The following is a 105348-nucleotide window of genomic DNA, read 5'->3' on the forward strand; positions in this document are numbered from 1 at the left end:
CTTCAAACATTATAAAACTGTAATTTGTAACATTTCTGAACATACTGATGCGACATTCTTCACTGGAGTATTAGTGTCTGCAGAGCACACATTTACTTAATTTTCTGTGTCATTACAATCATAAATCAAAGAATGGTATATCCTGATGACCTATTGTGTGATGATCACTCTGAGGTAAAGCTGATGAGCTGAAAAACGAGGAAAAATGGAAAGCAAAGCTGATGCATGATCCCTGTTGTACCCAAGTGGGGTACAATTTTCCGTTTCATCAGAGGAATGTATATATAATGCCTCAATACATAGGCTGAACATTGTGTGAAATATCCAGGGCATAATAGATATAAGAATGGTCAGTTATCTCCAGAATATTCTTTAGCTAGCCATGTGTGAAGGTCAGGTAGTGCCTGTAAATAAATATGCAATGTAAGTACTTTTAAGGGCTCTGTAATCCCTTATTGCAATCCTTAATTATATACATTTTTGTAAATTACCCAGTACTTCAGCTGAAAGTAGTTTCTGCACTAAATGCTTAATGTCTGTAAGATACCTGTTAATCAATGGGGTGAATCTATTATAATACCCTTTACTTAATCTTTACTTATTTTATATTTCTCTCTACTGAATTAGTACTGACTCTTTAAGATATTTGTAAAATGTTTGTAAGATACCCGGTAATAACTGCATACATATCGTTTACTGACAATGGACTTATTTTTTCCTTACAGCCTACTTAACAGGTACTCCATATCTACCCTGTAATTTGTGGCCCATAATTTAAAGTGTTACCAAAACTCCAAACTTTTTAATGCCCAAAAAAGAGTGAGTGGTTCGCTCAATATATTAAGAGGCTGTGAATATACATAATTACTTACAGCACCATTTTTTAACCAAACAACAAAACTTGAAGCAGTAGATGTGGTTCTACATAAATGATTGATTCCCAGCAATGTCAAACTTATACCACATCTGGTTAAGGAAAGGTATAGGTACTTGCATGTAGTAGCATTAAAAACATTATTTTTAAAATGTTTAGATTACTTCTGTACGGTAGTTTATTGAATACACAACTGTACAACTTAGCGTACCATTATGATAAACTGTCATGAACTGCCTGGGTTATATAGAGAGGAATTAGTGCCAAATTAATACACAATCACTGCAATAGGACAATGTGAATTGCAATCCACATATGTCATTTCTTTATAAGATATATTGTATTCAATTCTGACAGTAATTTAGCATTTCATTTTTAAAATGCAATTGTATTTCAGTAAATACAAATGTACTATATTTCAGTAAAGAGGTCAAGCAACGTGAAAACAACGTAACAGCAGTTTTGCTTTTAATTTTGGCATGTATTCTGCATGTTAGTATGGAAAAGAATGACGTGTGTGGATTGCATTTCACACTGTCCTTTTGCAGCGATTGCAATCAGGAGTTTAATTTTCTATAATTTTCCAAGAAAAGGAAAATGAGTAACGTTTCTGAACAGTGGCAAAGCAGAATCTGCCCATTTATTTTGCAAATGTGTTATTACCAGTTTAAAAAATTGCTATAAGAGACAACCTAATTCACATTATATTACAATATTTAACAAGTAAAATGCACAGATGTATGGAATAGTTTTGTAGTAGCGTAGACAAATGATAGATGCCAATAATTTTAGGCTGTGTTAGTCAAGCTGAAATATATGTTTGGTTTCTGGCTGGCTTTTGTAAACATATATATATGTGTGAGAATTTTGTCTGACTTTTTAGCAGTGTGCAGGCAATAGTTTTCTCAGTTTTCACATCTTTATACATTTTTTTTCTGCTTTATGCACCTGTAATAGCTGATGTCGTATGTGTTATGGAGCACAACAGGTGTTTTGTCTTTTCCATAGGTTGTGTTAGCCAGATGTAGCCTAATTATTGAACATATTACTACTGTTTTCATGTGATGAGAAACCTACATTTAATTCCTTCTTACATTGGAAATGCATAATCATTGTATAATCTAATGGTTTATACTTAGAGGCAACGTCTACATTTGTGGGGAAACGCCAGTTCCTTTGTTTGTTTATGTTCAGAAGTGCCATGTCTTCTTCTCCTTCTTCACGATATGGTTGAGGGAAAAAAACAACAGTTTTTTGTATGCAGCTGAAGTTTAACTTCTCTGTAAGTTTTTATTCACTGTTTGAATTACCACAGAAAGTCCTTTGTTACTTGAGTTGTTTAATTAGTGCTTTCTGTCTGTGTTTACTTTAATGCAGTTAACGGTCTCCTGATTTTGGAGTTCCATTTTAATAGATTTTCTTTTTTCTTTTCTTTTTTTTTCTTAATATGTTAAATACATTTGCTGCTGCTGTTTCACTGCTATGGCCTTTGGTTTATATAGACACTAGTCTGCTAATTTACAACTCATAATATTTTAATATTATTGTTAATTATCTGATGTGATTTTTAAGTATAAAAAAATGCTATTATTTTAAAATTGGTCACCTTTATTTGCATTTTTGTCATCACAGAAGGCGGAGGATGAAATGAAATGTAATTTCTCTAACACGCAGTACTAGTTATATATAAATGCAGAGCTGTAAGCTCCCCAGTGTTTCAGATTAAATACAGCTTAATTACAGTGACCGATATAAAAAATTGGTGGTGTATTAGGCTTCAGACAAAAATTATTCACATAACAATATGACTGACAACTAATGATTAGCACATTCTCTTTAGCTATGGAGTATTTCCCCTCCCTTCAGCTGAAGGACAGCAAAGTGATTCAAACAAATCAGCCGCCTAAACAGTCTAACCTCAAAGTATGGAACAAAAGGTGTCCCGTAACGGTTCAAAATTGAACACGACTTTTCGTGTTCAACTACAGAACAATTCTGTAATTTATGGTTAATCCTAGTGACTGGTGGTGTCCAGCAGAGGCAATTGCTCTAAGACTGCAAGTGAAGCTCAGTTTCCCCTAAAATGTCAAAAAATATGTGATCAAATATAAACTGTTGTGTGTACGTCATTGAATAAATATGCACTACAACGCGCTCAACTTTAGTTCAGAATCAGCTTCTTATCACTGGTAAAGACGCGGCTTTCCTCTCAATCATTCCCTTCACAGTGATTTAAACAGTGAGAACGCTGAGCGTCCACAGAGTTCAATTGCAAAGCAGCGAAGTGCCGCGAAACGAGACGAGTCATTGGATAAATGCTGGGCTTTGTCCAGCCCATCGGACGCTCAGCGTCTCTGGGGGTCTATGGGGCAGTGGGCTGGCCTCGGCTGGCCTGGACACTCAGCTTCTGCATGATGATTGGATGATCTGTCTGAGGCTGAATCCTTTTTTGATTCACAGCGAAATGAGCGAATCAGCGATCCTTTGGTGTAGAGATCCCTGGGAGCATTACATTTTCATTCTGTTCTAAATTGAACAGGAGACTTTCTAAGTTCTCTTAGCAGCATTTTCTTTGTTAAAAATGAGTAATTGATTACACTGCTGACAAATGCAATATTACATTGTTCTGGCTGAGAGATATATTTAAAATATCATTAAATATATAATATGATCAATCCTCACTATTGTTTATGTTAAATGTGTTATAACTCAAAATTCTGACTGTGACAGTATGACACCAAGAGTGAACATCACTTGCCTAATGCAAAAACATGTCCAAGAACCAAATACCCTCTCTATTGAGCTTTACCCTAGGGTTACTGCTCAAGAGTCAGTTAATTCTGGCCATTTTCATTCCCAGAGATTGTGCAATTGTGAAGTGCAGTTCAGAATTTTTAAGGTTCAGGTCAGCATCCTGAAACCACAGCATTTCTGCAAGATCAGCAGATAATATGAATAAAAGAGGATGTACATGTTCAAAGCATTAGTAACACACAAGCTTTTCCAACCAGCTAACCAGCTTGAGTGTGAGGTAGTCAAAGAATCTTCATTAATAAGAATCATAGTAGCTTCATCTCTCTGGACTGATATACACTTCACTGTAAGATAACAATCGCAGAGGATAGCAGAATGGAGAACTTTAAGAATTCTTTCTCATATAGAAAGTTTGATGACGAGGTTTACATGATTGATGATAATTTCAAGATTAACAGGACCAAAAGCCCTATGGAAACTGGGAGCACAGGTGCAGTATATTCCTGAAAAAACACACACTGTCTAATATAAATGTTTTGCCAGAAAATGATGTTATCTTATCTAAAATTAAAAAATTAAATTTAAAATTTTAAATTACATTGTATTCACTAAGGTATTCATCCTTTCTTTGTTTATGCTATTTCAATATATTTTATTTTTATATTTGCAGCATATTTGTGGTACAAATTGTTCAATATGAACACAAAATTATGTTCAAATTTTTTATGTTCAAAGATTATATGGTTGTGTTCATAGTAAAAGAAAGTGTGTTGCCATAAAACAGACACAGTGATGTTTTAAAAGTAACTAATTAAGTCTTAATCTTCTTCTTATTTTTTTTTCTCTCAACAATTTTAAAAGTGTGATTACTGTGGGGCCTTAGATTATTAAAAAAATACACATTACCAGCAAAAATGGTTTTGTGGCACTTTATAATAGATGGTCAACAAAAAAATAACCATAAGGTTTCTTCATGATTAGCTATTAATCAAATGTAATCATTAATTTAAATATAACACAAGTGCTTACTTAAAAAAAAAACACAATAATGGAACGGTGAATAATTGTAGTTTATAATAGTATGTAATTAAATTTGAATTATCAACACCTCGCACAGTACTAAGGGAGCGATGGGATATGGTAGGTTGAGTCTGTTGTCTCGGGAACCCCTCAGTACTCTGGGCATGAGGACATCTGGTGTCCAGGGCAGGAAGGACTTGTGACAAATGAAATGAAATATGGTTACTTGATTCATTTTTATATTAATGGCAGTGGTGGAAGAGACATGGTTCAGCATTGTTTGCCGGATGGAGACAATATTAGTGAACCAGTAAGTAATTAATATGGGTTAGATGTGTATGTGGTTTCCCAGAAGGTTGTTAGTGAATGAGTGAGAGAGACCCAGAAACACAGACAGAGCAGAAGAAAACCCAGACAGTTTGCCTTTTTTTTCTTCCCTGATCTGTGAATTACAAGGCAGAAGGTCATAGATGTTTAATTTTGTACGAATGTGTTTTGTCTCTGCAAGCAAAGGAAAGCCTGAATTCAAAGGTCCTTTCTAAAAAGGCCACATAGGCATTGATAAATTATACTAATGTGTAATGTTAAACAGAATTGTTCCTCATTAATGCATTATGAAGTATAAACTCATATGTATTTTATGAAGCATTGTTTATGTTATCCAATTATTGAAAACTACCTCATGAGTTCATGATAGTCTATTATTAAGTAAAAGTTTATAAGTGTTTTTGACAGATGTTATTATATTATTATGTTACTGAAATTTATTTACATGAAAATAGTCAAAATGAATCTACATTAATGATTTAAACATACATACTTACATCTTGTTTACACTGCTGAAATATATTAAATCCTGCCCAGGTAGAGATGAGACCTGCAACCTATTGATTGCCCAATAATTAATAACTAAATAACCAACTTCATAATAAATTCACAGTATTACATTTCTTTTAAAGCAGTTTAGTGTTGAATCAGGACTTACAGCACTCACAAAAACACACCTAGCATACAGTATGAACTCTGGTGTAAACCATACTGCTTTAGTTTCTGATAACAATGAAATACATCACGATTTAATTATTATTATTATTATTAATAATAATTTATATTTCAGTATTCTACATTTCACGGAGCAGATGCTACCGATGGACTGGAGTGTGTCTGGGCATCATGGGTGTTCTCCTGTTGTTGATCATCACAGTGCTGCATATAAAGTTGACTGCTGAAAGAGACAAGTTACAGGCCAATTACAAAAATGTGACTACAGCAAGAGACCAGTTAAAAAGCAGTTACAGCAATCTGAGTATTAAAATGGACTGGTTAAAGCAGTTACAGACCAGGTACAACAACTTGACAATAGAGAGAGACAAGTTACAGGAAAAAATTAAGCAAGAAACTGCAGAAAAGGAAAAACTGGAGACGAGTTACAATACATCAAGAAACCAGTTGGTGCAGTTACAAGAAGAGAGGGATGGACTTCAGAAGAGGTTCTTTGATCGTGGTGAGTCACCTTAGAGTGATTTAACTAACATCATCATCATCTTTTCCGCTTAATCCATTTCAGGGTCGCTGTACTAAAAACATGTAAAAAAAAAAGATAAACCTTAATATGTAATAATATGTAAAAAATGTACAAGGTCCAGAACATAATGTATAACTTGCATTATAATTAGCACCATATCCTACATATTGAAGTATTCTTGTAATTATAACCTCATTTTATGTAGTTAACAACTAAATGTCAAATCAAATTACACATTCTTTTACACTTCAACATATTTCAGCATGATTTATAAATAATTATAAATAACAAATACAGTAAATAAAACGTAATTTTCTCATTTCAAGTAAAAGTTACAAATAAGATAATGATTTTAAAAAAGCATATGTAAAAAAAGTCCTTAATGGCTTGTCGTGTAGTTGCAGTTGACGTTGCTGCTTTTCTATAGCCAGTAATCTGATTGGCTCTTATTGCTGGAGGATGGGATATAATCCATTAACAGCAAGCTGATTGGCTCTTTATGCTTAAGGACGGGACATTATCCGTAAACAGGATGTTCAGCATTGAGAATATTTTCACCGGTAATCATTCCTTTCTTATCAAGGTTTCTGGTTTTATCTCACACAACACTATCTTCCCGAAGGTATCCCAGAAGAGCATTTATCATGCCCCTTGGGCTATTTCTATTGGCCCCAGGGACGCATGCAGAAACACATGAGATTAGTCTGGTACTTTCCTAGAGCACTAACCTGAACCGTAATGACTAGAAGAGTCACACCACGTAAAAACAAACACAATTTGTTCAAAATTAAACAGCTCTTAATAGTTTATCAGTTGCAGGATCAAGTCAGAATGGGGCAGCATCTGGGTCTGGAAGCAGACCACAGTCCGACTATTTGTGACACCTTCTCTAAAGCATATTCAGCTGCATTTTATGGATTGATCTGTCATCTACATTTTTTTTCTTCCAGAAGGTGAAAAAACTGTTTTAAAGGTCTTTAAAATGAGATATAAAGTGGTAATAATAGGTCACTTTCCCACTATCTCCCACATAGAGAGCTCTGGCCAATTTCCAAGCCCTAAGAACATTTGTGATTGGTCAGACACCTCATATTTTATTTCAAAACATACATGAATAAATAGAGTACTTCCTGTAGATGCTAGATGAAAACAATAAGGGCAGAATATCTAAACATGATTTTTTTAAATATCAGTTGATGATAGAAATGATTCCATAAATGTACCAACAATATAAACCCTCAAAGTTTGTCGTTAAAGTTTGTGTCTTAAAAGTACATTACATTCTTTTCCACATTTTTAAACCTTTTTTAAAAGCCTTTTAAATAGAAAAATAATACCTGAAGTGCCTGAAGTCTGGGCACAGTGTACATAGACATTACTACCTCAGCGATTTTTTGAAGTTCTCAGACTATAATCCTTTTTACGTAAAATTCTTATGCAACAAATTCATGATTCTCTGAAATATTTTTACATCTGTTAATGGAAGCCATACTTCTTCTATTCATGTAACAGGATGTTTCAGGATTGGAGACAGAGTCAGAGTTAAAGTGTCTGTTATTTCTCCAAAACAAGGGTGGAAAGGGATTTCTCACAACAGTGTTGGTGTAGTTGCAGGCAAGAACATTTTTTGTCATTTGCAAAATGAATAAAATGTACAGGATGAATTAATTACATTTCATCCATATTTAATGGGCATGGTAAAAACATTTGTTCTTTGCTACTTCTGCAGCTATTGATGGCGAAAACATGATTGTAGATTTTCCTGATTATAAATCCTGGAATGCAACAGTTTCTGAAATGGAACTGGCTCCCAGTACTGAACCTGGTAAGATTAAATATCATGGTGATACTTGGTTATAGCAGTGGTTTTTACCCAGACACATTATCTATCTATCTAAATATTCTTTTTAAGAATTTGTTCAAATATCCATTCATTGATCAGTTTTGATAAGGTGAAACATGCCAATTTTCAAAACCTTAAGCTAATTTTATATAATTTTCTGTCTTAAAATATTGAGATATTATTACATTTCTTTGAGTGACAAGGGGAAATATGAACAAGTGTGTAAATATATGGGATCACATTACATTAGAACAGTAAAATTTAGTGCAAATTTGGAATACCATCTTTGCTAACAAAATTAACTCTCATGAGTATCAAAAATGTTGTGATATTAGTATTCTGTACTTCTTTTAACCATGTCACAGAGTTCTTCAGGATTGGAGATCATGTCAGGGTGAAAGCCTCTGTCATTTTTCCAAAATACGGATGGGGAAGTACCTCTCATAAGAGTGTTGGTGTGGTTGCAGGTATGAACACTTACATAGTTTACAGTTTACACAGTTGAAACAAAATATATATTGGATTTTACAATATATAACAAAATATACAACAACTGCTAAAGTATACAAAACTTTTTTTTTCTTTCTGTCTTTAGCAATTAATGGTGAAAGAATGAACATAGATTTTCCTGAGCAAAAATCTTGGTTGGCTGCGGTTTCTGAAATGGAACTGGCTCCCAGTGCTGACATAGGTTAGTATGACTCTTACGGAGACATCATGATAATGACTGGACTCATTAAAGGCTTGCTATGAATACTAATAATACATTGCTATAAAAAATAATACGATGTAAAAGAGATTAAATGACTGAACATGAGACATGGAGGTCAAACACTGAGAGATAGGACAGAGCTAAGGCTAACACACAGAGCTAGGACTAAACAAAAAGGTAAGGCTAACACACAGAACTAGGACTAAACAAAGAGGTAAGGCTAACACACAGAGCTAGGGCTAAACAAAGAGGGAACTAGCGCAGGAATATTCAGAGCAGACCAAAGGAAGACAAAAATACACACTGTGAAAACTAGGAATTTGAAACACAAGGAACAAACAGAATACCAAGCAATAAGAAATGTACACCACAGACAACACAAACAGGGGACTCATAAACAAGAGCACAGACAAGGAACAACTAGGAAGGGAAACTAGAGGGCAGGACCACAAAGGAGACACAGATACTGATTACATGTCGGGGGGAAGACCAGGACAGAAACAAAAACATCCATGTGTTAAGGAGCTATGAAAAAAGACTAACAAAATGAATGTTTATTACATACATTGCTGCTTTTACGTGACAATTTAAAAAAAAAAAATTATATTTATAAAACTGAAATTTTTTGTCCCTTTAAATATATAATATCACACAAAATGTCAAAACCCATAACTCATATTGTTTGTAAGAAAAGGACATGTTCACTCAGGTGGCAGGTGAAAGTATTGAGATATTTGATTTCCATAATAAAATATCTATTTCTTCTCTCCTTGGTTTAGAAAACTTCAGGGTTGGAGACCGGGTCAGGGTGAAAGCCTCTATTAGTTCTCCAAAATACGGATGGGGAAGTGCCTCACACAGCAGTGTTGGTTTGGTTAAAGGCAAGAATATTTAAAATTATTATAAATAGTTATGGTTATAGTTATACAGTTATAGTTATTTACAGGATTGGCACATTACAATTAAGTGTGCTCTGTCATGTTTTTATTAAGTAGTCATATCAATAGTTGTTTAGCAAAAGTGTCTGCTATTCTCTCTCTGCAGATATTAATGGTGAAAGTATGAGGGTAGATTTTCCTGAACACAAATATTGGAAAGCTGCAGTTTCTGAAATGGAACTTGCTCCCAATACTGACTCAGGTAAGACTAACTTTTAGTGGCTTTAAAAAAAATAGTTAATTTATGGGTTTTTGGACTTGATTCTGATATAAACAATAATATAGTCAGTGTACAATTATTTCTTTTCTTTGAATGCAGTCAATCAATCAACTATTTCGGCAGATCACATGTTTTGTATTTATATTTAGTAATTTTGCAGATTAGCTATCTCGCAAATAATTTACAGTTATAGGCATTACTACAGTGCCACCTGCATGCCTGATAGATCAGACTTATCCCAAACAACATTATGTTCAAGAGAAATTTAAATTAAATTTAAATTAAATCTGGCTTATGAAAATGTATAAACCTGGATAAACTCACTGTTAACAGTGCTCTTATACAATTACTTAATGTAATACCACAGAGGACATGATTCAGTACATAATTCAGCACAGCAGGTAGTGTCGCAATCACAAAGCTCCAGGGACCTGGGTTTGAGCCCCTCTCCGGGTGACGGTCTGTGAGGAGTTTGGTGTGATCTCCCTGTGTTTGGGATGCTCAGTTTCCTCCCATGGTCCTAACACAAACATGGATTGGTAGATTGGTGACTCAAAATTGTCCATAGGTGTGAGTGAATATGTGAATGAGTGTTTGCCCTGCAAAGGAATGGCAACCCCTCCAGGGTGTGTTCCCGCCTTGCACCCAGTGATTCCAGGCAGGTTCCAGACCCACTGCGATTCTGAACTGGATAAGCAGTTACAGAAAATGAATGAACTTCATTATATGATCCAGAAAATCAGCCCCATCAAACAACAGAACTTTTTGTGACATTCTTTTGAACTTTTGTTCACTATCAACAAAATAACAAACGATTACTTTTTTAAGTGCCGTTTCTCTCTCAGCATGACTCTGCGGGCTGACTTCTCTACTCTTTATTCTTGAAGGACAGCACAACTGCTGCTCTTCAGCAAACATAATAAGGACTTAGACTGGTGTGATTTGACAGTGGTTTTAGCTACACGGTTATACAGTTATTGTGCAACTTCCTGATATTTTGCTATCTCTATTTTTAGTTTAGCCACATCTATTTGTCAGGAGGCAGAGAGAAAAAATAAGAATGTGAGAAATCATGGGAAAAGACAAAGTTATAAGGGATAGTGTTTCTGTTCTAGGGCATAGAAGATGTTAACAATCTGACAAGTTAATTTTTAGCACTGCTTGGTGAGGTTGTTCTTACTATTCCTCAAGCTTACTGGAACATGCTGCAGTAGCAGTGTGTGTTGTGGCACTCCAGTACAAGCTTCATGGCTAATCATAACAATTGTGTGATGATTTCGGCAGGCAGAACTGGAAGAAGACATAGTACATTCATTCATTCATTATCTCTAACCGCTTATCCAGTTCAGGGTCGAGGTGGGTCCAGAGCAAATCTGGAATCATGGGGTGCAAGGCGGGAATACACCCTGGAGGGGGCGCCAGTCCTTCACAGGGCAACACAGACACACACACACACATTCACTCACACACTCACAGACACAGTACAATTGTCTGAAATATTTTGATTATTATGATATGATTACAACCTCTCATTATCTGGAGTGTTGTGAAATGTGTTTCCTCAGTGAAAGCAGTGTTTCCTGTCTTCATGTTATAGAAAATTTCAGGATTGGAGACAAAGTGCGGGTGAAAGCCTCTGTTAGTTCTCCAAGATACCAGTGGGAAGATGCCTCTAATAAGAGTGTTGGTGTGATTACAGGCAAGAAGTTCTGCAGTCAATTACAGTTATTTATATTTCTGCACAAAATGTAACAGTGATTCACAGCTCATCATTCAGTAATCAATTACACTAAATCTGTATGAACTCCACAGTAATGACAGGTGTTTTTTCTCTTTCTACAGCGATTGGTGGTGAAACTTTGACTGTGGACTTTCCTGAGCGTAAAGCTTGGAAGGCTAACGTTTCTGAAATAGAGCTGGCTCCCAGTGTCGACTCAAGTAAGATTGACTCTTATGATGACATCATTACAGTTGTAGATGAGTGACAATGTAAATTCATGTCAGAAATTACCCAAATTAACTCCAGGTTCTTAACACAATTTCTGAATCTCTTGCTTCATCTTGACCTGTAAAATGAAATTCTTGTTTTTAAAATCCCTTTTTTCTCAGTTTGTTTTGTATCTGATTTCCTCCATGTCTGATTATCGAGCTGCAGATTGTTTGTTGTCTCCAAACAATTCAAAAGAAACTACAGCCTATAGACGACACTTTTGTGCAACTTTAGTTAAGGAGGTTCATTATTTGAAACATGCATTGCTCCAAAACCATTCAGGTGAAAAACAGTACCAGTCAGGACCACAAATTGGTGTACAAACAAATAAACAAACAAAAAATTGATTTGCCAGTTTTTAATTTTTACCCATTTGATTAAGGTTTAAACATTTTCTAATTTACAAGTAATCTAATAAATGTGAAACATTAAATATCCTTCTCTTAACAGTGTTTTATGTTCAATTAACTTTTGTCAAACAGGTATTTGCATATTTTTTCTTTTCTTTTAATAATAAAACAATATCAAATATATTGTCAGTTCATTCTTAGGCAAAACACAACTTATTCTTGCCTTACTTCATTCGGTTTACATGATTTACCCTATGATATATTTACATTCATGGCATTTAGCTGATGCTTTTTTCCAAAGCACCACACACTGTGGATCCCAGGAGAAGTGTGACTCTGTGTTTGTGGTGATCAAGATCAAGATTGATTCATCATCATACCAACAATGACTGGCTTTATGTAAAATGTAAAAATGTTCTGAGGTTTAATGAATCCTTGTTTGATGAGCTTTTAATTTACTACGTAAGACAGGCACAGATTTTTTTTAGATTTTTATATGTTTAAAATACCCCTTCAATGTTTTATTAAGGATATAAATGTAGACCACTTTAACATATTTTATATCAACATCCTTAATGTCTTGTAATTTCAAATCAATCTAAAATATGAGGTTAGTAATTAAGTTTTATAAATGAGTACTAACTTGGTTTGTAGTGAACAGAAAGACAAACAGAGCCAAAAACTATGTTTAATGGCTATTCTATGTAACATATAAAAGCTTATATTACAATATCTCACAACTAACTGAAATACATTAGTATTGGTTTCTTTAATGAAATGTATATTTCCCTGCTGTGTGTTAAAGGAAACTTCAGGGTTGGAGACCAGGTCAGAGTCAAAGCCTCTGTTAGTTCTCCAAGATACCACTGGGGACGTGCCTCTAACAGGAGCGTTGGTGTGGTTACAGGCAAGAACCTACAGTTATTTACACTTCATTTATACAACTGGGAAAATGAAAATGCAATTTGTATGAACTCTGTTGGATAAATACTGTCTTTTTCTTGTTCTGCAGCTATTAGTGGTGACAGTATGACTGTAGATTTTCCTGAACACATGTCTTGGAAGGCTGACTCTTCTGAAATGGAACTGGCTCCCAGTGAGGATCCTGGTACGATTGAGTATTAATGTGTCTGCATGAACATGAATGGAATATAAGTTTTTATTGAACATCAGTCAAATATTAAAACTATATCAAGTTGATATACCCTTTTTGTTTCACAACAAGTTATAATTTTTTAATTTATAAATCATGAACATTTTTTGTTTTAAATACATTTGGTGTAAACATTTCACCCATTCCAGTGTGAACATATTACTTAATTCTCTGAAGAATTTAGTTTCCTGAGAATAGAAAAACCATGTTTTATCTGATATTTCTTTTTGAATTTTCACGGTACAGGAAACTTTAGGATCGGAGACAAAGTCAGGGTGAAAGCTTCTGTTAGTTCTCCAAAACATGGATGGGGAGATGCCTCTCACAAGAGTGTTGGTGTAGTTACAGGCAAGATCTTTACCAGTCCTTTATAAAGTCATTATACAATTGCAGAGATGTAACTACAGGTGCTGGTCATAAAGTTAGAATATCTGAATATATGAAAAAGTTGATTTATTTCAGTAATTAGTAAAGTATATTATATTAGACCGATATATTTCAAGTGTTTATTTCTTTTAATTTGATGATTATAACTGACAACGAATGAAAAAACCCCACAATCAGTATCTCAGAAAATTGGAATATTACTTAAGACCAATACAAAAAAAGGATTTTTAGAAATGCTGGCCAGCTGAAAAGTATGAACATGAAAAGTATGAGCATGTATAGCACTCAATAATAAGATGGGGCTCCTTTTGCCTGAATTACTGCTGCAATGTGGTGTGGCATGGAGTCGATCAGTCTGTGGCACTGCTCAGGTGTTATGAGAGCCCAGGTTGCTCTGATAGTGGCCTTCAGCTCTTCTAGAGCATGAAGTGCTCTAGAAATTCCTGGTGGATGGCTGCGTTGACCTTGGACCTCAGAAAACACCAACACCAGTAGATGACATGGCACCCCAAACCATCACTGACTTTTGACACACTGGACCTCAAGCAACGTGGACTCTGTGCCTCGCCTCTCTTCCTCCAGACTCAGGGACCTTGATTTCCAAAGGAAATGCAAATTTTACTTTCATCAGAGAACATAACTTTGGACCACTCAGCAGCAGTCCAGTACGTTTTGTCTTTAGTCCAGGTGAGACGCTTCTGACACTGTCTTTTGTTCAAGAGTGGCTTGACACAAGGGATGTGACAGCTGAAACCCATGTCTGTGTGTGGTGGTTCTTGAAGCAGTGACTCCAGCTGCAGTCCAGTCTTTGTGAATCTCCCCTACGTTTTTTAATGGGTTTGGTTTCACAATCCTCTCCAGGGTGCGGTTATCCCTATTAATTGTACACTTTTTTCTACCACATCTTTTCCTTCCCTTTGCCTCTCTAATGTGCTTGGACACAGCTTGTGAACAGCCAGCCTCTTTAGCAATGACCTTTTGTGTCTTGCCCTGCTTTTGTAATGTGTCAGTGGTCGTCTTTTGGACAACTGTCAAGTCAGCAGTCTTCCCTATGATTGTGTAGTCTACAGAACTAGATTGAGAGACCATTTAAAGGCCTTTGCAGGTGTTTTGAGTTAATTAGCTGATTAGAGTGTGGCACCAAGTGTCTTCAATATTGAACATTTTCACAATATTCTAATTTTCTGAGATACTGAATTTGGGGTTTTAATTAGTTGTCAATTATAATCATCAAATTAAAAGAAAAAAAAACACTCAAAATATATCAGTCTGTGTGTAATGTATGAGTACAATATACAAGTTTCACATTTTGAATGGAATTACTGAAAAAATCAACTTTTCATGATATGCTTATTTTATGACTAGCACCTGTATATCACACAGTCCTCTAATAAATATCCACATCTTCATTCTATACCTATATAACTCTAAAATATACAATGCTGTCTTTCTGTCTTCAGATATTAATGGTGAAAACATGAGAGTCGATTATCCCGAACATAAATCTTGGTTGGCTGCAGTTTCTGAAATGGAACTGGCTCCAAGCACAGATTCAGGTAAGATTTATCATTTTACTGAAACCATGCCACCATGACAGCATTCAGGGCTGATATGAATATCACTGCTCCTTTTTTACACACTCCATATGCCAAGCTGGATTCCATTACAACCTAAAGGCACCTTATTCCCCATGCACATATAAGGGCTTCTGCTTCCGGTTAGCTCTTCAGACATTGTTTACTGGACACTGTTAGGTTCATAAGAAAGTTTGTGTACTTTTTAGAAAAGTTTCTTATCTACACTCAAGGCCATTTTACTGTTCCACATAGTCCCTTTTCTTCCCATTAATTATGTTTCTGTTTTTCACATCCTCACAGCCTTTGACAATCTCTTGACTAACACCTGGCTTCTCCCTGTCCTCACAAATACATCACACCCCTTAATTATTATTTCCAAATGACATGATTACTTTTAGGTTGCTGAATAGTCATTATTTGGTATATCATTAACAATGGTTTAGTTATTTTCGAGCCAAGTTTTACAAAATAACTATCTCAGGCTTCAGGTCTCAGGCCTTGAGCAGGTCCTTTCTCACAGTTGTCCTTTGTGCTAATAAGGCAAACTGATAATAAAAGATAATAAAACTGTCACTGTCTGAGGCCTCTGCATTTTATCCGGCAGGTGCTTTGATAATAAGACTCAGTTTTTGTAAGAGCCTTTGTTCACATAAATTATGTATGTGTATTATTTAACAGAATTTAGCTAAACTACAATGAGCTTCGTCAGAGTCATGATAAGCTTTCTTTCTTCCATCAGGATATTTTGAATTCAGTCAGCAACGACAGCTTTAATCTGACCCAAAATACAATTTACAATAATATTATTTTAGACCAAATGCTGACAGTCAGCAGAGCAACTGGAAACAAACATAAATACACACAAATATTTTGAGCCTCTACTGAACAAGTCAAAGACAAGACAAATTTTAAACTGTTAACTTCTAATATTTTTTTCTTCGTTTATGTTACATTGTGTAATAATGTAATTTTGTAGCATTTGAAAAGTAATTGTTTTGTTTTGAACTTTAGCTACAAGAATTAACACCTGCATGCGAAAAGTTAAATCATTTCAAATGGATTTAATTTCTGGATTCTGAGAGTCTATAAATGTTTCTGTATACTTAGAAAAATGATAAAACAGACAAAAAATATCAAATTGTCAAATTTAATAGATGAGTATGTCATGCAATATCAGAATCCATATCTCTCAGCTACTGTGAGAAAAGATAATGGTTGCATAAATGATCTTTACACAAACACATACATATATATATATATATATATATATATATATATATATATATATATATATATATATATATATATATATATATATATATATCAGTATTTTTGTTAAGATGCTAATTATACTTATAATAATAAGATGCTAATAATAATAATAATAATAATAATAATAATTTACTGAAAAAGTAACCTACACAATAAATGTAACAGGAAACTTCAGGATTGGAGACCGGGTCAGGGTGAAAGCCTCTGTGAGTTCTCCAAAATACGGATGGGGAAGTGCATCTCACAGAAGCATCGCTGTGGTTAAAGGTACAAAAGTCTAGAATTATTTGTAGAATTGGAAAAAAAGTGTTTCACATTTCTTCATTAATGGAACACTATGTAATATTTTTACCTTAAAGTTACAGCTCCAAATTCATTCTGATAATTCATTGCCCTGTAATAGCGAGGATAGAGGCTCTGTTGTTGATACTCTGGGCTCAGCACTGCAGTAACCTCACTATGTCACTTTGTGTGGAGGGTAGGAAACCACAAACCTCACTTCTCCTCCCCATTGATTTCAGTACAGTGCTATAAAAATGAATTCCATTAGGGGGAGCCCCAGGAGCAAAAATAAATAAATAAATAAAATAAATTTTACCTAGTGTTCCTTCAAGTGGCAATATTAATTTATTAAACCTGTAATTGTTTATGGTGCAATTAAGATATTTGTATTACATTTTCAGCTATTAATGGTGAAACAATGACAGTAGATTATCCTGAGCATAAATCTTGGACAGCTGCAGTTTCTGAAATGGAGCTTGCCCCAAGCACTGACTCAGGTAAGACTGAGAACAAGATACCTGCTGTTGTGTTAAATTAAAATATGATGGAACAGGTTTGATGAATTATACCGACATTATAGACTACATTTTTTTCCCCACAAAAGTTTTTTTTCCACAGCCATGAGTGACAGTCTCACAGAGCGGGGTGTTGGGGTGGTCAAGGTATAAACAGGAATGGAGGTAATTGCAGGAGATGTTTAATTAACACAACAAGGGAACAAAATAGAGGCGCCCAGGAACTAGACAAAAGGGACTAAACCCAAGGGCTAGAACGCTAAGCACAAAACACAAGGGCTAAGCACAAAACACGTGCTAAACACTAAACACGAGAGCTAAACACAGAGGCTAAACACTAAACAAGAACATATCAAAAGGGGCAAAACACTAAACCGTAAGTTGAACATTAAACTAGATGGCTAAACAAGACAGCTAAACAGAGCAAAACATAACAAGAATATTGAGCAAGGGCATGAACCACAAATACAACCACAATGAACCACAAACATACATACAACCACAAAAACACTGACCTGGGACTATAAAAAGACAACTCAAACAAGAAACACCTGGGACAGATAACGAGGGGGCAGGAACACAAAGGAGGCACAAGAGGGAGGAGCAAAGACCAGAAAGACAGGAACTAAACAAAGCCATGTGCTTATACATACATGACAGAGAAAGTAAACAATAATACACAGATGCAAACTCTGATCTATGTGATAAATTTACGAGGTTTTTCATTTCCAAAACCGACTGTTTACGGACACTTAACTTTTCTCCAGCACCTGGCTCCTCTGTTCTACCTATGCGTTCTGCATTCCTAAATCAGTTTGAGCCCATGTCATTGTTGGATCTCACCGATTTAATTCTGCATATGAGACCAACCACTTGCTCCCTGGATGCCTTCCCCACGCCGCTTCTTAGAGATGTGCTGTCTTCAGTTGGCCCAAGTATATTGTCCATAATAAACAGCAGTCTCATTAATGGTATTGTGCCTTCTTGTTTTAAACATGCAGTTGTTCAGCCTCTTTTAAAGAAGTCTGGCCTAGATCCATCAGTCCTCAATAACTTTAGACCAATCTCTAAGCTACAATTCTTGTCAAAAGTCTTGGAGAAGGTTGTCTTTCATCAATTTTCTTCTTTTTTAGACAAACATAATATCTTAGACACATTTCAGTCAGGTTTTAGAGCACACCACAGTACCGAGTCTGCTCTTCTTAAAATATTAAATGACATACTCCTAGCAGTTGATTCAGGAAAGTGTGTTGTTTTAATTCTCCTGGACCTAAGTGCAGCCTTTGACACAGTTGACCACACCATCCTGTTAGATCACTTGTTGTCTGATGTTGGCATCCAGGATCTTGCGTTGAAGTGGTTTGCCTCCTACTTAGAAAATCAAACTTTTTCTGTTAATATAGGACAGTCTTCCTCTTCCTCTCCTGCATCTCTTACTTGTGGTGTACCTCAGGGCTCTATCTTGGGACCCATCCTCTTTTCCCTGTACATGCTCCCTCTGGGGTCAATCTTTCAAAAATATAATGTTTCATATCATTGTTATGCCGATGACACACAGCTTTATCTTCCACTGAAATCAGGAGAGAATTGTTCACTAAAACTCATGTTGGATTGTTTGAGGGACGTGGAGTGCTGGATGTCTAAAAACTTTCTCAAACGGAACCAAGACAAGACAGATGTGATCATTTTCGGAAATTCCCACTTGACCCCCACCATGGCCAATGAACTGGGGCGTCTGTCATCTAATATACACAGCCAAGTAAAAAACCTTGGTTTCATCATTGACAGCGATCTTACATTTGAAAAGCAAATAAGCACTGTTGTGAGAGGTAGTTTCTTTCAACTCCGTCATATAGCTAAACTCAAGAGAATGCTGTCTTTTAAAAACCTGGAAACAGTTATACATGCTTTTATCTCCTCCCGTATTGATTATTGTAATTCTCTGTACCTGGGTATATCTCAATCGAGCCTGTCACGATTGCAACTGGTCCAAAATGTAGCTGCAAGGCTTTTGACCAGTACTAAGAAAAGGGAGAGAATTACCCCTGTGTTGAAATCGTTGCACTGGCTAGTGAAATACAGAGTTGAATTTAAAATCTTACTGTTTGTTTTCAAAGCTCTCCATGGCCTGGCTCCGAAATATATTTCGGATCTTCTTTGCTTTCGATCTACCTCACGTGCCCTACGTTCCTCTGACAAATTGCTTTTAGACACCCCTCGCTCTCGGTTGAAGTTCAAAGGAGATCGGGCTTTTGCTGTAGCCGCTCCAAGACATTGGAACAGTCTCCCACTCTTTATAAAGCAATCCCCTACAGTAGTAACTTTTAAGTCCAATTTGAAAACCTATTTATTTTCTCTGGCCTTTGGGTCCTTTTAAATTACTTTAGCCATTTGTCTCTGCCTTGGTTTATGTTGTCTTGCCATCAGTATTTTTCTCCACAATGTTTTATTGTTGGATTCTTTTATTTGTTTTATTTCTTTTACATGTATGTTTTATAATTTTATCTGGTTTGTTTTGTTAGTTGATTTTTATTGTGCAGCACTTTGGCTGACATTCACTGTCTTTTTAAATGTGCTATATAAATAAACTTGACTTGACTTGACTTGACAGACAGCAGGAAAACACTATACAGGGCTATACATGACAGACAGCATGAATGTGTCATGCCCTGTGATGGACTTGTGTTCTGTTCAGGGATTGTTTTGTTCTTGTGTCTGGTGGCTCCAGTGGGCTCTGGACCCATCATGACCCCTGATCAATACGGAGTTGTTGTTGCAGAAGATGAATTGTTGAATGTTCTATGAAATATGTATAAATTCATTTCCACCAGTGCAAAATTAAAGCAGTGAACCTTCAAATATGTCTTGTGCTGATCAACAATGGCACTAAAGTGTTCATTTATATGGAAACTGAAACAACCAAACTCTCATGATTATAGACTCTGATGGTTACCTGGAGTGTTTTGAAATGTGTTTCCTCAGTGAAAGCAGTGTTTCCTGTCTTCATGTTATAGAAAATTTCAGGATTGGAGACAAAGTGCGGGTGAAAGCCTCTGTTAGTTCTCCAAGATACCAGTGGAAAGATGCCTCTAATAAGAGCGTTGGTGTGATTACAGGCAAGAAGTTTTGCAGTCAATTACAGTTATTTATATTCTGCACAAAATGTAACAGTTATTCACAGCTCATCATTCAGTAATCAGTTACACTAAATCTGTATGAACTCCACAGTAATGACAGGTGTTGTTTCTCTTTCTACAGCGATTGATGGTGAAAGTTTGACTGTGGACTTTCCTGAGCGTAAAGCTTGGAAGGCTAACGTTTCTGAAATAGAGCTGGCTCCCAGTGTCGACTCAAGTAAGATTGACTCTTATGATGACATCATTACAGTTGTAGATGAGTGACAATGTAAATTCATGTCAGAAATTACGCAAATTTAACAAAATTAACACAATTTCTGAATCTCCTGCTTCATCTTGACCTGTAAAATGAAATTGTTGTTTTAAAATCTTTTTTCCTCAGTTTGTTTTGTATCTGATTTCCTCCATGTCTGATTATCGAGCTGCAGATCAGTACATGTGTCTCCAAACATAAAAAAAAAACTACAGCCTATAGACGACTCTTTTGTGCAACTTTACTTAAGGAGGTTAATTATTTGAAACATGCATTGCTCCAAAACCATTCAGGTGAAAAACAGTATCAGTCAGGACCACAAATTGGTGTACAAACAAATAAACCAGCAAAAATTGTTTAAATTTGATTTGCCAATTTTACATTTTTACACATTTGATTGAGGTTTAAACATTTTCTAATTTACAAGTACTCTAATAAATGTGAAACATTAAATATCCTTCTCTTAACGGTGTTTTAAGTTCAATTTACTTTTGTCAAACAGGTATTTGCATATTTTTTTCCTTTCTTTTAATAATAAAACAATATCAAATATATTCTCAGTTCATTCTTAGGCAAAACACAACTTATTCTTGCCTTCATTCAGTTTACATGATTTACCCTATGATATATTTACATTCATGGCATTTAGCTGATGCTTTTTTCTAAAGCACCACACATTGTGGATCCCAGGAGAAGTGTGATTCTGTGTTTGTGGTGATCAAGATCAAGATTGATTCATCATCATACCAACAATGACTGGCTTTATGTAAAATGTAAAAATGTTCTGATGTTTCTGTTGATTATTGATCTATTGGTTTAATGAATCCTTGTTTGATGAGCTTTTAATTTACTACGTAAGACAGGCACAGACTTTTTAGATTTTTATATGTTTAAAATACCCCTTCAATGTTTTATTAAGGATATAAATGTAAACCACTTTATCATATTTTATATCAACATCCTTAATAATTAGTAATAATAATAAAAATAAGACGTTAGTAATTAAGTTTTATAAATGAGTACTAACTTGGTTTGTAGCGGACAGAAAGACAAACAGAGCCAAAAACTATGTTTAATGGCTATTCTATGTAACATATAAAAGCTTTTATTACAATATCTCACAACTACCTGAAATACATTATTATTGGTTTCTTTAATGAAGTCTATATTTCCCCACTCTGTGTTAAAGAAAGCTTCAGGATTGGAGACCAGGTCAGGGTCAAAGCCTCTGTTAGTTCTCCAAAATACCACTGGGGATCGGCCTCTAACAGAAGCGTTGGTGTGGTTACAGGCAAGAGACTACAGTTATTTACACTTCATTTATACAACTGGGAAAATGAAAATGCAATTTGTATGAACTCTGTGTTTTTCTTGTTCTGCAGCTATTAGTGGTTACAGTATGACTGTAGATTTTCCTGAACACATGTCTTGGAAAGCTGACGCTTCTGAAATGGAACTGGCTCCCAGTGAGGATCCTGGTACGATTGAGTATTAATGTGTCTGCATGAAAATGAATTAATTATTTATTCTTTTGTTTTGAGTCAGTGAGATATTAAAGGCAAATGAAGTTAATTTTTATTAGAGTACACTCAGTCTTCTCAAGTAAACACTGACACACAGCTGCACAACTAGAAAAAAAAAATAAATGCACAGGTCAGGGACATAAACTAATTGTAGACTGTTCACTTGTAATTGTTTTGCTTTGTTATGTAAGTAATAACTTTGTAATTTAGTTGTTTTTGAAATGTAATTATTTCATTTTGAACTTTAGATGAAAGTAGATACACTTTTCTGAAAAAGTAAAATAATTTCCAATAAATTAATTATTTTTTTGCTTCAGACAGCCTGTAAATATTTCTGTATGAATTTGAAAAGTAGTATTGTAATAATAATAATAATAATAATAATAATAATAATAAAAATAATAATAATAATAATAATGATTTACTGAATAATTAATTTACACAATCAATGTAAAAGGAAACTTCAGGATTGGAGACCGGGTCAGGGTTAAAGCCTCTGTTAGTTCTCCACAATTCGGATGGGGAAGTGCATCTCATGGGAGCATTGCTGTGGTTACAGGTACAGACATATAGAGTCATTTGTAGAATTTGGAAAATGTTCTTCATTAAGTGATAAGTGAATATTCTTATACTTAAACATTTAATAGTTTATGATAAATAAAAACATTTTCTTTACATTTTCAGCTATTAATGGTGAAACAATGACAGTAGATTATCCTGAGCATAAATCTTGGAAGGCTGCAGTTTCTGAAATGGAACTGGCTCCCAGCACTGACTCAGGTAAGACTGACCATTATTGTGGCAAGATGTATGGATTAATTACAGGGACTTTTAAGGTGGCCCACTCTGTCTTATCACAGAAACAATTATGAAGCAAAAACATTCTGAGAACACAACAGCATTATTGGAGACTGCAAATATTAATGTGAATGCAAAAGGGGAGAACACGATCACAAATGGAAGGACAGAAATGAAAATATGGGAGAACATGAATACAAACAGGAGAATAGCTTGTGTGTAAAATCACTATTCAAAATGGTTCTGGGGGCAGCGTTGTCTTTCGGACAGAAGAAATGTAATTGGTTACCAGCCCACAGGTATGGATGAACATTACTGCTTAGCACACATTGGCCAGAGATTTTCAAATAAAGCTCAATAACCCTGTAAAGATCCACGTAGACCCTTGTGTCTGTGTGCTCTGATTTCCAGATTTTGGAAGAAATAAATGTGCAGTATACTCTACACTTAGTTCTGTTTCCTAATTTGTTGCAAAACCGTTGCAAAAGTCTCAGTATTTATTTTTGCTGGAATGGAAGATAAAGTAACTGCCTCAGAGGAAGGTGCAGAATTTTATAATGCTGTGCTGCTTCTGAAGGAACTACAGAAATCATACAATAATGCCCTGTTCCTCTGAGGAAGAGACTAAGACAAAGTTGAGTAGCACATGATTGCAGCCTGTGAGGAAGCAGAGCATTATTGTATGTTATTCTGCAGATTCATAAGAGGCAGCAACCATAAATCAAGTTTGTAAAATGTAATTCTTTAGAATCAGCCTCCATCGCAGCTGAATTTTATTTTATTTTTGTAACATTCTGCAGCTTCCTCTGAGGCAGCTATAGTAACACAAACGTGCAGGAAAGTCAGAATCTGCCTCAGAGGCAGCAGAGTATTCTGCAGCTTCTTCTGATGCAGTTACATTAACTTCCATTCCAGCAAAATTAAACACTTTCGAGTTACATTATTCTCCATCCAAGTAAAACAAAATGCTGAGGTTTTGCAGCACTTCCAACAAATTATGAAAGAGATGGAAGTATACAATAACAAAAAACTAAATTTATGTTGCACATTTATTCTCCCAAAGTAATTCCTGAGCAGGCAACCACGAGGGTCAAGGCATAGCTTTACTGCTTTATGGAGCAGAATTTGAAAATCTCCTGGCCATGCATTTTTCCCAATCACATTTCTCTACGCTCCTGGGCTGGTAACCAATTACGTTACTTCTCTCTCAAAGTCAGCACTGCCTTCAGAACCATTCTGAGTAGTGATATTGCACAGGGGCACTCTAATACAAAACCAAGAAGATGAATACAAATGGGAGAACATCATGAACTAAAACTCTGCATTTCAGGGGGGTCGCTCCTACCAGAGATAATGCAATGTCTAAAATGGAACAGGCTTGCAATGCTGTTAAGGATAGATAGATAGATAGATAGATAGATAGATAGATAGATAGATAGATAGATAGATAGATAGATAGATAGATAGGATTTAGGATAGGATAGATAGGATGTCTTCCAGTGTAAGACATTAACTGTTAAAAATGCTCAGTGGACAAATGAACTCTCATGACTCTCTGAAATACTTGTTTTCTGCAATAAAATTTCAATTGTACAGGAAAGTTTAGGATCGGAGACCGTGTCAGGGTTAAAGCCTCTGTTACTTCTCCAAAACATGGATGGGGAGATGCCTCTCACAAGAGTGTTGGTGTGGTTACAGGTACGAAGATTTAGAGTCATTTACAGAACTGGAAAATGTAATGTGGATCCAGAGCTCTTCACTGAACACTCATATATAATTTCTTCAAAAAGAATAATAATAAATCAATATAACTGTTGAGTATGTCAATATAAATTATAAAAATGCCTTTCTTTTTCTCTTCAGCTCTTAATGGTGAAAGTATGAGGGTAGATTATCCTGAGCATAAATCTTGGATGGCTGCGGTGTCTGAAATGGAACTGGCTCCCAGCACTGATTCAGGTTTGTTTGATCAATATGGACACATCATAATAATGAATGGACTTTATAAGGGATCAATACAAATAATATTAAATATCAAATGTAATTTTGTTCGTTCCCCACATGTTATCAGTCAATCAAGATGAGTTTGAGGTCTAAAATTCAGTTAATTCCGTTTGCACTTTAGCTACAAGTCTAACAAGTGATGAAAACTTACGGCATGAATGAACAACTGTAAGGTCAAATGAATTCAGATAGATGTGATATCTGGTTTCTGACTCTGTGACAGTGTATAAATATTTCTATAATCATAATATAGACAAGAATGAGTTACATTACCACTCCATTTTTATAGAGAGTTATTTGTCATAAAATGTCAGAATCCATATGTCTTATTTCTTCTAAGAAATGATGGCCTTTACTCAGACAAGCAGAACTAAATGATATGTAAGAACCTTTTAATAATGAAAGTGTGAGATAAGTTTTTAGAGAGCATAATAAACTCTCCTGAAAACTATTATTTCTTTGTTTATTTATAATGATAAAAGTACTTTTTTCATGTAACAGAAAACTTCAGGATTGGAGACCGGGTCAGGGTGAAAGCCTCTGTGAGTTCTCCAAAATACGGATGGGGAAGCGCATCTCACAAAAGCATCGCTGTGGTTACAGGTACAAACATCTAAAGTTATTTGTAAAATTGGAAAAAAGCATTTAACATTTCTTCATTAAAGGAACACTATGTAATAATTTTACCTTAAAGTTACAGCTTCAAATTCATTCTGATAATTCATTGCCCTGTAATAGCGACGATAGAGCCTCTGTTGTTGATACTCTGGGCGCAGCACTGCAGTAACCTCACTATGTAACTTTGTGTGGAGGGTAGGAAATCACAAACCTCACTTCTCCTCCCCATTGATTTCAGTGCTATAAAAATGAATGCCATTAGGGGGAGCCCAGGAGCAAAAAAAAAGAAATCTTACCTAGTGTTCCTTTAAGTGACAGTATTGATGTACGTAAACCTGTCATTGTTTATGGTACAATTAAGATACTTTTGTTACATTTTCAGCTATTAATGGTGAAACAATGACAGTAGATTATCCTGAGCATAAATCTTGGAAAGCTGCAGTTTCTGAAATGGAGCTGGCTCCCAGCACTGACTCAGGTAAGATTGAGGGCAGGATACTTGTTGTTGTGTTAAATTAAAATTGAACAGGTTTGATGAATTATACCGACATTATAGACCCCTTGGGTCACTTTCTGTGAGGAGTTTGGTGTGTTCTCCCTGTGTTTGCAGGTGTTTCTTCCAAATATTCCAGTTTTTTTCCAACAATCAAAAAAAATAAAAACCTTTACGTTAATTGGCTGAGAGAAATTTTCCACAGCCACTAGTGACAGCATGATTGTGTCATGTCCTGTGATGGACTTGTGTTCTGTTCAGGGATTGTTTTGTTTCCGGTGGCTCCAGTGGGCTCTTAACCCATCGTGAACCCTGATCAGTATGAAGTTGTTGCTGCAGAAGATTAATTGTTGAATGTTCTATGAAGTATGAATTAATTCACTTCCGCCAGTGCAAAATTAAAGCAGTGAACTTTCAAATATGTCTTGTGTTGATCAACATTGGCACTAAAGTTTTCATTTATATGGAAACTACAACAACCAAACTCTCATGATTATAGACTCTGATGGTTACCTGGAGTGTTGTGAAATGTGTTTCCTCAGTGAAAGCAGTGTTTCCTGTCTTCATGTTATAGAAAATTTCAGGATTGGAGACAAAGTGCGGGTGAAAGCCTCTGTTAGTTCTCCAAGATACCAGTGGGAAGATGCCTCTAATAAGAGTGTTGGTGTGATTACAGGCAAGATGTTTTGCAGTCAATTACAGTTGTTTATATTTCTGCACAAAATGTAACAGTGATTCACAGCTCATCATTCAGTAATCAATTACACTAAATCTGTATGAACTCCACAGTAATGACACGTGTTTTTTCTCTTTCTACAGCGATTGATGGTGAAAGTTTGACTGTGGACTTTCCTGAGCGTAAAGCTTGGAAGGCTAACGTTTCTGAAATAGAGCTGGCTCCCAGTGTCGACTCAAGTAAGATTGACTCTTATGATGACATCATTACAGTTGTAGATGAGTGACAATGTAAATTCATGTCAGAAATTACCCAAATTAACTCCAGGTTCTTAACACAATTTCTGAATCTCTTGCTTCATCTTGACCTGTAAAATGAAATTCTTGTTTTAAAATCTTTTTTTCTTATTTGTTTTGTATCTGATTTCCTCCATGTCTGATTATCGAGCTGCAGATCAGTACTTGTGTCTCCAAACATTTCAAAAGAAACTACAGCCTATAGACGACACTTTTGTGCAACTTTAGTTAAGGAGGTTCATTTTTTAAAACATGAATTGCTCCAAAACCATTCAGGTGAAAAACAGTATCAGTCAGGACCAGAAATTGGTGTACAAACAAATGAACAAACAAAAATGTTTAAATTTGATTTGCCAGTTTTTAATTTTTACCCATTTGATTAAGGTTTAAACATTTTCTAATTTACAAGTAATCTAATAAATATGAAACATTAAATATCCTTCTGTTAGCAGTGTTTTAAGATCAATTAACTTTTGTCAAACAGGTTTTTGCATATTTCCTTTCCTTTCTTTTAATAATAAAACAACATAAAATATATTGTCAGTTCATTCTTAGGCAAAACACAACTTATTCTTGCCTTCATTCAGTTTACATGATTCACTGTATGATATATTTACATTCATGGCATTTAGCTGATGCTTTTTTCCAAAGCACCACACAGTGTGGATCCCAGGAGAAGTGTGACTCTGTGTTTGTGGTGATCAAGATCAAGATTGATTCATCATCATCATTCATCATAATAAAAATGTTCTGATGTTTCTGTTGATTATTGATCTATTGGTTTAATGAATTCTTGTTTGATTATCTTTTAGTTTACTATGTAAGACAGGCACAGATTTTTTTTATTTTTTATATGTTTAAAATACCCCTTCAATGTTTTATTAAGGATATAAATGTAAACCACTTTAACAAATTTTTTATCAACATCCTTAATGTTTAGTAATAATAATAAATATAAGAGGTTAGTAATTAAGTTTTATAAATGAATACTAACTTGATTTGTCGTGAACAGAAAGACAAAGAGAGCCAAAAACTATGTTTAATGGCTATTCTATGTAACATATAAAAGCTTTTATTACAATATCTCACAACTACCTGAAATACATTAGTATTGGTTTCTTTAATGAAATGTATATTTCCCCGCTCTGTGTTAAAGGGAACTTCAGGGTTGGAGACCAGGTCAGGGTCAAAGCCTCTGTTAGTTCTCCAAAATACCACTGGGGACGTGCCTCTAACAGGAGCGTTGGTGTGGTTACAGGCAAGAACCTACAGTTATTTACACTTCATTTATACAACTAGGAAAATAAAAATGCAATTTGTATGAACTCTGTCTTTTTCTTGTTCTGCAGCTATTAGTGGTTACAGTATGACTGTAGATTTTACTGAACACATGTCTTGGAAAGCTGACGCTTCTGAAATGGAACTGGCTCCCAGTGAGGATCCTGGTACGACTGATTATTAATGTGTCTGCATGAACATGAATGGAATATTAGTTTTTATTGAACATCATTCAGATATTAAAACTATATCAAGATGATATTCCCCTTTTGTTTCACAACGAGTTATAATTTGGTAATTTATAAATCATGAACTTTTTTTGTTTTAAATACGTTCGGTGTAAACATTTCACCCATTCCAGTGTGAACGTATTCCTTAATTCTCTGAAGAATTTAGTTTCCTGAGAATAGAAAGACCATCTGATATTTCTTTTTGAATTTTCACGGTACAGGAAACTTTAGGATCGGAGACAAAGTCAGGGTGAAAGCTTCTGTTAGTTCTCCAAAACATGGATGGGGAGATGCCTCTCACAAGAGTGTTGGTGTAGTAACAGGCAAGATCTTTACCAGTCCTTTATAAAGTCATTATACAATTGCAGAGATGTAACTACAGGTGCTGGTCATAAAGTTAGAATATCTGAATATATGAAAAAGTTGATTCATTTCAGTAATTCCATCCGAAAAGTGAAACTTGTATATTATTTTAGGCCGATATATTTCAAGTGTTTATTTCTTTTAATTTGATGATTATAACTGGCAACTAATGAAAACCCCACAATCAGTATCTCAGAAAATTTGAATATTACTTAAGACCAATACAAAAAAAGGATTTTTAGAAATGCTGGCCAGCTGAAAAATATGAGCATGTATAGCACTCAATACTAAGTTGGGGCTCCTTTTGCCTGAATTACTGCAGCAATGTGGCGTGGCATGGAGTCGATCAGTCTGTGGCACTGCTGGTGTTATGAGAGCCCAGGTTGCTCTGATAGTGGCCTTCAGCTCTTCTAGAGCATGAAGTGCTCTAGAAATTCCTGGTGGATGGCTGCGTTGACCTTGGACCTCAGAAAACACGTTGGACCAACACCAGTAGATGACATGACACCCCAAACCATCACTGACTGTTGAAACACTGGACCTCAAGCAACATGGACTCTGTGCCTCTCCTCTCTTCCTCCAGACTCAGGGACCTTGGTTTCCAAAGGAAATGCAAGTTTTACTTTCATTAGAGAACATAACTTTGGACCACTCAGCAGCAGTCCAGTACGTTTTGTCTTTAGTCCAGGCGAGACGCTTCTGACACTGTCTTTTGTTCAAGAGTGGCTTGACACAAGGGATGTGACAGCTGAAACCTATGTCTGTGTGTGGTGGTTCTTGAAGCAGTGACTCCAGCTGCAGTCCAGTCTTTGTGAATCTCCCCTACAATTTTGAATGGGTTTGGTTTCACAATCCTCTCCAGGGTGCGGTTATCCCTATTGATTGTACACTTTTTTCTACCACATCTTTTCTTTCCCTTCATCTATCTAATGTGCTTGGACACAGCTTGTGAACAGCCAGCCTCTTTAGCAATGACCTTTTTTGTCTTGCCCGGCTTGTGTAAAGTGTCAATGGTCGTCTTTTTGACAACTGTCAAGTCAGCAGTCTTCCCTATGATTGTGTAGCCTACAGAACTAGAATGAGAGACCATTTAAAGGCCTTTGCAGGTGTTTTGAGTTAATTAGCTGATTATAGTGTGGCACTGAATGTCTTCAACATTTTCACAATATTCACATATTCTGAGATACTGAATTTGGGGTTTTCATTAGTTGTCAATTATAATCATCAAATTAAAAGAAACACTTTTCAAGTTTCACATTTTAAATGGAATTACTGAAATAAATCAATGTTTTCATGATATTCTAATTTTATGACCAGCACCTCTATATCACACAGTCTTCTAATAAATATCCACATCTTCATTCTATACCTATATCAACTCTAAAATATACAATGCCGTCTCTCTGTCTTCAGATATTAATGGTGAGAACATGAGAGTCGATTATCCCGAACATAAATCTTGGTTGGCTGCAGTTTCTGAAATGGAACTGGCTCCAAGCACAGATGCAGGTAAGATTTATCATTTTAATGACACCATGCCTAAAATTGGACAGGCATTGGGATTGTGGGGTCAGAAAGGTCATCTGCCTTAAACGACTGACTTAGTTATCTGTCTAATTAAAAAAACAATGAAACATCCTCAACAGGTTTCATTTATTTAAAGCATGTTAAGGTATGGACACATTGACCTGGGTAGGTCTAGGATACAAACAAAATAGCATTCATGAGGCTCTTGTTTTTATACAGTATTCAGGGGTGATATGGATATCACTGCTCCTTTTTTACACACTCCATATGCCAAGCTGGATTCCACTACAGCCTAAAGGCACCTTATTCCCCATGCACATATAAGGGCTTCTGCTTCCGGTTAGCTCTTCAGACATTGTTTACTGGACACTGTTAGGTTCATAAGAAAGTTTGTGTACTTTTTAGAAAAGTTTCTTATCTACACTCAAGGCCATTTTACTGTCCCACATAGTCCCTTTTCTTCCCATTAATTATGTTTCTGTTTTTCACATCCTCACAGCCTTTGACAATCTCTTGACTAACACCTGGCTTCTCCCTGTCCTCACAAATACATCACACCCCTTAATTATTATTTCCAAATGACATGATTACTTTTAGGTTGCTGAATAGTCATTATTTGGTATATCATTAACAATGGTTTTGTTATTTTTGAGCCAAGTTTTACAAAATAACTATCTCAGGCTTCAGGTCTCAGGCCTTGAGCAGGTCCTTTCTCACAGTTGTCCTTTGTGCTAATAAGGCAAACTGATAATAAAAGATAATAAAACTGTCACTGTCTGAGGCCTCTGCATTGGATCCGACAGGTGCTTTGATAATAAGACTCAGTTTTTGTAAGAGCCTTTGTTCACATAAATTATGTATGTGTATTATTTAACAGAATTTAGCTAAACTACAATGAGCTTCGTCAGAGTCATGATAAGCTTTCTTTCTTCCATCAGGATATTTTGAATTCAGTCAGTTACGACAGCTTTAATCTGACCCAAAATACAATTTACAATAATATTATTTTAGACCAAATGCTGACAGTCAGCAGAGCAACTGGAAACAAACATAAATACACACAAATATTTTGAGCCTCTACTGAACAAGTCAAAGACAAGACACATTTTAAACTGTTGACTTCTAATATTTTTTTCTTCGTGTGAGCTCCTGTGAGAAAAGATAATGGTTGCTTAAATGATCTTTACCAAAAAAAAAAAAAAATTATATATATATATATTATGGCAAGCCAAACAGGAAATATTTAATGAACTTTGATATATATATATAGAATGAACGTTGACTGTCTCGTTTCCGAAGGCTTTACTGCTATCTGTTTATTGTTGTCATGGAGGCAATCACCAGCCTCGCGGTGCGCTATTTCAAAATAAGAGCGGACAGCGCGATTGAAAAAAAATCATATCATATTAAAAAAAAAAAACTTTTCAAAACAGCTCTCGTGCCAGAAATAGATGCCCAATGGGCCTAAAAAGGCCAGGAGGCCGCTATTTGAGTATGGGGATATAGAATGAACGCTGATATATATAGAATGATCATGGCCAAGGACTTCCGAACCATTCTGGAGGATCATGTACATTCAATGGTTCAAACATTGTGTCCTGAAGGCGATTCCGTGTATCAGGATGACAATGCACGAATACACACAGCAAGACTGGTGAAAGATTGGTTTGATGAACACGAAAGTGAAGTTGAACATCTCCCATGGCCGGCACAGTCACCAGATCTAAATATTATTGAGTCACTTTGAGGTGTTTTGGAGGAGCGAGTCAGGAAACGTTTTCCTCCACCAGCATCACGTAGTGACCTGGCCACTATCCTGCAAGAAGAATGGCTTAAAATCCATCTCACCACTGTACAGGACTTTCTCAAGACAAATTGCTGCTGTATTGGCCACAAAAGGAGGCCCTACACCACACTAATACATTATTGTTGTCTAAAACCAGGTGTTTTAGTTTTATTGTCCAACCCCTGTATGTCAGCTTTCATTCTATATATATCTGCATTCATTCTATATGTATCAAAGTTCATTCTATATATATCAGCATTCATTCTATATATATCAACGTTCATTCTATATATATCAAAGTTCATTCTATATATATCAAAGTTCATTCTATATATATCAACGTTCATTCTATATATATCAACGTTCATTCTATATATATCAGTGTTCATTCTATATATATCAGCTTTCATTCTATATATATCAGCGTTCATTCTATATATATCAACGTTCATTCTATATATATCAACGTTCATTCTATATATATCAGCGTTCATTCTATATATATCAACGTTCATTCTTTATATATCAGCATTCATTCTATATATATCAACGTTCATTCTATATATATCAAAGTTCATTCTATATATATATCAGCGTTCATTCTATATATATCAACGTTCATTCTATATATATCAACGTTCATTCTATATATATCAGTGTTCATTCTATATATATCAGTGTTCATTCTATATATATCAGCGTTCATTCTATATATATCAACGTTCATTCTATATATATATCAGCTTTCATTCTATATATATCAGCGTTCATTCTATATATATCAACGTTCATTCTATATATATATCAGCTTTCATTCTATATATATCAGCGTTCATTCTATATATATCAGTGTTCATTCTATATATATCAAAGTTCATTATATATATATCAGCTTTCATTCTATAGATATCAAAGTTCATTCAATATTTCCTGTTTGGCTTGCCATATTATGTATATATATATTTGTGTGGGACAATATTTTTAAGAAGTGAAAGTGTGAGATAACTGCTTAGAAATAAAAATCCCTTGATAATCAGTATTATTGTTAAGATGCTAATTATACTTATAATAATAAGATGCTAATAATAATAATAATAATAATGATAATTTACTGAAAAAGTAACCTACACAATCAATGTAACAGGAAACTTCAGGATTGGAGACCGGGTCAGGGTGAAAGACTCTGTGAGTTCTCCAAAATACGGATGGGGAAGTGCATCTCACAGAAGCATCGCTGTGGTTAAAGGTACAAAAGTCTAGAGTTATTTATAGAATTGGAAAAAAAGTGTTTCACATTTCTTGATCAATGGAACACTATGTAATATTTTTACCTTAAAGTTACAGCTCCAAATTCATTCTGATAATTCATTGCCCTGTAATAGCGAGGACAGAGGCTCTGTTGTTGATACTCTGGGCTCAGCACTGCAGTAACCTCACTATGTCACTTTGTGTGGAGGGTAGGAAACCACAAACCTCACTTCTCCTCCCCATTGATTTCAGTACAGTGCTATAAAAATGAATTCCATTAGGGAGAGCCCCAGGAGCAAAAAAATAAAAAAAAAATAAAATAAATTTTACCTAGTGTTCCTTTAAGTGGCAATATTAATTTATTAAACCTGTAATTGTTTATGGTGCAATTAAGATATTTGTATTACATTTTCAGCTATTAATGGTGAAACCATGAGAGTCGATTATCCCGAACATAAATCTTGGTTGGCTGCAGTTTCTGAAATGGAGCTGGCCCCCAGCACTGATTCAGGTAAGACTGAGAACAAGATACCTGCTGTTGTGTTAAATTAAAATATAATGGAACAGGTTTCATGAATTATACCGACATTATAGACTTCTTGGGTCACTTTATGTGAGAAGTTTGTTGGGTTCTCCCTGTGTTTGCATTTGCTTTTTGCAAATATTCCAGTTTTTTTCCCCACAAAAAAATAACCTGTAGATTAATTGGCTGAGAGAAATTTTCCACAGCCATGAGTGACAGTCTCACAGAGCGGGGTGTTGGGGTGGTCAAGGCATAAACAGAAACTGAGGTAATTGCAGGAGACGTTTAATTAAAACAACAAGGGAACGAAGCAGAGAGGCTCAGGAACTAGACAAAAGGGACTAAACCTAAGGGCTAGAATGCTAAGCACAAAACACAAGGGCTAAGCACAAAGCACGTGCTAAACACTAAACACAAGAGCTAAACACAGAGGCTAAACACTAAACAAGAACATATCAAAAGGTGCAAAACACTAAACCGTAAGTTGAACATTAAACTAGATGGCTACACAAGACAGCTAAACAGAGCAAAACACAAAAAATAAACAAGAACTAAACAGAGCAGAACACAGAAGCTAAACATAACAAGAATATTAAGCAAGGGCATGAACCACAAACATACATACAACCACAATGAACCACAAACATACATACAACCACAATGAACCACAAACATACATACAACCACAATGAACCACAAACAGAAAACACTGACCTGGGACTATAAAAAGACAACACAAACAAGAAACACCTGGGACAGATAACGAGGGGGCAGGAACACAAAGGAGGCACAAGAGGGAGGAGCAAAGACCCGGAAGACAGGAAGAAAACAAAGCCATGTGCTGATACATACATGACAAACAATCATGACGAACAGACAAATGACATACAGACAAAGTAAACAATGATACACATACAGCAGGAAAACACTATACAGGGCTATACATGACAGACAGCATGAAAGCATCATGCCCTGTGATGGACGTGTTCTGTTCGGGGATTGTTTTGGTCTTGTGTCCGGCGGCTCCAGTGGGCTCTGGACCCATCGTGACCCCTGATCAGTACGAAGTTGCTGTTGCAGAACATGAATTGTTGAATGTTTTATGAAGTATGTATAAATTCATTTCCGCCAGTGCAAAATTAAAGCAGTGAACTTTCAAATATGTCTTGTGCTGATCAACAGTGGCACTAAAGTGTTCATTTATATGGAAACTAAAACAACCAAACTCTCATGATTATAGACTCTGATGGTTACCTGGAGTGTTGTGAAATGTGTTTCCTCAGTGAAAGCAGTGTTTCCTGTCTTCATGTTATAGAAAATTTCAGGATTGGAGACAAAGTGCGGGTGAAAGTCTCTGTTAGTTCTCCAAGATACCAGTGGGAAGATGCCTCTAATAAGAGTGTTGGTGTGATTACAGGCAAGAAGTTTTGCAGTCAAATACAGTTATTTATATTTCTGCACAAAATATAACAGTGATTCACAGCTCATCATTCAGTAATCAATTACACTAAATCTGTATGAACTCCACAGTAATGACAGGTGTTTTTTCTCTTTCTACAGCGATCGATGGTGAAACTTTGACTGTGGACTTTCCTGAGCGTAAAGCTTGGAAGGCTAACGTTTCTGAAATAGAGCTGGCTCCCAGTGTCGACTCAAGTAAGATTGACTCTTATGATGACATCATTACAGTTGTAGATGAGTGACAATGTAAATTCATGTCAGAAATTACCCAAATTAACTCCAGGTTCTTAACACAATTTCTGAATCTCTTGCTTCATCTTGACCTGTAAAATGAAATTCTTGTTTTAAAATCTTTTTTTCTCATTTGTTTTGTATCTGATTTCCTCCATGTCTGATTATCGAGCTGCAGATCAGCACTTGTGTCTCCAAACATTTCAAAAGAAACTACAGCCTATAGACGACACTTTTGTGCAACTTTAGTTGAGGAGGTTTATTTTTTAAAACATGCATTACTCCAAAATCATTCAGGTGAAAAACAGTATCAGTCAGGACCAGAAATTGGTGTACAAACAAATGAACAAACAAAAATGTTTAAATTTGATTTGCCAGTTTTTAATTTTTATCAATTTGATTAAGGTTTAAACATTTTGTAATTTACAAGTAATCTAATAAATGTGAAACATTAAATATCCTTCTCTTAACAGTGTTTTAAGTTGAATTAACTTTTGTCAAGCAGGTATTTGCATATTTTTTTCCTTTCTTTTAATAATAAAACAACATCAAATATATTGTCAGTTCATTCTTAGGCAAAACACAACTTATTCTTGCCTTCATTCAGTTTACATGATTTACTGTATGATATATTTACATTCATGGCATTTAGCTGATGCTTTTTTCTAAAGCACCACACACTGTGGATCCCTGGAGAAGTGTGACTCTGTGTTTGTGGTGATCAAGATCAAGATTGATTCATCATCATTCCAACAATGACTGGCTTTATGTTTAGTAAAAATGTTCTGATGTTTCTGTTGATTATTGATCTACTGGTTTAATGAATCCTTGTTTGATGAGCTTTTAATTTACTACGTAAGACAGGCACAGATTTTTTTTATTTTTTTGATGTTTAATATACCCCTTCAATGTTTTATTAAGGATATAAATATAAACCACTTTAACATATTTCATATCAACATCCTTAATGTTTAGTAATAATAATAAATATAAAAGGTTAGTAATTAAGTTTTATAAATGAGTACTAACTTGGTTTGTAGCGGACAGAAAGACAAACAGAGCCAAAAACTATGCTTAATGGCTATTCTATGTAACATATAAAAGCTTTTATTACAATATCTCACAACTACCTGAAATACATTATTATTGGTTTCTTTAATGAAGTCTATATTTCCCTGCTCTGTGTTAAAGGAAACTTCAGGGTTGGAGACCAGGTCAGAGTCAAAGCCTCTGTTAGTTCTCCAAGATACAACTGGGGACGTGCCTCTAACAGAAGCGTTGGTGTGGTTACAGGCAAGAGACTACAATTATTTACACTTCATTTATACAACTGGGAAAATGAAAATGCAATTTGTATGAACTCTGTCTTTTTCTTGTTCTGCAGCTATTAGTGGTGACAGTATGACTGTGGATTTTCCTGAACACATGTCTTGGAAAGCTGACGCTTCTGAAATGGAACTGGCTCCCAGTGAGGATCCTGGTACGATTGAGTATTAATGTGTCTGCATGAAAATGAATTAATTATTTATTCTTTTGTTTTGAGTCAGTGAGATATTAAAGGCAAATTAAGTTAATTTTTATTAGAGTACACTCAGTCTTCTCAAGTAAACATTGACACACATGTGCACAACTAGAAAAAAAACATAAATGCACACCAATTTCTGCAGCCTCTAATTAATAGGTCAGGGACATAAACTACTTGTAAACTGTTCACTTGTAATTGTTTTGCTTTGTTATGTAAGTAATAACTTTGTAATTTTGTTGTTTTTGAAATGTAATTATTTCATTTTGAACTTTAGATAAAAGTAGATGCACTTTTCTGAAAAAGTAAAATAATTTCCAATAACTTAATTATTTTCTTGCTTCAGACAGCCTGTAAATATTTCTGTATGAACTTGAAATGTAGTATTGTTGTAATAATAATAATAATAATAATAATAATAATAATAATAATAATAATAATAATGTTTTACTGAATAATTAACTTACACAATCAATGTAAAAGGAAACTTCAGGATTGGAGACCGGGTCAGGGTTAAAGCCTCTGTTAGTTCTCCACAATTCGGATGGGGAAGTGCATCTCATGGGAGCATTGCTGTGGTTACAGGTACAGACATATAGAGTCATTTGTAGAATTTGGAAAATGTTCTTCATTAAGTGATAAGTGAATATTCTTATACTTAAACATTTAATAGTTTATGATAAATAAAAACATTTTCTTTACATTTTCAGCTATTAATGGTGAAACAATGACAGTAGATTATCCTGAGCATAAATCTTGGAAGGCTGCAGTTTCTGAAATGGAACTGGCTCCCAGCACTGACTCAGGTAAGACTGACCATTATTGTGGCAAGATGTATGGATTAATTACAGGGATTTTTAAGGTGGCCCACTCTGTCTTATCACAGAAACAATTATGAAGCAAAAGCATTTTGAGAACACAACAGCATTATGGGAGACTGCAAATATTAATGTGAATTCAAAAGGGGAGAACACGATCACAAATGGAAGGACAGAAATGAAAATATGGGAGAACATGAATACAAACAGGAGAATAGCTTGTGTGCAAAATCACTATTCAAAATGGTTCTGGGGGCAGCGTTGTCTTTGAGACAGAAGAAATGTAATTGGTTACCAGCCCACAGGTATGGATGAACATTACTGCTTAGCACACATTGGCCAGAGATTTTCAAATAAAGCTCAATAACCCTGTAAAGATCCACGTAGACCCTTGTGTCTGTGTGCTCTGATTTCCAGATTTTGGAAGAAATAAATAAGCAGAATACTCTACACTTAGTTCTGTTTCCTAATTTGTTGCAAAACCGTTGCAAAAGTCTCAGTATTTATTTTTGCTGGAATGGAAGATAAAGTAACTGCCTCAGAGGAAGGTGCAGAATGTTATAATGCTGTGCTGCTTCTGAAGGAACCACAGAAATCATACAATAATGCCCTGTTTCTCTGAGGAAGAGACTAAGACAAAGTTGAATAGCACATGATTGCAGCCTGTGAGGAAGCAGAGCATTATTGTATGTTATTCTGCAGATTCATAAGAGGCAGCAACCATAAATAAAGTTTGTAAAATGTAATTCTTTAGAATCAGCCTCGATCGCAGCTGGATTTTGTTTTATTTTTGTAACATTCTGCAGCTTTCTCTGAGGCAGCTGTAGTAACACAAACGTGCAGGAAAGTCATAATCTGCCTCAGAGGCAGCAGAGTATTCTGCAGCTTCCTCTGATGCAGTTACATTAACTTCCATTCCAGCAAAATTAAACACTTTCGAGTTACATTATTCTCCATCCAAGTAAAACAAAATGCTGAGGTTTTGCAGCACTTCCAACAAATTATGAAAGAGATGCAAGTATACAATAATAAAAAACTAAATTTATGTTGCACATTTATTCTCCCAAAGTAATTCCTGAGCAGGCAACCACGAGGGTCAAGGCATAGCTTTACTGCTTTATGGAGCAGAATTTGAAAATCTCCTCCCCATGCGTTTTTCCCAGTCACATTCCTCTACGCTCCTGGGCTGGTAACCAATTACGTTACTTCTCTCTCAAAGTCAGCACTGCCTCCAGAACCATTTTGAGCAGTGATATTGCACAAGGGCACTCTAATACAAAAGCAAGAAGATGAATACAAATAGGAGAACATCATGAACTGAAACTCTGCATTTCAGGAGTGCCACTCTTACTAGAGATACTGCAATGTCTAAAATGGAACAGGCTCGCAATGCTGTTAAGGACAGATAGATAGATAGATAGATAGATAGATAGATAGATAGATAGATAGATAGATAGATGGATCGATGGATCGATGGATGGATGGGTGGGTGGGTGTTTGGATGGATGGATGGATGGATGGATGGATAATAGATGGATGGATGGATGGATGGATGGATGGAAGAATGGATGGATGGATGGATAGATAGATAGATAGATAGATAGATAGATAGATAGATAGATAGATAGATAGACAGACAGACAGACAGACAAACAGATAGATAGGATTTAGGATAGGATAGATAGGATGTCTTCCAGTGTAAGACATTAACTGTTAAAAATGCTCAGATGACAAATGAACTCTCATGACTCTCTGAAATACTTGTTTTCTCAATAAAATTCCAATTGTACAGGAAAGTTTAGGATCGGAGACCGTGTCAGGGTTAAAGCCTCTGTTACTTCTCCAAAACATGGATGGGGAGATGCCTCTCACAAGAGTGTTGGTGTGGTTACAGGTACGAAGATTTAGAGTCATTTACAGAACTGGAAAATGTAATGTGGATCCAGAGCTCTTCACTGAACACTCATATATAATTTCTTCAAAAAGAATAATAATAAATCAATATAACTGTTGAGTATGTCAATATAAATTATAAAAATGCCTTTCTTTTTCTCTTCAGCTCTTAATGGTGAAAGTATGAGGGTAGATTATCCTGAGCATAAATCTTGGATGGCTGCAGTGTCTGAAATGGAACTGGCTCCCAGCACTGATTCAGGTTTGTTTGATCAATATGGAGACATCATAATAATGAATGGACTTTATAAGGGATGAATACAAATAATATTAAATATCAAATGTAATTTTGTTTGTTCCCCACGTTATCAGTCAATCAAGATGAGTTTGAGGTCTAAAATTCGGTTAATTCCTTTTGCACTTTAGCTACAAGTCTAACAAGTGATGAAAACTTATGGCATGAATGAACAACTGTAACAAGGTCAAATGAATTCAGATAGATGTGATATCTGGTTTCTGATTCTGTGACAGTGTATAAATATTTCTATAATCATAATATAGACAAGAATGAATTACATTACCACTCCATTTTTATAGATAGTTATTTGTCATAAAATGTCAGAATCCATATCTCTTATTTCTTCTAAGAAATGATGGCCTTTACTCAGACAAGCAGAACTAAATGATATGTTAGAACCTTTTAATAATGAAAGTGTGAGATAAGTGCTTAGAGAGCATAATAAACTTCCTGAAAAACTATTATTTCTTTGTTTATTTATAATGATAAAAGTACTTTTTTCATGTAACAGAAAACTTCAGGATTGGAGACCGGGTCAGGGTGAAAGCCTCTGTGAGTTCTCCAAAATACGGATGGGGAAGCGCATCTCACAAAAGCATCGCTGTGGTTACAGGTACAAACATCTAAAGTTATTTATAGAATTGGAAAAAAAGTGTTTCACATTTCTTCATTAAAGGAACACTATGTAATATTTTTACCTTAAAGTTACAGCTTCAAATTCATTCTGATAATTCATTGCCCTGTAATAGCGAGGATAGAGGCTCTGTTGTTGATACTCTGGGCGCAGCACTGCAGTAACCTCACTATGTAACTTTCTGTGGAGGGTAGGAAACCACAAACCTCACTTCTCCTCCCCATTGATTTCAGTACAGTGCTATAAAAATGAATTCCATTAGGGGGAGTCCAAGAGCAAATAAAAAACGAAATCTTACCTAGTGTTTCTTTAAGTGACAATATTAATTTACTTAAACCTGTCATTGTTTATGGTACAATTAAGATACTTTTATTACATTTTCAGCTATTAATGGTGAAACAATGACAGTAGATTATCCTGAGCATAAATCTTGGAAAGCTGCAGTTTCTGAAATGGAGCTGGCTCCCAGCACTGACTCAGGTAAGATTGAGGGCAGGATACTTGTTGTTGTGTTAAATCTAAATCGAACAGGTTTGATGAATTATACCGACATTATAGACTCCTTGGGTCACATTCTGTGAGGAGTTTGGTGGGTTCTCCCTGTGTTTGCAGGTGTTTCTTCCAAACATTCCAGTTTTTTTCCAGCAATCAAAAACAACCTGTAGGTTAATTGGCTGAGAGAAATTTTCCACACCTGCGAGTGACAGCATGAATGCATCATGTCCTGTGATGGACTTGTGTTCTGTTCAGGGATTGTTTTGTTCTTGTGTCCGGTGGCTCCAGTGGGCTCTTGACCCATCATGACCCCTGATCAGTATGAAGTTGTTGTTGCAGAACATGAATTGTTGAATGTTTTATGAAGTATGTATAAATTCATTTCCGCCAGTGCAAAATTAAAGCAGTGAACTTTCAAATATGTCTTGTGCTGATCAACAGTGGCACTAAAGTGTTCATTTATATGGAAACTAAAACAACCAAACTCTCATGATTATAGACTCTGATGGTTACCTGGAGTGTTGTGAAATGTGTTTCCTCAGTGAAAGCAGTGTTTCCTGTCTTCATGTTATAGAAAATTTCAGGATTGGAGACAAAGTGCGGGTGAAAGTCTCTGTTAGTTCTCCAAGATACCAGTGGGAAGATGCCTCTAATAAGAGTGTTGGTGTGATTACAGGCAAGACGTTTTGCAGTCAATTACAGTTATTTATATTTCTGCACAAAATGTAACAGTGATTCACAGCTCATCATTCAGTAATCAATTACACTAAATCTGTATGAACTCCACAGTCATGACAGGTGTTTTTTCTCTTTCTACAGCGATCGATGGTGAAAGTTTGACTGTGGACTTTCCTGAGCGTAAAGCTTGGAAGGCTAACGTTTCTGAAATAGAGCTGGCTCCCAGTGTCGACTCAAGTAAGATTGACTCTTATGATGACATTATTACAGTTGTAGATGAGTGACAATATAAATTCATGTCAGAAATTACCCAAATGTAACAAAATTAACACAATTTCTGAATCTCCTGCTTCATCTTGACCTGTAAAATGAAATTCTTGTTTTAAAATCTCTTTTGGGCGGCACGGTGGCGCAGCAGGTAGTGTCGCAGTCACACAGCTCCAGGGGCCTGGAGGTTGTGGGTTCGATTCCTGCTCCGGATGACTGTCTGTGAGGAGTTGGTGTGTTCTCCCCGTTTCCGTGTGGGTTTCTTCCGGGTGCTCCGGTTTCCTCCCACAGTCCAAAAACACACGTTGATAGGTGGATTGGCGACTCAAAAGTGTCCGTTGGTGTGAATGTGTGAGTGAATGTGTGTGTGTCTGTGTTGCCCTGTGAATAACTGGAGCCCCCTCCAGGGTGTATTCCCGCCTTGCGTCCAATGATTCCAGGTAGGCTCTGGACCCACCGCGACCCTGAATTGGATAAGTGGTTACAGATAATGAATGAATGAAAATCTCTTTTTTCTCAGTTTGTTTTATATCTGAATTCCTCCATGTCTGATTAACGAGCTGCAGATCAGCACTTGTGTCTCCAAACATTTCAAAAGAAACTACAGCCTATAGACGACACTTTTGTGCAACTTTAGTCAAGGAGTTTCATTATTTGAAACATGCATTGCTCCAAAACCATTCAGGTGAAAAACAGTATCAGTCAGGACCACAAATTGGTGTATAAACAAATAAACAAACATAAAATTGTTTAAATTTGATTTGCCAGTTTTTAATTTTTACCCATTTGATTAAGGTTTAAACATTTTGTAATTTACAAGTAATCTAATAAATGTGAAACATTTAAATATCCTTCAGTTAACAGTGTTTTAAGTTCAATTAACTTTTGTCAAACAGGTATTTGCATATTTTTTCCTTTCTTTTAATAATAAAACAATATCAAATATATTGTCAGTTCATTCTTAGGCAAAACACAACTTATTCTTGCCTTCATTCAGTTTATATGATTTCCTGTATGATATATTTACATTCATGGCATTTAGCAGATGCTTTTTTCCAAAGCACCACACATTGTGGATCCCAGGAGAAGTGTGACTCTGTGTTTGTGGTGATCAAGACCAAGATTGATTCATCATCATCATTCATCATAGTAAAAATGTTCTGATGTTTCTGTTGATTATTGATCTATTGGTTTAATGAATCCTTGTTTGATGAGCTTTTAATTTACTAATTAAGACAGGCACAGACTTTTAGATTTTTATATGCTTAAAATACCCCTTCAATGTTTTATTAAGGATATAAATGTAAACCACTTAATCATATTTTATATCAACATCCTTAATGTTTAGTAATAACAATAAATATGAGGTTAGTAATTAAGTTTTATAAATGAGTACTAACTTGGTTTGTAGCTGACAGAAAGAAAAGCAGAGCCAAAAACTATGTTTAATGGCTATTCTATGTAACATATAAAAGCTTTTATAACAATGCCTCACAACTACCTGAAATACATTAGTATTGGTTTCTTTAATGAAATGTATATTTCCCCGCTCTGTGTTAAAGGAAACTTCAGGGTTGGAGACCAGGTCAGGGTCAAAGCCTCTGTTAGTTCTCCAAGATACTTCTGGGGATTGGCCTCTAACAGGAGCGTTGGTGTGGTTACAGGCAAGAGACTACAGTTATTTACACTTCATTTATACAACTGGGAAAATGAAAATGCAATTTGTATGAACTCTGTCTTTTTCTTGTTCTGTAGCTATTAGTGGTGACAGTATGACTGTAGATTTTCCTGAACACATGTCTTGGAAAGCTGACGCTTCTGAAATGGAACTGGCTCCCAGTGAGGATCCTGGTACGATTATTGTGTCTGCATGAAAATGAATGAATTATTTATTCTTTTGTTTTGAGTCAGTGAGATATTAAAGGCAAATGAAGTTAATTTTTGGTGGAGTACACTCAGTCTTCTAAAGTAAACATTGACACACAGCTGCACAACTAGAAAAAAAAATAAATGCACAACAACTTCTGAAGCCTCTAATTAATAGGTCAGGGACATAAACTACTTGTAAACTGTTCACTTGTAATTGTTTTGCTTTGTTATGTAAGTAATAACTTTGTAATTTAGTTGTTTTTGAAATGTAGTTATTTCATTTTGAACTTTAGATAAAAAAGTAAAATAATTTCTAATAAATTATTTTCTTGCTTCAGACAGTGTGTAAATATTTCTGTATAAATTTGAAATGTAGTATTGTTGTAATAATAATAATAATAATAATAATAATAATAATGTTTTACTGAATAATTAACTTACACAATCAATGTAAAAGGAAACTTCAGGATTGGAGACCGGGTCAGGGTGAAAGCCTCTGTTAGTTCTCCACAATTCGGATGGGGAAGTGCATCTCATGGGAGCATTGCTGTGGTTACAGGTACAGACATATAGAGTCATTTGTAGAATTTGGAAAATGTTCTTCATTAAGTGATAAGTGAATATTCTTATACTTTAACATTTAATAGTTTATGATAAATAAAAACATTTTCTTTACATTTTCAGCTATTAATGGTGAAACAATGACAGTAGATTATCCTGAGCATAAATTTTGGAAGGCTGCAGTTTCTGAAATGGAGCTGGCTCCCAGCACTGACTCAGGTAAGACTGACCATTATTGTGGCAAGATGTATGGATTAATTACAGGGATTTTTAAGGTGGCCCACTCTGTCGTATCACAGAAACATTTATGAAGCAAAAACATTCTGAGAACACAACAGCATTAAGGGACAATGCAATGTGAATGCAAAAGGAAGAACACAATCACAAATGGAAGGACAGAAATGAAAATATGGGAGAACATGAATACAAACAGGAGAACACAGATAGCTTGTGTGCAAAATCACTATTCAAAATTGTTCTGGACGCAGCGTTGCCTTTGAGACTGAAGAAATGTAATTGGTTACCAGCCCACAGGTATGGATGAACATTACTGCTTAGCACACATTGGCCAGAGATTTTCAAATAAAGCTCAATAACCCTGTAAAGATCCACGTAGACCCTTGTGTCTGTGTGCTCTGATTTCCAGATTTTGGAAGAAATAAATGTACAGTATACTCTACACTTAGTTCTGTTTCCTAATTTGTTGCAAAACCGTTGTAAAAGTCTCAGTATTTAATTTTGCTGGAATGGAAGATGATGTAACTGCCTCAGAGGAAGGTGCAGAATGTTATAATGCCGTGCTGCTTCAGAAGGAACTACAGAAATCATACAATAACATACACATTTATTTTCCCAAAGTAATTCCTGAGCCGGTAAAAATGAGGGTCAAGGCATAGCTTTACTGCTTTATGGAGCAGAAATTGAAAATCTCCTTCCCATGCGTTTCTCCCAATAACATTTCTCTACGCTCCTGGGCTGGTAACCAATTACGTTACTTCTCTCTCAAAGTCAGCACTGCCTCCAGAACCATTTTGAGTAGTGATATTGCATACGGGCACTCTAACCAAGAAGATGAATACAAATGGGAGAACACCATGAACTAAAACTCTGCATTTCAGGGGGGTCGCTCCTACCAGAGATACAGCAATGTCTAAAATGGAACAGGCTCCCAGTGCTGTTAAGGACAGATAGATAGATAGATAGATAGATAGATAGATAGATAGATAGATAGATAGATAGATAGATAGATAGACAGACAGATAGGATTTAGGATAGATAGGGTGTGTTCTATTAACTAAGACATTAACTGTTAAAAATGCTCAGATGACAAATGAACTCTCACGACTCTCTGAAATACATGTTTTCTGTAATAAAATTTTAATTGTACAGGAAAGTTTAGGGTCGGAGACCGTGTCAGGGTTAAAGCGTCTGTTACTTCTCCAAAACATGGATGGGGAGATGCCTCTCACAAGAGTGTTGGTGTGGTTACAGGTACGAAGATTTAGAGTCATTTACAGAACTGGAAAATGTAATGTGGATCCAGAGCTCTTCACTGAACACTCATATATAATTTCTTCAAAAAGAATAATAATAAATCAATATAACTGTTGAGTATGTCAATATAAATTATAAAAATGCCTTTCTTTTTCTCTTCAGCTCTTAATGGTGAAAGGATGATGGTAGATTATCCTGAGCATAAATCTTGGGTGGCTGCAGTGTCTGAAATGGAACTGGCTCCCAGCACTGATTCAGGTTTGTTTGATCAATATGGAGACATCATAATAATGAATAGACTTTATAAGGGATCAATACAAATAATATGAAATATCAAATGTAATTTTGTTCGTTCCCCACGTTATCAGTCAATCAAGATGAGTTTGAGGTCTAAAATTCAGTAAATTTTGTTTGCACTTTAGCTACAAGTCTAACAAGTGATGAAAACTTATGGCATGAATGAACAACTGTAACAAGGTCAAATGAATTCAGATAGATGTGATATCTGGTTTCTGACTCTGTGACAGTGTATACATATTTCTATAATCATAATATAGACAAGAATGAGTTACATTACCACTCCATTTTTATAGAGAGTTATTTGTCATAAAATGTCAGAATCCATATGTCTTATTTCTTCTAAGAAATGATGGCCTTTACTCAGACAAGCAGAACTAAATGATATGTAAGAACCTTTTAATAATGAAAGTGTGAAATAAGTGCTTAGAGAGCATAATAAACTCTCCTGAAAACTATTATTTCTTTGTTTATTTATAATGATAAAAGTACTTTTTTCATGTAACAGAAAACTTCAGGATTGGAGACCGGGTCAGGGTGAAAGCCTCTGTGAGTTCTCCAAAATATGGATGGGGAAGTGCATCTCACAAAAGCATCGCTGTGGTTACAGGTACAAACATCTAAAGTTATTTATAGAATTGGAAAAAAAGTGTTTCACATTTCTTCATTAAAGGAACACTATATAATATTTTTACCTTAAAGTTACAGCTTCAAATTCATTCTGATAATTCATTGCCCTGTAATAGCGAGGATAGAGGCTCTGTTGTTGATACTCTGGGCTCAGCACTGCAATAACCTCTCTATGTAACTTTGTGTGGAGGGTAGGAAACCACAAACCTCATTTCTCCTCCCCATTGATTTCAGTACAGTGCTATAAAAATGAATTCCTTTAGGGGGAGCCCAGGAGCAAAAAAAATATCTTACCTAGTGTTCCTTTAAGTGACAATATTAATTTACTTAAACCTGTCATTGTTTATGGTACAATTAAGATACTTTTATTACATTTTCAGCTATTAACGGTGAAACAATGACAGTAGATTATCCTGAGCATAAATCTTGGAAAGCTGCAGTTATTGAAATGGAGCTGGCTCCCAGCACTGACTCAGGTAAGATTGAGGGCAGGATACTTGTTGTTGTGTTAAATCAAAATCGAACAGGTTTGATGAATTATACCGACATTATAGACTCCTTGTGTCACATTTTGTGAGGAGTTTGGTGTGTTCTCCCTGTGTTTGCATGTGTTTCTTCCAAATATTCCAGTTTTTTCCCACAAAAAAAAACAAAAAACCTGTAGATTGATTGGCTGAGAGAAATTTTCCACAGCTGCGAGTGACAGCATGAATGCATCATGTCCTGTGATGGACTTGTGTTCTGTTCAGGGATTGTTTTGTTCTTGTGTCCGGTGATTCCAGTGGGCTCTGGACCCATCACGACCCCTGATCAGTATGAAGTTGTTTTTGCAGAAGATGAATTATTGAATGTTCTATGAAATATGTATAAATTCAGTGCAAAAATCATTTGCAGTGAACTTTCAAATATGTCTTGTGTTGATCAACAGTGGCACTAAAGTGTTCATTTATATAGACTCTAAAACAACCAAACTCTCATGATTATAGACTCTGATGGTTACCTAGAGTGTTGTGAAATGTGTTTCCTCAGTGAAAGCAGTGTTTCCTGTCTTCATGTTATAGAAAATTTCAGGATTGGAGACAAAGTGCGGGTGAAAGCCTCTGTTAGTTCTCCAAGATACCAGTGGGAAGATGCCTCTAATAAGAGTGTTGGTGTGATTACAGGCAAGAAGTTTTGCAGTCAATTACAGTTGTTTATATTTCTGCACAAAATGTAACAGTGATTCACAGCTCATCATTCAGTAATCAATTACACTAAATCTGTATGAACTCCACGATAATGACACGTGTTTTTTCTCTTTCTACAGCGATCGATGGTGAAAGTTTGACTGTGGACTTTCCTGAGCGTAAAGCTTGGAAGGCTAACGTTTCTGAAATAGAGCTGGCTCCCAGTGTCGACTCAAGTAAGATTGACTCTTATGATGACATTATTACAGTTGTAGATGGGTGTGATGGAAAATTATGACAGAAATAAGAAAGCTGAATATCTGAGTCTGTCTCTGAGTATATGGTGTTATTTGAAACACACACACATAAGTCTGCTGTTTCAGACAGAGAATTAGGAATAAAACAATTTCAGTTACACAAGCATGCGTGGTCATTGCTGATTAAAAATATCTCTATTGATTATGAATTATTTCAATGAACAAATTCCATCACTTTGCCCCCTTTGATTCTTAATCAATCATTTTTACAGATTACAAATTCCATCACATGGGCGACAATGTAAATTCATGTCAGAAATTACCCAAATGTAACTCCAGGTTCTTAACACAATTTCTGAATCTCTTGCTTCATCTTGACCTGTAAAATGAAATTCTTGTTTTAAAATCTCTTTTTTTCTCAGTTTGTTTTGTATCTGATTTCCTCCATGTCTGATTATCGAGCTGCAGATCAGTACTTGTGTCTCCAAACATTTCAAAAGAAACTACAGCCTATAGACGACACATTTTTTGAAACATGCATTGCTCCAAAACCATTCAGGTGAAAAACAGTATCAGTCAGGACCACAAATTGGTGTACAAACAAACAAACAAACAAAAAATTGTTTAAATTTTATTTGCCAGTTTTTAATTTTTACCCATTTGACTAAGGTTTAAACATTTTGTAATTTACAAGTAATCTAATAAATGTGAAACATTAAATATCCTTCTGTTAGCAGTGTTTTAAGTTCAATTAACTTTTGTCAAACAGGTTTTTGCATATTTTCTTTTCTTTCTTTTAATAATAAAACAACATCAAATATATTGTCAGTTCATTCTTAGGCAAAACACAACTTATTCTTGCCTTCATTCAGTTTACATGATTCACTGTATGATATATTTACATTCATGGCATTTAGCAGATGCTTTTTTCCAAAGCACCACACACTGTGGATCCCAGGAGAAGTGTGACTCTGTGTTTGTGGTGATCAAGACCAAGATTGACTCATCATCGTACCAACAATTACTGGCTTTATATTTAGCAAAAATGTTCTGATGTTTCTGTTGATTATTGATCTATTGGTTTAATGAATCCTTGTTTGATGAGCTTTTAATTTACTAATTAAGACAGGCACAGATTTTTTTGATGTTTTATATGTTTAATATACCCCTTTAATGTTTTATTAAGGATATAAATGTAAACCACTTTAACATATTTTATATCAACATCCTTAATGTTTAGTAATAATAATAAATATGAGGTTAGTAATTAAGTTTTATAAATGAGTACTAACTTGGTTTGTAGCGGACAGAAAGACAAACAGAGCCAAAAACTATGTTTAATGGCTATTCTATGTAACATATAAAAGCTTATATTACAATGTCTCACAACTACCTGAAATACATTAGTATTGGTTTCTTTAATAAAATCAAATCTATATTTTCCTGCTCTGTGTTAAAGGAAACTTCAGGGTTGGAGACCAGGTCAGAGTCAAAGCCTCTGTTAGTTCTCCAAGATACAACTGGGGACGTGCCTCTAACAGGAGCGTTGGTGTGGTTACAGGCAAGAACCTACAGTTATTTACACTTCATTTATACAACTGGGAAAATAAAAATGCAATTTGTATGAACTCTCTCTTTTTCTTGTTCTGCAGCTATTAGTGGTGACAGTATGACTGTGGATTTTCCTGAACACATGTCTTGGAAAGCTGACGCTTCTGAAATGGAACTGGCTCCCAGTGAGGATCCTGGTACGATTGAGTATTAATGTGTCTGCATGAAAATGAATTAATTATTTATTCTTTTGTTTTGAGTCAGTGAGATATTAAAGGCAAATTAAGTTAATTTTTATTAGAGTACACTCAGTCTTCTAAAGTAAACATTGACACACAGCTGCACAACTAGAAAAAAAAAATGCACACCAATTTCTGCAGCCTCTAATTAATAGGTCAGGGACATAAACTACTTGTAAACTGTTCACTTGTAATTGTTTTGCTTTGTTATGTAAGTAACAACTTTGTAATTTAGTTGTTTTTGAAATGTAATTATTTCATTTTGAACTTTAGATGAAAGTAGATACACTTTTCTGAAAAAGTAAAATAATTTCCAATAAATTAATTATTTTTTTGCTTCAGACAGCCTGTAAATATTTCTGTATGAATTTGAAATGTAGTATTGTTGTAATAATAATAATAATAATAATAATAATAATAATAATAATAATAATAATGTTTTACTGAATAATTAACTTACACAATCAATGTAAAAGGAAACTTCAGGATTGGAGACCGGGTCAGGGTGAAAGCCTCTATTAGTTCTCCACAATTCGGATGGGGAAGTGCATCTCATGGGAGCATTGCTGTGGTTACAGGTACAGACATATAGAGTCATTTGTAGAATTTGGAAAATGTTCTTCATTAAGTGATAAGTGAATATTCTTATACTTCAACATTTAATAGTTTATGATAAATAAAAACATTTTCTTTACATTTTAAGCTATTTATGGTGAAACAATGACAGTAGATTATCCTGAGCATAAATCTTGGAAGGCTGCAGTTTCTGAAATGGAACTGGCTCCCAGCACTGACTCAGGTAAGACTGACCATTATTGTGGCAAGATGTATGGATTAATTACAGGGACTTTTAAGGTGGCCCACTCTGTCCTATCACAGAAACAATTATGAAGACCATTCTGAGAACACAACAGCATTAAGGGAGAATGCAATGTGAATACAAAAGGGAGAACACAATCACAAATGGAAGGACAGAAATGAAAATATGGGAGAACATGAATACAAACAGGAGAACACAGATAGCTTGTGTGCAAAATCACTATTCAAAATGGTTCTGGGGGCAGCGTTGTCTTTGAGACAGAAGAAATGTAATTGGTTACCAGCCCACAGGTATGGATGAACATTACTGGTTAGCACACATTGGCCAGAGATTTTCAAATAAAGCTCAATAACCCTGTAAAGATCCACGTAGACCCTTGTGTCTGTGTGCTCTGATTTCCAGATTTTGGAAGAAATAAATGTGCAGTATACTCTACACTTAGTTCTGTTTCCTAATTTGTTGCAAAATTGTTGTAAAAGTCTCAGTATTTAATTTTGCTGGAATGGAAGATAAAGTAACTGCCTCAGAGGAAGGTGCAGAATGTTATAATGCTGTGCTGTTTCTGAAGGAACAACTGAAATCATACAATAATGCCCTGTTCCTCTGAGGAAGAGACTAAGACAAAGTTGAGTAGCACATGATTGCAGCCTGTGAGGAAGCAGAGCATTATTGTATGTTATTCTGCAGATTCATAAGAGGCAGCAACCATAAATCAAGTTTGTAAAGTGTAATTCTTTAGAATCAGCCTCGATCGCAGCTGAATTTTATTTTATTTTTGTAACATTCTGCAACTTCCTCTGAGGCAGCTATAGTAACACAAACGTGCAGGAAAGTCAGAATCTGCCTCAGAGGCAGCAGAGTATTCTGCAGCTTCCTCTGATGCAGTTACATTAACTTTGAACCAGAAACACACCTTATATAATAAGCTTTGTAAGTCTTGAATGTCTGAATGCTTCTGTGAGCTCTGTATACCGTTAGAAAGCGCAGATCCTACCGTTTCTAAAAATAGCGCTCTCATCGCGGTGCTGTGAAGCCTCTGGGAGTAATCCAGTGTGAAAAACCACCTAAAAATCAAGGCGCTCCTTCAAAATTTTGGTCTTATGTCCTTGTCATGAAAGACTAATGATAGGCGCTAAAATCATAAAAAACGCTGAAAAAGGGACAAGAAAGACGCTGTTTACTTTCAGTTTCGTTTTGACTCACATAACGTCAACCCACGCTGTCTCTGGGCAGAAAAATATGAGTCATCAGCAAAAACATATTTCTATTATTGATTTATAGTTTTTCAAGGTTTTTTTTAGGTTTCACATCAAATAACACTGCATTAGATCAACAAATATAAACTAAAAAGCTTAAATAATTATTTATTGTGTGTTTTCTAAATAAACAAGTATTATTTCATCATTTTTTAAAAAGATTATAATAATAATAATAACTGTAAACATTATCAGCATCTGAGAAAACTGCCAAAGTACCAAAATGTTTTTTATTTGTTGGGATATTGTCCATATTTGCCCTGAACTAAATTCCTGAAAGTCTGGGCCTGCTGTGACTGTCAGAACTTTATCAGTCATACATCCCAGAGCTTAGAATATCAAGAAAAATATGTCCGTCTGATGCTAAAAATTTATTTTGTCACAGTAATATGACATGTAATAAATTAGCATCAAAAATGCTTATGTTTTCAACCAAAATACACCTCACACTAACAATCTGTGTCAAGATATCCACTGTGGGAATATTATTTCAAGGCTGTACATTGAGAAATATGAAAAAAAAGCAGGGGCTAGGTAAAATTTTTGGTTAAAACATGACAAATTTATAGAAAAATTGATTTATCGGTCAGCATGAAAACCTCAAGTGATTACATATTTGAGTAGCTAAGGTTCTTTAGAAAATAAAACAACATAGCCATATTCAATATGTCACATAATTACTGTTTAAATGCAACTGAAAGAGGCACTGACAAATAAACGGAATAGCAAAATAGCTATATATATAGGGTCCATCGAGTTAACTTCCATTCCAGCAAAATTAAACACTTTCGAGTTACATTATTCTCCATCCAAGTAAAACAAAATGCTGAGGTTTTGCAGCACTTCCAACAAATTATGAAAGAGATGGAAGTATACAATAACAAAAAACTAAATTTATGTTGCACATTTATTCTCCCAAAGTAATTCCTGAGCAGGCAACCACGAGGGTCAAGGCATAGCTTTACTGCTTTATGGAGCAGAATTTGAAAATCTCCTCCCCATGCGTTTTTCCCAGTCACATTCCTCTATGCTCCTGGGCTGGTAACCAGTTACGTTACTTCTCTCTCAAAGTCAGCACTGCCTCCAGAACCATTTTGAGCAGTGATATTGCACAAGGGCACTCTAATACAAAAGCAAGAAGATGAATACAAATGGGAGAACATCATGAACTGAAACTCTGCATTTCAGGAGTGCCACTCTTACCAGAGATAATGCAATGTCTAAAATGGAACAGGCTCCCAGTGCTGTTAAGGACAGATAGATAGATAGATAGATAGATAGATAGATAGATAGATAGATAGATAGATAGATAGATAGATGGAAAGACAGACAGACAGATAGATAGATAGATAGATAGATAGATAGATAGATAGATAGATAGATAGATAGATAGATAGAAAGACAGAAGGATGGATAGATAGATGGAAAGAGATAGATAGATAGATAGATAGATAGATAGATAGATAGATAGATAGATAGATAGATAGATAGGATTTAGGATAGGATAGACAGGATTTCTTCCAGTGTAAGACATTAACTGTTAAAAATGCTCAGTGGACAAATGAACTCTCATGACTCTCTGAAATACTTGTTTTCTGCAATAAAATTTCAATTGTACAGGAAAGTTTAGGATCGGAGACCGTGTCAGGGTTAAAGCCTCTGTTACTTCTCCAAAACATGGATGGGGAGATGCCTCTCACAAGAGTGTTGGTGTGGTTACAGGTACGAAGATTTAGAGTCATTTACAGAACTGGAAAATGTAATGTGGATCCAGAGTTCTTCACTGAACACTCATATATAATTTCTTCAAAAAGAATAATAATAAATCAATATAACTGTTGAGTATGTCAATATAAATTATAAAAATGCCTTTCTTTTTCTCTTCAGCTCTTAATGGTGAAAGTATGAGGGTAGATTATCCTGAGCATAAATCTTGGATGGCTGCAGTGTCTGAAATGGAACTGGCTCCCAGCACTGATTCAGGTTTGTTTGATCAATATGGAGACATCATAATAATGAATGGACTTTATAAGGGATCAATACAAATAATATGAAATATCAAATGTAATTTTGTTCGTTCCCCACGTTATCAGTCAATCAAGATGAGTTTGAGGTCTAAAATTCAGTTAATTCCGTTTGCACTTTAGCTACAAGTCTAACAAGTGATGAAAACTTATGGCATGAATGAACAACTGTAACAAGGTCAAATGAATTCAGATAGATGTGATATCTGGTTTCTGATTCTGTGACAGTGTATAAATATTTCTATAATCATAATATAGACAAGAATGAGTTACATTACCACTCCATTTTTATAGATTATTATTTGTCATAAAATGTCAGAATCCATATGTCTTATTTCTTCTAAGAAATGATGGCCTTTACTCAGACAAGCAGAACTAAATGATATGTAAGAACCTTTTAATTATGAAAGTGTGAGATAAGTGCTTAGAGAGCATAATAAACTCTCCTGAAAACTATTATTTCTTTGTTTATGTATAATGATAAAAGTACTTTTTTCATGTAACAGAAAACTTCAGGATTGGAGACCGGGTCAGGGTGAAAGCCTCTGTGAGTTCTCCAAAATACGGATGGGGAAGCGCATCTCACAAAAGCATCGCTGTGGTTACAGGTATAAACATCTAAAGTTATTTGTAGAATTGGAAAAAAAACGTTTCACATTTCTTCATTAAAGGAACACTATGTAATATTTTTACCTTAAAGTTACAGCTTCAAATTCATTCTGATATTTCATTGCCCTGTAATAGCGAGGATAGAGGCTCTGTTGTTGATACTCTGGGCTCAGCACTGCAGTAACCTCACTATGTAACTTTCTGTGGAGGGTAGGAAACCACAAACCTCAATTCTCCTCCCCATTGATTTCAGCACAGTGCTATAAAAATGAATTCCATTAGGGGGAGTCAAGAGCAAATAAAAAACGAAATCTTACCTAGTGTTTCTTTAAGTGACAATATTAATTTACTTAAACCTGTCATTGTTTATGGTACAATTAAGATACTTTTATTACATTTTCAGCTATTAATGGTGAAACAATGATAGTAGATTATCCTGAGCATAAATCTTGGAAAGCTGCAGTTTCTGAAATGGAGCTGGCTCCCAGCACTGACTCAGGTAAGATTGAGGGCAGGATCCTTGTTGTTGTGTTAAATCTAAATCGAACAGGTTTGATGAATTATACCGACATTATAGACTCCTTGGGACCCATTCTGTGAGGCGTTTGGTGTGTTCTCCCTGTGTTTGCAGGTGTTTCTTCCAAATATTCCAGTTTTTTTCCCACAATCAAAAAAAAAAAAAAAACCTTTACGCTAATTGGCTGAGAGAAATCTTCTACAGCCGCGAGTGACAGCATGAATGCATCATGTCTTGTGATGTACTTGTGTTCTGTTCAGGGATTGTTTTGTTCTTGTGTCCGGTGGCTCCAGTGGGCTCTTGACCCATCATGACCCCTGATCAGTATGAAGTTGTTGTTGCAGAACATGAATTGTTGAATGTTTTATGAAGTATGTATAAATACATTTCCGCCAGTGAAAAATTAAAGCAGTGAACTTTCAAATATGTCTTGTGTTGATCAACAGTGGCACTAAAGTGTTCATTTATATGGAAACTAAAACAACCAAACTCTTATGATTATAGACTCTGATGGTTACCTGGAGTGTTGTGAAATGTGTTTCCTCAGTGAAAGCAGTGTTTTCTGTCTTCATGTTATAGAAAATTTCAGGATTGGAGACAAAGTGCGGGTGAAAGTCTCTGTTAGTTCTCCAAGATACCAGTGGAAAGACGCCTCTAATAAGAGTGTTGGTGTGATTACAGGCAAGAAGTTTTGCAGTCAATTACAGTTATTTATATTTCTGCACAAAATGTAACAGTGATTCACAGCTCATCATTCAGTAATCAATTACACTAAATCTGTATGAACTCCACGGTAATGACACGTGTTTTTTCTCTTTCTACAGCGATCGATGGTGAAAGTTTGACTGTGGACTTTCCTGAGCGTAAAGCTTGGAAGGCTAACGTTTCTGAAATAGAGCTGGCTCCCAGTGTCGACTCAAGTAAGATTGACTCTTATGATGACATCATTACAGTTGTAGATGAGTGACAATGTAAATTCATGTCAGAAATTTCCCAAATTAACTCCAGGTTCTTAACACAATTTCTGAATCTCTTGCTTCATCTTGACCTGTAAAATGAAATTCTTGTTTTAAAATCTCTTTTTTTCTCATTTTGTTTTATATCTGATTTCCTCCATGTCTGATTATCGAGCTGCAGATCAGTACATGTGTCTCCAAACATTTCAAAAGAAACTACAGCCTATAGATGACACTTTCGTGCAACTTTAGTTAAGGAGGTTCATTTTTTGAAACATGCATTGCTCCAAAATCATTCAGGTGAAAAACAGTATCAGTCAGGACCACAAATTGGTGTACAAACAAAGAAACAAACAAAAAATTGTTTACATTTGACTTGCCAGTTTTTAATTTTTACCCATTTGATGAAGGTTTAAACATTTTCTAATTTACAAGTAATCTAATAAATGTGAAACATTAAATATCCTTCTGTTTGCAGTGTTTTAAGTTCAATTAACTTTTGTCAAACAGGTATTTCTTTTAATAATGAAACAACATCAAATATATTGTTAGTTCATTCTTAGGCAAAACACAACTTATTCTTGCCTTCATTCAGTTTACATGATTCACTGTATGATATATTTATATTTATGGCATTTAGCTGATACATTTTTCCAAAGCACCACACACTGTGGATCCCAGGAGAAGTGTGACTCTGTGTTTGTGGTGATCAAGACCAAGATTGATTCATCCTCATACCAACAATTACTGGCTTTATATTTAGTAAAAATGTTCTGATGTTTCTGTTGATTATTGATCTATGGGTTTAATGAATCCTTGTTTGATGAGCTTTTAATTTACTATGTAAGACAGGCACAGATTTTTTTAGATTTTTATATGTTTAAAATACCCCTTCAATGTTTTATTAAGGATATAAATATAAACCACTTTAACAAATTTTATATCAACATCCCTAATATTTAGCAATTTCAAATCAATCTAAAATAAGAGGTTAGTAATTAGGTTTTATTAATGAGTACTAACTTGGTTTGTAGTGGACAGAAAAAAGCAGAGCCAAAAACTATGTTTAATGGCTATTCTATGTAACATATAAAAGCTTTTATTACAATATCTCACAACTACCTGAAATACATTATTATTGGTTTCTTCAATGAAGTCTATATTTCCCTGCTCTGTGTTAAAGGAAACTTCAGGGTTGGAGACCAGGTCAGGGTCAAAGCCTCTGTTAGTTCTCCAAGATACAACTGGGGACGTGCCTCTAACAGGAGCGTTGGTGTGGTTACAGGCAAGAGACTACAGTTATTTACACTTCATTTATGCAACTGGGAAAATGAAAATGCAATTTGTATGAACTCTCTCTTTTTCTTGTTCTGCAGCTATTAGTGGTGACAGTATGACTGTGGATTTTCCTGAACACATGTCTTGGAAAGCTGACGCTTCTGAAATGGAACTGGCTCCCAGTGAGGATCCTGGTACGATTGAGTATTAATGTGTCTGCATGAAAATGAATTAATTATTTATTCTTTTGTTTTGAGTCAGTGAGATATTAAAGGCAAATTAAGTTAATTTTTATTAGAGTACACTCAGTCTTCTCAAGTAAACATTGACACACAGCTGCACAACTAGAAAAAAAAAATGCACACCAATTTCTGCAGCCTCTAATTAATAGGTCAAGGACATAAACTACTTGTAAACGGTTCACTTGTAATTGTTTTGCTTTGTTATGTAAGTAATAACTTTGTAATTTTGTTGTTTTTGAAATGTAATTATTTCATTTTGAACTTTAGATAAAAGTAGATACACTTTTCTGAAAAAGTAAACTAATTTCTAATAAATTAATTATTTTCTTGCTTCAGACAGCCTGTAAATATTTCTGTATGAACTTGAAATGTAGTATTGTGGTAATAATAATAATAATAATAATAATAATAATAATAATAATGATTTACTGAATAATTAACTTACACAATCAATGTAAAAGGAAACTTCAGGATTGGAGACCGGGTCAGGGTGAAAGCCTCTGTTAGTTCTCCACAATTCGGATGGGGAAGTGCATCTCATGGGAGCATTGCTGTGGTTACAGGTACAGACATATAGAGTCATTTGTAGAATTTGGAAAATGTTCTTCATTAAGTGATAAGTGACTATTCTTATACTTTAACATTTAATAGTTTATGATAAATAAAAACATTTTCTTTACATTTTAAGCTATTTATGGTGAAACAATGACAGTAGATTATCCTGAGCATAAATCTTGGAAGGCTGCAGTTTCTGAAATGGAACTGGCTCCCAGCACTGACTCAGGTAAGACTGACCATTATTGTTGCAAGATGTATGGATTAATTACAGGGACTTTTAAGGTGGCCCACTCTGTCGTATCACAGAAACAATTATGAAGCAAAAGCATTCTGAGAACACAACAGCATTAAGGGACAATGCAATGTGAATGCAAAAGGGAGAACACAATCACAAATGGAAGGACAGAAATGAAAATATGGGAGAACATGAATACAAACAGGAGAACACAGATAGCTTGTGTGTAAAATCACTATTCAAAATTGTTCTGGACGCAGCGTTGCCTTTGAGACTGAAGAAATGTAATTGGTTACCAGCCCACAGGTATGGATGAACATTACTGCTTAGCACACATTGGCCAGAGATTTTCAAATAAAGCTCAATAACCCTGTAAAGATCCACGTAGACCCTTGTGTCTGTGTGCTCTGATTTCCAGATTTTGGAAGAAATAAATGTGCAGTATACTCTACACTTAGTTCTGTTTCCTAATTTGTTGCAAAATTGTTGTAAAAGTCTCAGTATTTAATTTTGCTGGAATGGAAGATAAAGTAACTGCCTCAGAGGAAGGTGCAGAATGTTATAATGCTGTGCTGTTTCTGAAGGAACAACTGAAATCATACAATAATGCCCTCTTCCTCTGAGGAAGAGACTAAGACAAAGTTGAGTAGCACATGATTGCAGCCTGTGAGGAAGCAGAGCATTATTGTACGTTATTCTGCAGATTCATAAGAGGCAGCAACCATAAATCAAGTTTGTAAAATGTAATTCTTTAGAATCAGCCTCCATCGCAGCTGAATTTTATTTTATTTTGTAACATTCTGCAGCTTTCTCTGAGGCAGCTGTAATAACACAAACCTGCAGGAAAGTCAGAATCTGCCTCAGAGGCAGCAGAGTATTCTGCAGCTTCCTCTGATGCAGTTACATTAACTTCCATTCCAGCAAAATTAAACACTTTCGAGTTACATTATTCTCCATCCAAGTAAAACAAAATGCTGAGGTTTTGCAGCACTTCCAACAAATTATGAAAGAGATGGAAGTATACAATAACAAAAAACTAAATTTATGTTGCACATTTATTCTCCCAAAGTAATTCCTGAGCAGGCAAACACGAGGGTCAAGGCATAGCTTTACTGCTTTATGGAGCAGAATGTGAAAATCCCCCCCCATGCGTTTTTCCCAATCACATTCCTCTACGCTCCTGGGCTGGTAACCAATTACGTTACTTCTCTCTCAAAGTCAGCACTGCCTCCAGAACCATTTTGAGTAGTGATATTGCATACGGGCACTCTAACCAAGAAGATGAATACAAATGGGAGAATATCATGAATTGAAACTCTGCATTTCAGGGGGGTCGCTCCTACCAGATATACAGCAATGTCTAAAATGGAACAGGCTCCCAGTGCTGTTAAGGACGGATAGATAGATAGATAGATAGATAGATAGATAGATAGATAGATAGATAGATAGATAGATAGACAGAAAGACAGAAGGATGGATAGATAGATGGAAAGAGATAGATAGATAGATAGATAGATAGATAGATAGATAGATAGATAGATAGATAGATAGATAGGATTTAGGATAGGATAGATAGGATGTCTTCCAGTGTAAGACATTAACTGTTAAAAATGCTCAGTGGACAAATGAACTCTCATGACTCTCTGAAATACTTGTTTTCTGCAATAAAATTTCAATTGTACAGGAAAGTTTAGGATCGGAGACCGTGTCAGGGTTAAAGCCTCTGTTACTTCTCCAAAACATGGATGGGGAGATGCCTCTCACAAGAGTGTTGGTGTGGTTACAGGTACGAAGATTTAGAGTCATTTACAGAACTGGAAAATGTAATGTGGATCCAGAGCTCTTCACTGAACACTCATATATAATTTCTTCAAAAAGAATAATAATAAATCAATATAACTGTTGAGTATGTCAATATAAATTATAAAAATGCCTTTCTTTTTCTCTTCAGCTCTTAATGGTGAAAGTATGAGGGTAGATTATCCTGAGCATAAATCTTGGATGGCTGCAGTGTCTGAAATGGAACTGGCTCCCAGCACTGATTCAGGTTTGTTTGATCAATATGGAGACATCATAATAATGAATGGACTTTATAAGGGATCAATACAAATAATATGAAATATCAAATGTAATTTTGTTCGTTCCCCACGTTATCAGTCAATCAAGATGAGTTTGAGGTCTAAAATTCAGTTAATTCCGTTTGCACTTTAGCTACAAGTCTAACAAGTGATGAAAACTTATGGCATGAATGAACAACTGTAACAAGGTCAAATGAATTCAGATAGATGTGATATCTGGTTTCTGATTTTGTGACAGTGTATGAATATTTCTATAATAATAATATAGACAAGAATGAGTTACATTACCACTCCATTTTTATAGATTATTATTTGTCATAAAATGTCAGAATCCATATGTCTTATTTCTTCTAAGAAATGATGGCCTTTACTCAGACAAGCAGAACTAAATGATATGTAAGAACCTTTTAATTATGAAAGTGTGAGATAAGTGCTTAGAGAGCATAATAAACTCTCCTGAAAACTATTATTTCTTTGTTTATGTATAATGATAAAAGTACTTTTTTCATGTAACAGAAAACTTCAGGATTGGAGACCGGGTCAGGGTGAAAGCCTCTGTGAGTTCTCCAAAATACGGATGGGGAAGCGCATCTCACAAAAGCATCGCTGTGGTTACAGGTATAAACATCTAAAGTTATTTGTAGAATTGGAAAAAAAAACGTTTCACATTTCTTCATTAAAGGAACACTATGTAATATTTTTACCTTAAAGTTACAGCTTCAAATTCATTCTGATATTTCATTGCCCTGTAATAGCGAGGATAGAGGGTCTGTTGTTGATACTCTGGGCTCAGCACTGCAGTAACCTCACTATGTAACTTTCTGTGGAGGGTAGGAAACCACAAACCTCAATTCTCCTCCCCATTGATTTCAGTGCTATAAAAATGAATGCCATTAGGGGGAGTCCAAGAGCAAATAAAAAACGAAATCTTATCTAGTGTTTCTTTAAGTGACAATATTAATTTACTTAAACCTGTTATTGTTTATGGTACAATTAAGATACTTTTATTACATTTTCAGCTATTAATGGTGAAACAATGACAGTAGATTATCCTGAGCATAAATCTTGGAAAGCTGCAGTTTCTGAAATGGAGCTGGCTCCCAGCACTGACTCAGGTAAGATTGAGGGCAGGATACTTGTTGTTGTGTTAAATCTAAATCGAACAGGTTTGATGAATTATACCGACATTATAGACTACTTGGGACCCATTCTGTGAGGAGTTTGGTGTGTTCTCCCTGTGTTTGCAGGTGTTTCTTCCAAATATTCCAGTTTTTTTCCCACAATCAAAAAAAAAACAAAAAAACTTTTACGCTAATTGGCTGAGAGAAATCTTCTACAGCCGCGAGTGACAGCATGAATGCATCATGTCTTGTGATGTACTTGTGTTCTGTTCAGGGATTGTTTTGTTCTTGTGTCCGGTGGCTCCAGTGGGCTCTTGACCCATCATGACCCCTGATCAGTATGAAGTTGTTGTTGCAGAACATGAATTGTTGAATGTTTTATGAAGTATGTATAAATACATTTCCGCCAGTGCAAAATTAAAGCAGTGAACTTTCAAATATGTCTTGTGTTGATCAACAGTGGCACTAAAGTGTTAATTTATATGGAAACTAAAACAACCAAACTCTTATGATTATAGACTCTGATGGTTACCTGGAGTGTTGTGAAATGTGTTTCCTCAGTGAAAGCAGTGTTTCCTGTCTTCATGTTATAGAAAATTTCAGGATTGGAGACAAAGTGCGGGTGAAAGTCTCTGTTAGTTCTCCAAGATACCAGTGGAAAGACGCCTCTAATAAGAGTGTTGGTGTGATTACAGGCAAGAAGTTTTGCAGTCAATTACAGTTATTTATATTTCTGCACAAAATGTAACAGTGATTCACAGCTCATCATTCAGTAATCAATTACACTAAATCTGTATGAACTCCACAGTAATGACAGGTGTTTTTTCTCTTTCTACAGCGATCGATGGTGAAACTTTGACTGTGGACTTTCCTGAGCGTAAAGCTTGGAAGGCTAACGTTTCTGAAATAGAGCTGGCTCCCAGTGTCGACTCAAGTAAGATTGACTCTTATGATGACATCATTACAGTTGTAGATGAGTGACAATGTAAATTCATGTCAGAAATTACCCAAATTAACTCCAGGTTCTTAACACAATTTCTGAATCTCTTGCTTCATCTTGACTTGTAAAATGAAATTCTTGTTTTAAAATCTCTTTTTTTCTCATTTTGTTTTATATCTGATTTCCTCCATGTCTGATTATCGAGCTGCAGATCAGTACATGTGTCTCCAAACATTTCAAAAGAAACTACAGCCTATAGATGACACTTTCGTGCAACTTTAGTTAAGGAGGTTCATTTTTTGAAACATGCATTGCTCCAAAATCATTCAGGTGAAAAACAGTATCAGTCAGGACCACAAATTGGTGTACAAACAAAGAAACAAACAAAAAATTGTTTACATTTGACTTGCCAGTTTTTAATTTTTACCCATTTGATGAAGGTTTAAACATTTTCTAATTTACAAGTAATCTAATAAATGTGAAACATTAAATATCCTTCTGTTTGCAGTGTTTTAAGTTCAATTAACTTTTGTCAAACAGGTATTTCTTTTAATAATGAAACAACATCAAATATATTGTCAGTTCATTCTTAGGCAAAACACAACTTATTTTTGCCTTCATTCAGTTTACATGATTCACTGTATGATATATTTATATTTATGGCATTTAGCTGATACATTTTTCCAAAGCACCACACACTGTGGATCCCAGGAGAAGTGTGACTCTGTGTTTGTGGTGATCAAGACCAAGATTGATTCATCCTCATACCAACAATTACTGGCTTTATATTTAGTAAAAATGTTCTGATGTTTCTGTTGATTATTGATCTATGGGTTTAATGAATCCTTGTTTGATGAGCTTTTAATTTACTATGTAAGACAGGCACAGATTTTTTTAGATTTTTATATGTTTAAAATACCCCTTCAATGTTTTATTAAGGATATAAATATAAACCACTTTAACAAATTTTATATCAACATCCTTAATATTTAGTAATTTCAAATCAATCTAAAATAAGAGGTTAGTAATTAGGTTTTATTAATGAGTACTAACTTGGTTTGTAGTGGACAGAAAAAAGCAGAGCCAAAAACTATGTTTAATGGCTATTCTATGTAACATATAAAAGCTTTTATTACAATGTCTCACAACTACCTGAAATACATTATTATTGGTTTCTTCAATGAAGTCTATATTTCCCTGCTCTGTGTTAAAGGAAACTTCAGGGTTGGAGACCAGGTCAGGGTCAAAGCCTCTGTTAGTTCTCCAAGATACAACTGGGGACGTGCCTCTAACAGGAGCGTTGGTGTGGTTACAGGCAAGAGACTACAGTTATTTACACTTCATTTATGCAACTGGGAAAATGAAAATGCAATTTGTATGAACTCTCTCTTTTTCTTGTTCTGCAGCTATTAGTGGTGACAGTATGACTGTGGATTTTCCTGAACACATGTCTTGGAAAGCTGACGCTTCTGAAATGGAACTGGCTCCCAGTGAGGATCCTGGTACGATTGAGTATTAATGTGTCTGCATGAAAATGAATTAATTATTTATTCTTTTGTTTTGAGTCAGTGAGATATTAAAGGCAAATTAAGTTAATTTTTATTAGAGTACACTCAGTCTTCTCAAGTAAACATTGACACACAGCTGCACAACTAGAAAAAAAAAATGCACACCAATTTCTGCAGCCTCTAATTAATAGGTCAAGGACATAAACTACTTGTAAACTGTTCACTTGTAATTGTTTTGCTTTGTTATGTAAGTAACAACTTTGTAATTTTGTTGTTTTTGAAATGTAATTATTTCATTTTGAACTTTAGATAAAAGTAGATACACTTTTCTGAAAAAGTAAACTAATTTCTAATAAATTAATTATTTTCTTGCTTCAGACAGCCTGTAAATATTTCTGTATGAACTTGAAATGTAGTATTGTGGTAATAATAATAATAATAATAATAATAATAATAATAATAATAATGATTTACTGAATAATTAACTTACACAATCAATGTAAAAGGAAACTTCAGGATTGGAGACCGGGTCAGGGTGAAAGCCTCTGTTAGTTCTCCACAATTCGGATGGGGAAGTGCATCTCATGGGAGCATTGCTGTGGTTACAGGTACAGACATATAGAGTCATTTGTAGAATTTGGAAAATGTTCTTCATTAAGTGATAAGTGACTATTCTTATACTTTAACATTTAATAGTTTATGATAAATAAAAACATTTTCTTTACATTTTAAGCTATTTATGGTGAAACAATGACAGTAGATTATCCTGAGCATAAATCTTGGAAGGCTGCAGTTTCTGAAATGGAACTGGCTCCCAGCACTGACTCAGGTAAGACTGACCATTATTGTTGCAAGATGTATGGATTAATTACAGGGACTTTTAAGGTGGCCCACTCTGTCGTATCACAGAAACAATTATGAAGCAAAAGCATTCTGAGAACACAACAGCATTAAGGGACAATGCAATGTGAATGCAAAAGGGAGAACACAATCACAAATGGAAGGACAGAAATGAAAATATGGGAGAACATGAATACAAACAGGAGAACACAGATAGCTTGTGTGTAAAATCACTATTCAAAATTGTTCTGGACGCAGCGTTGCCTTTGAGACTGAAGAAATGTAATTGGTTACCAGCCCACAGGTATGGATGAACATTACTGCTTAGCACACATTGGCCAGAGATTTTCAAATAAAGCTCAATAACCCTGTAAAGATCCACGTAGACCCTTGTGTCTGTGTGCTCTGATTTCCAGATTTTGGAAGAAATAAATGTGCAGTATACTCTACACTTAGTTCTGTTTCCTAATTTGTTGCAAAATTGTTGTAAAAGTCTCAGTATTTAATTTTGCTGGAATGGAAGATAAAGTAACTGCCTCAGAGGAAGGTGCAGAATGTTATAATGCTGTGCTGTTTCTGAAGGAACAACTGAAATCATACAATAATGCCCTCTTCCTCTGAGGAAGAGACTAAGACAAAGTTGAGTAGCACATGATTGCAGCCTGTGAGGAAGCAGAGCATTATTGTACGTTATTCTGCAGATTCATAAGAGGCAGCAACCATAAATCAAGTTTGTAAAATGTAATTCTTTAGAATCAGCCTCCATCGCAGCTGAATTTTATTTTATTTTGTAACATTCTGCAGCTTTCTCTGAGGCAGCTGTAATAACACAAACCTGCAGGAAAGTCAGAATCTGCCTCAGAGGCAGCAGAGTATTCTGCAGCTTCCTCTGATGCAGTTACATTAACTTCCATTCCAGCAAAATTAAACACTTTCGAGTTACATTATTCTCCATCCAAGTAAAACAAAATGCTGAGGTTTTGCAGCACTTCCAACAAATTATGAAAGAGATGGAAGTATACAATAACAAAAAACTAAATTTATGTTGCACATTTATTCTCCCAAAGTAATTCCTGAGCAGGCAAACACGAGGGTCAAGGCATAGCTTTACTGCTTTATGGAGCAGAATGTGAAAATCCCCCCCCCCATGCGTTTTTTCCAATCACATTCCTCTACGCTCCTGGGCTGGTAACCAATTATGTTACTTCTCTCTCAAAGTCAGCACTGCCTCCAGAACCATTTTGAGTAGTGATATTGCATACGGGCACTCTAACCAAGAAGATGAATACAAATGGGAGAATATCATGAATTGAAACTCTGCATTTCAGGGGGGTCGCACCTACCAGATATACAGCAATGTCTAAAATGGAACAGGCTCCCAGTGCTGTTAAGGACGGATAGATAGATAGATAGATAGATAGATAGATAGATAGATAGATAGATAGATAGAAAGACAGAAGGATGGATAGATAGATGGAAAGAGATAGATAGATAGATAGATAGATAGATAGATAGATAGATAGATAGATAGATAGGATTTAGGATAGGATAGATAGGATGTCCTCCAGTGTAAGACATTAACTGTTAAAAATGCTCAGTGGACAAATGAACTCTCATGACTCTCTGAAATACTTGTTTTCTGCAATAAAATTTCAATTGTACAGGAAAGTTTAGGATCGGAGACCGTGTCAGGGTTAAAGCCTCTGTTACTTCTCCAAAACATGGATGGGGAGATGCCTCTCACAAGAGTGTTGGTGTGGTTACAGGTACGAAGATTTAGAGTCATTTACAGAACTGGAAAATGTAATGTGGATCCAGAGCTCTTCACTGAACACTCATATATAATTTCTTCAAAAAGAATAATAATAAATCAATATAACTGTTGAGTATGTCAATATAAATTATAAAAATGCCTTTCTTTTTCTCTTCAGCTCTTAGTGGTGAAAGTATGAGGGTAGATTATCCTGAGCATAAATCTTGGATGGCTGCAGTGTCTGAAATGGAACTGGCTCCCAGCACTGATTCAGGTTTGTTTGATCAATATGGAGACATCATAATAATGAATGGACTTTATAAGGGATCAATACAAATAATATGAAATATCAAATGTAATTTTGTTCGTTCCCCACATGTTATCAGTCAATCAAGATGAGTTTGAGGTCTAAAATTCAGTTAATTCCGTTTGCACTTTAGCTACAAGTCTAACAAGTGATGAAAACTTATGGCATGAATGAACAACTGTAACAAGGTCAAATGAATTCAGATAGATGTGATATCTGGTTTCTGATTCTGTGACAGTGTATAAATATTTCTATAATCATAATATAGACAAGAATGAGTTACATTACCACTCCATTTTTATAGATTATTATTTGTCATAAAATGTCAGAATCCATATGTCTTATTTCTTCTAAGAAATGATGGCCTTTACTCAGACAAGCAGAACTAAATGATATGTAAGAACCTTTTAATAATGAAAGTGTGAGATAAGTTCTTAGAGAGCATAATAAACTCTCCTGAAAACTAATATTTATTTGTTTATTTATAATGATAAAAGTACTTTTTTCATGTAACAGAAAACTTCAGGATTGGAGACCGGGTCAGGGTGAAAGCCTCTGTGAGTTCTCCAAAATACGGATGGGGAAGCGCATCTCACAAAAGCATCGCTGTGGTTACAGGTACAAACATCTAAAGTTATTTGTAAAATTGGAAAAAAGCATTTAACATTTCTTCATTAAAGGAACACTATGTAATAATTTTACCTTAAAGTTACAGCTTCAAATTCATTCTGATAATTCATTGCCCTGTAATAGCGACGATAGAGCCTCTGTTGTTGATACTCTGGGCGCAGCACTGCAGTAACCTCACTATGTAACTTTGTGTGGAGGGTAGGAAATCACAAACCTCACTTCTCCTCCCCATTGATTTCAGTGCTATAAAAATGAATGCCATTAGGGGGAGCCCAGGAGCAAAAAAAAAGAAATCTTACCTAGTGTTCCTTTAAGTGACAGTATTAATGTACGTAAACCTGTCATTGTTTATGGTACAATTAAGATACTTTTGTTACATTTTCAGCTATTAATGGTGAAACAATGACAGTAGATTATCCTGAGCATAAATCTTGGAAAGCTGCAGTTTCTGAAATGGAGCTGGCTCCCAGCACTGACTCAGGTAAGATTGAGGGCAGGATACTTGTTGTTGTGTTAAATTAAAATTGAACAGGTTTGATGAATTATACCGACATTATAGACCCCTTGGGTCACTTTCTGTGAGGAGTTTGGTGTGTTCTCCCTGTGTTTGCAGGTGTTTCTTCCAAATATTCCAGTTTTTTTCCAACAATCAAAAAAAATAAAAACCTTTACGTTAATTGGCTGAGAGAAATTTTCCACAGCCACTAGTGACAGCATGATTGTGTCATGTCCTGTGAGGGACTTGTGTTCTGTTCAGGGATTGTTTTGTTTCCAGTGGCTCCAGTGGGCTCTTAACCCATCACGACCCCTGATCATTACGAAGTTGTTGTTGCAGATGATTTTTTGAATGTTTTATGAAGTATGTATAAATTCATTTCCGCCAGTGCAAAATTAAAGCAGTGAACCTTCAAATATGTCTTGTGCTCATCAACAGTGGCACTAAAGTGTTCATTTATATGGAAACTAAAACAACCAAACTCTCATGATTATAGACTCTAATGGTTACCTGGAGTGTTGTGAAATATGTTTCCTCAGTGAAATCAGTGTGTCCTGTCTTCATGTTATAGAAAATTTCAGGATTGGAGACAAAGTGCGGGTGAAAGCCTCTGTTAGTTCTCCAAGATACCAGTGGGAAGATGCCTCTAATAAGAGTGTTGGTGTGATTACAGGCAAGACGTTTTGCAGTCAATTACAGTAATTTATATTTCTGCACAAAATGTAACAGTGATTCACAGCTCATCATTCAGTAATCAATTACACTAAATCTGTATGAACTCCACAGTAATGACAGGTGTTTTTTCTCTTTCTACAGCGATCGATGGTGAAACTTTGACTGTGGACTTTCCTGAGCGTAAAGCTTGGAAGGCTAACGTTTCTGAAATAGAGCTGGCTCCCAGTGTCGACTCAAGTAAGATTGACACTTATGATGACATCATTACAGTTGTAGATGAGTGACAATGTAAATTCATGTCAGAAATTACCCAAATTAACTCCAGGTTCTTAACACAATTTCTGAATCTCTTGCTTCATCTTGACCTGTAAAATGAAATTCTTGTTTTAAAATCTCTTTTTTTCTCATTTTGTTTTATATCTGATTTCCTCCATGTCTGATTATCGAGCTTCATCTTGACCTGTAAAATTTAAATTCATTTTAAAAAAAACTACAGTGATGTTTTTCTGCAGTCTAGGTTAAGGAGGTTAATTTCATCAACCTTGTGTTCAGTGATTGCGAGTATGCTCTGGAGCCACAGTGACCCTGGACTCGATAAGCAGTTATAGACAATGAATTAATGAACGAAGAACATTTCTCATAGTGGAATTCCTGCCTGGATGGTGGACTGTTTATTTATTATTAATGCCTCATCATGTCAGATGTTAGATTTTCACTGCTGTAATCTTTATCAAGTTTAGAGTTCTCTGGTCAGATGTTTTTTCTATGAGTCCATTAAATTTAATTTACCCACCTCAGCATGAAACCATACCAAAAATTTCTGGCTTTATGCTTAGAGAAAATATTCTGATGTTTCCATTGATTTATTGATCTATTGGTTCCATGGAGTCTTGTTTCATGAGCTTTTAATAAATGTAAATAATTTTAACGCATATTATATCAACTTCCCTAATGTTTAGTAACTCCAGCTCAATCTAAAGTAAGAGGTTAATGATTACTAACTTGGTTTGCAGTGGACAGAGAAACAAACAGATCAAAAAACTATGTTTAATGGCTATTCTATGTAACATATAAAAGCTTATATTACAATGTCTCACAACTACCTGAAATACATTAGTATTGGTTTCTTTAATGAAATGTATATTTCCCTGCTGTGTGTTAAAGGAAACTTCAGGGTTGGAGACCAGGTCAGGGTCAAAGCCTCTGTTAGTTCTCCAAGATACAACTGGGGACGTGCCTCTAACAGGAGCGTTGGTGTGGTTAAAGGCAAGAACTTTTACAGTTACTTACACTTCATTTATACAACTGGGAAATAAAAATGCAATTTGTATGAACTCTGTTGGATAAATACTGTCTTTTTCTTGTTCTGCAGCTATTAGTGGTGAGAGTATGACTGTAGATTTTCCTGAACACATGTCTTGGAAAGCTGACGCTTCTGAAATGGAACTGGCTCCCAGTGAGGATCCTGGTACGATTGATTATTAATGTGTCTGCATGAAAATGACTGGACCTGTTATCGAATTGCCAAATTTAAAGCCAGTATCTTACCAAAATTTACATTTCCATAATTATCCCCTTACCCAAAATGTAGACAGTTACTACGTTTACTTGAGATAAATACCTGTAAGAAAAATGTTTGAATGATCACACTTGTGTGGAACCATATTTAGTTGAGAAATTATTTCATCTGAGACTCTTTACAATTCTATAAATATATCTCTCAAAATGGCAAACTGATGGGGCCAAAATGTGAACTCATCAACAATCCAAGCTGCAGCACATTACAAATATCTATTATGAATAAAGTTTTTAAAGATAATTTTTTAGGATTGCATTTTCAGGATGCAGCTGAGATGGGTCAAATCCTATTCCTCCTTAAAATCTGCAAACATGATTTTCATTTAATCTGTAATGCAAACTTGAGTTTAATAATTGTCAAACGCTTAAATAAAACAATTATTTGCTGCTGTGGTTTATTAAAATAAATGGTTTATTTAAAATAATAATAAAATAAATGGAGTGAAATCATACCTGTACAAAGAATATATTACTTTATTCCTTAAATTATAAATGTTAACCCTCTTATATATATATATATTTGGATTGTAACATATTTTGTTGAGGAACTACATGAAAATCAATGCAAAGTGAACTTCTAAGTTATAACCATGAAAAACTTATGCAAGGACAAACAGAGATAGATAGGAAAATTACTTGTAAAATTCTGAGAAAACTGCATAGATAATCAAATTTATCAGATTTCATCAGATTTCAATCAGATTTTCTATATAATATTTTGATATTATTTCTCTGCTGAAAATGTAAAAAATTATATCTTTTTTTTATCATGTTACAGGAAATTTCAGGACTGGAGACCTAGTCAGAGTGAAAGCTTCTGTTACTTCTCCAAAACATGGATGGGGAAGTGCAGCTCACAAGAGTGTTGGTGTGGTTACAGGTACAATATTTTAAAGTAATATTTAGAATAGCTAAAATAAGATTGTGAGTCGATATTTAACATTGTGCAATAATATGCCTAAATGGTAAACAATGCCTTTCTGTTTTTAGCAATTAATGGTGAGAGCATGAAGGTAGATTATCCGGAGCATAAATCTTGGACAGCTGCAGTTTCTGAAATGGAATTGGCTTCCAGTGCTGACTCAGGTAGGAGGGGGACAACAGTACAGTGAAGCTTGATATCTGTCTGTACTGTTGACCATCACACTTAAGAGACACAAGAGAATAATAGGGTGATGATTAAGCCCTGCAGGTTTCTTAGGTGACTATGAGCTTTATTTAAACTAAAAGCAAATGTCAGTCACTTAAAAGAACACCATCTACATTACAGCATCTAAATGTTTGTGATGTTTCATGGAGCTGCTAATTTTAGCCTGATTAGCTGGATGAAATAGCCACAGTTACACTTTATGTTGGTGGAACCCATGCTTTGTTGAGTACAGTGTTAAAATATTTCTAAAGTTACTGATGAACGAGTGCAGAGAGGTGTGCATGTGTGTTTGTCTGTAAGAGAGAGAGATAAGGACAATGTGTGTTACAAGCTCAGAGAGCCAGTCGTGTTTATGTGAGAGAGAGAGAAATTGGTGTGAGACTTCATTTCATGACAGTACTGCAAACATGAATTAAACTCAGCAGCAGATAGGGAAAGCCCGGGAAACAAAAATATACATAATTGTAATAAAAAAACTTTTTATAAAATTCAGAAGATGTTTCCTCACCATTTGCAAGCTGTCCAGTCGGTTTGCACCTGATATCAGTCTATTGTGTTTACAAGACCCCATTGTCAAAAACACAAACTGTCTTGGTCCGGTATACTAGGCTTTCTCTCTCTCTTTCTAGTAGTGATGCATAGCATGTGGAACCTTCATATCTGTGAAGCCACTATTTTTAGCAAGACAGTGCCAATCTGCAGTCTGCATGGAGTGCAGCTGCATTGTCCAGCAGTAAAAGAGAAGTGCCAGTTCAAATTCATTGAAAACGTTTGGTGCATTTTGAAATTAAAAACACTAACAGAGACAAGACTTGTTAAATATTTCACTTTCAAAAATACAGCAAATATTTTTACTTCCCAAACATTTACAGAGGGGTACTGAAGGAAGATGTAAACATGACCTTGTCCCAAGTTTTTTATACAAATTTAAAATGGGGATATGGATTTCAAAAGGCAATAATATTTCTCAATGATATTTGGAATGCTTAGTGATAGACTGGCACCCCATACAGGGCTTGTTCCTGATTTGTGCCCAATGATTCCAGGTTGCCTCCAGACCCACCGCTACGATAAACAGGATAAAACAGTTACAAATAATGAAATGAATGATTTTGTAATTAAATTAAATTAAATACCGGGCTTAAACAATGCATTACTGTATTTTGTTTTTATTTACCTTTTGTGTGGTGTCCTAGTTTTTCTGGAAATGAAGGTTGTGGTGCTTTCGATAACGTTTCAGTGAAACCTAAATAAATAGATAGATGTTTTAGAATATAATATAAATACTAATACTATGTCTACTAGCAATAATTATAGTTAGTAAAAGAAAGCAGCAATATAATATTACATTTACCTGAGTTATTAGTTATCAGATGACGTATTTAATGAGGTGCAATAAATCAACTATTTTATCCCTATAGAATAAGTTATAGAGTATTCTAAACTCATTGATAGTTGAAGCCCTAGCCTAAAGTTTGCAATCTTCTGTGAAAATTTAATAAAGGATATTATTTTTCTCTTTATTTCAGAGAGCACAGAGACAGCTTCAAAGAGTCCAAGTGAGAGCCTCAGTAGAAGCTCTCAAATTTGAGAGACCTGTTAGTCAAAAATGTGTGAGCATGAATTAAGGTATGTGTTATTGTTGAAATTTAAAATATAGTGAGGAAAAGAAATCTAACACTCCTGTGCACTGAAATTATATTACACCCGGCATAGAATGCCCTTGGTCTAACAGAGTTCATTTTTAATATTTACATTTTTTTCTTGATTTTTAAATAAAGTCTTGTTCTTAAATTATTTCATTATGAAGTTGAACTGGCTCCAGAGAAACTGAAGAGACCCACATTACAGAATTAAAAAAAGAAGAAAAATAGAGAAAAAAAAGAGTTTACTGTGTTATTCAATATGAAATTGTGAAATTCATTTTTTGATTGTGTGCATCTTTTTATTTAATGATGTGTAATGTATACAAGCATATCTAAATGTCAATTAGATGAATGAATTAACTTTTTAGTAAGATGTGTATTTTAAATTCCACTTGTAAACATTGATCATTTGTATCTAAGATCCTGATTCTCTAAAATAAAATGCCCTTTATATTTTTAAGTTGTCTCATTTGTTAAGTCTGAACATGCTACTAGATATATTGTGTCCATCAACAACCTTGGCTTGAGATTGCAGTTGATTCCAGTGTTCAGGTGGAATAACTCTGGCATTGTTGCTGTACATGTTAAATTCTTTTCTAATTCAATTAAGCAATAATACACAAGAGGGAGTGCTATAAATTGAAATATTAGTGTAGTCATAGGCAAAAGGTTTCAGGCTGAATACTGTAGATCAGTACACCAGTGCCAATGTCATGTAATAGCACAAACCTCAAGTGTACTATTGTGATTAGTTTATAGCACAGTTAAATGATCAAAGTTTATTGTTAAGTTTAAAGAAAAAAGAACATAAAAATATGATTTGTATGGTTCTTGAACTGGGTTCTTTCAGGATTCATAAATCTGGGTGCTCTCCAGTGAATTAGCTTGCGTTTACACCAATTTTGATGGGAATCAAGGCTGCTTTACTTCACAGAGCCTTCACTAGGACAGTGCCAGAGCCATAGATAAATGGATAGGGTCAGGAAAGAGTCCTGGTTTATTCACAATTTACTGTGTTTTCTGATCATAGTAATATATGATACCCTTGCAAATGAGGCAGAGTTCAGTCTAAGTTCAACGAGAGCATTTTGATGTATTTCTCCAGAGCCGTCCTGTAGAGCTTGTGAATGAGAGCAGCAGAGAAATGTAAAAGAATGCACCTCAGAACACAAATGAAACTCATTCTTTTTTATGTAATAAGGGTCATCTGTCATCTCTATTCTCTTTCTTGAGCTTTTTTTTTAGCAGGACATGCCCACAGACATTGTCACGGCTTGTGCTGAAGAATATAATATAACTTGATTCCAGGTCAAAACGAACCTTTCAGATCCAAGTTGGTGGAAAAGGGCTATCCGAATGGCCTGGTAAGTTATTAGACTGAAGGTTATTCCAAAGTTTAGGGGCTCTGTAGTATAAGGCTCTTCACTCTGCTGCAGATTTAATCACTCTAGACACAAACGGACAGACAGCCCCTTTGATCTAAGTAGGCATGATGGTTCATTACATGAAACCAATTCTAAAGTTTGTGTAAGTACTCTAGCGGTGGCTCTCTGGACTAGCTGAAGTGTTTTCAGGCATGAATAAAATTTTCAGAATCCTGCACTGACAGTAAATCTCTTAACAATATTTAGAAGATAAAGACATACACTTCTAGTAATACTTATATTTTTATCAAACTGTGATGCCAAGTTAGTTTCTTTCAAGCAATTTTTTAATCGGAGAAGAATCTTTATTTTATTTGAGCTGAGTAGAAGGAAGTTACTTGACATCCAGGCTTTTATACCTTTGACACATTCCTCTGAATAAATTTCAGTTTACCATCTGGCAGATACTATTTTTCAGTATATACATAAATAAATAGAATTTATAAATAAAACATTCTGTGTTTCTTGGGCTGTCAAAATAACTGCAATATTGTAATACCACACTATTGACCACCCAAATGCAAGGAATGGCAAGCAACTGTCACAACAGTAATGTAAACCTGTTTTTCCTTTTTTTGCAAGGTCTTTGTTTTATAATTAAGTGCGTGTGTAATGAATGTTAATTAAATTTGTTTAAAAAAATCATTAAAAAGGAGTGTCAATCATTCTTTATAAAATAAGAACAATGGCAGCAAACCTAGTCGCAAAAACCAAATACAACTTTACTAGTTTGGGATAATTTCAGATTTCTGACAAATATTGCCAGTTTAGATAAGGCAATATGTAAAAATCTGTGACAGAAACGTGGCATTGAAAAGGGAAAACACGTCAAATTTGAGATCTCATCCAGCTACCTGTCATTCAGCTCTCAAACCCCAACTGCCTACACCAGCACCAAATCATGGTGCAGCCTCAAAACGAACAGTTCAGGCCAGTTCCAGCCACCAGTTAGGAGTATACCACCAGAATCAGGATAAATTATGTATTTTGGGGTGGTAATGTCATGTATCGCAGTGTTGGAACCCATTAAATCTTTGCAAAGGAAATTCTTTTACCATGTCAGCCATAATGGTACCCCATATTAAACATCTGAGAAACAATGCCAGCACAACTGTTGTTTAAGTCTATGTTTCTAACCTTGGAAGTAAAATGGTGTGATCTATGGTATCATATGCTGCCGTCAGTAAGATCAATGGGGTTACATAACCTTGGTGGTTTAATAATGAGTTTATTTACATTTCTGTGCTGTGATAGGGCCTAAATACTGAATGAAATATTTAATATATGTGATTTTAATGCAACTGCAAACTTAATTTTTGTGCCACAGCTTTCTATAAAATCTTGGATATAAAATTAATATTTGAAATAGGTCTATAATTAGATTATAGGCTCAGAGGCATCAAACTTTGGTTTCTTGATCAGAGGCTAAATCACTCTTAAGAGATGGGCTCATTTTCATAAATAGAGGCACATTAATTTGTGTTAATATTTCTTTTAGTAGGTGGCACGGTGGTGCAGCAGGTTGTGTTGCAGTTGTACAGCTCTCGGGACCTGAAGGTTGTGGGTTCGAGTCCCGCTCCAGGTGGCTGTCTGTGAGGAGTTTGGTGTGTTCTCCCTGTGTCCGCGTGGGTTTCCTCCGGGTGCTCCTGTTTCCTCCCACAGTCCAAAATCACACGTTGGTAGGTAGATTGGTGACTCAAAAGTGTCTGTAGGCATGAGTGTGTGTCACCCTGTGAAGGACTGTGTTCCTGCCTTGCACCCAGTGATTCCGGGTAGGCTCCGGCTCTACTGCAACAATGAATGAATTAATTCCTTTTAGTTGGAATAGGGTCTAATATGCACCCTGATAATTGTGGAGAGGAAATCATTTTAATTGGGGTCACTTAATTACTTGCTATCCAGACTACTTTCCTGACTGCTGTGGCTGGTTACCAGAGATCAAGGGCCACAAGCATCTGAATGACTACAGACCTGTAGCACAGTCATCACACCTGAAGTCCATGAAGTCAATGGAACCAGCATCTCAGGACACAGATGAAAAGAGCACTGAACCCCTTACAGTTCAACTATGAGTCAGGTGGTTGAGGACAGTGTTATCACCCGGTGCCTACAAGCATGGGCGACATTTGAGATTTATGTCAGAAGGAGGGACAAGGAATCTCGTTCAACTAAAATATTTTAGTATAGTGTAAATAATGAATAAAATAACATAGCAGAAGAGTTTCTGAGGGTTACTAGTTTATCAACTAGATCTGATCCTTTAAAGGACCACTACATAATATGCGAAACCTGTGCCAGAAAGGTCTCTGTGAAACAGGGAAACATATCAAATTTGAGATCTCATCTAGCTACCTGTCATTCAGCTCTCAAAGCCCTATCATTGATACATTGGAACCTGAAGTCCAAGACTGCAGAAATGGCACTGCATAATATTTGAACAACATTTGTTTAATGCAGCATTTTTTTAAATGCAGCATTTTTTTAAATGCAGCATTTTTTTAATGCAGCTTTTTTTCATTCATTCATTCATTCATTATCTGTAAGTGTTTATCCAGTTCAGGGTCGCGGTGGGTCCACAGCCTACCTGTAATCATTGGGCACAAGACGGGAATACACCCTGGAGGGGGCGCCAATCCTTCAAAGGGCGACACACTCTCACACACTCACACCTATGGACACTTTTGAGTCGCCAATCCACCTACCGTGTGTTTTTGGACCGTGGGAGGTAACCCGGAGGAAACCCATGCGGACACAGGGACAACACACCAAACTCTTCACAGAGAGTCACCCGGAGCGGGAATTGAACCCAAAACATCCAGGTCCCTGGAGCTGTCTGACTACGACACTACCTGCTGCTCACAGGGCCACCGTAAGAAGGGCATGAGTCAACTCTTTCTGACTGAAGTCCTTTGGTGTGAGAAATCAGCTACTAAGGAAGTTCCATGGGTCTGCGGTGTCAAGTGCCATCTTTTATGCTGTTGTATGCTGGGAGGAGTGGTATTTAAGCAAAAAAAAAAAACAGACTGTACAATTTGGGATTGTGTTTATTCATTTGTGCAACATCCACACTGTACTTCATAATAAATACTGTTATACAGCACTGGCACTTAACTGCTGTGGTCAATTCATCTGTAATTACCTAATCAATGCCACTGTACAGACTGAACATATACACTATATTTTATAACAAACATTTAATTTTATTTTATTTAAAAATTAATTATTATATTTTTTGGAGTTATTAATAAAACATTTGTTATTGTTTTGGTAGAGTTTTCAGCCCTATATCCACATGTTAAAGGTGATGCCATGTGTTTGCTGTGTAAATAAAGCTGAATAAAAAGCAGGATTGACTTTTTTTGATCTGGAGAACACCAAGTTCCTGCTGAAAATCTCCAAATGGACTCTGAACTCATGGTTTTTCTCGTAGAAACACTCTCAGATCAGTGACTCCTCTGCCTGCTGATGTGGGGTAATACCCTTTTCTTCTCTACATTCCATCAGCAAACACTTCACCAATTTATCACACCTCAGTGCGACACATTCAGGTGCACTGGGCTTGTGTATATATTGTTATAAAAGTGAACAAAAACTAGAACAGATTTTCAACACAACATTTATTTATTTATTTATTATCAATAGGAATAAATGTTGCAAAAAAAGCCTTAAAAACATTCATTTATTATTTGTAACCACTTATCCAATTCAGGGTCGCGGTGGGTCCAGAGCCTACCTGGAATCATTGGGCACAAGGCAGGAATACACCCTGTAGGGGGCGACAGTCCTTCACAGGGCAACACAGACACACACACACACACACATTTGGACACTTTTGAGTCGCTAATCTTACCAACTTGTGTTTTTGGACTGTGGGAGGAAACCGGAGCACCCGGAGGAAACCCAGGTGGACACGGGGAGAACACACCAACTCTTCACAGACAGTCACCCGGAGAGCGAATCAAACCCACAACCTCCAGGTCTCTGGAGCTGTGTGATTGCAACACTACCTGCTGCACCACCGTGCCACCCGCCTTAAAAACAACAAATCCAAATGTGCATGAATACTACCTGCAACGATTAAAGAAATTGCAGAAAGAGTCTCATCACAAACATAAGCAGGCAAAATAAACAAATGTACACACAAATATGTTTTTTTATTATTTCTATTCCACATTCTCTCATGCATTTTATAAATAGGAAACACCCATGAGCACTGTAACATAACATGAATATCTGAAATAATAAGCTGAATATCTCAATTAAATATTTAATCTCAGTTCAGGGAGCAGTTCTGCATCCCTGGGAGCAGAGGAGCCACTGAGAGTAAGTTGTGTCTCCTGGTCACAGCCTCCTTGTGTTCTGATGAGATGTGCAAATGGGAAATCACTTTTATGAAATGTAGCTAAGATTAGTAAAGAAAGTGACACTAAAAAATGGTTAAGGCCCGGCTTTTGAGAAGGCTGGTCCTGTGTTGTAACTATGATTTGTTGTTTAAGCATTTGAGAATGTTGCATTAGGCTTAGATGTGATGGAAAAGAAGAGCATTTACTGGAAAATTTACTCGGTTATTGCTGATTCTTCATGTTCCATTTGTCATGTCCTCTCTTTGAATCTGCTAAATTCTCCAATGGTAGGACAGAAGAGAAACATAATAAATAGGGAAGGAAATAATAATAGAAAATCTTGTAACAGCCTCTTTTAGAAAAATTCCCATGTTTCTCCATATTAGTTCAAAGCAATTCCCTGAACTGCACGATAAGTTTAAAAAGGTTACTTGGCATTATTTGACCATAGTGCTGCATTTGACCCTGTATATCTGGGGAGTTATTGGACCCAATAAGTTGGTGTGCCACTTATATAATCACAGTGGAATAAATTCAGTTTAATCCTGGATTACAGGACTGCAATATACACACAGCACAAATTCATAAAGGCACTATATTTTCCATAATGCCCCAGCATCTTTCAAAAAAACAGGGGTAGCTAACACGTTCCAGTTTAGCTTTTACATGGAGTAATGGACACACTACTGGTGGATCATTCTCAGCACTGCAGTGACACTGCCTGGTGGTGGTGGTGGTAATGTGTTAGTGTGTGTTATGCTGATATGAGTGGATTAGACACAGCAGTGCTGCTCAACTTTTTAAACACGGTTTCCATTCTGTTAAACACACCTCACTTTTTGGTCCACCTCGTAGAGGTAAAGTCAGAGACAGTAGCTCATCTGTTGTTGCACGGTTTGTGTCAGTCATTCTCTAGTCTTTGATCAGTAGATACAGGACTGAATATGTTTGGTCATTGGTCACTATTCTCAGTCCAGCAGTAACACTGAGGTGTTTAAAAATGTGAGCAGCCCTACTGTGCCTGATCCACTTGTATCACTGTAATGCACACTAACACGCTACCAACACATCAGTCACTGCAGCACTGAGAATGATCCACCACCCTAATCATGCCTGCCATGTGGAGGTGCTGACCATTGTAGATCAGGATGGATAGTGAATACAGGGCAACAGATTGAACCCTAGTCTATAATTGTAGAACTACAAAATGCTCCTGTGGACAGTGGAGCTGAGAAAATGGACAGTGACTGTACAGACAAGGAGATGATCATAATGTTATAGTTGATCAGTTTATGTTTTGGTTATAGCTGCTTACGATTATATAACCCACAAACAATGCATATTTCAGCACTAAAGCAGTATGATATTCTCTGCATATAGAAAACAAGGGTAACATCATATAGCACAGAGTCTAGCTTCTCATGAGAAAGTTCATGAGTGAATGTGCAAGACTGCAGTTATACATCTTTCAATTCTGGACAGTTTAATATTAAAATAAGGAACTGCTGAATGTCAGTAATTACACAATTCTGTGCATGCGTGAGTGTAATGCCCTGTGATGAACTGTTGCCCGGTCCTTGTTGCATTTCTTTCTTGCAACCAATTACACAAAAACATCCTGTGTATATCTGGAACTTTTGTTCAAGTAAGAAGTTGGTCATTCTCATAGACTCAGATCTCACATTCAAAGCATTCATCAAAACAGCCTTCTATACTTTTAATAATAGTTAAATAATCAAAGGCCTATTCATCTAACAAGACATAGAGGAGATTTCAGCATCATTGATCTCTTAATGAGGAGATAAGAATCTCTTAATTCCCAACTTCCCAAAAAGAGCATTAAAGGGTCTGGCTTACACAGAATCCTGCTACAAATGTTTTAAACAGCATCAAAGGAGAACACATCAGTTACAGAACAAAATTTTGTGCTGCTACATCACTGTATGCTTTAGCCAGATGGACAGATGGATTTCAGAAAATCCTTTGCAGAGAAAGGAGCCAGACACTGCTCTCTTTTGCTTTTCTCAAGGCCTTGTTTTTACATTTAACAATAGATAGCCCCTTCTCTGTAAATTTGGGCTCTCATCACATTTGTTTTGCTCTCCCCAATGAGACCTGCACCACCCACAAAGCTTTCTCTAACCAAGATGGTGTATTTCACTACCAAATATTCAGGATAATACAATTCACACATTCATCTGCTGAGAAAAAAAGTGCATTCTTCCACACCACAAAAATACATAGAGTGAGTCAAGATAAGAATCAATGCAAGACTGACGTTTCCGACCTGGAGAACACCAAGTTCCCGCTGAAAGTCTCCAAATGGACTCTGAACTTATGTTTTTTCTCGTAGAAACACTCACTCGGATCAGTGACTCCTCAGTGCGACACATTCAGGTGCACTGGGCTTGTGTATATATTGTTATAAACGTGAACAAAAAAGTAGTACAGATTTTCAACACACAACCTTTATTTATTTATTTATTTATTTATTTATTTATTTATTTATTTATTATCAATAAGAATCAATGTTGCAAAAAAGCCTTAAAAACAACAAATCCAAATGTGCATGAATACTACCTGCAAAGATTAAAGAAACTGCAGAAAAGTCTCATCACAAACATAAGCAGGCAAAATGAACAAATGTACACACAAATATGTTTTTTATTATTTCTATTTCCTCTATTATTTTATTATTATTCTATTCTCTCATGCATTTTTATTTTGTATTTGATAGAACACACAATACATCAAGACACTTAACAAACATGCAAAAGAACATGTTTTTGTGTTACATATTACAGTGAGAGTGAAAGAGACATGAAAAGGCACTTACAGAGGTAACAATTTATTGAACATAAAACAAGAATACAGTAAACATAGAAACACGAAACATGTCACTACATCAAACATGACGCTACCCAAATTTACCTCATTCTCTGCCTACTCTGGGCCAGAGTGCATCACTGGTTCTGTATGCGCCAAAAGATATCCCAAGGCTGTGTGAGAATGAGGTTTTCCTAAAGACATCAAGGAGAATTAGGTCCAAATGGAGAACACCACATCAGTCCCTGGGAGAGAGAGAGTAGGGTCAGACTGATGAGCTCAGGTTTTGGGAAATGGTTGAAAAGTGGGCTCTGCGTTCTCTAAGGATACTTATTCTGTGGAACTAGTATTCTCTAGCAAAACTTCTTAAATACCTGACTCTTTTATTGTCTTCACCATCATTGAGAATCCTGGTCATTTGACAGGAACATCTATCTAATTATTTCAAATTAATATTTGCATGCCTAAAGATCTGCCCAGTGTTGGGGCCACAGTGCATCACTGGTTCTGGATGGATCAAATTGTGCCTCAGGCACAAAAAAACCCAAACAACTCAGCATTATCACATAACCCATTCAGAAACAGACAAAAATCTACCATCCATTCTGAGCCAGAGGGAAATGGGGAAACACTACACCATCTCTCTGCATAAAGACTGATCAGCTCATCTTTTGGAAAATGGTTGAAAAGAGGAGTCTGAGTTCTCTGCTGAAATTAGTCTGCACACTCAGATACACACTCAGATAAACAGACATTTTAAATTTATGCAAGGTTTTATTTATTTTCTTTAAATTAATTATATTTATTATCATTATTTTTGGTGAAAATGTATTAATAAATTATATAAAAATATCTATAAATTAAGGCCTCTATTTGAACTTTTGGCAGAGTTGGTCCTCCATACAACACATTTTTCTTCACCTCAACCTCTGAAACAATAACTTATACGCAGTTTCTAAAGCTTCTCTTTTGTCTTTCAGTCCTCTGTTGTCTCTACTACCTCGCGCGAAGATTAACGGAGAAGCCCATATCTAAATACTCACAAGGTTATTTGTATTGACAATTTATAGGTAAATGTGGGCATTACAGAGGCAGAACATGAGTCTGGTTTATCTGCGCACGTTTTGAAGAAGGTTTTGAAGAAGATTTTAAAGAAGATTTATAAAGAGTGTATTTTTATAATCAGATTTTTTTTGGGTGCATGCACATTTTCACTCCAGAATCCATGCAAAGTTTTATAAATGAAGCCCCTATGTTTAGTTAGTTCTCTAGGTCTCTGTCTTGGTCTTCATATTTTTATGGCTTGTCTTTTGTTCCTTGTTTCAAGTGTCCTATCTTGTTATTTCATTTGTGTCTTTAAGTCCTTTGTTTTGATTTACATCTAGAAACCGGATTCCAAAAAAGTTGGGACACTAAACAAATTGTGAATAAAAACTGAATGCAATGATGTGGAGGTGCCAATATCTAATATTTTATTCAGAATAGAACACAAATCACAGATCAAAAGTTTAAAGTGAGAGAATGTATCATTTTAAGGGAAAAATGTGTTGTTTCAATATTTCATGGTGTCAACAAATCCCAAAAAAGTTGGGGCAAGGCCTTTTTTTTACCACTGTGTGGCATCCCCCCTTCTTCTTACAACACTCAGACGTCTGGGGACAGAGGAGACCAGTTTCTCGAGTTTAGAAATAGGAATGCTCTCCCATTCATGTCTAATACAGGCCTCTAACTGTTCAATCGTCTTGGGCCTTCTTTGTCGCACCTTCCTCTTTATGATGTGCCAAATGTTCTCTATAGGTGAAAGATGTGGACTGCAGGATGGCCATTTTAGTACCCAGATCCTTCTCCTACGTAGCCATGATGTTGTGATTGCTGCAGAATGTGGTCTGGCATTATCTTGTTGAAAAATGCAGGGTCTTCTCTGAAAGAGATGACATCTAGATGGGAGCCTATGTTGTTCTAGAACCTGAACATAGTTCTCTGCATTAATGGTGCCTTTCCAGACATGCAAGCTGCCCATGCCACAAGCCCTCATGCAACCCCATACCATCAGTGATGCAGGCTTCTGAACGGAGCATTGATAACAACTTGGGTTATGCTTTTCCTCTCTGGTCCGGATGACATGGCGTCCCAGTGTTCCATAAAGAATTTCAAATCGTGACTCATCTGACCACAGAACAGTCATCCATTTTGCCACACTCCATTTTAAAAGACCCCTGGCCCAGTGCAAACGTCTGAGCTTGTGGAGCTTGCTTAGAAATGGCTTCTTCTTTGCACTGTAGAGTTTCAGCTGGCAACGGCGGATGGCACGGTGGATTGTGTTCACTGACAATGCTTTCTGGAAGTATTCCAGAGCCCATTCTGTTATTTCCTTGACAGTGGCATTCCTGTTTGAGGTGCAGTGACGTTTAAGGGCCCGGAAATCACAAGCATCCAGTAGAGTTTTATGGCCTTGACCCTTACGCACAGCAATTGTTCCAGATTCTCTGAATCTTTTGATGATGTTATGCACGGTTGATGATGATAACTTAAAATTATTTGCTATTTTACGCTGGGTAACACCATTCTGGTATTGCTGCACTATCTTTCTGCGCAACAATGGTGGAATTGGTGATCCTCTAACCATTTTGGCTTCAGAGAGACACTGACACTCTGAGAAGCTCTTTTTATACCCAATCATGTTGTCAATTGACCTAATTAGTGTTAATTGGTCTTCCAGCTGTTCGTTATATGCTCAATTTCCTTTTTCCAGCCACTTATTGCTACTTGTCCCAATTCTTTTGGGATTTGTTGACACTCTGAAATTTTGAATCAACATATTTTTCCTTTAAAATGTTACATTTACTCAGATTAAACTTTTGATCTGTTATCTATGTTCTATTACGAATAAAATATTGACATTTGCCATCTCCACATCATTGCATTCAGTATTTTTTCACAATTTGTTTTTTTGGAATCCGGTTTTTATCTGTATTCTCTGTTACTTGTTATTATTTTTTCTTCTTTTACAGGTTTTATCCAGTGTTTGTTGTAATATTTAGACTTAAATTCATAAGATTATTTGTTGTTAAATTAACTTTGTTTTCTCCTGTTTTGGTCTCTATTGTCCTTGTTTAATCTTGTATAAAATTAAACCTTTCCCCAAGCTTAGATCTCCTCGTACATGTGAGACAGACTTACACAGGTGCAGTGAGCCCTGGGGTTCTTCTGGTGCAGGACAATGCATTATGTGGCCAGGCAGTATAGGCAGTTCCTGGATATCAAAGTCACTGATGCCATTGACTGGCCCTCACTATCCTCTGACTGGTCCAGGAGCTCACTGATGCCCTGATCCAGGTCTTGGAGGAAATCATCTAGAACACCTGCTGCCATCTCATCAGGAGCAGGAGTAGTTGTTATAGGGAGTGCATACAGGCATGTGGGGGACATACCCACTACATAGTTGCTGTGATGAAATTCACACAGTGGATCAACCTATGATTTCAGTTTTTGATTTGTTTTGTTTTTTTCATTAAATGTGATTTTTAAATCCAGCCCTAAAGAGGTTGATGATTTTGCTTTCCATTGATTGCTGCTACATCATTTTATTCTCAACAACATACACAACTTATATCAATAAAAATTTTCGACATGAATATTATGAAAAATATTCCCTTCAAAGTGCTTAATCTAATCATGTTATTCCCAGAGAGGTTCATAATATTCATAATAATTAAAATAATAATTATGAAAAGAATTATACATATTTTAATTATGATTTTTCAAGTACCCAAAGTGCTTACAAAAACTATAAATAATTACAAAGGAAACCAAAAGTCAAACATACACTACAGGGAGTCCAAAGTCCACAGATGATAGTGGTGAGAATAGGTAGCCATCCAGTCAGCAGCTGCCAACAATGGTGATAAAATGACCTCACTAAATCCTGTGAGCCCCTCTGTTGACATTAGCAGCCACTAGCATCTAAGTCTGATTGTCTGTTCTCCCTTTCACAAGTCAAAGGAGCATCATCACAATGAGTTTGAATTTTAAGGTAAAAATACTTTGTGTTCTCCTCGTGTCAGCATGGGTTTCCTCTGGGTGCTCTGGTTTCCTTCCACTGTCCAAGTGTCTGTAGGTGTGAGTGAATGTGTGTGTGTGTGTGTCACCTTGTTAAGGACTGGCACCCTGAACAGTTACAGGCAATGAATGATTGAATAATTTAATCTAGGCTGTTTTCTAAGGTCAGTACATTGGAATTGCACATTTGGAACCATGCAGCAAGACCAACGAATAATTTGGTTTTTTTTATTTGTTTTTTTTTCATTTTTGTTACTGAATTTATTCCTATTACGACTTAACTAGTGACTTCTGTTTTTTGTTGTTTACATTGCTGTGTTTAAATTGTTTGTATTCAGACAAAGCAGGATTTAGCCAGGTAAATTGAGCCCAAATCTGAGGTTTCTCTTAGCAATTAGCAATAGCAATTTCCCTCTGCAATTTTCTATTGGATAGGGTTGAATTTGGGCTTAATGTGTGGAATAGTCCCATGGTTGATATTGATTTTGTTAGTATATTTGCACCTTACCTTTCTAAAAAAACTTCTTTCTGCTGATTGTGTGTTCTTGGAATTGTACTCTTCCTCATTATTTATAAGGCACTGCTGACACTTTTTAGTCCAGCTGTGACATTACGGGGTTCTAATCAGAAACCATGAATAAGTACTTGCGCATGAGATTTGTTGCGAAACTATTTCCCCTGGCAATTGACAATTCAGCTATCTTGGCCTGAACCCACAAGTTAAGGGACAGTACATCTTCAAGAAACCAGTTACCTTACAGAAATCATGTTTCAAAATGGTGCTTTGTGTATTGCATTTTCCCTGGTTCAGCAGACTTGTGCTGAGATAAGGAATTTTGGAATATGTGTAATGCAATCTAGTATTTCACCATCAATATCTAATCACATGCTCTAGATGGGCATGTGATTGCCAAACGCAGCAAGATAGTACTTTTTAACAAAGACCACATTTAAATAATTTTAATCTAGGCTTTGTAAACAGCAATAGTTTAATGCTCATTACTATTTTTCTATGTTCAAGAGAGATGGCACTGCATAAAAAGAAAAAGTAATGCTGCAGTAATAAATATATCAACATGGTCTTGGGAGGGTTTTGAAAAATCTGTTGTGTCTTAAGAGTGTGCCACTGCATAAAAAGGCAACACTTTAAATTACAGCCTGCTAATTACAGAGCCAATACCTGTTAAATAAGGTGTAAGAAATAGGTACAGTGAAAGTAAGGGGGATGATAGTAGATGTACGTGTTTCTTACTAGGTATTTTACAGACCTTTAGTAAATAAAGACATGTACATTCCAGAGTAAGTACCACTTAAGTAGGCTTGAAGCTGTAGCAGCACAGAGGAGGGTCCAGAGCAGCATCTGAAAAGAGTTCAAATTGGAAGCCGGAGGGTGGGAGGAGCACAGCAGCAGGGGAGTCAGGATGAGGGTCCGCAGCAGCACCTGAATAGAAAAGTGAGAATTGTAAAGTTAGAGGCAGGGTATGGCACGGCCGCAAATTGAAGAGGTCGGGATAAACGTCCACAAAGTACACAAGCTGCTGATATAGAGGCTGGGAGAATGAAACGATAAGAGCGAATCTAGGATGAGGAAGCTTTGCAGCAATGAGACTGCATAGTGTGCCCAGAGGGCCAGGCAGGAGGCAGGCCTGCAACAGCAACCTGTAGAGGAGGTGCGAGCTGTAAATTATGATGCATAGAGCGGCAGCTGCCATGTGGTAGAGAGTGGGATGAAGAAAGGGGGGTGGGTGGATGAAATAAAAATTAATCAGCAATAAGGAAGCCATGCAGTTAGGAGAGCGCTGGAAGGAGACAGGCCCACCGTAGCACCTATAGAGGGGTGCGGGCTAGAAGGTCTGAGGCATGCAGCTGCGGCTGCACTGGGGGAAGAGGTGGGATGATGAAGGGAGAGGTGGGAAGATGTGTAGAGACAGATGTAGAGGAAGACAAAGGGAGGGGTTGGGTTGATAAAGGGAGGGGTTGGGACGTTAAAGGGAGGGGCGGGATGATAAAGGGAGGGGTTGGGATGATAAAGGGAGGGGTGGGATGATAAAGGGAGGGGTTGGGATGATAAAGGGAGGGGCGGGATGATAAAGGGAGGGGCGGGATGATGTGTAGCAGGGATAAGAGGGAACGAAACGAGCATGGAGGGCTGTCTCTAAATGGGTGCAATGCTGTCAATCAAGGCAGTGTTCAGAGGGAAGGAGGAGCCAATTCGGAATGAAGGCTTAAACATGCTGCCTGCTTTCTTTCCAACATTTTAAATAGGACCATCTTGGCAAGCAGTGTAGGTGAATTAGTGCCCTGGAGATGTGCATAAATAATGCAGATACCAACCCATTATCCAATGCAGCTTGGGTAATTATATTATTATCAAAACAGCCCTCTAAGGCACTGACTTGTGAGACAGCAAAGATTATAAGACATTGAGGCTAATGTCTCCAGCTTAGATACTGAGTCTGTTCTGCCGGAGAGGAGGAAATGGGAGTCTCAAGGCACTGTAGAGCTCGTAGCTGTGGAGCAGCAGCCATGACGACGGTAGACTCACATTCCCCAAACACGAGGCAGCCCCATAGCAGTGTAGCCTGACATGAAGGTAAGGAGGGGAGGCTCAAAGCCGTGCACCAGCGTTGGAGGCAGATGCGGGGGGTCACTCAGGAGGCCGGTTGCAGTGGGAGGAGAAGCAGGAGAGCAGAGCACGAATCCGGAACAAGTAAGACCGCAGAGCTTAGAACAGTCGAAGCGGAAGAAAGGGGGAAACAGGAGGCTCGGTGGGCTTGATAATGGCCGAACACGGCTCAGAATATGGGGATCAGCAGAAATGACCCAGCACGGAGGAGTGAGCTGACGTAGTGAAGCAGTCAAGTTGAGATCTGTCTCCTGAACTAAATGAAGCAAGTTTGTCTGACACGGAAATTACGTGAATTTGCGGGTGTTACCATCCTCTCTCTATGCTTGTTTTAATGACCAGGGGTAAGAGAGGACATAACATGAGATGTGTGAAAATCAGGTACTATGGATGACAGTTCAAGACAACCCACACAACTGCTGCTCTTAATTAGATTTAATTTTAACTTCAGTTAACAAGGCAAAGAAAAACAAACATGGAAAAAGAAAGTAAGAGCACAATAACTTGACAAATGAGACCTCATTTAGAGTTCACAAAAAAAAGGAATACAAAAGGTGAGTTATTCACATAGGCGACACACTCAGGTGGACTATGGACAGTGCCAAAGAAAAGAAAAGAACAAAACAACTTGCCTGCCTAACCTACTAACTTCCCTAAGCAAAAATACATGAGTGGCACCTGCCCCTTACCTAGTGTATACAATAATTTACTCTCAATACTGCTGGTTGTATTTACTAGCCTGTCCACGCTGAGGTATTGAACAACTAAATGTTAGCACAGTCACATTTTACTTGGATAACAACTTTAACTCCACAAGGGAAACAAAGCTTAGCCACAACAAACAAATTGCCACAAACTAGCAAGTTAGCCACAAACAAAGCAACATGGCCTCCTCTCCCCAGCTCTCTCTCCTTTCTTCCAGCATGGGCCACCTTTAAACCAGAAGCTCCACCTTCTCTCCAGAAACAGCTCCTTTCATTGGCTAGATACAGGGGTTGCTGTTGATCACCTGTAATAGGACAGGATTAAGAGCAAGGAAAAAGGGGTGTGGAGAAAAAAACAGACAGCCTTTCTGGCATGTAACAGCGGGGTATATATAGGGCTGAGAGGAGGAGTTCGGGCATGGTCCTACTCTCAAAATTATGTTATTACTGTCATGCCCTCATCCTGTCATGTCTGTTTTCCCCGCCATGTGCTCTCTCAGCACATGGCTCTGTTTTGTTGTTGTCCATGTCTCCGCCCTTGTCCCGCCTTTGTTCCGCCTCCTTGTCCGCCGTCCTCATTATCTGTTTCAGGTGTGTCTCATCTATTCATGTATTTAAGCTCCCTTGTGTCACTTCCGTGTATCGGTCATTCGTTTTGTTTCTTTCCCACTACCAGTCATGTCGTTTTGTTTCCAAGTCATGTCGTTTTGTTTCCTTTCAATTCCCAGTCATGCTGTTTCTTTCCTGTAAGGCTTGTTATTTCACCTCCAATGTTTCCCTGTCTTGTTGCTTAGTCTGGTCTGTTTGTCTCTGTCATTTCCTCGTTTCATTTCCTTGATCTAGTCGGTTCCATACTTTTGTTTAATTAAAAGTACTGTGCTTTAGTGAGTGCGTATATAATTCCAGATCAGAAATAATTATTTTTGGTCTAAATATACCTTATATAATATACCTTATATAATATAACTAGGAAAGTTATGAAAACAAAATTTGTGACCACATAGATATTCAGATCTTTCACTGAGCCAGAGTTGAGTCATTGTGTACTTATAAATAATGTGCAATTATACAACTAAATGTGTCTTCTGTGTTTAACCCATCTGTGGCAGTGAAAACACACACACACAATAGTTCACTAGGGGCTGTGAACACACACCCAGAGCGGCAAGCAGCCATCCCTTGTGCCCAGGAAGTGTTTGGGGGTTCAGTACCTTGCTCAAGGACACTTCAGCCATGGATGTTCCTGCTGGTCCTGGGGATTGAACCAGCAACCTTCTGGTACTAAGCCCGGTCCTAAAGTACTAAAGCAGAAAAAAAAGTTTTCCAAACCTCAGATAAACCAGAAATCAGAAGAACGCAAAAAGAGATACCACATTATATTCTTGCTAAATTCTTCAGTAATTTCATTGACATTGCTCTTTACACTTCTGCTGTACAGAGTAAACTTATCACAAGCGAATAATTTAGTCATGAATAAAGAAAAAATAAGAAGCCACAGGCACCCCTTGCACACTGACTACTTGTAAGTCAAAAACTGCCATTTAACTTAAAGAAAGCTTTGTGTTTTTGTTATATATAGAGGTTTTAAAAATAGATATATATTTATTTTATTGCAACACAGCTCACCCAGAGTGAGGGGCAGATTCTCCACTGCTCCTAAAAAGACAACGCACTTTTCATTGATCGTCAACTTTATTTAGCCAATCAGCAGCCAGAGTTATCTGGCTGCAACCAATGGAGTCACAGTCCCTTCTACAGGGGGCGCTGAGAGCAGTAGGTCAGTACAGGTCAGTGGGAATCAGTGAATCAGTACCTTTCAAATGGCTTAAAATGTGCAAGAGCAAACCTTTTTAAGGTTCCAAATGGAGTGTGGGAGTTTTTGAATGAGGTGGAAAAATCCACATATTCACCTTCTCTGCTGCGTGTGCAAATCTCTTTTTGCAGTTGCGGATTTATGTCCCTGTTTTGACGACCAATTGAAGGACCAATAAAAAAGCTTTAATTGGACCAATCGGATCACAAGGTTTTTCTGTCTTATTTGTTTTATGTGGTTATTTGAGTTTATATTATTTAGCAAACTTCAACTAAGTGAGTGCAAGTTAGCTGATTTACTTCATAGTTAACAGTAGTTTCACTGATGTCAGCCAGCAAGTTAAATTATGTTCCTTTGGTAACATTTTACAGACAAATATAACTTTACTTCATTTTGTGGAGAACCAAGAAATAAAGCTTGCATCTGAGAGCTTAGTAAGCTATAGCAAAATTAGCTAATTGTAATGACTGAAATAGCTATGTTAGCTACATGTTTACATGCAATCCCATGCTAGGAATCCTTATATATATGTGATTGAGTTATTTGAGATTAACTGAGTATTGTGTACCATAGCAAACCCAGTTAGCTAACTAAATCATTAGCCCATATCATACTACACGGTGTGGGGTGGGTGCTGCTTTTGGGGCAGGAGTGCTGCCTATTGGAAGGATACATAGAGAGAAATGTGAGAGAAATATAGCTAGAGAAGGAATGTAGCTACTGCTCTGAGGGCAGGGGGAATGTAGCTAGTATAGAGTGGTACTGCTCTGAGGGCAGGGGGAATGTAGCTAGTGCTCTGAGGGCAGGGGGATGTAGCTACTGTATAGTGTATTATTGCTCTAAGGGCAGGAGGAATGTAGCTACTGCTCTGAGGGCAGGAGGAATATAGCTTCTGCTCTAAAGGCAGAGGGAATATAGCTAGTGTAGTATCTTACTGCTATAAGGGCAGGAGGAATGTAGCTACTGCTCTAAGGGCAGGAGAAATGTAGGTACTACTTTGAGGGCAGGAGGAATGTAGCTTCTGCTCTGAGGGCAGGAGGAATATAGCTTCTGCTCTAAGGGCAGAAGGAATGTAGCTTCTGCTCTAAGGGCAGAGAGAATATAGCTAGTGTAGTGTGGTACTGCTCTGAAGGCAGGGGGAATGTAGCTAGTGTAGAGATTTACTACAGTGATTTGTAGTGTAGTGATTGACAGGGGGAATGTAGCTTCAGCTCAGGGCAGGTGGAATGCAGCTACTGCTCTTAGGGCAGATGTAATGTAGCTATTGTATGTGTAGTACTTCTCTGAGGGCAGTGGGAATGTAGCTAGTGTAGTGCCTTACTGCTCTGAGAGCAGGAGGAATGTAGCTACTGCTCTGAGGGCAGGAGGAATGTAGCTTCTGCTCTGAGGGCAGGAGAATGTAGCTAGTGTTGTGTGGTACTGCTTTGAGCACAGGAGGAATGTATCTAGTTCTCTGAGGCCAGGAGAAATGTAGCTACTGCTCTGAGGGCAGGGGGAATGTCGCTGGCGTTATGCTTTACTGCTCTGAGTGCAGGAGGAATGTAGTGACTGCTCTTAGGGCAGGGATAATATAGCTAGTTTAGTGTGGTACTGTTCTGAGGGCAGGGGAATGTAGCTAGTGTTGTGTGGTGCTGCTTTGAGGGCAGGAGAAATGTAGCTTCTGCTCTGAGGGTAGGGGGAATGTAGCTTCTGCTCTGAGGGTAGGAGGAATGTAGCTACTGCTCTGAGAGCAGGAGGAATGTAGCTTCTGCTCTGAGGGCAGGAGGAATATAGCTAGTGTAGTATCTTACTGCTCTAAGGGCAGGAGGAATGTAGCTACTGCTCTAAGGGCAGGAGAAATGTAGGTACTACTTTGAGGGCAGGAGGAATGTAGCTTCTGTTCTGAGGGCAGGAGGAATGTAGCTTCTGCTCTAAGGGCAGAAGGAATGTAGCTTCTGCTCTAAGGGCAGAGAGAATATAGCTAGTGTAGTGTGGTACTGCTCTGAAGGCAGGGGGAATGTAGCTAGTGTAGAGATTTACTACAGTGATTTGTAGTGTAGTGATTGACAGGGGGAATGTAGCTTCAGCTCAGGGCAGGTGGAATGCAGCTACTGCTCTTAGGGCAGATGTAATGTAGCTATTGTATGTGTAGTACTTCTCTGAGGGCAGTGGGAATGTAGCTAGTGTAGTGCCTTACTGCTCTGAGAGCAGGAGGAATGTAGCGACTGCTCTGAGGGCAGGAGGAATGTAGCTTTGTTCTGAAGACAGGGGAATGTAGCTTCTGCTCTGAGGACAGGGGTAATATAGCTAGTTTAGTGTGGTACTGCTCGGAGGGCAGGAAAAATGTAGCTTCTGCTCTGAGGGCGGGGAAATGTAGCTTCTGCTCTTGGGGGGGGTGCCTAGTGTTGTGTGTTATTACTTTGAGGACAGGAGAAATGTAGCTAGTGCTGTGAGGGCAGGGGGAATGCAGCTACTGTTCTGATGGTACAAACCGGATTCCAAAAAAGTTGGGACACTAAACAAATTGTGAATAAAAACTGAATGCCATGATGTGGAGGTGCCAACATTAATTCATTCATTCATTATCTTTAACCGCTTATCCATTTCAGGGTCGCGGTGGGTCCAGAGCCTACCTGGAATCATTGGGCGCAAGCCAGGAATACACCCTGGAGGGGGCGCCGGTCCTTCACAGGGCAACACAGACACACACATACATTCACTCACACACTCACACCTATGGACACTTTTGAGTTGCCAATCCACCTACCAACGTGTGTTTTTGAAATGTGGGAGGAAACCGGAGCACCCGGAGGAAACCCACGCGGAGAATATATCATTTTAAGGGAAAAATATGTTGTTTCAAAATTTCATGGTGTCAACAAATCCCAAAAAAGTTGGGACAAGGCCATTTTTTACCACTGTGTGGCATCCCCCCTTCTTCTTACAACACTCAACAGACATCTGGGGACAGAGGAGACCAGTTTCTAAAGTCACACTTTCCTCTTTATGAGGTGCCAAATGTTCTCTATAGGTGAAAGATCTGGATTGCAGGCTGGCCATTTCAGTACCCGGATCCTTCTCCTACGCAGCCATGATGTTGTGATTGCTGCAGAATAGGGTCTGGTATTATCTTGTTGAAAAATGCAGGGTCTTCCCTGAAAGAGATGACGTCTAGATGGGAGCATATGTTGTTCTAGAACCTGAACATATTTCTCTGCATTAATGGTGCCTTTCCAGACATGCAAGCTGCTCATGACACAAGCCCTCATGCAAGCCCATACCATCAATTATACAGGCTTCTGAACGGAGCATTGATAACAACTTGGGTTATGCTTTTCCTCTCTGGTCCGGATGACATGGCATCCCAGTTTTCCATAAAGAACTTCAAATCATGACTCATCTGACCACAGAACAGTTTTCCATTTTGCCACACTCCATTTTAAAAGACCCCTGGCCCAGTGCAAACGTCTGAGCTTGTGGAGCTTGCTTAGAAATGGCTTCCTCTTTGCACTGTAGAGTTTCCGCTGGCAATTGCGGATGGCACGGTGGATTGTGTTCACTGACAATGCTTTCTGGAAGTATTCCTGAGCCCATTCTGTTATTTCCTTGACAGTGGCATTCCTGTTTGAGAATCCAGTAGAGTTTCACGAGAATCCAGTGGAGTTTTACAGCCTTGACCCTTACGCACAGCAATTGTTCCAGATTCTCTGAATCTTTTGATGATGTTATGCACGGTTGATGATGATAACTTAAAGGTCTTTGCTATTTTACGCTGGGAAACACCATTCTGGTATTGCTGCACTATCTTTCTGGTTGAATTGGAATTGGTGATCCTCTTACCATCTGGGCTTCAGAGAGACACTGACACTCTGAGAAGCTCTTTTTACACCCAAACATGTTGTCAATTGACCTAATTAGTGTTAATTGGTCTTCCAGCTTTTCGTTATATGCTCAATTTCCTTTTTCCAGCCACTTATTGCTACTTGTCCCAACTTTTTTGAGATTTGTTGACACTGTGAAATTTTGAATCAACATATTTTTCCTTTAAAATGTTACATTTACTCAGATTAAACTTTTGATCTGTCATCTATGTTTTATTACGAATAAAATATTGACATTTGCCATCTCTACATCATTGCATTCAGTATTTATTCACAATTTGTTTAGTGTCCCAACTTTTTTTGAATCCGGTTTGTAGAAGTAATGTAGCTATTATATGTGTAGTACTTCTCTGAGGGCAGGGGGAATGTAGCTAGTGTAGTGCCTTACTGCTCTGAGGGCAGGAGGAATGTAGCTACTTCTCTGAGGGCAGGAGGATTGTAGCTTCTGTTCTGAGGGCAGGAGGATTGTAGCTTCTTTTCTGAGGGCAGGGGGAATATAACTAGTGTAGTGTGGTACTGCTCTGAGGGCAGGGGAATGTAGCTAGTGTTGTGTGGTACTGCTTTGAGCACAGGAGAAATGTAGCTAGTGCTCTGACGGCAAGGAGAATGCAGCTACTGCTATGAGGGCAAATGTAATGTAGCTATTGTGTGTGTAGTACTTCACTAATGGCAGGAGGAATGTACTGTTGTACTGCTCTACAGGCAGGAAAAATGTAATTTAGGACCATTCTTGGGGCATTGATTGCTTTTCAAGAGGGGTAGTGTTTTATTACCGGTCTAGAATATTATGTGAGATATACTGTATATTTTAGGCTGAATGACATTATATTGAATTGATACATTTTGTGTTTAAATAATGCATTTTGTGTTTAAATAATGTAAAAAAAAAAGCCAATAAGAAAAAAAAACATCTACATGTTTCACATTTTGTGCTCTATTGAGAGAAATGGTTTGTTTCAAGGAATTCAGTTAGAAAATGTATTACATCTTTATCCTTTCAAATTCACACTTTTTTCTTTCTTTTCTGTCAAGAGATTTTGTAGATCAAGGTCCAGAGAAGCCTGAGATTGCTTATTTCATGTCCACTAAGGGTGCTCAAATTTGGTTAAGATTCATCTCTGGAGAAAGCAAGCACAACCAAAGTAAAGCTGAAGTAAGCTAGGCTATTAGTAGGAAGAACTATGTTAACATAAAAAGGTATTTGATGCATACAAGATATTTTGTGTGACAGCAACTTAAATATCAATGTGCCATGCATTCTAAACAATAAATGTTTTCATGTTGTAGAATGGCACAGCAGGTAGTGTCGCAGTTACACCGCTCCAGGGGCCTGGAGGTTGTGGGTTTGATTCCCGCTCCGGGTGACTGTCTGTGAGGAGTGTAGTGTGTTATCCCTGTGTCCGTGTGGGTTTCCTCCGGGTGCTCCGGTTTCCTCCCACAGTCCAAAAACACACGTTGGTAGGTGGATAGGCGACTCTAAAGTGTCTGTATGTGTGTGAATGTGTGTGTGTGTGTGTCTGTGTTGCCCTGTGAAGGACTGGCGCCCCCTCCAGAGTGTATTCCCACCTTGTGCCCAATGATTCCAGGCAGGCTCTGGACCCACCTTGACCCTGAACTGGATAAGCGGTTACAGATAATGAATGAATGTTGTAGAATTGAGCAAATATGTTGCTATTTGTGGACAGCAATTAGAAGCCCATATTATTTTCTGCAAAGCCTGGACATGCTGCACATATTCCTTGTGCATTAGGTGATTCATCACTATCTCCACAATGACCATCAGACCTTTGCTGAGGGCTGGCATCATAACCTCCCTGCACTTAGTTCCTTGAATTGTTATTCTCTTGCAAGTTTGCATTTTTCTTAGTTTTATATTGAACAATTATTTTTCTCCTGTGCCAGAATAAGAATGTGTAACTGTTCTTTCTCTCACTGAAGGAATGTTCTTGGTACAATGGGCAGCAGATCGTAATATATACATAAATCAATGTTAAACACAACATAACTAAAGACACTTTTTCTGAACACTTTCTACAGCTGTTTTCTACTAATTAGAATGAACAAACTGATTCATGTCATGTCTTTTTCATCAACATTAAATGTAGACTTTACATAACTTATTAGACAATGGGAAATATTTTAGTACATATTTAAAATAACTTCAATAACTGATTTAACCAAGCTAATTTAATAGATAAAATCTGTTTATAAATTAAAAAAAACAAACAAACAAAAAACCAAACACACACACACACACACATATAAACCTTCTGCAGTTCCTGGAGTAAGTCTTCCATCAGGTTCCTTAAAGTCACCTCCAACTGAGAATCTCCATCAGCCAGATGAAATAATTTTTTATTCTAGAATTTCCAGTATATGTGCTTACAGTCATTTCTACACCGGGGGTGAAAATTGGCAGTTTTTTAACATTTGCCCATGATATCAGAGCCATATAGCAGCAAACCATTCCTTATTTGCAGCAGTATAGGCAACAGCTTCAGGAATGTATGGAGAATGAATGTACTGTTTTGAAACAAAACATAGAAACTAAGTAAATAAAAATATATATATTTTCTGAAGGAAGCACAATACTCATAATACTTTAACAAGTTTTAAAGGTTTATGCAAAAAGAAAAAAGTATTTTAAATCATTAAAACATTTCATTAAAATATTTCATGCATTTCAGACAAATAAAATTTGCAGTGTGACATTTTCATTTTTAGCACTCATTAGTAATGTTTTGCTATAAGAGTGTGCATACACATGCAGTACATACATTTAAAATATTTCAATACGATAAACAATGAAACAACTGAAATCAGCTATCATTGCCTTGTAAGTATTCCCTTTACTTTTTTGGATTATACAATATTAGCTACATTCCTCCTGTGCTCAAAGCAGTACCACACTCAACTCAACTCAACTCAACTTGGCAGAGCACTGTACTCACCAGCACCAATCCAAGTCTCTGTCACAAAAAGAAAATCCAGGCTTTGAGAAGAGAAGAAGTCCCTCAGGATAAAGGTTTTATTTGCCAGTGATCTGGTGTTCACAAGGCCGATCCTGGCAGGAGCTGAGGCCTGTGCTTTAGACAGATTAGGAGCACGAAGCGGCGTCCTCAGGTTGCGGGGATTCACCCCACGCTCGCGGAGCCGGGAAAAGGCAGGGCGGCGGGGATGGGATCCCTTATCCAGGCCGATGACAGGAAACAGGGAGATGCCGATGGGCTCCAGGAAACGCCAGGACACAACGAATTGGGGGGATAATCCACGTCGTGGCCGGGAACTGGATGATGATTGTGAGAGGCAGACTTTTAGTTTCACTAGCCGACCGCCACGTTTTCCGCTACGGCGGCTACATTCCTCCTGCCCTCAGAGCAGTAGCTACATTCCTCCTGCCCTCAGAGCAGTAGCTACATTCCTCCTGCCCTCAGAGCAGTGAGGCGCTGCACTAGCTACATTCCCACTGCCCTCAGAGAAGTACTACACATACACTAGCTACATTACGTCTGCCCTCAGGGTAGTAGCTGCATTCCACCTGCCCTCAGAGCTCTAGATACATTCCTCCTGTGCTCACATTAGTACCACACAACACTAGCTACATTTCCCTGCCCTTAGAGAATAAGCTACATTCCTCCTGCCCTCAGAGCAGTAGCTACATTCCTCCTGCCCTCAGAGCAGTGAGGCGCTGCACTAGCTACATTCCCACTGCCCTCAGAGAAGTACTACACATACACTAGCTACATTACGTCTGCCCTCAGGGTAGTAGCTGCATTCCACCTGCCCTCAGAGCTCTAGATACATTCCTCCTGTGCTCACATTAGTACCACACAACACTAGCTACATTTCCCTGCCCTTAGAGAATAAGCTACATTCCCCCTGTCCTCAGAACAGAAGCTACATTCCTCCTGCCCTCAGAGCACTAGCTACATTCCTCCTGCCCTCACATTAGTACCACACAACACTAACTACATTTCCCTGCCCTCAGAGAAGAATCTACATTCCCACTGCCCTCAAAGCAGTAGCTACATTCCTCCTGCCCTCAGAGCAGTAAAGCACTATACTTGCTACATTCCCCCTGCCCTCAGAGCAGTAGCTACATTACGTCTGCCCTCAGAGCACTAGCTACATTCCTCTTGTGCTCAAAGCAGTACCGCACAACACTAGCTACATTCACCTGCCCTCAGTGCAGTACCACACTACACTAGTTATATTCCCCTTGCCCTTAGAGCAGAAGCTACATTGATCCTGCCCTCAGAGCAGAAGCTACATTCCTCCTGCTTTCAGAGCAGTCGCTACATTTCTCCTGCCCTCAGAGCAGTACTGCACTACGCTAGCTATATTCCCCCTGCCCTCAGAGCAGTAGCTACATTCCTTCTGCCCTCAAAGCAGTAGCTACATTCCTTGTACCTTCAGAGCAGTACCACACTACACTAGCTACATTCCACCTGCCCTCAAAGCAGTAGCTACATTTCTTCTGCCTTCAGAGCAGTACCATACTACACTAGATACATTCTGCCCTCTGAGCTGTAGCTACATTCCTCCTGCCCTTAGAGCAGTAATACACTATACAGTAGCTACATCCCCCCTGCCCTCAGAGCAGTAATACAGTACATTTCCCCTCCCATTAGAGCAGCACTGTACATTACATTTCACAGTATGTACACAGTACATTTCTGCCTTAAGCACAAGATTAAGCAATAAAATAGTCATTAAAACATTGTTTAAGTAAGAATAATTTACTCCAAACAAAAACAGTACTCCGGCCCCAAGAACAATATTTCTCACACATTTCTCTCTATGTATCCTTCTAATAGGCAGCACTCCTGCCCCAAAAGCAGCACCCACCCCACACCGTGTAGTATGAAATGGGCTAATGATTTATTTAGCTAACTGGGTTTGCTATGGTACACAATACTCAGTTAATCTCAAATAACTCAATCCCAAATATATAAGGATTCCTAGCATGGGATTGCATGTAAACATGTAGCTAACATAGCTACCAGTCAACATTATGTAATATTTCACAGTCATTACAATTAGCTAATTTAGCTATAGCTAACTAAGCTCTCAGATGCAAGCTTTATTTCTTGGTACTTCACAAAATCAAGTAAAGTTATATTTGTCTGTGAAATGTTACTAAAGGAACATAATTCAACCTGCTGGCTGACATCAGTGAAACTACTGTTAACTATGAGGTAAATCAGCTAATTTGCATTCACTTAGTTGAAGTTTGCCCCACCCCACTACAATTTGATTGGTTATTTCTCTGAACCAATAATTTTTCATCCTGCCCTCAGAACAAGTTTGTGTAACTTAAACTCCCATCTGCGGTGGAAAAGCACTATGGTTGACAGCAACAAATCCAATTGGTTAAACAAACCTCGTGATCTGATTGGCCGTCAAAACAGGGACATAAATCCGCAGCTGCAAAAAGAGATTCACACATACAACAGATAAGGTGAATGTGTCGATTTTTCCACCTCATTCAAAAAATCCCACTGTCACATTTGGAACCTTAAAAAAGTTTGCTCTTGCACATTTTAAGCCGTTTGAGAAGTTACTGATTCACACATTCACAACATTTGATTTACAAATGCAAATCTTTTTTACACGTGTGAATTTAAATGATTATTATTGTAGTTGTTGTTTTAAATGTGTGCTTTCCAATACATTTGTGGATTTTAGTTTTACGTGCATGTAGTTGCTCTAATGCAGTTACAAAGTCAGTTACATTTGTGAGTATTGTTTTACAAATTCAAAATCTTTTTGACACTTCTTTGACTCCATAGATCTATAGCACTGCTTTCTTATGCATGTGCTGTTCATAAAATTAGAACCATGAAAAAGTTGATTTATGTCAGTAATTCCATTCAAAATGTGAAACTTGTATATTATACTCATACATTACACACAGACTGATATATTTCAAGTGTTTATTTCTTTTAATTTGATGATTATAACTGCACTGTAAAAAAAATATCCATAAAATGTACGGTAAAATACTGGCAGCTGTGGTTGCCAGTATGGTAAAATATACGGTCACGTTTTTGGCAATCATAAATTTGTTTACAGTACATTTCTGTTAAAAACAGATATACAATGTAAAAAACATGGTATTTACATAAAAACAACAAAGAAACATTGTTTTGCTATAAAATTAACATGTAAATTGTGTGAGAAATTAGAGAAAGGAGACTGAGATATAGCCATATTTAGATATAGCCAAACTGCATCCTGTATTCAGACCTTAAAAGGAGATATTGCTGAAAGGACTAAAGAAATGTTCGGTATCTGGGTGCCACACGCGGAACACAGGCTGATGGTGAACTTTCCTGACCCACACACGTCTCGACATAATATGCACAGAAACACAAACACACACAGTGATCACCCCAATGCAACCCAAAATCAGTAAGCCTCAAAGACAGAAAAAAACAAAGAAACTCTGAAAATCACAGAAAATATGGGCAAGCAAAGCATGCTGGGAGCTCCCCAATGAGTCTCAGCTCCTCCCGGTCCTTAGACACTTGTACCGTCACTAATGGTTTGTGTGTTTAACAGTGAAATAATGTATATTTTACAGTAAGGAGATGTAAAAAATTGTATTTTGGCTGATAAAAGTATTTACGGTATTTCACTGTTACAGAAACTGTTTTCAACCTCTTTAGAGTTTACAGTCATTTACTGTTATGGTTTTACAGTTTTCCACCGTAAAATTCACAGACATTTTTTACAGTGTGACAACTAATGAAAACCCCACATTCAGTATCTCAGAAAATTTGAAAATTACTTAAGACCAATACAAAAAAAAATTTAGAAATGCTGGCCAACTGTTCAACTGTATGAACATGAAAAGTATGAGCATTTACAGCACTCAATAATTAGTTGGGGCTCCTTTTGCCTGAATTACTGCAGCAATGTGGTGTGGCATTGAGTCAATCAGCCTATGGCACTGCTAAGGTGTTATGAGAGCCCAGGTTGCTCTGACACAGTGGCGATTGCTCTAAGACTGCAAGGGAAGCTCCCCCTAAAATGTCAAAAAATAAGTGATCAAATATATACTATTGTGTGTACATGTCATTGATAAATATGCACTACAACGCGATTAACTTTTGTTCAGAATCAGCTTCTTATCACTGGTAAAGACGTGGCTTTCCTCTTAATCATTCGCGCAGATTCACAGTGATTTAAACAGTGTGGACGCTGAGTGTCCACAGAGTTCAAAAGCAAAGCAGCGAAGTGCAGCGAAATGAGACGAGCCATTGGATAAATGCTGGGCTTTGCCCCGCCCATCGGACGTTCAGCATCTCTGGGGGTCTATGGGGCAGTGGGCTGGCCTCGGCTGACCCGGACGCTCAGCTTCTGCATGATGATAGGATGATCTGTCTCAGGCTGAATCCCTTTTTGATGGACAACGAAATGAGCGAATCAGTGATACTTTGGTTTAAAGATCCGTGGGAGCATTACATTTTCATTCTGTTCTGATTTGTACAAGACTTTCTTAAACCTCTTAGCGGCATTTTCTTTGTTAAAAACGACTAGTGACAAATCAAGCTTCTATTTCTGGTGGGTTTTTTGTTGCTGCTTGTGTTTGGAGACTGACTTCTATCACTCTTTCTGACTTCTATCGGGGGTAGAATTTACGTATAAATAAACAGACACATTTTATGATGTAGGCCGAAATTGAGCTTCCCCTCCTTGAAAGACCAGCATCCGCCACTGCTCTGACAGTGGTCTGACATTCCATCTTCCTCTTCACAATACCCCATAGATTTTCTATGGGGTTAAGCTCAGGCAGTTTGCTGGCCAATTAAGGACAGGGATACCTTCAAATCAAATTCAAATCAAATTTATTTGTACAGTGCTTTTTACAACTGACGTTCTCACAAAGCAGCCTCACAGAATTCAGGTAAAGACAAAGTTTTGACATGAAATTTAAAAATGTAAAGAATGTAAAAATGTAAAACTCCCCAGGTGAGCAAGCCAAGAGCGACAGTGGCAAGGAAAAACTCCCTCAGCTGAGGAAGAAACCTTGGGAGGGAACAAGGCTCCCAAAGGGTGACCTGTCCTCCTCTGGTCAATCTACTGGTAATAATAGTTAGGAGTCCGTAGAATTAATGTTAGCACCATGTCCTGGAGAAACTACATTTCATTCTCTCTCAACACATCACAGATTAATTTTTTAATTCAAGTAATTACTCATTCATCACTCACTCATTATCTGTAACCGCTTATCCAGTTCAGGGTCGTGGTGGGTCCAGAGCCTACCTGGAATCACTAGGCGCACGGGTCCAAGTAATTATTTATACATAAAAATTACTTTATAGAATTTCATATAGATTAATATTAATATTAACATTAATAAACTATTTTTAGAGTGTAAGACAAATATGAGTCCTAAATAAGCAATTCATTCTATGACATTTTGAATGGACATAGTTCGTTGCATTAAAAAAGAAATCAATTTCTATGAGACACCATTAGCTACTTCTCCTTTCCCAGATGGTTTAGAAAGAGTATAAATGTGTGCTCTAGTTAGGAGTCTGTGTTTCAGCTTGTTTTAATGAAAATTGAATTGTGCTTTCTTTGTTAATGAAGAAATGGATCATGCAGTCTGTCATTTGTGACAGGTGCAAAAGCCCACATCTCTAGGGTGCAACAGTGAGAGCAGCATGGGTGACTTGCATATGTGAGAAATTTCTGTTAATATGGAGGGTTTTTAGAGAGAAAATTGCTGTCATCAAGACAATACATTATTTTGGAATGGCTGAAAATATCATTCACACATAGTGTGTGTGTTTTAAGTCTCCTAAGGTACATAATGAAGAGGAGAATGAAAACTTGGTATAAAATAGGTTTTTGATGCAAGGTGGCAGTACAATGTCCCTGTCCCAATAATGGCCTCAAGCAGTAAGATCCTCTTTAGCATATATATATTTCTGAAACTAAAATGTGAACACAAACACACACACTGACTGTGCAAACATTCTTTTATATAGCTGCCATCCTTCTGCAATTTTGGGACCAATGTTTTAGGTAAATATGGCAGGTTAATTAACTTTAGCATTGTACAAACCGGATTCCAAAAAAGTTGGGACACAACAAATTGTGAATAAATACTGAATGCAATGATGTGGAGATGGCAAGTGTCAATATTTTATTCGTGATAGAACATAGATGACAGATCAATAGTTTAATCTGAGTAAATGTAACATTTAACAAATGTAACAGGAAAATTATGTTGATTCAAAATTTCACAATGTCAACAAATCCCCAAAAAGTTGGGACAAGTAGCAATAAGTGCCTGGAAAAAGGAAATTGAGCATGTAACGAAAAGCTGGAAGATTAACTAATTAGGTCAATTGACAACATGATTGGGTATAAAAAGAGCTTCTCAGAGTGTCAGTGTCTCTCTGAAGCCAAGATGGTAAGAGGATCACCAATTCCATCATTGTTGCGCAGAAAGATAGTGCAACAATACTAGAATGGTGTTACCTAGCGTAAAATAGACTTTTAAGTTATCGTCATCAACCGTGCATAACATCATCAAAAGATTCACAGAAGGCCGTAAAACTCTACTGGATGCTTGTGATTTCCGGGCCCTTAAACATCACTGCACCTCAAACAGGAATGCCACTGTCAAGGAAATAACAGAATGGGTTCAGGAATACTTCCAGAAAGCATTGTCAGTGAACACAATCCACCATGCCATCCGCCGTTGCCAGCTGAAACTCTAGGAAGCCATTTCTAAGCAAGGTCCACAAGCTCAGACGTTGGCACTGGGCCAGGGGTCTTTTAAAATGGAGTGTGGCAAAATGGAAGACTGTACTGTGGTCAGATGAGTTACGATTTGAAGTTCTTTATGGAACACTGGGATGCCATGTCATCCGGACCAGATAGACAAGGATAACCCAAGTTGTTATCAACGCTCCGTTCAGAAGCCTGCA

General features: G+C 36.7%; 2 protein-coding genes across 4 annotated transcripts; both read left to right on the forward strand.

Moving 5' to 3' along the window:
• The first annotated feature begins 3906 nt into the window (after window positions 1–3906).
• On the forward strand, window positions 3907–29870 carry LOC136702681 (uncharacterized). Its single transcript, XM_066677833.1, has 33 exons — window positions 3907–4118; window positions 5766–6152; window positions 7686–7787; window positions 7903–7998; window positions 8382–8483; window positions 8612–8707; window positions 9508–9609; window positions 9773–9868; window positions 11484–11585; window positions 11729–11824; window positions 13032–13133; window positions 13239–13334; window positions 13626–13727; window positions 14349–14453; window positions 15227–15322; window positions 16781–16882; window positions 17299–17394; window positions 20427–20528; window positions 20671–20766; window positions 21992–22093; window positions 22185–22280; window positions 22783–22884; window positions 23010–23105; window positions 24720–24821; window positions 24987–25082; window positions 25629–25730; window positions 26128–26223; window positions 26813–26914; window positions 27058–27153; window positions 28367–28468; window positions 28560–28655; window positions 28940–29041; window positions 29665–29870. The coding sequence occupies exons 1-33, from the start codon at window positions 4004–4006 to the stop codon at window positions 29868–29870; spliced, it is 3687 nt and encodes a 1228-aa protein (XP_066533930.1). The 5' UTR covers window positions 3907–4003.
• Window positions 29871–30498: 628 nt separating this feature from the next.
• On the forward strand, window positions 30499–74185 carry LOC136702643 (uncharacterized). Of its 3 annotated transcripts, XM_066677792.1 has the most exons (61): window positions 30499–30590; window positions 33539–33640; window positions 34058–34153; window positions 35481–35582; window positions 35726–35821; window positions 37049–37150; window positions 37242–37337; window positions 37863–37964; window positions 38090–38185; window positions 39990–40091; window positions 40257–40352; window positions 40900–41001; window positions 41407–41502; window positions 42092–42193; window positions 42337–42432; window positions 44025–44126; window positions 44218–44313; window positions 44789–44890; window positions 45016–45111; window positions 46282–46383; window positions 46549–46644; window positions 47192–47293; window positions 47694–47789; window positions 48375–48476; window positions 48620–48715; window positions 50196–50297; window positions 50389–50484; window positions 51003–51104; window positions 51230–51325; window positions 54223–54324; window positions 54490–54585; window positions 55133–55234; window positions 55639–55734; window positions 56332–56433; window positions 56577–56672; window positions 57892–57993; window positions 58085–58180; window positions 58690–58791; window positions 58917–59012; window positions 60706–60807; window positions 60973–61068; window positions 61616–61717; window positions 62119–62214; window positions 62814–62915; window positions 63059–63154; window positions 64374–64475; window positions 64567–64662; window positions 65175–65276; window positions 65402–65497; window positions 67173–67274; window positions 67440–67535; window positions 68085–68186; window positions 68584–68679; window positions 69266–69367; window positions 69511–69606; window positions 70534–70635; window positions 70742–70837; window positions 71726–71827; window positions 71938–72033; window positions 73627–73726; window positions 73908–74185. In XM_066677792.1, exons 1-60 carry the CDS (start codon window positions 30512–30514, stop codon window positions 73686–73688), a joined length of 5883 nt encoding a protein of 1960 aa, XP_066533889.1. In that variant the 5' UTR covers window positions 30499–30511; the 3' UTR covers window positions 73689–73726; window positions 73908–74185. The 3 variants fall into 3 exon arrangements, with proteins under 3 accessions (XP_066533889.1, XP_066533888.1, XP_066533890.1); XM_066677791.1 differs by having other exon boundaries at window positions 73627–74185; XM_066677793.1 differs by lacking the exons at window positions 62814–62915; window positions 63059–63154; window positions 64374–64475; ... (1 more) ...; window positions 65175–65276; window positions 65402–65497 and having other exon boundaries at window positions 73627–74185.
• Window positions 74186–105348: the final 31163 nt, after the last annotated feature.

This window comes from Hoplias malabaricus, chromosome 7 (genome assembly GCF_029633855.1).
Source record: "Hoplias malabaricus isolate fHopMal1 chromosome 7, fHopMal1.hap1, whole genome shotgun sequence".
Taxonomy (NCBI): domain Eukaryota; kingdom Metazoa; phylum Chordata; class Actinopteri; order Characiformes; family Erythrinidae; genus Hoplias; species Hoplias malabaricus.

Coding starts and splice junctions, on each gene's coding strand:
- LOC136702681 (XM_066677833.1), top strand. CDS start 4,004: ATGGAGAACTTTAAGAATTCTTTCTCATATAGAAAGTTTGATGACGAG. Junction 23,106..24,719: donor GGCTCCCAGCACTGACTCAG/GTAAGACTGACC, acceptor TCAATTGTACAG/GAAAGTTTAGGATCGGAGAC. Junction 25,083..25,628: donor GGCTCCCAGCACTGATTCAG/GTTTGTTTGATC, acceptor TTCATGTAACAG/AAAACTTCAGGATTGGAGAC.
- LOC136702643 (XM_066677791.1), top strand. CDS start 30,512: ATGAGAGTCGATTATCCCGAACATAAATCTTGGTTGGCTGCAGTTTCT. Junction 42,194..42,336: donor GAGTGTTGGTGTGATTACAG/GCAAGACGTTTT, acceptor CTCTTTCTACAG/CGATCGATGGTGAAAGTTTG. Junction 68,187..68,583: donor AAGCATCGCTGTGGTTACAG/GTACAAACATCT, acceptor TTACATTTTCAG/CTATTAATGGTGAAACAATG.